General features: G+C 39.3%; 1 protein-coding gene and 1 long non-coding RNA gene across 3 annotated transcripts; one reads left to right on the top strand and one right to left on the bottom strand.

The window, feature by feature from the left end:
- Positions 1–1301: 1301 nt before the first annotated feature.
- Positions 1302–102957, bottom strand: LOC133267189 (cadherin-6). Of its 2 annotated transcripts, XM_061449277.1 has the most exons (12): positions 102744–102957; positions 49226–49581; positions 28251–28545; positions 26726–26845; positions 24536–24703; positions 22855–23042; positions 21125–21378; positions 15155–15291; positions 10549–10670; positions 9652–9769; positions 9313–9564; positions 1302–5690 (listed from the first exon to the last, which is right to left on the bottom strand). In XM_061449277.1, the coding sequence occupies exons 2-12, from the start codon at positions 49451–49453 to the stop codon at positions 5200–5202; spliced, it is 2373 nt and encodes a 790-aa protein (XP_061305261.1). In that variant the 5' UTR covers positions 49454–49581; positions 102744–102957; the 3' UTR covers positions 1302–5199. The 2 variants fall into 2 exon arrangements, with proteins under 2 accessions (XP_061305261.1, XP_061305262.1); XM_061449278.1 differs by lacking the exons at positions 1302–5690; positions 9313–9564; positions 9652–9769; positions 10549–10670; positions 15155–15291 and adding an exon at positions 17829–18837 and having other exon boundaries at positions 21102–21378.
- On the top strand, positions 26755–27680 carry LOC133267191 (uncharacterized). The gene is made up of 2 exons (XR_009742667.1): positions 26755–26841; positions 27536–27680. It is a non-coding gene; the product is annotated as an uncharacterized LOC133267191 (long non-coding RNA).
- Positions 102958–121896: the final 18939 nt, after the last annotated feature.

The raw sequence follows: 121896 nt of genomic DNA, 5'->3' as shown, positions 1-121896 counted from the left end.
GGGAGTTTGGAAAAAAGCCCTGCCTTTCACAACAACATAGTTCATACTTATTGGAAGTAGTGTAATGACTGTTAATTTGCCACCTCTCATTTGATAAGGGAGCTCAGACTGCACTGCTAATTGAAACACAAATGGGCAGGAGCTGGCAGCATCCAGCTGAGACAGTGGTCTTCTGAACACTTCAGTACTACTTATAGCCAAAGGAAGCATGGAGAGATTTAAAACAGATGGTGGCAGGAAGAGCTAATACAGTAGTGTTTGCAAAGTTACCTGCTCACTATCTGTAATTCACCCTGCAGAAGGCCCTCAAGATAGATCAGCTGTGGAAATCTAACATTTTTTAATAATAATCAAGACAAAGGAACTTTCCCAGAGATCTGCATGTAAATGGCCTAGATTCAATTTTCTTGGTCTGAAAAAAAGATGATGTCTTTCTTCCTATCCATGTAAGCCTCCCTCTGGCTGCTGCAGGAAATCTGGAAGAGTTAGAAATGACTGTGCACCATTGGTCCTGCTCAAAATGGATGTCTGGTTTTGAAACATGGCCAGCTTCCAATGTTCATCATTTCCCTTCTTTTTATTCATATTGTACATGTGCAGACAAACATTTCCAAAGCCATTTCTCCCTGCTCTACTTCTTTATGACTGTTCTGCTTTTTATGGTACTACAGATATTCAGTTAGTTGGGTTTTGTGGGACTTTTCTGTTTGTTTTCTGACAGAGAAATGGAAATGTTGTGCCTTGTAATGTAGCCTGGTACTTCCAAAAGTGCATTATTTGAAGGTTGCCTCTCCCATTCCTGTTTAACAGCTAGGAAGCACCTGTCCATAAAGTGAAATAAGACCTGACAACCAAAAAAAAAGAAAAAAAAGTAAAAAAGTCAGAAAAATATATCTGTTTCTTAGGACAAATTTAGAAAATATATGTCTTGGTATAGGTGGAGTGTTGTTCTACTCAGAATATTTCCCAGCATTTTTTTCACTAGCAATAACTTCAAAACCACAAACAACTTGTTTTTCTCATGGTTAGACAGATCTTCATCTATGTCAGGTTTGGGAATACATCCCAGTCCTGTTGTACTATTGCTAGAACCATGTGGGAACCCCAAATTCCCTTGTCCAGAGCTCGCTGGAAGTTTCTGTCTCAGCTCTTTTTCAAGCACTTCTCTACATAGAGATTTCCTGGCACAACAACATTGGAGGCATGTGCTGCTGTGTCTCTCCATACTAGTGCTGCTATGGGATAGAATTAGTTTCAACCTGAAATATTCTTCTGGAGTAAAAAAAAAAAATAAAAAATCATTTTTATAGAATAAAGTGGCTGTTTTGGGAACTGAGATGAAATAGCTATATTAGAAACCTTTTTCCATTTCAAGTGTAGAGAGGTTATTGTTCTGCCATAGCAGAAAAGTCCCCCATGTAAACATGCACCTGTTTTGTGTTAACTCCACTGAGTTCCTTGGTATCTTTTCATAGGTCCCCTGTTAGATCAGATGTTTTTCCAAATTGAAAGACAGCTGCAATGCTCATCTCTCTACCTGGCTTAGCAAAGCTTCTTAATAATATCTCTTCTTCTTAAATAGGTACAGTTGTAAGAAAATCAGGCTTAAAACAGCCTTGAAAAACACTTCATAGCCCATAGTCTAACACTTGTTTATCTATAAATGACAACTCTAACACTGTATTAAAGCATTCTTAAATATTCATTTCTATCATCTAGTACTCTGGCATGCTACAAAGTGCAAAGAAATACTACTGCAAAGCTTTGTATTCACTGCAATATGGCACTTTCACTATTTAATATGCAGTACTGCATAATTGCACTTTGTGGTACTGCCAAGCAAGAAGAAAAGACAGAATTGAACTCTTCTTGCTGTGCGAGAGATGCTAAATCTGTCTAATTTTCAGGAAAAAATAGACCTTAAAACCTAGGTGCATAAATAATAATTTGGATGCAAGTTTGCCTTGAATTTTCTTAGAAGAAAATTTGCTATTCAGGCACCATATTTGTGGTGACATAACAATTTTCTATGTAATATATTTACAAAACAGGCATGATTAGCCACTCTGTTACTTACTGCACCATGCAATGGACAAGAGCAAAACAGCTCTAGCTTTCAATTAAAAATAAAAAGGAAAAAAAACAAATGAAACTTGCGCTTGGACTGCTACTAACAACCACTAAATCAGACAAAACCACTGTACGAACATAGGAAACTAGTTACAAGGAGGTGAGTGATCCTCCTGTTGTTTATTCCACCCCAAAGAATGACTAATGAAAGTTGACCTGCAGGGTGGCCCAGCCCTTTCAGGGTGTAAGGTCTGTCTTCAATCAGATGACAGTGACAAGTCAAGCACCCTTCTTCCCTGTGAGCTGGGGGTGGCTTGCAGGGCCAAATATGCATGCAGTTTCACAGCCACCTCTGTCATTCCCTCCATTAACAACTCTGTTTCCTTAGGGCCTGAGGAGAGGAAGAAGCACTGGCTCACTTCAGGTGTCCAGCTGGACTCTGAGCTTGAGGCAACGCCAGGCAGTGAAGGGTGAGACAAAGGTGTGTTAGGAAGCCACTGGGAAGAGCTCCCTAGGGGTACACTGTCTCCACTGAGTGAATGAGGAAAACAGCCCCAAGTGAGGGACATATGGCAGATGATGCTGAGCATCTGTTGCTCCTCCACTTATCTGAAATCCAGATATGTGCCAGAGCCAGGTTTTGGACAGGCTGCCTTCTGGAAGTTCTGATTTCAAGGAATCCATGAAGGGCTAGACTTTCAAAGGCTTTTATCATCTTAAATTACTGAAAGGCCCACAGAAGGACATAATAAAGACCTCATTGTACCACTGCCATTGTGACAGGTGCAGCAGGCTCAGCCTCCCTAAGCAATAGAGTTGGGCACTTTGTTCTGCCGGACTGAAGCACTGCAAGAGGCCTACATCAGGGAGATCAGGGGCTGCTCAGGATCCTTGGAAACACTGGACTCCTCCACACTGAACATCCACCTGCCTGTCATGCTGGGCATCAGCAAGCCATTAGCTGCTTTGCCCTAAACCTACAAATGTGCAGTGCTTTCCACTGCAGAATTGTTCTTCTCAGTCCCAGCAAGGCACTGCCACATGGCTGGCTCGTCCTTTTCACTGGGACTGTTTCACAAAACCTGAAATTATGTCGTCATGTTTGTAGAAGTCTAATACTTGTGAATTTTACTGCTCTTTCTATTTAAATGTCTAGGAGTAATGAATTCCAGGGATTAATTTTTAATCCCTTTTAATTTTCTCTTTATTAACTTTTTCCCCTTCTCTATATTTAGAGTAAATTGGAGCTGTTGTTTAATTTTTAAACTGATTCACTTAAGATTCAGGAGGGGAGGAAAATAGATCCCTGCCTGTGATACTGGTATTAAATACTGTTTCAAAAGTAAATAAATGAGATTAGTTATGTATGAGGTATATTAAAAAAAAATAAAAACATCTTCCTTGTTTCCTTGGCACAGTGTCATGGGCTGTGTCCCTGCTTTGGGACTCAGGGTGGCTTTTAGCTCCTGGAATTGGATGTCCCATGGCAGTCCCTTAGGGTTTCCTCCAAATAACCTCTTCTAGATGGCTGGATTTGAAAAGCAGCAACTGCATGCGTTTGACAGACCAGCAGAGATACTAAATGGTGCACAAGCTGTAAAAAAAACCTGTTTTGGCCTGAGACTACAGCATCTTCCCTCACCCCATCCCTGGACCAAAATTACTTAGCTTGGCAAAGTGGATAAACAAATTTACACAGTGAGACTTGTGATTAAAGTTTTACCTTTTGGTGAAGTCTTTAACAACCCTGGCTAAATAGGTTATTAGAAAAAAAAAAACAAACAACCTATAGTTATAGACCCTACTTTTCAGGCTGTTGGAATGACAACTGATTCTTACTTACTTGTGCATACAGGGCTTGACTCTGGAAATGAAACAACCGCCCAAAAGCATGAGACATTACTTCCTCTGGCAGAATACCATCATTTTCCATCTCTAAAACATTTTCCGAATGACTTATATAATCCTTGCAACATCCTGATGAGGTAGGCACTATTTCCCCTCTTTACAGATAGCAAAACTAGGCAAAGAGTCAGTCAGGGATCCACCCTGGGCATCCAGGCAGGGGAAGATCAGGACAAAATAAACACCCTTTCCTCCTTTGCAGCTGCTCCTTTTGTCCCAGTGGATGCCAATCCCCTTGAGACTACCACTCCTCTCCTCCATGTGAGAACAGGCTGAATATAGAAAGCCTGACTCACACCTCCCCAGTGCAGTGGCCATCACCGAACTGATGTGCAGGTGAAGACTGACTAAAGAAGTACAAAGAAAAACAAAGTTATGATCTGCTCCTTCCTCCAAGTCATGATCTAATCTGGGGTTGAATTAGATGATTTTCCCCATATCACAAGGCAAGTCTGGGTTAGAACTGGGAAATAATCTAAGAATTAGATATTGGGGCTACTGATCACGCACACACATCTCTCCAGCAATGCTAGGTCAGAAGAATATATACATAGCAGTCAATGAACTATATATATGTGTGTGATAGTATGATTCAGTGCACTGGGGGCAATGACAAGTCCTAGAAAAACACTTAGGTTTAAATGACCATTAGGCCTTTCTACCCTTCTAATGAGAAAAATGCATGTTTGATGTTTTTTGTCTCAGCTTACTCTACTTGTATAAAAAACCTTCATTCCATCACCACTACTTTTGGCTATAATACATAGGGTAAACTAGGGTACCTCATTACATTGGGATGTGCAATACACAATCAACAGAGCAGTCATCTGAGCTGAATAGTCTGAATACAAGTAAAAAGAGCAAGTGAGCTTAAATAGTAGTATATTCCAATTTACAATATAAGCAGAATGAGTAAAAACATTGCTCCCATCGGATCCTTTTTTCCCCCTCCAATACTGCCATGCCTCTAAGATTGGCTTGGTAAACTGGATGCAGTGAAAAATAAGAATTCTGCCTCTTGGAAGCTCATAAAATGATACTAGAAAAAGTTTTCTGATGGCTGATCCACACAGACTGCAATCATTAGACAATTTGAGTGGGTAGAACAGAGAACCCTTTCACACGGCTCTGGAGAAATAGGAAAAAATAGCCACCTCACATTTCTCAATGCTGTTTCTGAAAATGAGGAATGGAAACAAAAAGGAAGAGAAAAAAGGCAACATATTAAAAGTCTTTGTCACTGTCCATTGCGCCATACATATCTGCCAGCTTTTTAAACCGAGGTCCCCAGTCACTGAGGTAATCATAGTCCTGATCTCCATCCGTAGTCACCGACTCCAAGGAGCTGAGGGACTCAGCCACAGAACCATTACCTTCGTACGCGTAGGTTGCTAACGAGTCGTACGGGGGTGCCGTTGGATCTATATCATTTTCCTTTAACCTTTGGTTAATGAAATCTCTGACATCCGTGTTATCTCGCACTGTGGCAGTCCGCTGTGGCATAAAAAGTGTTTCCGGCACAATGTCTCTGCGGAATTTATTATCGTCTATGGCTTCGGGATTTCTCAGCGTGCCGATATCAAATGCCTGGGTATCTTCCTCTCCACCACCTTCATCATTATAACTGACAATGTTGTCTCTGATGTCTTCTTTCGAAATAATCAAAGGCTCTTTTTTCCGCTGCCTTCTCAGTGCTGCAAAAAGCACCACTGTAACTGGAAACAAAAGTAACAGGAAGAGAAGGGAAAGGTTAATCCCTAAATCCATTAAAATCCAGAAGAAATGCTGTGCTTCTGCTTGAATATGAAGTTTTAAAAGATGTTTTGCAAAACTGCAAATGTGCACGTCAGGTTTTCAGGCTTTGTATGCTCTGGGAGTACCTTGGGAGATGAAATGGCATAGATGTGCACTAGAAGAAAGGAGACATCAAGCTTGTAAGAAGCCAAGTGGAGTGTGTTTTTGTCAGTAAGCCCATTTTTACCCAGAGTCATACAGTAGTTCTGTTGCCTTGAGAACAGAACTAGTTTCATGAGAGCTGGGAAGGAAGAAACACTTTCTTCAAAATAAGTAGCATCAGATGTTATTTACCTTGAACCCCTGGGAGAAGATGCAACTTGTTTTATGGACAAAGCCAGTACCTACTGGGCTATGGTAAAAGGTTAGCAAAGCTGCATTTCAAGATAAGTAAATCTATCCTCCTCTAGAAAAAGATTTGAATATGGAGTGGGTTTTCAGACATCACAAGGTCCAAGTTTTATTAACTTCACTGGCATGTTTTTACAACGTACATCACCTTAAAAAGTATAATGGCTTAAATCTTAGACTGATGAGATATGGTAATGGTATATTTTAATCTGACAAAAGCACGAGATTTCTCAAACACATATTTTATGCCTTTCATTCTAAAATGTATGTGTGTATACATGTATTTTTAATTTATTTGAAGGGCAGGAACAGTCTCCAAGGCCAAGATCCAAATTTAAATATTTTTACTCAATAATAATCCTGGTAGTGATGGAGAAGTAGACGCAGAGGGAAGAAGGGGATATGTTCAACAGTTCATGTCCTTCAGAAGCTCATTTCAGATTTCTTAGCTGGATTCTACTTTAGGATACTGAAACGCTGAATATTTACAAACGAGCAGCAGAAAGGAGCATGGATGTATTGCTACTGTCACTGTTGCTTTGGTAGTCTGAGGTCCACAGTGCCTGGTATTTCAGCTCTGCTGTGTAAACTCCAAGAAAAGGCACATCTTGCGGTCTTTATAATTCTTTCATAGCAAAGCAAAGCAAATCAGAAAATAACTAAGCTCATTGATATGAGATTATAAGGTGGATCAAAATTATCTTTCATATAATGTGTTTCTAAAATGGTGTGTGAGTCAAAGCACAGTAGCCATTAAAGACTTTTTCTTTTTTTTTTGGCAGTACCTTCCTCATTTACAACCTTTCTAAGGGCAATGCCAAGGACGAAGGTCATCCCTCAAACAAAATTTTAGCCCATTGAAACCTGTCTGTCTTAGCTTCCTTCAACAGACAGAAAGACTATTTATTTTATTATAATGATGGGTTCCCCTGCAGGATTGCTTAGAGCAAGATATTATCTGTAGGTGTGCTCAAGCATGTTGTGGAAGAGTCTTATGCTCTTGCTCTCAGTTTACTGACTATAGAGGTATTCTAAGAAGATAGGATAAAGAAGAAAGGTGCTCTAATTCCTGTTGTGTCTTTACCATAGGAATAGTGTGAGTAAGGGAAAACATCAGTTAATGAGTTGAAAGGAAATAAGTAAGGTGGTGAAACTGAAGGAATTAGAAGTGTTTCAGATAGTGAAAGCTTCACGCTCTCAACGTAACGATGAGGATTTACTTACGGTGTTACACAAGGGTCCTAATCCAAGTGATGCTTCTTTGTGCTTCTGTGTAAAAATGCGGTAAGAGAGAATTCTCTTCCTTAAGAGCATAAAGCTGTGACACTACATGGGAGGACTGGGGAAAGGTCTATGTGAGAAAATAGAGGGAGCTGGAGAAAATTTTGAGAACTTGAGAAACACAGCCTCAATTTTATATGGGCACCCAGGATAGCGATCAGTAGAACTATATGAGAATAATATCATAGGAATGATGCTTTTATGTGGAAGGATTGCTGAAGTATCATCAACAAAAAAAGGTGCTACTCAGAATATGCAAGGTTGAGACTTTGATTATGCCACTTCTCTGATACTTGGATTTATTTTTTTTTTATTTTGTGCTGAACTTGCAGGCAAAAACCCCCAAAACATTAGAAGTTCTATGTTAAAGCACCTAATCTTTATTTGCATGTCAGTGTTTAACAGTATCTGAGGTCTCCTGATAAGCTGCTAGACTTACTTAAACTGCAACTAAACCTAACAATTCACAGGCATTTTTTGTTGCTGCTAACTTTTAAGCTGTGGTTTGGGTCTGCCCAGAGTATTGTTTTACACTCAGCAGTGGCTGCACATTTAAACCCTGCAAGAGTCTGAAAATAGAAAATTATATAGCTGAGTTAATTGAAAATCTGCTTATGGTGCATGGTGGTGTGAGCAATAATAGACATAAAGTGCTGCATGGCACACAGAATCACTTATTTTCAATTGACATAAAACAGGAAATCATTTAATGTCAGATTGATATTAATGAGCACAGTTGTACTAACAAGTGCAAGACTACCTGCAGCATTAAATTTCTTTTTCTGGTAAGGAGCTTGATACAAAGTGATCTCAGCTCTTGGAGGAAATGATATGATGTTTTGAAAAATTAATTGAATGGTGAATTAAGGGTAAGATTGTTATTGTGGGAATCTTTTATGAAAATGGGATAGTGCTTATTTGGGCAAACCATGACTATATTGCCAAAGTCTGAGAATCACAACATAGTCTTTAACTCATCACTAGAGAGGGAATTTTGCTAATAGTAAAGATCAGGATGATTCTGCAATGGCGATGAACATGTCCAAGGAAAATATGAGTATAGTAGAAAGAAGCAGAATCACTGAGGAAACGTTTTCTCCCTTGCTTGGCCCTACTGCTATAAAGCTGGCCTGACTCCCTTCTTTCTTAGCCAGATATTAAAGGTGACTAACATCATCTTCCTGAGAGCTGCCTGTGTTGTATCATGCAGTTCTCCCCAGATGAACAGACTTTGGCTAATGGCCAAGTGACTGTTTCTCCTGTGCAAAACGGGCAAAACCTGAAAGGAATGTGAGAGATTTTGCAATCTGTCTTTATTTTTATTTAAAAAAAAAGTTGACCACCTATAAGTGCTGTATCCAGAAACCTGTATATCCTCCACATTCAGGATCCAACTGTTCATATTTGCAGGTGTTTGAAAAGGAGGACTCTACAGCTTTTGAGGGAGTGCTTTAGTAGCCACTCCATTTCAGCATCCTTTTTCAGCAGAACAGAAGTACTGAGACTTGTTTCTCCTCAGTTTACATGTGGGAAGTTAATTTTTTTTAAATGGAATTACCTGTCCTCCTTCTGTGGTCAGCAAGAAATAGACACCTGCATTGGTTTAGTCTGGTCCACCTCAGATAGCAACATGGGGATGGGATCAGTGTCTAGAAGTGCCTGTCTCTTTCCATTGACCAGAGGGTGGAGCTCAGTTGCCTCCTCTTGTTTTGACATTGCAAACTTCTAGATATCTTAGATGTGTTCCGTACACCATATGTGTAAGCGGCCCTCAGAGGAGGAAGTACAATAATAAAAAAAGCAGGATAAAACAAGGATGTCTTTGCTTTGTTCTTGTCCTAGCCTTGTTATAATCACTTGTAGCAATGCAAAATAACCATGAAAAGAAGAAAATGCCTCTGAGCTACTTACCAAGTAATATAATGATACAGAGAAGAATGGCAATAAGAGCCCCAGTGCTTAGACCGGTGGGATGAATCAAGGCTTCAGCATTACAGGACAACATCTTTCCTCGGTGGTCACAAGCACATACTCGAATAGTCACTGTTTCAGTGCTGCTTTGGATAGGGTAGTCATTATCTGATATTACCACTGGCAAGAAGTAGGTACTCGTTTCATGCCGGTTATATCTGTTCTTTCGGGTGAAAATCCCTGCTGTGTTGTCTGGAAACACAAAGCATGCATTAAATCTTCATCTGAAGACTGAAAGCAAGGATGAGTTAATAAAGAAAAGTCTTCCAAGAAATTTACCTCTGTTGTCCTGCAGTGTAAAGTTTGAGGTGGTGGCTGCCTCAGGAGCTAAGGAGAATGAAAACTGATGTCCACTGTAAGAGTCATCTTTATCAACAGCACTTAATGTTTGTATCAGCTGAAACAATAAGAACAAAATTATCTTCAAAATCAATAAATGTTATTTATGTACTTTATGATTGTAAAGAAATCTTTTTATATATTTTTATTTTTTCTTCTGCTTTAAGGCAGCTGATGCTGCTATGGCTAGCTTAATAAAAATGATCCATGTGCTGCTGATGCTATTGAGGATCACCACACTATTGTAGCCCATACCACCAGCCTGTAACACGATGAATTTGAAAGTTGGCAGGAAAATCATATTGAATTCAAGAGCAGTCTCGAGCTGATGCCCCTCCAGATGGGTAGCAAACCTTTGCATGTGACAAGAAATAGAGATAAAAGGTGAGACAGTCCAAGCTGACTACACAAATCTCATGTCACAGGAACTGTTTTTCTGAATCTTCCAAATTATCTGCTACTTTGAACCATTTAGCAATAGGACTGGTAGTGTGAAAATTATGTGACAGGAAATAGTTATATCACAGACAGGACCTGTAACAAATACAAACCTGAAACTTAAAGGAGGCAGTGGAGGTGCCTTAATAAAGCAGAGAATTACAGAATAAAAATGAATCAGGGATAACAAGGTGCAGTACAGAAAACAGCAGTCTAAAACCTATTGTCACATTACCTGCAAAAATGCTAAGTGTAATCAGATACTGTGCAGCCACTCTTTAATTTGCAAACCCAACAATGTGATGCAATGCAAAGTATACCTCTTGATGAGGTGATGAAAGAGTAGTAGCAAAACTCAATTAATTTGGTACATTTTCTTGTTACAAGTAAGCATCATACCTGTTCTGCCTTTGCGTTTTCACAGACAAAGGTCTCGTAAAACATGGCAAACTCTGGAGCGTTGTCATTTACATCCAAAACCTTAATGAACACTGGGACACGGCTGCTTTGTTTTGGGTTGTCTGAAATAGTAAAATCAGAAAGATGAAAGATTTTATTTAGCCCATCTACTGACTCAGTGCAGGAGAAGAAAAGGACAGACTTATGGGCTCAGTGCCTTAAATTGTCTTAGTCACAACACTCCACTCATATTCTGTTGATTTCTTGGGAATGCATTATGGGGTGAATTCCACAAATCATGCTGTGTTATCATTACTCTGATTCTGTGTGAACTATACATTTAAGATTGGGTGGGAGTCCTGGATTTACAAATTCTTTTGAATGCTTCGAATGATTATGAATGCATGTGTGAAATCTACATACACATAAATATAATTCTGGAATTAAATTAAATTTATTTATTAACCTAATACAGTTTTGTGGCAACAAAGTTTCTAGAACAAATTCATAGAATCATAGAAACAGCTAGGTTGGAAAAGACCTTTATGATCATCAAGTCCGACTATTACCCCAGGACTGCCAAGCCCACCACTAAACCGTGTCTGTATGGGCCTTGTCAACACATTTCCTGAACACTTCCAGGAACAGTGATTCTACCACTTCCCTGGGCATCCTGTTCCAATGCCTGACGACATTTTTGGTGAAGAAATCTTTTCTAATATCCAGTCTAAACCTCCCCTGGCACAGCCTGAGGCCATTACGTCTTGTCCTATCACTTGTTACTTGGGAAAAGAGACCAGCCACCCCCCTGCTCCATTCTCCATTCAGGTAGTTGTAGAGAGCTATAAGGTCCCCCTGAGCCTTCTCTTCTCCAGGCTAAACAATCCCAGTTCCCTCAACCGTTCCTCATCAGACTTGTGCTCCAGACCCTTCACCAGCTTTGTTGCCCTTCTTTGGACCCGTTCCAGCACCTCAATGTCTCTCTTGTAGTGAAGGGCCCAGAACTGAATACAGTATTGAAGGTCTGGCCTCACCACTGCTTCACCAGTCCCTTCCTTAACAGGAAGAATGAAAAGTTGTGAAGATTGGATTTAGTGACTTTTTTTTAATCCCCTCTCCACCTCATATATAATATTCTGCCCCTTACAAATCTCGGGACACAGTTCCTTAAGCTATCATAATTATGTTTTTAATATATATTATATATATATCTCATATATATTATATAGATTATATAAATAGCAACTGTGGCTGTGATCACAAATATTTTCTAATCTGTTTTGAATTGATTTGGCTGATATTCTAAAGTTAACACTAAAAGGTATCATTGAAGAACAGAAGCACTATATAGAATCTGCATATCCCATGTAAACGTTTTTTTCCTTATAGAGACTGTATAGCGCCAAAAGTTTGAATTTGACAAGGATATTCTTGAGCACCAAATACTGAAGAAAATGTTGTCATCTTTCTAAATAAAAATGAAAAAGTTTGGAAATGCACCAGATTGTATAGACCATTCCTTATCCTGCTGGACCATTCTTTTCCTTGTTGGGGTGAGACAGGCTTTAGTCCTGAAGATTTCATGAAGAAATAAGGAAGAAAGGCAACAGGCAGCAATCTTGCCTAGGAGCTGGCTAGAATGGTGAAATAGTCAATATTCTGAGGCAAAAAGGCACCACTGACTGCTAAAAGGTACAAGATCTGCCCCAAAACCATTTTGTCAACACCAGTCAAAAGACTTTGCCAGAACTCAATCTCTGTCTTTTGTGCTCTACATGACATAAAAATTGTCTAGGCCAGGTCACCCAGACATACCCACCTCCATGCCTGGGAATATGTAGTTGTGGGAATGTGAGAGCGTGAAATCTATAAGGGAATGATTGTGATCAAAATTAGTTTCCCCCCTCCATTTCATAAGGGCTCACACTGAGTTTTGCTACATTAATTTCCTACCCATATTAATATAGTTTATTAATGCATTTTAACCAATGATTCAAAGGGGAAAAAAAAAGTGCAATAAAATACAGCCGATCTAAGACTCTGTATGATTCTGCAAGCATTCATTATAGTAGCTTGTGGTGTTAGGCTTTAATAAAAGTCCTATTACTGTGTTTATCATACTTTTATACATCTGAAAAAGCCTTCTCCAAAATTGGGACTGTATATTTGTCTTACAGAGCTCAGTCATTTTGACAAAATATTGTGCTTTAAAGCTCCATAGTCCCATTGAAGTTAATATGATTCCATTAGGCATAAACCACTTTCTAATATGAACCATCGGGCTAAATTCATTCAGTGTATTAAATAACAGTTTATGTATAAGATAGATTAGACTGAATGTTATGCTAAAATGCATCAATACAAATCTTGAATTTTTATAATAGGCAGAAATCAAAGGTACTCATTTGAAGTTGCAGGACTATTGGCAAGACTATTTTATAAGGGCATAACTTTCTAACAAATACATTCAAATATATTGGCAAATGTATTCTCCTCTCAAGAACTACAATTGTTTTCTTTTCTGCTTTTTGAACCATGAATCACATCTTTTCATTTTACTTCTATATGCTTAAGATTCTCACAATTTAAAATGATACTGTAATAAATAGAAATGTCATAAAACCCCTCTGTGCTCTATGGGCATGGGCCTTTCTTCTGATTTAATGGAATTGTAAGTCAAAATATATATACACATCTTTAAGCCTTTTTTTGTCATCTTTCAAATTATTTTTGCAAATTAATTGATGTAATTTATTTTTTTTTTCATTATCCTTTAATTACCACTGGGGTCCATCTCCAAAAAGAAGCTCTACAGACTCAACAAACTGCTTACATCTATTCATCTCTGTAGTGATATGCTTTCTGTTGAGCCAGCAACCAAACTGCTAAAGTTCTTTTTCTGAATATAGCCTCGAAGTCCAGCCAATATTTGATTTAACCTTAAGGGTTAAGAAAGAATATTTAAAAATACTCCAGGGATTCTCTCTGGTAAATCAGCTGTAATTCTGCAGCTGTGAATGAGTAGCTTTGTGTACTGAATTTTATTGCCAGTTTGCCTTCTGACTATGGCAGATGTACCGACCCAGTGTTTCACCAGCTATATGTCTGCAGCATTCACAGCATAATTCTCTGGGCTGCTGAGCACACTACAGCTCATACTGTGAAAAAGAACATAAAAAAAAATAAAAGGAGCTAGCTACACTTACTGACAATTCTAGACAATTAAAGGCCAAAAAACTTCTGTACTTTTTTCTTTTTTTTTCTACTGTAAAATGAAGCCACGAAGAGTTGTCACTGAAACATGCTTCTCTTTACGGCTTTATCTTTTCTCCATATCAAAGGGAGCACCCATGCATCTGACTGCACATCCTGCCTGTAACTTGACTGGATATTTATTTTAGATAACTTCAGTGAAATATACCTGGAGTTTGATGTGATACTATGTCACTGAGAGCAATCAGAGATTAGCTGGAATTTAGTTGAATAGGACTTCAGCTAGCCTTGCTAGAAATTACTGGTTTTGCCTACGAACATTAAGCAGTAGTACTTTCCAGCCTCGTCTCTTGAGACTAAAATTAGTGAAGTAGCCTGGATCAGACCAAGGCTTGTTTAAACAGTAGCTGTATTTCAACCAAGAATATTGCCTTTGGAAGGGATCTACCCCAGTTATGCCGAATTTGATCCAGGCTCAGTGAAGCACAACCTGGGGAGTAGTTTCTTGTGGCCTGGAAAGATCCAGACTGAAGAGTAATTAAGACAGAATCCTCTGTCAGACACAAGAGGTTTCGCTGTGATGGTCCAGTAGAAGGTCTGTTCTTAGGGGTGAAGTCAAGGAGCTAAACGAGTATTTCATATAGAGGCTAAGCTGATTTTCAGGTAGTATATTGTTCTGTATATTTTATATTATTTCAGCTTTGCTGGGGTCAGTGCAACTGTGCTTCCTAAATATTCTTGCTGTTCTTTCCTTTTTAGGCGGTTTTCCTCTTCCTCCTCTGTCCAGGAGCTATCTGTAGCGTACAACTTTTGACCTACCATCACTTCTTTAGGCTTAATAAAAACACAAACACCTGACTAACAGTCAGCCAGAAGTCAGTGTTTGATATGCTGAAAACACCTGCGTAGCATTAAAATGTGCAAACTTTCAAAAGAGGGGCAAAAATATTAAGAAACATCATTCCTGTAGAGTCTAGTCCACAATGCTTTCATATAACCCCATGTGCTTGCCTCAGTAGCATTGTTTCACATCAGCTTTCAGTTTTAAAAAGATCTACACAATAAGGAAAGCTGGAGTCAAGTAAGTATTCTTTAGGTGCACTTCCAATGCCAGTTTCAATATTCAACAATCATGTTCAAAATTAAAAATGCCTATTACCGATTAGAAAACACACAATTGTTGCCTTTCCTTCCTACTCAGTTACTTCATGAACTGTTTCCCTAGTAAATACAAAATTGCAGACCACTTCTTGCAGAGTTTCTGCTTCTTCATTAGCATTGAGTGGACTATACATAAAACCTGACATCTGTCCAGCTGTGCTTTTCCACATGCTCAGCTAGAAGGCTAAATTCATTACATCAAAGACAGCAGAGGTATTTAGGTTTGACTTACTGATCTCTGCTGCTATTACTGTAATGTTGTGCCATAGCAGTGTTTCCCGGTCAAGGGGTTTTGAAGTAAATATCGAACCGTTTCCTGAATTGATGTTGAATACTCTGTCCATATCAGTGTGTCGATCTACAGAATACCTGCAAATACAGAGAAAGTGGTTAGGCGAATGCTTTCCTTTTAATTTCTATGTTCTTAAACCATTTTCTAAGACTAGACATCAAACAGCTTGTAAATGGGTTTGCCTTTTGTTTTCAGCACAGGATTCAGAGTCTTTATATATTCACACAAAGAGCTGGTCTCAAGCTACTGTATAATGACACATTGGAGGTTTGATTTAGAAGGTGGAGCACTGTCACTGAATAAATGAATTACTGCAGAATTTACATACCTCTGAGAATCATCAAAGCTTTGTTTTTAGTGAGAAATGTGAAGTCTGTGTCCTGAAAGATATGAAGTCTATTTTAAGGCTGAGTTGGCTTTCCCTTTATAAACCCCTGTTTTTATGGTTTGATATCTCAACTGTTCCAGATAATTTCTGATATAAAATTTGACAGCTGGAGTGCATTTCTGCCTTTCACTTCCCAGTGTTTAAAAAGACTGGCCCCTGCCCCCAGACAAGTCAGTATGGAATAGATACTCATTATTCTATGGTACATATCACATAAAGGTTTGCTATAGTTCATTAAAACTAACATGCTCAGCCCTGGTTGATGGTATCTAGATGTGAAAGTGAAAGCTATCAAGCTCTGGAGGAGCTCAGCATCGATAAACAGATTAAAATTTTCAACCTGATCTTTCACTTTTTTCTGCTGAACTGACTCCAACTTTAAAAGCAGAGCTCTCCAGTTCACAGGAGAGTGTGCCGCCACCTTGATCCAAATACTGTGATTTGGTTTAATCTATCATGAAGTCCTGCGTAAATTATGGAGGTTTAGACAGAAATATGTCTCTGATGTTGCTAGAACAAGACTGCAATTGCATTATTTTGCTCTTGTTTCAAGCCCATGTGTGTGCTGTTGTACAATACAGGACAGAGTTATAGGATGCCCAGTGTGCTCCCTTGGTCTCCTTGCAGGACAGGTCAATGGAAATAAGGCAATTGCTAGCGCTTGTGTCCAGACAGGGATAAAGACACGGCTGAACTGGCATGCAGTCAGATGAAAACTGGGCCAGGAGAATGACTGGCAGAGTTTACTGCCACTATAGAATTGAGGGGAATGTAGAGACTGAAGAAAAATTTCTATTCCCTGCTGCACCCTAGGAGGAGCTGTGTGACATGTTGCTCACTCTGCACAGATTTCCTAGTGCCTGTGCAGTGTTTCAGAAAGATCTGGCATGGAAGACAGAGGGAATAGAAGAACCTAGTTGAAACGTGATTCTGACAGAGGTTTAAAATGAACTAACTTGCTAGTTATCTTGTAATTGCAGTTTTTTTTCTTCTTTGAAATAAAAAAGAATAAGATATATCCACAGCAAATAAATTGGCCTTATTCTAACATAAGAATTTTAGTGTAGCCTACCTTTCTAAACAAATAGCAAATATTGTTTGCACTAAATTGTTTTTCTTTTTCCACATTAAATTCCTATGAAAACAACCAATGAGAGTCAAAGGTACTCTCATGAAAAGCTTTTTTATTTCAGTAGGACTTGCATGGACACACCTTGTTACTTCTTCAGGTGTTGATTTAGTTTTTATTTGTTGCTGTCACTTGACTAACAGTACTGCAATTTCAGCTGCACAAAGTCAGCTGTGGTGTCACTAATGTAAATCCTTTATGCAGCATTGTAATGTTACCATCATCTTGAAAAGATTATGTGAGGAGGTACCTAAAAGGCAGTGCTGATAGATGGGACAGCTCCAGCAAGCTATGTTGTTTTGTCCAAATCTAAATAGCACATCTGATTCTGTTGACATAGCTGAAATGTTTGATGGAAATAAGTTTATACAAACCAGTCTGACTCTTGTATTTTGACTAAGTAAGTATTTGATATGGTAAACATTTCATTTTAACTTTCATCCATTCAGGCTTTTATAGGATATTATGTTGGTATTTTGTGAATTCAATTATTTTTCAGATATTCTGTAACCTCATTTCCATATCTTTCAGCTGAAATACTTTGGTATTTCCATTTTGCAGTAAATCTAGATTTTGTGCTCCTATTTGAAATTAAATATCAGGATTTTTCATAGTTTAGCTGTTACAGCCAACTGCAATAGTATGTTTCAGGCTCTTATTCAGCAAGACATTTAAGTAAGCAACTAGCTTTAGGCATGAGTTGTCCATTTGTTTGTTGCTTTTTTTCCCCCTTATTTTTTTGCTCACGCTCCATGTTATGAATGGACATAAAATGTTTTGTTGCCTTAGCACATTTTAATGACTGGCCATATTGCATTCACTATCTTTATAAGATCACCCAAATTCAATCTGTGATACAGCATCTGGAAGAAAAAGAAACAAATAAAAAGCCAAAAATTGTTCTGGACTTTTCAGCTTCTGGCAACTAAGGTTGCCAGAGCTGTAACACTGAGAACTTCTTCGAGACACTAAAAATTATAAAATCTAAATCCTTGTAAAACTATGTATATTCAGTCATTTGTACAGTGGAAAGTTAAAATCACAAAAAAAAAAAACAAACAAACACCCAAAAACCAAAAAACGAGCCAGAGAACAGCTTCTTAATGAAATGTTAATTTTATTTCTTCATATTCAAAAGAAAATACATACAAGGTCAATGCAGTTAAAGTATATTCTAATTATACCATTAACCCTGGACCAGAAGGATAATTTTAATAAGCTAGACTGTCGCTTCTGTTTCTCAGTTTGTATAATCCGGTCTCTTTTGATCAGGGACTGTTAATTATGCTGAATTGGTGGTGATTCTGACTTACGGATCATAACCCAGTAAGAATTAAGCAGGCAACATCAAACCCGTTTTTACATTTATTTAATGAAATTACTGGTGAATATTTGTCAGATTTCAGGACTTCATTCCTTTCAGGCCTTGAGGAATTGACAAGGTAAGAAGTTAAAAGGTATGTAGATTTTAGTTTCTCCTTGTACATAACAGGAAGAAGGGGAGGGTGAAAGAGAGAATCTAACACATGCAAATATGTTGTCAGTAAAATACACAAACAAAATTAAGCCTTACATTTGTTTGCAGATCATTTTCATCTGGGATACTTTAGTAAATCAAATCACAGCAGGGAGACAGTTCCAGTGACTGATGAACTTCATTATGCCTCTGAGGAGTTACCATAGCAAAAAAACTCAGCTAGCAATTTACAAAGATCTGATGTACAGTACAGCAGTGCCAGTTGCAGTGTTGGGTTTTGTTTTGTTTTTTTCATTATGCAGTGGTTCATAATATTTTGGTTTAGAGCAAACACAAGCAGAATGAAAATCTTTTTATAACAGAGCTGGACAGTGGAGTGTTCCTCAGGAGTGTATTAATGTAACTATGCATGAATGGATATCCAAATATTGCCAAACATCTATCGGTGCATTTTTGTATTTTCTTAACGTCACACTACAAGTAAAGCTTATTTATAAGGGCTGAACTGATGAAATGTAACTCTACCAATACACAGGTCATGAATGGTTACACAGTTTTGCAACCAGGGCAGGTATCCGCTTCATATTTTCTGTAGCTTCATTGTCTTCTGATGTTCAGCAGCTTGCAGTCTAAAGTAACCACAAGTCAAGAAGATTTGTGGGTCAGGAAGGGATGTGTGTGTGAATTTTTCATAATGCATTTTCATAATGATATTGTGAAGGTTTCCTTTAATGGAAGATCAAAGGGGCTTTCATCTAACAGAGTTAGTACTCTGTTTAAAAAGAGAAAACTTCACTCAAGTAGAGGAGAAAATAGAAGGTTTTCATTGTAATATCAAGTGTCTAAAGATTTTATTTTTAGCCGTCAAGAAAAATTGACAAGCAAGTGACAAGTCATATATATACAGTATAATTGCATCTTCCCTGAAGCTCAAAGTGAAAATCAGATTTAACATCTCTATTGCATGATGGAAAAAAAAATAAAAATCACCCTGTCAAAAAGATGCAGAGTCAACCAATGCCCCTAAATTCTAGGAGATACCCAGGATATTAGCACCACAAAATTACATTTGTTGCAAGCTAACATCTCTTAGGCTACTGCTCTCTGCTGATTTCCTTCCCCTCTCACTGATTTTCATGTTTCGTCTTGCTGTGTTTATTTCTATTACTCTAACCCCTTCCTCAGTTTTTTTTCTCCTTTCACCTTGCTGTTGCATGTTATTAAAGAGACAAGTTTTCCACTGCACTGCATCAATTTTGATGCCTCTGCTAAATTTTGCTCAATAATTATCTGATACTTTAATATGCAAAGTACCTATACTGTATTAAAGAACTGCCCTTTGAAAGATAGGTAAATTTTAGCACACACATTCAATTAATACAAAAGAGCCAGTAGGCAGTACTCAACAATGAACAGCATAATCCCTATCCACTCTAAATCACCTATAATTAGGATCTGGTGCTGGTGCAAAAGGCAAATGGTTGTAGTTAACGCCACAGGGAAGCAGGAAAGCACTCCCTTCACTCTCCAGTGCCACTGCATATAAAAAGGCAGATTCATGTGAAGACTGCAATGGGCCTGGGTGTCACCCCAACCAGTTCTTCCTCTTCGTGCTAGCATGCCCATGAAGACATGCTATAGAGGCTGTTCATTCTGTTTCTGGGCTTCACCAAAGCCAACAAAACAGTATGTTACTCTTCAGGTTACTATGCTCTGCTAGTCCAGAACTCCATATAATTGTTGCATGTTGTGATATAAATGAAAGCAAACCTTCATTAAAATTAGAAGGCTTAGTCTTGAACAAGAATTAACACGCAGGGCATTGCATGGAAACTGAAGACAGGGAGGGTTTCTGCCAGGAACGTTTTAGATTATAATTTCTTCATCTAGGAAATAAAACGATGATATTTACCCCCCTTACAAGATGATCTGAGAGCTTAAAACTTATTCATGCCTCATAAACTTTGTAAGATATTTTGATGAAAGTTCTTTACAGAAGTGAAAAGTATTGATGGATTCGATTTTTATTAAACCTGCATTGTTCTATTTTGGTTTTAAGACTACTACTGCATTTCCAAGATGCCCAACACAGAAAATTGAATGCTGAAAATTGACCTGGGTTTAATATTGTTGCATTTTTTCATTTCCTCCTCTTACTGCCTTGTCAGTAGCAATGAACTTTAATTAAAGCACACAACTATTTAAAAGTTCCTTTATACTCTATCCCATATGACTTAAGTACTCCAGTATGTTTTCAAATGTACTGAAACAATGTACCTGTTAATACACAAAAAACGAAGGCTTAGGTTTAACTACTCCAACCTTAATGTTGCATCCACTTCCTCTGAGACTAGTTTATTAGTTCATGGCAAGTCTAATTTGTGAAGTCCAAGACACTGATTCTTATCTCACTAACCTTACACTGATACAAGTTAAGATGGAGTCTGCATGCACGAGCTGCTTTTAAACCATTTCCACTTGCAGTTTACAGAAGGTAAATGTGACCTCTGTTAAATAGGTCTAGATGCATGGGAGAAAAAAGGGCTGCTGAATCACCCCCCTGTTATATAGCCAAAAGGATGCAACACACTGCACTAGAAAATATTAAAGGTGGAAGGAGAACACTTACATCTTAGTGGTCTTCTTGCAGTAAATTCTTCCATAGCAGAAATAGGCACAAACATTAGTTACTGGAGTGGATAGGATGTAATTCAAGATGCAAGGGCCATACAAACACTGTTACACATACCTAGATATGCTCAAATGTGAGAGATCATTTACCATCTACAATACTCCATATTTAAGCATTCCTGAACAATTTCATTGGTACAAGCGATTTTTTGTATATTGACATGAAAAAAGCAAAATTAAAGCTGTAAAAAAAATTACTCACAAGCTGAAATAGTCTATGCTTACTTGACAGGGTTCTTGGCAGCATCTGGATCCTGAGCAGTTACTGTTCCTATTACAGTGTTTATTGGAACGTCTTCCTTCACTTCCATTATGTATGCCGGTCTGCTGAACACAGGCGGTTCATCTACATCCTCCACCTGAATTCTGACTGTAGCTGAGTCCTTGAAAGGCCCCAGATAGAGGAATCGAGGATCCACGTGAATATTGGTAGCTTCCACTTTCAGTATATACAGGTTTTTACTTTCAAAATCCAATGCCTGGGAAGAGGAGGGGAAAAAAAAAAAGGAAAGAAAAAAATTTGGGAAGTCTGTGGGCGCTCCTGTGGCTTGCAGCCAGATGACCCAAACGAATAGGCAGATGTCATAGAGAAGCCTTTGCTAGATAACGTAAGCCTGAACTGGAATTACAACGCCAGCATAAAGGAAAAAGGTCTCCATGGCTCCATGGTATGTTATAAAAAGAACCCAACACATTTTTTCAGGGAATTCTGTGGCTGGCATTCCTAAATATCAATTAACCTCTCATTCTCAAATGGCCTTAACTTTTCATGCCTTAGATTCTGTCATTTTTGGCATTTTGACGTTTTCTGGTATATTCCTTGCCCCTAAGCACCACATACTAAAGGGGGGGAAGATTTTCTAGGAGCTGCTTGTTTAAATATTGGCATTCCATCACTGAAACAAAGCACTGTGACATCTGTGTGACATCTAGTGTCTGGACATCCTGAACTACCCATCAAGCCAAACATGATTTTGTGATAGGCTATGACTGTACCACACGTTATTAAAAGTATGAAACAGCAGCACTTAGCAATTCTCTGTTAAATGCGGGGATAGAGTAGTTGTCCTGTTTTTCCATTACGATGTGAAAGATTCACAGCTTCTGTCAACAATGGACAGAAATGCAAATGGAGTTAGACTGATATAATAATCAGCCCCTGGAAGGCATCTCTTAAAAAACAAGAAATGACAGGTGTCGTACTGATAGCAACAAGCAAGTGCATGGTCAGAAAATCTATACAATGTCTATCTAGTGATGACTGAACTTGAACTGATGGAGGATGATATCTGTAACCTTATCAAGCTTTCCTGATAGCCCACTGTAAACAATATTTCTCAAACCTTTTCTGACAGCCAATGTGCAACCTCATAGATGATGTCCAGTATAATCTGGTAAGGCGTCAGATGCTTTCTAAAACAAAAGCATGCTGATGGATTTAATTACATTTTTACAAAATGTGAATCAAAATTAATTAGTCTGTGTACTTTATTACATTACAACTATACAATTCAAGACCTTCTGATAATGCAAAATAGGCAATGTAATACTGATTAGTTCTGTGGTCTTAACACAGCACTTTCTAGTAAGTGAGCAAATCCTGGAAACATCACAGAGAAAAAAATCACAGTTGGATAGTCTTGCCTCCTTGAGTTATTCTGTGGATACGTTCTGACTGTAGCATTTTTTTCTCAGCCCCATTCCACTCCCCAGATTATTTACCTGCTCAGGTCCTTCAAAGTATGTGCATTGGTCTAGTAAAGGAGGATATAAAAGGAAGGACATCATTTGCTTTTATAAAAGAAAATTTAAATAGGTAATGTAGAGATACCTAACTGATAAAATTCAAGTTAATAAACAACACATGTTGCACTAAAAATGGAAAACAAATATGTGCTAGATAAAGTTTTGACTGGTATTTCAGAGGCTGGGATTAAGCATGCTAAAATGTGTACCTTTTTGACACTTATAATTCCTTCCTGTGTGTCCTTGTCTGTGGTAATTCCAAACATGTCATATCCATCCCCCTCAGTGATGCTGTATTCAATCTCTGCATTTTCATCCACATCAGCATCATTAGCTTTTATCCTGCCAACTGGTGAGTTAGGTGGTGTAGACTCAGGAACTCTGAAATGGTATGTACCTACAGCAGAGGGAGAAGAAAGTTTTGTCAGTCAGTCTCGTGGTACTTTGGACACCATCTCTCAGCCCACTCTCCATGCTGGGCATGCACAGATGAGTTCATGAGTTCACTGTCATTTCCAGGCCTTCCTGGGGCAACAAGCCTTCAGCTTCTGTCTTACTTTCATGCAGATAAAAGTAACTTTTTTTTCTATTTTTCACTATGAAGGGTAGGCATTTTGTTTTCTTACAAACATGTATTTTTATCAGCATTCGTTCCATTCTAGATATTATCAAGGTCTCCGTAGGCCATATCAAAACTGTATCCAAAAAATGTCTTGAGGCCAAAAGACAAATATTAAGAACTGCCGGAGGCTAATGCAACTTAGTAACACTAAAACCAAATCCAGTGCAAATGCCTATTAATAATGTGCTACATTGAATTCTCCTCTGAAAAACCTCTACTCGGGGAATGTTGGCATTATGAAGCTGTATCTTTGGCTTTTATATTGAAGACATTTATGTCCAGAGATGTATAATTAACTCACTGGGGGCAGAGTGCTATATTTTCTCTAAAGTTGCTCTAATTTAAATGGAAACACTCTGCCCACAGCTAAGAGCAGACTTTGAACTTAAATGACAAGTTGCTTCCAATAACTTTCCCAGTGACTTAACCGCCAAAGCTTGCTGATTTGTCTGATAGTATCTGCAATTATTTTCTCTAACAGCTGCTCTTGACTTTCATACACACTGACACTGTGATATACACACATCACATACAGAGCAGTGGTTAGACAAAGCAAAAAAGAAGAAAGAGAAAGAAAGGAGGAAGGAAACAGAGAAAGAGGAAAGAAGGAAAGAGAGGGAAAGAGAAAGCTGATGAAAGCTGTATCACTTTGAATCACTTATGACCATGAATGGTCATTAGTAGAAATTAGTTTCCAATAGATCTTGCTCAACTGATTCCTTTAAATGTCACACAGATATAAACCAAATTATCTGAGATAGGGGACGGAAAATAGGTAGAAATATCTGGTACATTTATGTATGTGCCTTTGTTTCTGCATGCAAAGAATATAGGAAAACCCATTGAGGCAAGTGCTTCCTGGATGAAAATACTAATTTTAATAGAATTGATTTTGGGATCATTTTACATACTTAAATAAGTATGTTGCAAAGCTTAAATATGTTAGATTAGAACAGATATCTTCAAACACGAAGTCTAATAGACATAATACTGAACAAGAAATATAGATCATATGAGTCAAAGCTATTTAATAGGTAGGAAAAATAGAAGTTGTTTCTGCACTTTAATTCACCTCTCAGTCTACTGCAACTGGAGTAAAAAGATGAGATTTTTTTTCCCACTTATTGCAATTAGCCTTAGTATGATGCTATTGCTTGCTTGTGTTTTCTCTTTTTGTCTCTTAATGGAAGTTTTATACTCAGATCAGAAAAGCAGAAACAATTTTTATCCATTTTAATGTAAAGACATAAAATACAAATATTCCATACTCTGGGGGAAGCGAGGTGGATTATCGTTTACATCAGTCAGTGTAATGTTCACAGTGGTGGTTCCTGATAATCCACCCATCTGGCCTCCCATATCCTTAGCCTGGATGACCACTTGATATTGCTCTCTGTTTTCACGGTCCATGTTTAGCAAAGCAGTTTTAATAATACCTGAAAACATAAAAATAAAAGAGGGGAAGTTACAAATAAGGTCCTGACTTTGATGGAAATTCTTATTAAAAAATACCCACAGTCTAAAGAACAAAACAATTTCTGTGTAATAAGTAAAATCTGCCCTGTACAAATATTTACCTCTATGAGACGGCTCATTAAATTACAGACTTTTCATATCATATTTCAGGCTGCTGCCTACGTGACAGATACAATATTAGTGGCAACCCCAGAAACATGTCCTACTTATTTGTGAGCAGTGTTATTGCACATAACTATTTATCCCCTTTCAGTTCCATGCTAAAAGTCTCTCACTGAACTGGATAAAGGCTCTTTGTTCATTACAATGTGCTCCATCTTTACTCTCCTGTTCTGTTAATATTTTTATTTTGACAGAGGTGGTAAGTTAAAAAAAAAACTAACTTCAGCAAGACATCATTAAAGAAGCAGTACAACAACATTAAATGGGAGAAGAGGAATTAATTAAGAAAATTATGCCTGAGTATGTATATTTCTATTTATACACTGATTGAAATTATTTTGCCAGTCACTTTCTTCTTCAAAGGTACAAACACCAATTATGAGGCCAAACTTTATTGAAATTCTTACTGAATATTTACCATGAAGAAAAATGTTTGCATTCCTACTGGGTCTCTTAAGGCCAAGAACTGATTCCTTTGTAGGCAAAAGGGATGAAATTCAACTACTGAAATTCATGGCAAAATTCATAGCATATTTGACAGAGACTTATTTCACTCTAGGAGTTTTGCAATTGATTTCCATGGCGGCAAGATCAAGCCTGTGGTTTACCTTGCTTCCTCTCTGTGTTCCATACAACTTTCTTGCTAGAAGGTTATTATGGGTGAACTCCCAGCTACATTATCCTTATTATAACTCTAGATGGAAGAGCACATAGCATACTGTCCAAGTCAGAATGAGTGCATCAGTGCAAAAATCCTTGACTGTATTATCTAATACTATATGCTTGAGGGGAAGTTCCCTTTGATCTTACCTCTCCCTCTTTTCAGAATTATGTACATTTTTTTCACTTCAGGTTTTTCTTTGGGGCATCTAATCTCTCCCTCCTTTTCCCTGCCTGAGTCTCTAAGATTTATTTCAGAAACAATGTTAAATTAATGACCCAGATTAATTATCTGGGACAATCCATTCCTTTCTTGTAAGGGTACTGAGGAGAAATGATTTCTCTAGCTTCCAGCAACCTATCACAGTGGATTTTTCCCATGTAAGGAGTTTCTTGAGATCTTTTGTTTTTTGTTGGAGAATTTTGTTATAAATCTTGGGAATTTCTATGTAGTCAGATAGTCAGTGGTGCAGCAGTCAGACAGAATTCATGTTTTACATGCACAGGTTCCAAAGCTGTCTGTTAATCAGCCCATAAAAATTTCCAGTCACCATGTGTAATTTAAACATCTTCCAAAAACAGAACTCAAGTTTGGGATTCTATTTGTGATCTTCTAGTGTAGCACAACAGCCAATTTTACCTCTTCTATCATTATTCTTAATTAAGATTTCTTTCATAAAATTAACATTAAAGTGATGTGCTGCAGATGCACAGAAATTATAATTACTTTAAATAAGTTTTGAAGAAGCAGAAGTAGAAAAAAAACCAACCTGAACAAACCCTCAATCTTAATTTAGCCATTATGAATATCTATGACTATTAAGCACTTTTTTCCACACCCACCTGATTCTCATTTTTGTCTAAAAGCCTACCTATTTAGTTTAATTTAAGCATCCACAGTAGTCTCTGTACCTACTGCTTGTTAAAAATTATAGCAAGTGGGTTCACATCCAGTACTAATTGTATTTATTAGACTTTACCGGTAAAATTAAAAAAAAAGTAAGTGTCACGCTTACAGATGTATCGCTCTATTAAGTTTGTCAGATTTTGCACTAAAATGTAATCTCTCTGAAGTTTTTGTCCAATGTGTTCTAGCTTGGCTTAGCATGTCATTTTGAATTACAGACATTGTCACAGAATGACAGATAAGGTCCCCTGACCTGTCTCGGATTCAACAGAGAAATATGGTTGTCCCTGGAGAATGCTGTAGACAACTTTAGCACTGTTTCCATATGTAGGATCATCGGCATCAGTTGCAGTGACTTGCACAACAAAGGTACCTGCAATGATAAATAAACAAATAAATAAATAAATAAAAGCAAAAAAAATAGACATTTTTTTCAAGACAGTTTATGATGTAGAAATACACATAGTTCAGGTCCAGGTCAAACTTGTGGCAAAAAGTTAGAGACATTTTTATTTTGTAGAAATTTCTCTGTTCATAACGGTGATAGATTCACAATCAAGATGATAGCTGGCTTATTCTTAGTTCATTAAAATACACAGTTATTGACTGGCTGTGTAGTTCCTTCATCATATTTCTCATAAAGAAACCAGAAGTGCACCTTTCCCCAGGTATTGAAGGCATTCAGAATTTCAGTCTAGGTCAAGAATATAATTTTGTAAACCTACTCATGCTTGTAAGGTATTTGACATAGAAATGTAACCTGTTTTTTCATGTGTCTTGTAGAGAAAGAAATGGTGTTGAAACCTAGGCAAAGTGTTAACAAACATTAAAAAAATGAGCTTAGGTCTTGGCATTTAAAACAGATTTGTGAATAAAATATTCACATATTAAAATATGAATATTACGTTCTCTCCACCAGATGAGATTTTATCCATGTGACAAGTCCCATGAATGAGAGGAGAGAGTATGCCCCAAAGTCTTTATTTTCGTATTGCCTGAGCTTTATTTTAATCTCATTTTTGATCATGATTAATTAATACTTCTCCCCTGGATATTATTTCAGATTAGAAATGTGATTCTTGCAGCTTAACCATCCGTCGCTCTCTGACAAAGAAATCAAAATGACCTCCATAAGAATCAGAAACAAAGAATCAAATCCCGTCAACTTCTCTGGAAAAGACCCAATATTAAAATTATATTTCAAGAAAGCTATTTATTTTTGATTAATTCCTACAGTTTGATACATTTTAAATCAAGAAAAAGATTTCAGTGGACTTTGGAGCTCTTTTATTTTGCATTAAAAGAGAAAAAAAGGTCATAAGTTAGTGGCATATATTAGAATCAGTGGTGACCTGACTCAGGTCACAGTTTTCACTCCTGAAGCGTGTACAACCACTTCTGCATCCACCTTTTTCCATTTTTTTTTACCTTCCTGAAATAAAGAATTGTTGCTGAACTGATCCAGGGGTGATATGGACACAGGTGACTGTGGAATAGCATATTTTTACACTACTACTAAATGATGTTAACAAAGCATACTAAAGTCACACAGAACTTACTTAGATCACTTTCACTGTAGGTAAACTCGATTGCATGAACTTGCATTTTTTGTGGTATGTCAGAGGGAGTGGGTTTCACTCAGCTGACATTTCTGATTCCAGCAAACTTCTGTCACTACAGCAGATGTCTGTGTTTAGTGCCTGAAAATTTGGCCCTTCATTAACTCCTCAGAAAGCACCCCGACCACACACTGAAATAAATTATTAGTTAGCACCTACCAACATCTGACATTTCAGGAATGCTGGCATTGTAAACATCCTTTGTAAACATTGGTTCATTGTCATTGATATCATGGATCTTAATGATGAACTCAGATTCTGGTTCCACTGGTCTTCCAGTCCTTCTGTTTACAGCCTGGGCACGGAGTATGTATACAGGCTTTTCTTCCCTGTCTAGTCTCTTTGTGGCTTGGATGTCACCAGTATTTTCATTGATAATGAAGAGGTCTCCTGCTCCATCTCCAGAAAGGATGTACTTAAGTGATCCATCTCCTTTATCTTGGTCTGAGTGCAGCTGGTGGTGAAATGGGAATTAAAAAAAAAAAAAAAATTCAAAAAAAAAGAAAGGAAAGTAAATACTTGGGACACAATTTTAGATACTTTTACTGATATCATGATGCATATTTTACTATTATTAATACCCAAACAAAAGTCTGTACCCTGCTTTTGGGAAATGAGATACCACAGTAGTAGTGAATTGACAGAGTTGTGTCTTGATGTCAGAATTGAAATGGGCCACAGTATTATAAGAAATTGACTGAGAAAAACCCATGAACTGAAGCGGCAGATCACTTTCCCAAGCTAAGCATACATCAATCAGATCTAAATGCTAGCTATGTAGGTGGAATCCTAGGAATATGTAGGACAAAGAGATCCTACAGTGAGAAAACAGTGGATTTGGAAATTGCAGTAAGCGAAGAATTAAAAAGTGGCCAGATCAGCCACTTTTTGAGTTTAAATTCTGGGTGCTCAGCTCTTACACCCCATGGAGATTATGTAATAGAGTTCACAACATAACAACATATTAAATACGTACACATATAGCAGATAAATACATGCATTCACAGATGCGGCAAACTAAGAACAGAGGCAGACGAGCATACTAGCTCACTACAGCACTGGCAGTTGCCTTAACCAAAGGGAGAAAGACCAAGCTGAAACATGGTGGGGGCAGCGGAAAGAAGGCAATGATGGTAATTAGCATACAAAGCATGAGCTGCCCAATCTGTCATCTTTTATCCTCAGGAGATTTCTATGTCTCTTGAAATGCTGCCTAGCACACACACAAGGTATGAATCATTAGATCATACTCTCCTGGCTGTTCCTTTGATAAAGACTTATTTATCCCCTGGCCTTAAAATCAAAGCTAATCAATTACAGTTTCTTTTGTCGTTACTTTAGAGAAAGTAAAAATTTAAAAAATGAAGCATTTAAATGGCTTCTAAAGTCAGGGCATAAGTAATGAAATTTATGGGGGAAAAAAGAATCTATTAGGTAGCAGGTGCTTAGAAATTGTTGATTTCATAGAAAAGACATGTTAATGAGTGAGGAAAACTGGACTTACTTATCCAGCTCTTTGCTTCTCTTTGCTTGCGTACAAGTTAGAAAAAGAATACCTGGTTGACTGCACGGCAAATTACTTAACATTGTTGGATGGCATACTTCGTAAAAATGAAAGACTTGTAGGCTGAAAGAATATAGAAAATCTTCACACAGACTTTACCAGTGGCTGGCTATGCCTCTACCATGCTGGAAGGGCAGCCTCCAGCATGACCAATATGATCAATGTTTTGGGCTTCCTCCAACTTCCTGACAAGATCAGTGTTATGTTGGCAGTCTACTGACACCCACTTAGTGGCACAGTGCGCATATGTCTATGGTCTCTGAAGTAAGCATGCTCCGTGCAAAAAGTCTGCCTTGAAGAGCAAAACTCTGCGTCACCACACACACCAAAAGTGTCAAATAATACAAAATATCAGAACTGTAGCATGGTTAATCATTAGCAGACATGCTGAGGCACTCTTCTTAATTTTCTCCCTCAGGGAGATAATGGGCATTCCATGTAATTTTGCACAGAGCCCTTTCTCTTGATAATAAGAGTGCCATTAAGGAGCTTGTATGCATCTTTTTTCATAAGCTGATTTCAAAACCCATCACAAAAGCAGTCAACACCATTTGCTCTGTCTCTTGGATAACGAAGCATAGAAACTTGAAGTTTCCCATAAGGCTAGTCTTGGAATTTGAAATAGAAATCATGCCTCCTGTGTCCAATTCAGTTGGCCAAAGACTCTGCCATAATGCTGAGAGGAATTATACAATTTACCAGATACAAGCTCAAACTCTGACAAGCACCTATTAGACCTGCTTGTTAAGAAGTCAGAAGAGTAGACTGCTGTGGGAAGTAATTTCAATAGGTTATTTAAGCACAATTTTTCTCAAAGGCAACCTGCAACAAAACAAGTGTGAATTTTGTCTTTGAAACTGTGTATTTTTTATAATTGTCTCATATCAAAAAGTCTACTTTTGTTTGCCTTGAAAGCCTCTTTAACTTTGTATGTATCATACTGGGGCAAAAACAGCCCTCAGTAAAAGACTACCATTAATTGACATGAATTATAGTATAGTGTTGTTGTGAGACTTGTTGCAGGCTGAACTCCCAAACTCACTTTTATCATCATTTTAATCAAACCTGGTTTTAATGAACAAGGTAGCAAAAAAGGTCAAGCTAGAAGAGGCGTTGGAACCACTGGGAATTGTCTTCCATAATGTCCTTTACCTAGCCCAGGTCACCAAGAGAGGTAAAAATGGAAACTTGTGTGATTTTTACAAGTCAACAATTAATCCACCTGTGTAAGATCGACTGTGACTTTAGACATGACAAAGTGTATCTCAGTGTAATGACTCATCAATAATGAGAATGAGGTGATCTTCATCAAATTTCTCTCTCTAGCCCTTTAGCAAAAGCACTAACAGTTGAAAATAAATGTTCCCTATGACAAAATCCTTTCCAACTTCAATACCTTTAGTTTTACAGCTTTTCTAAGACATAAAAGAGCAAACCAAGCTCTCAGTAGGCCAGGCTGTATACAGATTATTTACTATGAAAGGAGGGTCATGTCCTACATACCAGTGTATATTACGCAGAGATAAGGCTGGCTGACTGCCTGCTCTTCAAACCAACTGGGAGCTTATAGGGTGTTACCATAGGGTGAGGCTTCAAGAACCTGGTTTACAAAGGGTCTGAAAAGGTATGATTACAATCTCTTTGATTTCAGTAAACTAGGGTAGTTCTCTAAATGCGCATCATAGGGTTTCTGAGGGATAGACCTACATTACAACATCAACTACTTACTTAGTACCTATGCCAAAATATTTTGGATTTTGTTCCCTTATTTTCAGGAAAAAAAATTGTTTTTCATATTAGAAAAAACAAGCAGATTTCTAGGCAAGTTTCTCATAGATGATATACCTGTAACATTCACATGTGAGGAAAATAACCCCCAAAATTATATATTATTTTAGATTATGTTATCTTTGACTGCTTGGTAGAAGCATTTTATCCAGGCAACTATAACAATCTGTTCTATTTTTTCTTAGGTATCAGTTTAACTTAGAAGCAGTATTTTGCCTTTGTGACCTATAGGAAGGGGGAAATTTCTATTGTAGCTCTGTTTAAAAAAAAACCAACAAAAATTAAAGGATAAACAAATAGTACAAGTTGAGGCCCAAAGAAGGGCTTAGATGTGAAATGCACTTAAAAATAGAATGGTTTTGTATAAAAAACTTAACACCACTGTTAGGTTATGAGGACGACACGAGTGGCAATAACAACTCCCCACATTCCTTTTAAGTTGTTTTGCACTACTCAGACCTCTTTGCAAAGAAAGTTTGCTGTGATGAGGTATGTATATAAATTATACTGCAGATGCTTTTAGCAAGACCAATCCCTGCCAATGCAAGATTATAGCTTCACTCCATGTGCTAACCTGTTTTGCAAAAGGCTGTCCATTATCCTCTGCATAAATTTGGTCAGATAAATGGGCCGTGGCAGATAGTCATGGGATAGAATAAAACATCTGGGACATGGTGCTCATGTCATATGGGCTGTATCGTATTACTATTCCTCAAGACAAATTTACTTCATTCAAAGGTTTTTAGGACTTGATGCAAAGGTAAGGTGTTTTATTTCCTTATGAACTCAGTGTTACTCAATGTCATTCATTTTAACTGGTGGCTGAACTGAGCAATATCCCAAAGGTAAGCAAAACTGTGAAGAAGTAAGTCTATGCAATAAAAAGTAAATGCATCAGCAATTGTACTGTATTAATATTATACTAAATTGATTCATTCAGAATCTAATCTGGAAAATTCTGTGAAATCACCCATCAATCACCAGCTAAATCTGAGGATGAAAGACAAATTAAAGATTTTACTATGCCCTAGGCATACTTTTACTCTTTTTAATTTAATACCACTGTTAAGTGAATCATCTGATTTGCATTTAATGACTTACAGTCAGATAAAAACTGTCCAGCCTCTGTCTTTCTTTTGCCTCTCCCAAACTTCGTAGCCCAAAACATTCAAATATGTCTGCCTGGAACAAGGAAGGCTTCTTCATGCCTCCAGGAAAAGGCATTTAAAGTGCATTCAGGACTGAAGCATTAGTTGCCTGTATAGGGCATTCTGCTTGTTGTCAGTACATAATTACTTTAAAAAGAGAGTTAGATTTCAAGGGGTTTTTATGGTTTATGTTGGGCTTTTGTTTTTTTGTTTGGTTTTGTTTTACAAATTAGCCACAATTTGGAGTAACCTCATTCTTCACAGTGTCTCTGGCAGAGCCCTACTGAAGTCCCAAGGGCAACGGCAATGGGGCATCTTCAGCATGACAGAAAGAAAAAGGGAAGTGAAAGCAGTGCTCAAAGTATTTGTACCATAAGACTTTATTTTTTAAGATTTTTTAAAATTATTTCCAGGGTGGATGTATTTATAACATTTGTGTTCATCTCCAATAGATAGTACTGCTTCTTTTTAAAACAAAATTCCAGGAAAATTTTTGTTCCATTTACTGACTCTGTGCTATAAAGAAAATGGCATTAGTTTTGCACATTAGTTAATAAGTGTTTATGTAAATTTTGATGAAGTTTAAGCAAAAACTTCCTAGTGCACAAAAAATAACCCCCAAATACTATATATGTGTTCCATATACCTACACATACACACACTAGATTATGTATCATCACGGCAAATACCTACACAAATCATTTATTTCAAGCCATAAAGGATAATTTTTTATAGAAAATTTTTTTTTATAAAAATATATTTGATAAGGTCCACAGGGGTATCTAGCAACACAGAAATGACAGATTTCTTATGGACATGTGTACCATGTTCTTATGGCATCAATTATGCTAAGCACTATGCTTAGAGAAGAAAAAGGTGCAACAGGCTTCTATTTGAAGAAAATGTTGCTCTGTTGCTCTGGTGATAAAAAAGGATCTTCTTGCCCAGATTAGATGTGATGTTCTTGTACCAGCATTATTTTTCTGTTTTAAGAACTTCCTCCCACATAAATACATTCATCCTCATCCAGCATTTAAAGATAATAATTCATATGCTTTTCTTTCTCTTTGCTGGGCTACCAGCCTGTATGCAGTCTTTGCTTGTAAAATAGGAACTTCTGAGTCCTCAGATGGAATCCCGTTTACAAGCCCACTCACCTGTTTTCACGTCAAGTGGATTCCAAAGAGCCAGTGAAGAAGAGGCCAGCTATGAAGGGCTGATGACGCTAGTCATTTTTCCGTAATTGCGGCATTTCAACTGGCCTTCCTTTTGTATGAATGGACACAGGTCCTTGTTAATATATAATGATGTTAATATTCTCCTATCTCAATTAGAACTGAGTACAAACATTTGCCATTTTCATTGCCGTATCAAACTAGCTTCTTCCTGTCTAAACCTCTCAGGTTTTTCTACTTCTCCTGCTATTTCTAATTTATGACTACTCAACGTGTACTAGATTTTTTTTTTGTTTGTTTTAGTAACTCTTATTTCATGAATATTGCATTTTTCTTCCTGTGTTTATTCCTTCAGTCATAAGATCACCCTTTTTTCCCAGTAGGATATTCTGGTCATCTATAAAAGGTAAAATTCAGTACTGATGTCAAGAATGCAAACACTGAATCTGTAAAAAATTAAAGAAATAGAGCACTGAAGAATTACTGAGGTTATAGCAGATTGATACATTTTGGGTATTGGTTTCTTTGGAGCTACTAGAAAACATAATATGTCCTATTTTTATTGTGCTTTTTTGGTCTATAAAAGTTTGCATAGCAGAACCAGAAATACTTTAAATCCTGGTACTTCAGGTGTGGAAGCTTATTAATATAATATTACATTACAGATTGTGATTTATAAAAAGTCCATAACTGCAAGCTACTTTGTTTAAGAAAACTGTATCATCCCTGATTGTATGGAATCAGGTACATTACAGGAAAAACTCAGTGAAAAATGAAATAACAATTAATAAAAAAAACCTTGTAAAGGATATAGGAATCTGATAGATGGTCTATTAAAACATAAATCAAATGTTTTATTAAGATAGTTATCTCAATGTATAACAAGCAAAGGGTAAAACAGTAATACTCCACAAAGGCCACCTTTAACTTAAGCACTGTTTTTTAGCTCTAACCCTAAGGTTTTTAGACAAAAAAGCAAGTAGTGAGATTTAAGGAGAAAAAGAATGCTAAAATTGCACCCACTGAAAATGGGAAAAAAACATAGATGTCAGATAGAACTGTTCAGCAACAACAGTATCACCTGCAAAAGAGAATGTCTTGTTATCAAGAACTACATGAGAAATTAAAAAAAAAAAAAAAGAAAAAAAGAAAAGAAAAAAACAGTAGGGTGATGTTCTGTCTCTTTCTGGAGAGCATCAAAATGGCAGAAAACTTTCTCATTCATTCTCAAAAGTAGCAGTGCCAATTTATTCCCTGTAAATGAATGACACGAATAGAAGCTAAGAAGAGTTTTGTGCTGCTGACCAACTTCAGAAAATGAATGGACTAAAAGGAAATAAGCATATTTTAAGATTCAGAAGTAACCAGGTACTCAAAAGGTAATCTGAGAATAAATGGTAATGGTATCTGATTTAAAACCAAACAAACAGAGCATATGAAATGCACAATAATCAGAATCTAGTGTGCTGGAGTCAGAAAAAAAAAAAAAAGAGGAGTAAGAAGTAGAGTATAAAGGGCAATGGAATAAGAATTTGCCTTTAGACAAGAGGCAAAATGCTTTCCCTTTGGAACCTTCAGGCTGACACCCTCCAGGCAGACTGGAAGGCTCTTTTTATTCTCTTTTTTGTGAGGGCCATTATGTGAGGCAACATGGCTTGAGATAGACAGCAACAACAGCCTGGTTGATGTTGTGATCCTTGGTTTATGGAATAGGCTGTCTAAACAGTAGTCAGGAACCTGTTGTTCTATTTTAAATGTATGAAGCTAAGAATAAGCACCCATACGTCGGTGACTCACACCTTTATTACACACCCTTCAAAATCACAAATGGGTTTTCTAACCTGAAGTGCAAACATACAGCCACAGCTAATCAGCTCTGCAAAAAAATCAATTGGAAAGTGTCAATCGTTTCAACATAGCCTACAGCCTATCAACTCTTTTCCCTCTTGAGTTCCCCAACTGCTGCTGCTCTTCACTGTGATTAAACAGGGACAATGAATAAGAGCTTTGGTCCTGCACTGCAGTATATCTGACTAGAAAGGTCCGTTATTCTATTGGCCCTTCTCTCTAGGAGCAGCTTGTTATCAGATCTTAATGAATATATAGCAAATCTGCAGACTGGGTGAAGGTGCCTCCATGTTCTCTCAAGCTAAGTGCTGCTCATCTCTTCTGTGCTAATGCAGTTTTATTTGTTCCTCCTCCTATTATCTCTAAGCACAATTACTGTAGGAATTTACAAAGTTTGCCCTTACAAAGATAAACAGGTCTTTAATTTAGAAGTTACAAGAGACCGTGCTGTCAAGTCTGATCTCTATACATGCGGGCCCTTGAATTTCATATTCTTTCATCAAACTTCTTGTTTTTCTTTGAATTCCTGTATAACAGTAAGAAAGACAGTCTTCATTTTAGACTCTAAGGAAATCAAAACAATTCTGGCTCTAAGTAATAACTTACCTCTCAAAAAAAAAGAAAAGAAAAAAAAATCCTTGGTTGTAAATGGAATTTTCCCAGTTTTACTTACAGCAGTTTGGTTTCATTATGTCTGTCTGAAAGATCAAAGAGCCCTATCCAGCTAAACAGTAGTGATGGTAACAAAAGAGCATTGTACAGACTTCTGCAATTACCCTCACAAAAGCCTGGACATCTGGTCGTTCTCTTAGGAAAGGCCAAGACAGTTTAAAAAATCTGTTTTTTGAGTGCTTTTTGGTCCATCTATTTTAGCATCTGGCACTTGTCATACTGACCATCATCAACACTTTTTATCAGTGGTTTTAAACTATGGTAGCAACAGTACCTGGTAACCATGAGGACTGCTTTTAGTTGAGGCATTAGCATTTACTCACTAAAAAGCATAAGGGACATAGCCACCCCAAGACTTGTCATACCTGAGCTCAGGTACTGCGAAAACTTACATGAATAGCTGAGCAGAAGATTAGGAGAGATTAAAAATTATTGTCTTAGCTAGTGTATACATTTCAGTGATCAAGAATGAAAATTCAGGCCTTTGAATTCTTGAAAGCCATAAAGAGCTGTACAAGTAATTTTGTTTTAGGAGACAGACTCTCTCATCACTGCAGATTTACCACTATAACTGAATAGGCAGTCAATGGATTCAAGTGTGAGTCTTAAAGGCTAAATGGGAAAATCTGAGGAGTCATTACTGATGATTTTCTTGGTCTGAAAAAAAAGACTAATGAGGAGTGAAGTGTGTCTTTGACAAAAGGAGGGATATGCAAGGGAAAGATAGGCTTGTAGCCACAAATGCAGGACTGGCAGGTTTTAATATTGTCTCTGTCACAGTCTTCCTGTCTGATCTTAGACAGATCACTATGTGATGCTTCTACATTCTCCCTGCAGTAAAATGTGAGTTGTTAACAACATCCAGTTCTGTACAAAATGATTATAACATGATTTGAGAGCCTTGGGTGTAATTTGTTCTGTTAGTTTGTGGAAAGACTGAGGATTGTTTAACTGGAGTAAAGATTAGCAATACTGCGGCATTGCCACAGCCTGCTGGATTTAGAGGCGGAGAGGGAGACCGGGGGTTGGGGGGGAGCTACTCCTAAACCAGCTGCAGTGCTAGAAAATCTAATTGCTCTCAGGTTTTTATTACTATCCACAAGCTGAAGGTTACTGTCACCACAGGTTAGCTAAGGGATAAGGTAGATGGGGAGTTTCTTCCCTCTAGGGCTGACTGTATTAGCTCAAATAACGTTCTGAGGTATCTTAAGACTTTCTGGTAAAATGAAAAGGAATGTATGTGCTTTTGTTCTTAGTGAGTAATCAGTGGAGTTAAGGAAAATTAAGTGCTTAATTTATAATTATTTTCAACTGGAAAACTATGAATCCCTAAAGGGACGCATGCTTCTCAGGGAACTCTCTACTCTAAAGCCCCATTTTTCAGTGTGAATTGTGTAAGCAACTCAAGAGCACTAACTTTCATTATAGCTTTTTTCCAAAGTCAGAGCGAAATAGTTCCAGTATCTTGATATCCTTGTATATATGTAAGACAGGTATGTACACAGGAAAATCTACCTACAGCATAGTTAATGTACCTCTACTTTTTAAGCTCACTAATTCATATATAAACTATATCTCATTTTCTTTTTTTTTAGAAGAAAAGATACTAATTGCTCCAAAAGGCCCACATGTATGTCTCATCTTTTATAAATTATACAGGGAAAAAAAAATCATATGAGTTTTTTTGTGGACCCAGCAATTTTATGGCAGAATACTTTTGTGGGTTTGATATAAATATTTTTTATTTATTTTGAAGGTCTTCAGCTGACTATAATGAGACTTCTGTCTTCTACTGCATTACTCATCCATAAAGGGAACTCACCCATCAGTAGATGACAGCAGGTATTCAACTGAGATTAGGAGAAAACATTTTTTTTTCAGAAAAGAGTACATTCAACAAACATGCACTTCTATAATTAATAATTTATTTTAGTATATATCCCTTAATCTCGAAATTGCATGATGCACATGGTTAGTGAAATCAGTCTGTATTATGTGCCCAGCTTTGATTACTTTTGATTTCTCAGGGAATTTACCCAGAGACAGTTGCTTACATTTTCATCACTGAAAAAGTGTTTTCTTTGGATTCATGAACTTTCAAAAATGCCTCAAAATTATATGGTAGGGAAATACAGCACCTAAAATAAGGTACATGAACAAATACATTTTTAATTCTGTGAAAACCTCTATTTTCCTGTGGGGGTAGAGAAGAATATATCTTAAAGATGAACTAGGAAAAAACAAAACAAAACAACAACAAAAAACCTCCTTGGCCTAATATCCAGAAATGTTTTTAGTGGGATATAGTTGAATAAAACATCAGGCTTCTTCAGCAAGTAACAGCTTCTGACTACTCCCTGATGGATGCGCTTGAAAGCAAATGCTCATTCTTTGCTTACTGACAAAGGTGACCCTTTGATATTCTGAGCACTTGATGCTGACAATCAAATCCTGAAATATGTGTATGAATTTTATATGCTATACAACAGTGTGTGTGGCAGGCAGGAAAGTAGGGGGATGGAGAAGGGAGGATATAGACAAACAAAGATCACCCATGTTCAGTTTTAACAGAATATGTAAGTTAAGTTAAGAATATTTAACAGAATTAGTAAGACTTAACAAGAAGGAAATTAATCTATATCCACAGGTTTGGTTGAGTCTTTAATTTATTTGTAAGCCTGGATCATATAGTTCTACAGTTCAGAAGCTGGGGAAAGTATCTCCATGTTGTCATGTCCACAATTTTGTTTCTAAACAAAATTTGTGTTGTGTAAACATACAATTAGGTATTTGTATAAGGCAGCAGCTACAATCTAAAAAACTGCACAGTTAAATCTCAACAGGACCCTCTTGAGGAAGGTTGCATACCTAAGAATATATTCATGGGAAAACTTAGCCAAGGCTGCTGCCTTCTTTCAAATGATTATTCCTCAAAGTGCCTGAGTCAAGATGCAAAGGGATAGCTCACATGACTTGAATGCTGCAACAGAAGGATGTAGGCCCTTTAGAAAGTCCAGTCCAGGAACACAAGGAGGTGGATTAGCAAAAGATCAGCACAGGTAGACAGAACTTAGCTTTGAAAGAGCTGACAAATTAGTCAAGAGCTTGTGGATGAGGACAGACCAACATAAGACATCAAAGTAGGCATCTGCTGCAGATTGCCTGCTCAAAGAGATGAAGTACATGAAGCCTTCTTGAGACAGATGGAGGAAACCTTCAGATTGCAGGCCATAGTATTTGTGGGAGACTTCAATCATTCTGATTTTAGCTGGAAGGGCAATATGTCTGTGTGCAAGCAACCCAGTTTTCTGCAGAATGTCATGACAATTTCTTGACCCAGCTGATTGATGAGTTGACCAGAGGATGCATTATGTTGGACCCATTACTCACGAATAAAGAAGAACTGCTCAGGGACATGAAAGTGCAATTTGCCCACAGGCCGTAAAGATCCTTAAGCCTAGCAGAAAATTCTGGTGAAGCATTATCCACAGCAGATGAAATCCAATTAATTAGAAGCCTTTTAAGTAAACTGGAGGAAGTCAGTTCTGTAGGACAACACTGGATGCATCTAAGGATGATGATGAAATCTTTCCCTTCGATAATGCCTGAAAAGTGATAGTCATTGGATAAAGTTCATAAATTCTGAAAATAAGGAAAGCCACACCTATCTAAAGATGGGCAAGAAGAAGGATCTGGGAACTAGACACTGGCCAGCTATACTGCAGTTCCAGGGAAAGTTATAAAGCAAATCTACTTGGAAGCTCAATCCAGGTGCATGAAGGAAAAAACCTAACATTGAACAACCAACATGGATTTAGTAGTGGAAATTCATGCTTAACTAATCTGATTGCCTGCTGGGACTGGTGGAAAAGTAGAGAGCAGTGGATACTGTATTACTTTTGCAAGACCTTTAACATAGTCTCCCATAGTAACCTGGCAGACAAACCAGAGAGATATTGATTGGAAAAATGTCCAGTAAGGTGGGTGGAAAATTGGCTGAATAGCTAAGCTCAGAGGATTGTGATCTGTGGTAGGAAGTCTCACTGTGGCTGATTACTAACAGTGCTCCTCAGGGTTGATACTGGGGGTCAATGCTGCTTAGTGTCTTTATTAATGACTCAACTGATAGAATGCATCCTCGGAAGTTTGGCAAATCATAACAAATAGAGGTTGCTTGGGTGAAGTGCTCTCAATATTGAACAGGTAGACCTCAACAGTCTGGAGAAATGGACTAAAGGAAACCTCATGAAGTTCAGCATGTAAAGTCATGCATCTATGCTGGAATAATGCCTTGCAACAGTACAGGCTGGATAGAAAATAGTTTTGCAGTGAAGTATCTGAGCATACCAGCAGACAAGAAATTGAACCTGAATCAGCAGTGCGTCCTTGCTTGGAAGAAGGCCACCTTTTTTGTTTTAGCAAAACTGTAGCCTTTTGGTTGAGGGAATTGATCATCCTCCATTCAGAGTTTGAGAGAATACTACTGGAGTACTGCATCTAATTTTGCCTCTCCTCTGTGCCAGAAAGCTATTAACATAGGGCAGTGAGTTCACAGAAGGGTCACTGAGAGGGTGAGGGGAGGCTGGAACATGATGTAAAAGGAGAGGGGAAGGAAAGAGTTTTGTTTAGAATTAAAAAGAGAAGGCTTATTGTTCTTTACACTTACCTAATGGGAGGGTGTATAGAAAAGGCAGAGCTAGAGAAGGTAATGATAGGATGAGAGGCAATAGACACAAGCTGCAATGAGGGAAATTCTGATTAAATATTAGGAGGAAAAAAGAAAAGAAAGGACAGATGGTTAAGCACTGAGAAGTGACCAGAGAAGTTGTGAAATCCACATCCTTGGACATACACAAAGCTTGATCAGACACTGCCCTGAGCAGCCTGCTCTACTTGGACCTACTTCAGGATGGGGTTAGACCAAGTAGCCTCTAGCGGTTTCTTACAGCCTTAATTATTCTGTGATTCTATCTGGCAGCAATGATACTCAGTCCTAGGTTTCAGGTAATTCAAGATCCAGCATTGCCTGCCTAGAAATGTGGGTTCATTTTGACTGGAGAGCCTGTAACTCTTAGTGAGAATAATTGTGTCTGCGCTCTCCCAACTATATCATACACTGTATTCATGAAAGAAAAGAATCCTCTCTGAAGCAAACAAAATTAGTGGGATCCCATAAGTCTAAACAACCTAAACAGATTTTTTTGCTAAAATATTTTCTGTAGGTAAAATAATAAATATTTTTATGAGATGGGTTTATTAGGTGAGTGCAATATATCCTCCAGGCTTTGTTACTTGGAAGTAGCACAAGGCTCAAGCTTATATCAGTTTAAGATTACCTTGAATATACATGCAAGAGTTTTCCTCTACAGGGCATTAACTCTTTGCCCACAACCCCCTTGGCAGTTGTTATTCCTTATGTGCACAGGACATTTTGTGAGGAATTTTCGCAACTGTGAGCAGCATTAATTCTGCTTTAAGCAACTGGCCTGAAGAGTGTAAAACCACAGAAAGAGCATGGAGCGGAAAGAAACTACGAATGCTCTGACACCTCAGTTTGCATGCCCTTTAAATCAGTGCCTGATCAACTTGATTGCAAGCGCTGCTATGCAGGAGAAAGCATGTCACAGAGTCAGAGGTGCACTTGTGCTGTTTGGTTGTGTCTTTGAGAGAGAATTTAACCTTCCATTAGTAATAACATGATGCTGAACACAGAAGTTATACAATAATGGCTTAACTTGATACCGCTTTCCAACATGAAGACATAGTATGGGCAAAGCTGCCAAACATGCTAAAGATGATCATTATATAAGCCTGTATGGGAAAGTAAAGCCATCTTTGTTCCAATAGACATTGAACGGTGAAATACTGCTCAATGTTTCTCAAAGAGACAAAGTAAGAAATAGTGCCAGATAGACAACATTCCTATACAGAGAGGCCATTCCAGCTGAGCTGTTTTGGAATCCCACTCTGTAGGAACTGGCATATGCAAGAAGGGGATAGAACGACCACAGTGTTCATTGAATGATATGTCTCCATAATAAACAACTCTGAAAACAGTGGGAACAATAGCTCTAGCATAAACATTTGCTGATTTCTTTTTTTCCTTTCTCCTTTAATGTATGTTTTTAACTCCTAGTTCACTCAGTGTTTTTATTTCTTGACAACCTTTGTTGTTTTGGGTTTGTTTGTTTGTTTTTTTTTTTTGTTAGTTTTGTTGTATTTATTTATTTATTTTTGTTAGTTTGTTGGGTTTTTTTTTGCCATTTTTTTTCTTTAATGTGAAGTTAGAAGAGAGAAAAGGATTAGTATTTTTCCTTTCTCCTTTCCTTCCGGAGGGTGATTCTTCCCTTTCGTTCATCTGCCACCTCAGACTTTCATGATAACTACAAGCTTCACTGAATCCTGAAGTACTCGAAAGTGCATGCTGAGGTTTGTTTCACCCCATTAATGGTGAAAGCAAGCCACAGTCTGCATTAGCGCATATAGATCAACAGTAGGTATTCACATCACAACACATTTTCAGTTTGTGTTTTGAAATGTTACACTCACTGGCCACAGCTCTCAACATGCCGCTGCCCCACTGTGAACCTATGCTCAGCAGTGAGGGAAACAGCAGTGAAAGAAAAAAGTCATAGACAATGGGAGTCCCATTTAATAAAGAGATTTCTCTAAGCTTTATGGTTTAATATTTTTGGTGAGCCAACTGTAAACAATAAATGGTGGAGTAACAATGGTTCTTTGTCCTGAGCCTGACGGATTTATATTTTTTTTTAGCTGTTGCTAGCCTGCAAGTTCTATATTCATGATGTTGCAGCTTTATAGTGAGGACTTCACTGTGCTATACAAACCAGAAAGAAAATGTCATCACAGCTCCAAAGACCAGTGATCTAAACATCCCAAAATAAAGCATGAACTTTACCTGCAGTATGTCCTTGGGAAGGAAGATTAATGTGTTCAGCTGTTTTTCTACAGCTAGAAGCCTAGAAGCAAGCAATTCAGGAAGACATGTGGATTGCTAACAAGAGGATTGCTAACAAGATGATCTGTGAGAAGAGTAGCCCAGTATGAAGCACTGGTACAAGAGGATCATTGGCATTATAAAAAAAAAAAAAAAAAATTAAAAAAATATTCATTCTGGGCACAAAAATGAAAAATAAGAATTAACAGAAATATTGTCTTGAGGGTCCCAGGATTTGCTTGTTTCTCTAGACAGAATGCGAAGAAGGTGAGGAAGTATGTACCATTACACTGTAAGTGCCATAATGTGGTATGTTTGAAACAGATGGTTGTAAGGCTCTTATATTGTGTAATACATTTGGATACAAGGATGATGCCAAGTAGGTTCACAATTACAATGAGAGTAAACATTAACCATGCTATATTTCCTGTTTTTTCATTTTCTGAATAACATTCTTGCCCATCCCACCCATTTCTCATATCTCCTTTCTTAGCCCTCCTATAACATTTTAAAATCTTCAGGCTGTTTCTGGACTGTCATCCTAGGCCTCTAACCTCTCAACTGTCCCTCATTTCAGTTATCTCTATTCCACAGAGACCAACTGACTGTACAGAGAACTTCTATCAGCGCCAGCAAATCTTTCAAAGAGGAATAGAAGACAAGTGTGTGTATGTGTGTGCAATACAATATAGGAATGAAGGGCGCTTGGGAAAGTCAAGTGGTGGAACATAAAATATGACTGATGGACGAGGAATAAAGGAAGTGCAGATGCACCCCAGCATTTGTTCTATCTTTTAAGAGAATGATAAGTGTTCAGCCTATTGAAGCGGGAGGCAGGTGACCTAATCATTTAAACGGGGAAGAGAAGGAAGGGGTAAGAACTCTGATTTTTTAATTATTTTTTTTTTTAATCTCAGTCCAGCCCAGTGCCTTGTGTATACTCTAGGAGGTGTTGCAACACCCAGCCCCCCTCAGATTGACTGAGGCAACCTAGGGATGACTGACAGCTGTCTTTAGTTTTGCTGTGAGTCACTTCAAGCCCAGGAATTGTTCAGGACTGGGAGGTCATTCAGAGACTTAAAGCCTGGCTCTTGGGCTGCCATTTCTCCTGGAAGCATAGTGCAGAATCTAGCCCTAGAGAAAGGATATTCTGAGTGTCAAAGCAAACTGAAAACTCTTTTGAGTAGACTTCCTGAATAAGTGGAAGTCACAAGTGGAACTTTTAATATTAGGCCTCAAAGATAACAAACACTGCGTTTGGAATAGGAAACTAAAGGCATTTGGTGTATATCACAGTGCAGGTTACAAAGTAAAAAAAAAACAAAAAAAACAACAAATACTGAGCAAGCATTTGCCAGTAGAACTACATAAAAGATGTTAAAAGTGCAAATGGGTAGAAACATTTTAGTTTGACTCTTCCCATCTTCGTTTTTTTGCAGGGAACAAAAGTTTTGATGAGGTTAGAATGCTATTATACTGAAGATCTGAGAGAAACTGAAGGTTTCTCTTGCTAGTAGTCATGTCATTCAATTAAGATATGATACCTCTTGTTTAAATACCCCCTTGTGTGTACTCACAGTCAGATATTTGTGTCTCAGTATGTGACTTATTGCTTGCAGTGGGTTGGAGAGATTCTACCTTTTGTATGAATTGCTTCTGGAGAAATACACTGCATGGATCAGTTCTACTTGCCTTCAGAATAGTTATAGCCAGAAGTAAAATTTGGTAAAAGAAAGAAAACCGGTACTGAAACTATATTGTGATACCAGTTAGTTCAACCCCTCCTCCTCCAAAGCAGGATCAACAGTACCTTAAACTGTTCCTGACAGAGAGGAATTTATCGTTCCCCGTAGTTCTTTAAGCATCAGACAAAAGGATTCTGATTTTGCCTACAGCAATGTAGTATCCTTTCTGTTTTGCCAAGCCACACAGCAGCAGGACTTTGACTTTATCTTCCTTGAAAAATGGAGTTGTCAGCAGACGATGATTATTTATGATAGGTTATACAGGTAATAACATCAGATAGCTTCCAGGCTAGCATACTGCTTGAACTATATGAACATCAATAAGACTGCAAAAATGAAAAGTATGTCTGGAAGTTTCCTTTTAGTGCCAGATAGACTGAGTGTGACAAAACTGTTCCATGGTTATGCCTGTTGTTATCAGGAAAGCAAGTTGCTCCTTTCCACTGCAGTCTGCCAGAAGCTGTTTCTGAGTTAATAAGTAAGATTTAAGACTTGTTCAGATTTTTCTTTAGCCTAAAAGAAAGCAGCATCCTATCCCTTTACATAACAATGATTTGTAGGTTTGTGCTCACTCACAAGACCACTCAATGATGGAAGCCAATACATGGACTTTATGTAGCTAATGGGACAGCATGCAAAGACAAAGTGCATACAAGTAACAACTATACTTTCAATATAACCCTGGAGTAGGGCAGATTTTTTTTTACTCTTTTGCCCAGGAATATCTGAAGACTAGGGAATGTAGCATCCATTTCTATGTACAGCTGCACTGCCATTTTGTCATTTACCTGGGATTTAGAGATGCATTCACTTCAGCCCTTTAAAATTGTACTAAGCATAACTAGAACTCTTTTAAAACCCAAATCAAATGTTGAAGATTTTGGCTAGGGTAGTAGCGCTGGGCACTTCTCTACTTCAATGCTCATGTAATATTTTATTTTATTTTGGGACTGAGTCCCTACCAAGTGCCATAATTCTTGAAACAGAAGAAAAGATATCTTCAGGTTAAAATGTCACTGTGCCTATCAATCACACTTCAATGAATAGCTGTAGTTCACAAGTTATTCAGCAGTGCAATGAATAATTCCAGTCTAGAACTTTTCTACGAGTCCCTTATATTATTATGTCTGAGACTAACCAAGACAAGTTGTGAGTTTCTATCTTTCTAAAAGGTCTTATTTCATGAATATAGAGAAATTCAGAAATACAAGAACTGTATAATAAAATGATGAATCTGGTTTCAGAGCCAAAGCATACAATCACCTTGTACTGACAAGAGCTTCTTTCTGGCAGCCGCATATTCTTGTCCAGTGTGATACAGCAGCATACTTTACCGACAGTAAAGTGTGTAGCATACAAAACTGGGGAGCACTTTTTAATAGCTGACAGTACGCATGGGTATCAAAAACAGGGCTATTTTATTTCACATGTGCCTAGACAATTATCTCCTAACAGATGGAAAGCATTTGATTTCATTGGTTATAGAGTATATGGGGTACGGAGCACAGGAGTACCCTGGTCCATGATTCAGGTGGTGCTTCAGTATTGCCTTCAGTACTGCCTTAAGAAATATTTTCAGAGAGAGTACCTTTTCTATTATCTTAAACCTGAAACCATTTTCTTCCACTTTTCTTTCCCTTCTCTCTAAAATTATGATACAAAAGTGTGGTTTTCAGTATAACGGTTACAGGATTTTACAACTGTAATCTAGGCAGTTCATAGAAATAATGCTATTAAAATCCTTCACAACAGACTTCTTGCATCTCAAATTTTGATGTTTGAAATAAAGATGTTTACAAATGAAAAGACAAAAGTAAAACCAGCATGAGTAAAAGATTTTTCTTCTTGTAGTATACATGGAATTTTTTTAAATGTAATTATGATGTTAATTCCCACAAGCTTTAGCCAGTAAGCACAAAAGAAAACTCAGAAGATCCAGGTCTGACTGCTTATACAGTAAGACATAAACACAATTCCCCTTTACAAACCTATACTGCTATTGTTTTAAAACATTTTCCTGTTCACATTTCTTTATAATATAAGAAGACTATAAGTGAATGTTCTTACCATTTTCAGTTCATACTCAAGGTTAACATTTAGTCCTCTGAGAAAAAAATATGCTTCAGAAACATGTTCATTATCCTCATTTGCCCACACCAATCAAGTTTAATTGCTCAGTTAAATTGCCCGGTTACCTCAATTTGGAGACATTCAGCTGTTTCTATCAGTTATACTCACACCAATACTCAACTTTCTCTAATAATAAATGGCTGCTCTTCCATGCCTTTTGGCTAATTGTTCAATTACAAGGGTGTGAGCAGTTCTGGCATTTGTAAGACATGTGAAAGGCCACTTGTGAACACCCCAGGAAAACAGAATCAATGACATTTACGTTAAGTGTTGTTTCTATGCCTTATAATAAGAAGTGTATTGAAGTACAATAGGTAGAAGAACAACCTTTAAAAATAACATCCACATTATTTTTCCTATCAATGCCTCCAATTCAAATTTACTTGGTTTTCTGTTTCAACTACACTGTTTTTTACTCAGTAAATTCATTTTGTGGTAATATTTGCTCCCCCATCACTCCCTCTGAAGGCAGTAGCTTCTACTCTAGCTCTTCAGCAGAGAGAATGAGAGACTTGGGGCTGAGCAGGTTTAATGTTAAAATTCACAGTGAAATTGACAGGCTGTAAAACCTACCTCAGTACCATATGCTTTACCTTCGGAGAAAGAGATTACCATTACACTGAACACCCCCACCCCCACCTCCTCAGCAGACTGTAAAAGAGAAGAGCATGTAGAGGACTGCTGTCTTCTAATTTGCTTTCTTCCCCCCCCCCCCCCCCCATATTTCTTACCTGTTGGGGTTATTTTTTTTTTTAATTTCACTCATCTACTGTTTTCATATGTGCTCTCTTTAGGTAACATTTTTCTCCCAACTCCTATCTCCTACTCCCATTTGATATCACTTTTCCTTCCTCTATCTTGATTCCTCTTTGTAAATTTTCTTCTCCTTCCACCTCTGTTTTATCTGGTTCTTCCTTCTTATTCTTCCCTCCCCCTTGCTTCCTTACCCTCTTGTCTTCCTTCTCTATTTCTGCTCTCTGGGGACTTTCTGCCTTCAGCTTTTTCCTATAAACTGAGTTCAATTGTATCTTTTATGAATGCTGATTATTCTGGTCACAGCTCTATGAGTATTACGCTAATTGTACCTTGCAGCCATTTAGCAGGAAAGGAGTGTCACACCCAACTTTGACTGACGGCTGATTGGCAGGCAAGAAAAGCAGCCACCATCTCTCATGGGATTGCTCGGAAGCTTGCAGAGGGAGATAAAATATCAAAACCACTGTGACTTTGCTAAAAGGCTTGAGAGATCAAACTAGATTAGATGCAATCCCATTTCAGTTTGGAAAACTAAGCTTTATTGTTTCTGCTTTGAATGTCACCATCAATAGCATAATTTCTACATTCTGCAAGAGGGACTCCTATAGACTGTGGCACCTTGGGCAGTGTAGATTCTCCTTAGACCTACCACAAGTGCGTTAGCTCTTTGATTCACACAAAGGTTGTTACCTACATGGGGTCTGCTGCTCAGGGAGGTGGATATTCTCATAGTTAAGCTGTGCCTTTTTTTTTTTTTTTTCATTATTATTTTTACAGACCCTTTTCTAACTGTTAGCATGCTTTGAGCTTAAAAATCTTCAGCTGCCTTTTGCTTCTTAGTGTGTATGCACAGTGAGCTTCAACCCTTTGTAATAGCATAGCTTGTGGTATTAAGGTCATGTTAGAGAGTCCACAAAACCTCATCAGAAAATGGCTGCAAGCATTGTTGTGTGCTTAATAAAAATGAGAAAGGGTGGGAAATAAAAAGGGAGATGGTTGCCTTTTGCTGGGGAGAATCCTCACCGAAGTATGTGTACTGTTAATCCTAAATATTTTGGACCAGAAAGTTTTCTGGTTTATATACTTTGACTTCAGCAAAATTAATGAGCATGAGGGAAGATGCTTGTTACAGTTTAAAGCTAAAAATCTAGCCTAGACAACTCTGTAATTAAGCTGCATCATTTCCAGCCGAAAATAAAAAGGAAAATCTTTAACATAATTGGGCATGATTTGCCATGGGATTTACTGGTTAAATGAGGAACTTCCTGTTGCTGATTACAATTTGAAGCTGAAGTGTAGTAACCAGTGTTTCTAAAACCAAAATACAGAATGCATATGTAAGAATCTTACCTTGCCAACATACTGGTAGTCCGTTCCTGTGTATTCCTCCAATAAAAAGAACTGATTCCACATCCAGCTTCTTTTGGAACGACGGATATCTTGCCTGCTGTTTCCAGACAACACCAAAACTTTTCCCTTTTCTGGAAAGCCATTAGTCCTTTGGGATAGCGGAGTTAAGAAAGTTTGGTGGGGCTGACCAGCCCAAAACAGCAGCCAGAAGCAATGATAAGTTCTCATCACGGCAACACAAGAAGGTCTAAATAATGGGGTTTTGTCTTGTCCTCAGATTAACCTACTTTACTGCACTGAATCCAATCTCATGCTGTCTTCCTTCTTTAAATAGTCTTTGCAGTCTCAAAGGATCTCTGAAAAGAAAAATAACTTTTTTGACCATTTTCAAAGGTACTTAATATTCATCACTACAGCAAATAAGTAAAAAGAAGTAGAATAGTAACAGTGATTGCTGAAAAGCTGAGCTGTTTCTGGTTCAAAATGTTGCAAGCATTCCTTCAAATAATCTGAGTGAATTTATACTGAGTAGGAAGGAGTCACAATGTTTGTGGTTTTGTTTTTTTGTTGGGTTGTTTTTTTCTCTTTATTTAATTCTATTAATCAACTAAGGCAAACCAGGCATTTATCTTTTTGCTGCTTGAGCTTTGGGATATAACTGATTAGTTTCTGATTGGTGATCTCAATGAGGTTACCTCCTTACATGGAAGAAGAGCTAGCAAGACTGCTCACTGTCTTCCCAGGAGGCATTCTGTTGTTCTGTTATGGGCTGAAGAGCCTGAACTTAGGTAACTCCAGGATTTTTCCTTCACATTCAAGGAGTTGTCCCTTTGAATTCATTTAAGAAGGGTCAGGCAAACAGATAAGTGAATTAAATGTGCACATTTGTTAATATCTCCCACATACTATCCTGTTTGATACTGCATAGGAAGTGGACATTCTGGTTTTCTCAGTTACCTACTGAATTTTGTACTGAGTTTTAGATCTTTAAATGCATAACTTTATATGTTAATACTTTCATTAATATCTTCTAAAAAAAAATAAATCTGCTAGTTCATCTTTACCTGTGGGCTCTTACTAGCTACTACTTTCTACTATTATTAATACTAAGTATCTGTGCACCTACAAAATAATTATGAAAATTATCCTTATCTCTGAAGATTGCATGATTTTTATCACACACACACACACAAAAAAAAAGCTACACATATAGTACCAGGGTACAGTGCAGACAGTTCTGGTTTTTTTTTTTTTTTAAATTTGAAAGCTTCTTTTCAGGAATAAGAAATTATATTGTCTGTCTCATGTAACCAGTCCTGCAAAATGCCTAATAAACGAGCTTTGGAACATTTTATAATGTGAAGAGAACAGAATTACTTGACAGAAACATTCCACCACATATATTTTTCATAAATACTTTGTTAAATTTTTAGTCTGAACAGATCCATACTCTTAGAGAAGTATCATTTAATTAATTTTTCTTTAGTTTCACACAAATGCTCTTTGAAAAAGTTATTTTTTTCAATATTCTGATCAAAGCCCAATGAATCATTCACAAACTTCAATGGAGCAACTCTCAATATTTGTAAACTAAGATTGTGGAATGACAGTCAAATTGAAAATAGATTTTTTTAATTTGTTTTATTCTGTGTTTTCATGCAACACTACTTGGATCATAATCTATAGCAAAGGCCAATTTTTTCCCGATGTGTGTTTGTTTTTTTTTAAAGATGTGAATCAGGCAGAATTTAACCTTTGAGCTACACTGATGGAGTTAAAGCATTTGCAATGCCTCGGGTTAGCCACTCTCCTAGTCGTCATTGTAATTGTATAATAGAAGATCAAGTCTCTTACATTTCCTTTTAGTAAATAATTTTCTTAGCCTTTAGATGAATAGTAGGTAATGGAACAGGGCTGTTCAAACAATAATTTTACTGCTTCACAAGGTAAAATATTGTAAAAATGTAAGGAGTCAGTTTTCCAGCATTAAGAGGAAGAATGTAAAAGTTGCAGTTAATTCTGACGCAGTGTAGTTTCCTCCAGAGAAGAGGGAAGGTTTGTAGTTAGCTCTCACTAATGCCAGTGAACTGTCTGCAGGTAAAAACAACTGTGTCCTGTAGGTCATGGGAGCCGTGTCCACATAAGGCTCTGAGTGTTTTGAGGGTAGACACAGACACACAAGGTTATATACATATACATGTAAACATGCACACAGAGAGATATAACAGCAAGAACAGTCCCCCTGCCCACCACAAGAAGACCTCCTCAGAGGAGGAACAGAAAACGCCAGCATAACTAAGCTTCACAATGTGTTCAACAATTGCCTTCAGTGCTGTTCATGGAGCACTGGCAAGTAAATGTGCAGGTCGCTAGAGGGGGACATGGGCAGATTAAGATACCAGGCAAGGGAGAGCTGAGGCGGCTTTAACTCTCTCTCCATTCATAGTCTCTCTTACCCTTCTCCTGTACCCTTCTGACCCGTGTAGGGTATCGTCCTTTATGGCTCTGCCAACATCCACCACTCTAACCCCAGCTCTGAGTGGAGCTGATCTGGTGGGCATCTTCCCTGACTTGATATAAAAGAGGAGATTATGTCTCAGGACTTCTGTGTTCTTGCTAGGATGCTTTGTGGGGAGGTTGGGGCCTGCCCAGGTGAGTTAATTATTGCCCCAGCAACAGCATCCCTGGCAAGCTGCCATGTAGCAGCACACCCATCGTAATCTGTGCTCACAGACGTGAAAAGACAGATGAGATGGTAGCTCTGGCTGTGTGCGTGTGGCTTGCCTTACTGCGAAGGCAGGGCCTGAGGTAGGGAGTGCAGCATATGAGCAAACCTATTATTTTGCTATTAGTGAAGTCTGCATGGATTGCTGAGGCATGAGGAAGCGAAGATTATCACTTGACAGGCTCCCCCAGTGCTCATCCCATTACCCCTATGGACAAACCCCACAGCGGGGCTCCATACCTCTGCTCCTGCACATAACATTTCCTGAGCAGTGCTGCCTCGAGTGCTACCTAGACAGGATTTGTGCCAGCCTTTCAAAGGATCAGTCCTTCAAATGCCAATTGCCAGGAAACAATTATTCCTATGGGGGAATTTTGTGCACTTGAAGTTGGCTATATTTCACAGCTCTGATGTCATGGGGGAGGTTTTATAGTGGCTCATGCTGAAATATAGCTTACAAGAATGATATCATAGCTGTGAAATACAGCCTTTTACTCTTTTCTGCAGAGATGTGTCCAAAATGCTGAAAAAAGGGCATGATCCCATAATATCCTTCTTCTCTCGGTAGTCTTCATGAAGCAGCAGAGCAGCTAAGGCCCAGCAGCTTCCCTCTGAGTGGCAAGAGATGAAACACACCTTTGCAGACCTTGGATTAAGGCAATTGGGCAAGTACCAACTGAAGTCCAGTGTATCATTGCCCTATAGGTACTGATAACTATTTTACGGGTCACAGTGATAAATTCAGGTAAGTGAATAAAAAGGGCAGGGGCACTATACTCTGAGATAAGCTTTTAGTGAATAGTGAGCTCCTGTGGCTCCCAAATCTCATTTTGTGGCCCAGGCCTGATGTCTTGTGCTGCAGGGAAGTTTGCAATGTAATAGTTTTTCTCGTGCAATCTCCTTTATTTTGAAAACAAGTCATTCACCAGGGATATATTATTTTCTTTACAGACAGATGTGCAAATATAACTAATGTGACCTTGGGATTGGGCTAACATTTCTTTGTTTTCTTCACAGTGCACAAAGACAGGCAATAAGACAAAAGGGGCTCTTTAAACATGGCATTTCTCAACCATCAGCTGGTCAGGGAACTCTCTGTGTTAATCAGCTGTCAAGAGTATAAAACAATTTTACTGTAGAACAGCCTCAGACAAGTGGCTTAGCTCTGTCAGCTCAAATTTATAGCAAATCTGGGCTTTTTACAGGAGAAGAAGGAATCTGCATAAGCAATCTTAAAAAAAAAATCCCAGCCTAACTTTAGGTATGATGATTGTTAACATAAAAGCAATGTCACTTGCAGTCACAGAACCGTCTTTGGTATGACAAGTCGCAGATTTAAAGTTTATATTCATGCCTCTTTGAAGGATCAAAACCTTAGACAATTGCTTAATCACTATAAATATCAACTTGCCTCAAAATTATTTCCCTTAGGTGATTCATAGTCAAACTTTCTATTCACCCTCTCCCCTACCATCTTGTTAACGTAGGAAATGTCTTAATGCCACCAATGCCAGAATTCAGTGCAAATTTGCACCCTTGCAGAGAAATATTTAAATTATTTCAACTATAAATCAAAGACAAAACACATCTATTGGAGCCACTCATATGAATATGGGAGCTCTGCCCTGGAGATGCTTTTCTGGCAGAGAGAACCAGGTGTTGGTTCTTGACATCAGGAAGTCCAAAGAGGTTCCACCTCTGCTGACACTCAGCACTGTGGGTTGTGCCGTTCTTCCCAGCTAGTGGTTAAATAAACCAGACTAACAAAGAGCTTTCCCATGACAGGCATCAGCAAGGAGATGGAAACATTTTTTCTTCATTCCTCTCTGCTCTGCCTGAAGAGAAGGCTCAGGGGAGACCTTGTAACAGTCTTCTTGCACTTGAAAGGGGCCTACAAGAAATCTGGAGAGGGACTTTTTACAAGGGCATGTAGAGATAGGACAAGGGGTTGGCTTGAAAGTGAAATAGGGTAGATTTAGATTAGATATTAAGAAAAAATTCTTTACTGTGAGTGTGGTGAGGCACTGGCACAGGATACCCAGAGAAGCTGTGGATGCTCCATCCCTGGCAGTGTTCAAGACCAGGCTGGGTGGGGCTTTGAGCAACCTGGTCTAGTGGAAGGTGCGCCTTCCAGTTGCTGGGGGTTTGGAACTGCATGATCTTTAAGGTCGCTTCAAACCCAAACCATTCTGATTATACGATAATACTCCCCCCTCAATAGACTCTCAAAGGAGTATGATTTATAAAGTCTCCTACACTCTGCACTTGAGGATAATTTCTTTTTCAGAACCCATGCATTCAATTATATTTCTGTACGTATTTATACATCTTGGACAATACGGGGTCCTGGTTATAAGATTTTAAATAGCCTATAAATATGCCAACAACCATCAGCACATCTAAAGTTTCTGGCGTACATAATCTTTATTCAAACAGAAGTGTCAGTAAAAGAAATCTTTTATTCCCTAGTCATCTATGTACAGTTTCATTGTGTGAGGGTTGGGTATAAAGCTTCACGTGTTAGTATTAAGGTCCATTAGTACACTGGTATGAATGTAAATTGTATTTTCAAGAATTGATAATGTACTGTTATTCTCACACAGAGACTGAATAAGGAGGTGAAAGTTAGTGGATGATGTGGCATAGTAATTTAGGAAGCTGAGCATGGGAAATGGTTTAGGTTTTCAGGTGGTGTTTTTGTTTTTTTTTGGGGGGGGGGTGTTGGATTTTTTTTTTATTTATTCCTATGAAGAAATAAACTGTATTCATCCTCGTGACTATTTTTTAGGTTCTTGGGGAAAAATGCATAAAGGCAGGGAACAGACCCTGCTCTTTCATCCCAGCAGGTTCACTATGACTGTACCAGTATACGTGTCTTTACTGCCCCCAAGTCAGGTCTGATTTATGGTTGGTGGAGGAAAGACACAGACCGGTCCCTGTCAACAGCTGTACTATATGAAATGTGTAGCACCACCTTTGGAAGAAAAGGAGGGTTCTGATCTGTAAGCTTTAATTTATATCTATTTTTGTAGAAGATGGGAGGATGCACTAAGAATATTCTGATACCATATCTTCTAGATGCTGACCTAGCCAGGCAAACTGACCGTGCTTAAATCCCAAACAATTCTACGGAGCAGATTGCCAGCTACAATAACTGGACTGCAGTCTTCAACTTCACAGTTACCCCGTGCAGGAGAATCAATTGGTAGTCCCCTGGTGAGACCATAGTCTCCATATTCACACAGTCCTGCAGGAAAGACCTTCCCTTGACTCAAACATAAGGTGCTCCTGTTTAACTTATCAAGCCTGAGATAGAGGAAGACATCAACACTTCATTGTCAAAGCCTGAGGAATGAAAGGTGGGGAAAGCATTAATGGGTAAGGAAGATAATGGTCAAATTATCCTCATGTGGTGACAGTCTGTGGTACGGAATGAGGCATGTCAGGTTAACAACCTGGTGATCATTTGCTTGGATTTTACCTTGTTGCAAAGCCCTGCTAAAGAAACAGTGTCCCAAGTCCCTAAGAGAACTTTAATGACTCAAAGGAGTCAAGGACCCTAGGCTATTCTTGGAGTTGTCCTTGCAAATGTAAAGTATGTGTCTCTGCTACCCCGCAGGCAAGACTGCAAGGAAATGATTAAAGCTGTTAGGAAAAACTGCAGAAAAATGACTTTCTCACTGGGGAGGGAGAGGAAGGTTAAAGTAGCAATAGTTGCACAAAGAAAAGAAAGTATTCCAAAAAGACAGAGGCTTTCAAATTTATCATATTCATTTATTTTCAGTGTCATATTCATGTATTTTAATATATCATATTGTTGCATTTTCACATATAGCAAAGAATTCCTTGCTAGATCTTCAGTAATAGCTAAGATTCACATGCTCAGAAGCTGTAACACTGAAGACTTGTCCATAATTGACTTGGACTTAAAAAGCAGTTGTTGAATTCAAGCTTAACTTTGCAATTCTGTCTCTTTTATGACCAGTCAGATCTGAAAGTCTCTATCTAATAATTTTCTCAAGTCTGAATTGGCTTTTACAGATCTGAAATAAAAATTATCTTTTTCCTTCATTGTCCATGAGGCATTCCTTTGTAAATATGTCATAAACTGAAAAAAAAGGTCATTTTTTCACTGTAAAGGTAGCTGATGGAATTTAATCTTCTGATGTTCACTTTTTTGATATCTTTGTTATATAAACCCATATACTCTAGTGATCATTCCTGTAAATACACCTCTGAAATAACAGAACAGAGCCAAGAGAGATTTCAAGCTGAAAGACTTGTGGGTTTAAACTAGAGGTACTTTATGAAGACATCAAGTACACAATGTAATTGCAGCCAGCAGTGGTTGATTATAGTGTCTTTCAAAGTCATTCTTTTTTATTTTGTTCTCTCAGCAGGAAAGAAGATCCAGAACTATAAAAATACCTAAATGCAGCAGAAATATTAAGATAACTACTACCTCCATCCTGCATTGGGATCTATCAACATGGTGCTTTTGAACAATGCAACTGCTTTAACTCTAATGCACCTGGATGCACACAAACACCAGCCTTCACAAGAGCACACGCTGACAAAAGACAGAAAGTGAGAAGTGTATCTTCTTCCTTAGGTCATGAATGGCAGTGGCAAAAGATGACTTCAGTAGCTGGGGAGTGAATTGATGATGATGTTTTTTTGCTCTCAGATATTTTGATTTTTACAAGACTTTTTGCAAGGGCATGAAGGTATAGGACAAGGAGTAATGGCTTGAAACTGCTAGAGAGTAGATTTAGATTATTAGGAAGAAACTCTTTACTGTGAGGGTGGGCATCCACTGGAACAGGTTGCCCAGGGAAGCTGTGGATACACCACCCTTGGAAGTGTTCAAGGACAGGTTGTACAGGGCTTTGAGCAACCTGGGCTAATGGATAGTGTCCCTGCCTGTGGCTGGGGAGGGGGGGGGGTTGGAACTAGATGGTCTTTACAATCTCTTCCAACCCAAACCATTCTATGATTTTATTTATTTTTTTTTTACCTGGCGTTTGGAAGAGCCTTAGTATCATCTTGTTTCAAGTTGCCCACTCTAAAGCTCTTGATTTAACCATGCTAGGAGTGTATCTTCTATCCACTGTGCATAAACCGTCTCAACACACAAGATATAATAATGGCACAGAAAAGGAAATATTTTTTTCCACTGTATGGTTGCATTAAGTGACTTTTCTGTGGTTGTTCAAGAATATCTCTGGTGGGTCTGGAACCCGGATTTAGATTTCTTGAGGCATACAGCAGCATTTTTCACAAGGTTATTCTTCTTATTTTCTGATGGTATGCCAGTCCAAGGCAAAATATCTGTGCTTTAACCACCACGTGCACCTGTGCTGCACATACTGCCTGGATGCTGGTGTATGCTGGAGGGTGTGTGGAGATTGTAGATGGAGCACCTAGTCATCTCTGCAAGAAGCTATATGGAGGAAGAAGGACTGACCCAGCTCTAGCTGATCCGGTCCTCTTTGTGTGCTACCTCTGCATGGCATTAACAGGAAGCAGGGTGGGTCTCACAAAAAGCTTCTAGCTTCTTCTGCCTTCTGCAGGAGATGTGGGGACAGGCCTTCACAGTAGGAAGAGCTTTCACTGTTCCCTTCCAGTGTGAAGCATTCTGTTAATGCTGTGTTATAATCTAAAATGGGGCACAGGTGTGCGACTAGTACGTAAAACAGATTAAAACTGTAAATTACATTAAGTTGTTCCTTGATGGAAAGAAGACTAAAACAGTTAAGCCATCACCTACATTTACTAGAACAAATCAGTAGCACTCCTGCTGCTGTGCATATATGGTACATGGGTCTTTTATTCTTGACCAATACCTTAATGTTACAGAGTGCAAATGTTCACGGAATCATAGCCAAAGGGTTTTCAGCAGTACCAAAATTATCCTTGAAGTCATGAAACCTTATTCCTTGTTGCAGTACTTGATGGAAGTCTGCAGTATTGTGATCATGTGAAAGTTACTGTTGTTTTCAGACATATTGCCATGGTTTAAACCCAGCTGGTAACTCCACCATGCAGCCACTCACTCCCACCCATTCTTTCCCTCCCACCCCAGGCAGGATGGGGAGGAGAATCAAAAGCTATCATCAAAATTGTAGTTGCTTATATAAACTTATGGTTTTCCTAACCCTTTTTATTTATTTATTTTAGAACAGGGAACTAGGCAGGTTCTTCAAAGCAGAAGTGTCATCAAAAAGAAATTCAGTCTAACTTACGCATTGAAATTTGATGTGTGAAAAAGAGCCTATTCTCCCTATGTAGTTAATAGAAAGTGAAAGGCTCTTGGGTGACTGGAAATGCCTAAGTTAAAGCATTTTATCTTTCCACTGGAAAAACTGCATGGTTTGGACACCTCTTCTGCTTTATTTTTTTAGACTCTGTTACATGAAAGTCTCCTAAACAAACAGGATCTTAGAAGCGATCAGTGACATTTTAGAGTTTTTATTGTAAAACAAAAATAGAGCTATTTTAAACAAGACTCTGTCCTAACAAATATATGAGGTTCTATCACCCAAAAATATCTAGCAAGGGAACTATCCCAAATCTTTAGATACACTAAAAAAAAAAAAAAAAGTGAGTTGCTCCCTGAAAATTGTTTCTGTTACTGTAGGTGGGATATCCTGTTTTGTTTTTTCCATGCACACTCAGACGTAGGTGCCTAACTCTATGCCATCAGAGGAAAATTAACCACAAGCTTCCATAAGTGAGACAGAACTAACAACTAACACTTTCTGTGCTGATCAGCAATTATTCAAAGCCAAGGTGTTAACAATACTCTCCAAACACAAAAGAAAAATCTGGGCTTGCAGCTGCTTCAGTGGAATTGCAGTTCTCCCTCAAGTATTGCAGTGTGATAATGAAAGCAGAGGCTATACTGCCATGTGCATAGCCATGAATAAAAGAAAGGAGGGGACAAGGTTCCTTTTTCAACAGGCAGCCATGTATCTTCCTATAAAAGACTATTTTTGACAGTAGTAATTAGGCAGCTCAATAACAGATACAAGTAAAAGAAAATTCTTTGACAGGAATGTTTTAGGCAGTGTACATTGTTGTTAAACAGGGTATTAATTTCTAAAACCCTGATTTATTCCCTACAGAATTCCCTTTCTTTTTATTTACAACTGTCTTTAACTTCAATAACCACAATCCCACCTGCTATTGCTACTGTCTGGCTGCTTGTTTGGTTGGTTGGGGTATTTTAGTGACCCTAATCTCTTTTGCCTGCTTTTTGCAGTTCCCCCCTACAGACACTGTCCTTGCCAACCCCATTTCCAGCATGCCTCATTTCATCTGTGGTAGAGCAAAGTCACTGTTTGTCTTAAGCAGTTTTCCATTTACCAGCTGCTGTTTGCTTCTTTCTCTCTGCTAGAGGCTCAGTACTCACTATATTTTTCTTTACTTCTTGACAGAAACATATGCTAATTTCCTACACTGAAGTTAGGCAAAAACAATCACTAGGTGGGACAGGAGGTACTGGACCTGGGGAGGATAGAAATAGCTAAACTTCGGATCTGTATTTGATTGCCAAGGGCTTTCCTATTGCTCATAGACTTTCATGGTCATTTACCACTGTGAAATGGATGCAGAATGCTACCAAATCAGAAATGCTGCAATGCTCTGCTCATTGTAGGCAACCGAACTCCATTTGTGCAAACACATTCCAACAGGAGCAATCAACTGGAAAATAGAGAGATACCCATTAAGACTAATTTCATTACGGATGTGCTATTAAAAGAACCGTAGATTAGTGGGTCATCTCTTTTTTGATGAAAGAGTCTATTATTTCTTTGATCTTGATAGTAACTGGCTGTACTAAGTGGCTACAACTTCTTCAAAAGCTTCTTAATGTTACCCCTGTTAACTGCAAAGCTTAAGAAGCTGTAGCAAACAACAGGAAGGCTAATACAGATCTGTTGGCCTCCTTTATGGACATCTTAGCCTACTTGGCAAATCATTAAGGATCTAGGAGATCTTATCAAGGAGGGCTAGACTGGATGGCAGAAGGTCTGGAAGAGAGATGGCAGGAGGACTCACCTTTGGCAAGTCCTCCTGGGCTATCCTCATGATAGTATTAAAAAAAGCTGTAGGAGTGAGAGGAGCTGACCATTTCCAAGTGACATCAGTTACTAGGAGTAGATAGTGACTTTAAATGGGAAAAAGGCTTGCCCGAGGTTCATTCAGGGTAAATAAATACCAAGCCATGATGGCAGAGATGTTCTAGCAGTCTGACTAGTAGAAAATTCTTGTCCAGGCAGGGTAATATTCATTCATCCTACAACTTCAGGCCAGAAACATCTACACTCTGCCTGTGACTGAGGCAATAAACTTTACCACTGCAGTGTGTATTTCCAGCCACGATGACTCATTACTTTACTGAGGTTTTGTGAACAGTGAGTGATGTTTCTGAAACTCTTGAAGTTTCTTGAATAGGAAACATACATACTTGCTTTTCAAATCACTAATCTGAGAGGTGGCTTTTTTTCTTTGACAAGGGCCTTTTAATATGTTTTTGCTAGTAATTTTGTGTTTCTCAGAATATGAAAATGTATAAAAGAATAATGTTACTTGTGACTGAATAGCTTCTGAAGTATTTAATAATGCCACTTATGTCACTATTTCTTTGAAAAAAATTAATGAGTTGTTTAATTAGGAATATTGAGGAAACTTGAATTCCCTCTCAGCTCACACAGCTCTGCATACATACACTGTGAACAATAAATACTATACAGGTGACTAATCCCTTTGCTTGTATTAAAGCATGCTTCTCTGGGCACTGAAACCAATAAGAAAGTTTCTTTCAATGTTATGCACCCCTGTAAACATTTTTTCTTAGGAGTGCAAAAAAAACCTGGGAAGGATTCCAACCTGACTTAAAACAATCGGTGTTCATAGAATTGTTAAAATTTTTGCTACTGCATGTGGAATATTTGGGGGATTAAACACAGTCTATATTTTTTGGAAGTGGGGTCTCTAATGGAATTACTGAAATATTCCCCTTGTGTAATGCAGACAATGAATATGTTGCTTTATTTTTAAAATCTGTTCCAGACAGATTCTGGTATTGTTTTTCATGGAAAGGAGGGGTAGCCATGCTACAAATCTTAGCTATACTGTTGATGCTAAATAACTATGTGACCATCATATGCAGCAAATTGAGGATTAAAAGCTTCCAGCACAGCCTTGTAATTATGTTTGAGACAACTGAAGGAGCTAATCCTAAAAATATAAAAAGTGCAATGCAAGTGGTTGTTCTTGGTCGGGATTCAGCTGAACATTGCTCTGTGCAAGCCACTGAAGATGGCAAAAATGGCTTTCCTTGCTCTGTACAGTTTTGGTTTTGATTCTGAATTAATTCCATGGAGTTGCCAGGACTGATAGCCAAGATCAAAAATCCTGGATAAGTACACTGGGAGGAGCAGAATTAAAAGAAACTATTTCTGCATAATTTGTGCTTTCATGCCTCTAAACAGCTGTCTCTGTTTAAAAAAACAAAGAGATACTAATCTGGACAAGAGATTTCTTATTTCAGAAAATCCTTTTCATCTAAAAGGCATTCCCCTGAGCAGTTAATGCTCAAGAAATGTATTTCCAGTACTAAATGAAACTTGACCAAGTGAGGCGTTAGTACAATCCCTGACACTACTCCTTGTATGAGAGAGGGGTAAATCTGCTATTCTTTCGTTAGTGGAAAGACTGCTCTAAAGGTTTAAGTATTTTCTTGAGCCACAACTGAACTTCTCTGATGCTCTCACGAAAAGCGGTAAGCAGAAACAACCAGCCTCAGTCTTGTTGAAACTGAGAACTTTATGTTGTAAAAGCCAGCATGTCACTCCTTTTATTTTTTTATATTTCTTAGTTCTACTACTGCTTCTTTCAGTTGTCACTGTTTTTACTGACAAATTTTCAGTTGGCCTGATTTTAACGGCTACAGCTGAAGGCAGTGGAACTTAAATACCACATGAAGTGACCAAATGTTTACTGACGGTATCTAGAGAAATCCATGCTTTTGCAACAAAGTATGCATTGTGTTAAATCTCAGACATTCCTAAAAATTACACTTATTTGCACTCATAATATGTTCCAACCCAGCATTTTAAATATTAAATTCACTTCTAGCGCATTGTGAGTGTTGTCAGTTTAGGCCGCTTCCTTCTGGAGGAATAAAAACCTCCTTCCTGTCAAGGTCACTTAGCACTGATCCTGAAGTCCCCCTTTCTGCTTTCCTGTTTTCTTCTCACCCTTAATTCTGGGCAAACTAAAGTAAGCTGAAAATTGTCTGATTTCCCTGAAAGGTTTATTCACCTGTCTAAGGTACCCACATTGTCTCAGTTACCGAGGATTTTGATCACTTAATAATCTTTACTGTATTTATTGTCAGAGTAATTTTGTGAGACTTGCAAAGCTAGCATTCCTGAAGATAGAAACAAAGTGAATGTAAAGACCAGACCTTCAAAGGCATCTAGAAACCCAACTCTTACTGCAATCAGGTCAATGGCATTTAAGCCTCTTATTCCATGGTATTTTAGCATTAATTCAAAACAAGAGAACAGTATGGACACTGAAAAATCTGAGGAATCAGTATAAACTGAAGATGGATAAACTCATATTTACATGTGTATTTTTCTCATTACTCTGTAAGTTTTCATGTATTCCAACTCAAGTCTTAAGAACTTTGTTTTTAATGATGTTTTCTTTAATAAGCTTTAAGACGTTTACAATTTTATGATACTTCTCACCTGATGGATGAAGATAAATTTCAAAACAAAATCAAAATTACACCAGCAGCTTATTAGCTCCATCTGTACATTATCTGTTGAATTGTCTTGTAATAAAATGTTGTTTCTTCAGTTACATAACCAATCCATAATTAATCCTTTTTAAACCAGAAATTAGATTCTCTCTCCTATTTAAAGCCCTTGCAACTTAGCAACAATGCAGGTGTTAGGGATATATAGGTAACATGAGGGGAAGTCTGCTCTGGAGTTATCTGCCTCTGCTCCTTCCCTATAATCTCTAACCACTACACCTTTCATCTGATTTACTGCAGGTTATTTTACACTGCAGGTTGTAAGATAATTTATTTTCCAGTATAGGCCCTTATAAAGCATTAGGGATTATCCAAGATTCAGGCTGTCTATGAAAAAACATGGTATTTCATTAAATGGGCAATTTAAGATTTATGATTTTAGATTTTCATTTCTTTCTGGTTTTAAATGCCTGAAGTTTGTCAGAAGTGTGATACATTGTCACTTAGTGCCATATTGCGAGTGTTTAGCTTTCATGTGTGTATATATAGATATATACACATTAAAAATATATATATTTATGCCTGCACCTGTGTACTGTACACTACTACCTATACTAGTAATGGCTATAGTAACACTACTGTTGCTGGTGGGAACTGAACTTTGATTACAGTGCTGAATGGCTGAAAAGTGTCCTTGACGTTAGTATCCAGAATAGGATAGAGGGTTACAATCATAAACCACTGTTCCTTGAAATCAGCATGTGACTCTATCAGATGTGAAAGGAGCTGAGCGACTTCAGCTTGAAAGGAAACCTTGGGTGTTTGGAAGAATACCATATAACACTTTGACTGCAGTTCATTTGGCTTTAACCCAAAAAAGATCAGGTAAGCAGAGTTCTACTGACAAAAGCATTGACGTAACTGGTATGTACAAGAGTGTGTATGCATCAGCAGTAGCAGTGTGAACACAGCTTTTGCAGCCTGCACCGTAGGAAATAAGATGTTGCCGCTGCTACTGAAAATTTGCAGATTTTGTTTTACCTTAACTCAGGCCACTTCAGTCTTTGTCTGGTCGCGAGATTATGCTTCTTATTTTGGCTGAATTGCCCAACAGGTGACTAATATCCAACTTATTTTTTGTGTTGGCTTCAGTCTGTGAAATTGCATTTCAGGAAATTACACCATGTAAATTGTTCCAACAACTCCTAACTGATCATTCTGTAACTAATGTTGGGCACCAATGAAAAATACACTAGCAACAAACTGTGTGAAAATCCCAAGCAAATCCAGGACTGAAAAGAAACTGACCTTCAGCCGCATACTTCTTCCAGTGATGAACTGAAGGTGCTAATTATTTGCTTCTGCTACTCACAAGAAAGATAGGCATGACATGACAAAAAGAGGTAGCTACCAGGAAGTTGGTGACTAACAAATTGGATTGTACTATTAATGGGAATTAGCAATGATTAGATAATATGGACTATAAATGTTAGCATCATTATAACTGGATTTAGAATAACTCTTTGATCCATTTCGATTTTACTGTTGAAATGTTAATTAGACTAACAATAAACTCTAACTGTTGGGTTTGCAGAGAAGGTGTGTTTCCCGTGGCAATAATGAGATTTTGACTGTAACATTCAGATGGGCAATTTTTATACATCAGAAGTGTGGAAAAGGGAAAATAATGAGAAGTAGCAGCAAGGAGAAAGAGGAATGTCAGCAGAGAGGCTCCCAGCTTGGCAGTGCTTCAGAGAGGAGACACAGCTGGTTATCCAGCTGTGAGCCTGGGACACAGCCAGAAGAGGAAGACTCAGGGCACACCCCCCAGATGTACATTCTCATTGAATTTATATTAAGCTCATGCCAGAGGCACTTTGACATATCAACTGGTATCACAAGGGGCAGTTTTTTTCTCCAGCCGGGCAAGGAGTATCTGTGGGTGTCCCTCCCCTGTACTGTCTGCTTGGAGCAGCATTAGAGGTAGGGGACTGCATGTGGTCACAAGGTCTGTAGCTGCCTTCTTAGTCCCAGCATAACTTTTGCTTTTGAAGCAGCCCCCTATTCTTGGCAGTTTTGCACCATAAGGACAAGCCCCATGCCAAAACAGGCAGCATCAGTTCATTAGTGAAGGCTGACTGAAATTCAGAGGTGCAGCCTGTAATTTGGAGGTGCAAGAGAAATATGGGCAAGGGTGACTTTAAGCCGCCTTGACTTCTGGCATGCCCTGGGGCCTGAAGTGTCCCTTGACAAAACCTAAGCAGTCCTGGGGAGCTCCATCACTACTGCTTGTCACTGCAGCAGCCTGTGCTTTGTTGATTAGTCTCTTCCTCCCAAGATCTCTGCATCTAGAAGTCCAAGATTATCCTCGACACAATCCCTGTGCTGATAATATACATGAGCAGAATGGGTGGAGCTCAGTTCCTGTGCAAATTAGACTTCCTGTGAAGTCTAGGGAAATGTCCTTCCTGGCAGCATCTGGGGCTTTTAAGGCTCCTTTAACAGCTCCTTAGTAAACAGGGAATCTGGGAGAGTGATGGATTGCTCCCTATTCATATCCAATTCCAATGTAAGGTGTGACATACGAGTTGGTTTTCTCAATCATAAAAAAAAGAAAAAAACAACATGCATCACTGCTCTTGAAGGCTAAACAGGGAAAGAGAGCATTTCACTTCAGTGGAGTTGCATACCCATGGAACTGACATGGTGGGGAAAGGGCTAGGTTGTGGTTCCTGTGTGGAATCCCAGTTAAAAAGCACTTGAGCCATGTCTTCTGAATAAGCATATGAAGGAAAATGAGATGTTGTCAACGAAAAATGGCAATGTCTGGCCTGCCTTGACATCCCTTCTCAAATGGGGAGTAACATATATCATCCTTGCCTAACCTCTGCATATTGAGTTAAGCCTAACATTTGGATTTATTAATAGTACAGCCTCACTCCCCCATTCCCCCAGGATAAGAATTCAGTCTTTTTTCCCAGGAGCTGCATTTTTATGCATACTTATGGGCAGGCAAGGTTTGCAGAAGGTGACTCCCTACAGAAAATGTGTGGCTTCTTAATGTCAGTTCTTTTCTGCATTTGCTGGAGGACCTTGTAGTAATCTGAGTTGATACTTGCTGTAGATTGATAACAAAATATGATGTCCTAGGAAGTATACACTAGATTAAATATGAGGGAAAAAGAATCCCCATTCCATTTAAAATTAGCAAAACTGTTACAAAATGGAGAGATTTCTCATTATTTTATGAGGTTATTTATACCTTTTTTTTTTTATTACACCTGTTTTGTGAGTGTGATGGGAAAGAGACAGATAATTGATGCATGTGCTTTTTCTGATATGGGGGGATGGAAGCTCAGCTTGTAGCTGGGGGAGAAAAGATTGTCAGTTGGTCTATTGTGCAAAACTTCAACAAATGTCTACAGTGTGGAATCTACACTTTTTAAATGTCTGTCTTTTTCTTTCCCTAGATATGTGTGAATATAATACTCACAGTTCTAGGTGTGGCAGGAAGGATGTTATAATGCAAAGATGCAGGAAGAAAATCAGAAGTAGAATGGGTCACCATTTTACTTCTGGAGATTTCAGAGCCTGGGAGGGAGGGGAAAGGAGCAGCAGAGAACTTTGGCTTGGCCAAACAGAATTTCCCCTTGGGTTTAACAGAGAGTGTATGTTGCCACTGCATCTTTTTCAGCCACTGTGAGGGGATAGTATCCCATGAGCACTCTAAATACCTAGCCCTATTTCTCATACTTTTTGGTTGGGTAACATCAACCTTGTGGCTTCTGCCTTTAATCTGCAGCTGCACTTGGTTTAGTCACTACTAGGTTTTTTTCCTGAATTGTTTCTGATTGCACTTTAAAGCTGTTGCATCCTATTTTATTTTCATCCTCATAGTAGAAATCTATAAATTCTATTTTAGACAAGGAAAGAAGCTCTGTATAATTTTTTAACTGCTTTTCTTACTTGTTGTTATTTATAGGCTTGATCTGCAACCACCCCATTCCTTAGCTCATCCCTGTACCAAATCACAAGTCTTAATGAGAAAATCTTTAGGATATAACAGATAAATAGCTGTTTACCCGTGAGTTCTTTCTATTGTTTCTCTTTGTGTGCGTGTGTTGTAGTATTTCTGTGGTTTGACAGGATCAAAATAGTCTGGCTTTTGTATTCCTATAGCTGGTCACAGGCTATATGAACATTTTTCAAATTCAACCTTCCACCCAGGACATGTATTAGCTCTCAAGAAGGCATAAAGGAAACATCCCAATCCAATGACTGCTGCAGATGTGTTCAATAAAAGAAGAGTTGTAACTACACAAATTACCTTTGCTAAGCTGCAGGGTGCTGCAGAACTCCTGGAATGAGTTTTTCCCTGCCACACTTTTCATTCTCTCTGCTGGTTGTGAATGAATACAAATTAAGGAGAAATCCTGAAAGAGGTTGTAGGCCTATACATATATCTTACAAGAGAATTGAGCTGCTCATGCAGCTAATTTTTACACTGAAGAAAGTTTTAGGAAGAAAAGGATGTTACCCCTTTTAGAAGCCTGCATGAGTAGGGGAGAAATGTCAGTTCGGCATAGCTGACTGGTAATTTCATTACAAGTCTTGCAATAATTGACATTTTAATTAAAGTTGCAACTCTTGGAGATGGGTGGTTGTCATAGAATCTCCATTTTCATTTAGGAAAGCGTGGCTCTAGTCTGACACTTGCCAAATAATACTGGGACACATAACCTGTGTCCTAGCCACCCCATAACTGGAATGCAATGAAAGCCAATCTTTACTTGTGGTGCCTTTTGATTGTTTGAGACAAAATACCTCTTGAGTGGGAAGGCAAACTAATACATACTGGGGCCAGGCCCCAGATTTTCAAATGTGGCATGGTTAATTCCGGATCTTTAAAATCAAGATCCGAAACATGGTGAGATTGAGAACAGCAGATGGAAGAGGTTGTGGCAGACTGTTGTGGAGAGGCAAATGGAAAGGGTGCGTGTGAAATACCTGTTGGGACCGGGAGGAGCAGAATAGTCGTAGCGAATTCTGTTAGCTGCATCCCCAGGAGGAGCAAAAGCATGCTGCTCTCTGCCAGGGAATGAAAAGCTAAAAGAGAAAAATTCCTGTGTTCCCTTCTACTGACAAAAACAGTTTATTGCAGAAAGTGATTTACTTTGTCTTTTGGCTCCGAAATGCTATTAAACAGTGTATCCAAAGCTGAGTGATAAAATCTGGGCCCTAGTTTCAGTGCACAGACAACCCAGACTCTCTCCAGATGTCTATACCTGGCTATACCTGTTCTTTAACCAGTGGCATCCTTATTTTTAAGAAACCCTCCCACTTATTCTTCTCTGGGAGAAATGTTGGAAGGAACTGGTTGTAATTTGGCTTTTCAGGTGTAAAAGCAGGATTTTAACTGTTCTGCCGTACCTATAGGTCTGTTTTATTTCTCCTAGCAACTACCTTGTAGAGTTCCTCCTGCTGCAGAACCTGGTAAATGAAAATGAGACCAGGAATTTACCTGCAGCAGAGATATATGTTGTCTTTTTTTTTTTTTTTTTGTCTTCCATTTGTGTATTTGCTATGAACAATAAATTTCAAAATGCTAAAAAAGAAGAACCAACATGAAAGGAATTCAAAACCCTTAGTGGAGTGCTGCCTTTAAAAAAAAACATTTTGGCTTCAGGCCAACCATGCTGAGAACAAATGGAATAAAAATTCTCTTAAAATATTTAATATTACACAGTGGATTATACTGGATTACAAACAATCAAACATGTCTGTTTATTTTTAAAAAGACATGTCAAATACAGTTCTGTAGTTTTCATGTTTGTTTGTTACTACTCAATAATATTTCAGTGAAAGCATCTTAATGGCCGGAAAATAATACTTTATTCCTTATTGAGTTTGTCTTTTTCTTGTATCATCTTAAATTCAGAGCATTTCTTGCATGGACTTCAAGAAGAGCAGGGTGGAATCCATTTCCAGTTAACAAATAGTACTTTCTTCTTCCTTCTCTACCTCATGAAATAAGTTATGTTACACACACAAGGATGGACATGGAGTGACCTAGGATGTTGCACTGAATCACTCATGTGAATATAACCAGTTTTACATATAATCTGCTCTATCATTAGTTGATGGCTTAGGTAGTTTGACATCTTTTTACTCCCAAATATGTCTAATAACAGTCTCCACTTACATAATTGGCAGAGTTTTGGGAACAAACTTTATTAATTTGTCTTCTTTTAAAAGGACGAGTACATCAGGAACTAAAAGAAAAGGAGAAAGAAATGGAGTAAGAGTGGTTATAATGTGGGATTTTTCATGGATTAGTGACATTTGAGGGATAAAGTGGATTGAGAATTGCAAAAGTTATGGAAGTAATATTTGTTCAAACGTTGCAGTAAAACAGTCAGTAGGATCAATTCTCTTGTACTGTATCCTGGACAGAGAAGCTGGTCCCTGAAGCTCAGTATTTAGAGCCTTTGAACCTTTTCCCAGATGCCAGCTGACCCTGGTGGTGCCAGAATTCCCCAGGCAGTCCTGCTTCTGCCATCAAAGCCCACCAGGTGCATGCACTTCTGCTATTGAGAAAGGCCAAAATTATGCAAATCTGATGCAGGCAGGCAATGCGGCAGCTAACACTTGGCACAATTGACGGGCGAGACCCTCCTTTTCCTATTTCCCCTCAGGAGCCTCAGCTGGGACATGAAAATGCATACACCAAATTAGAACAGCATTCAAGCCCAATTCTAGCCACTGTGTCCAGTGGGGTTCTCTGAGCTGGATCCTTTTCAATTTGTTATGCCAAGTCTGTGTAACATATTCTAATATTCGTAACACCCAGGCTAACCATATGACTGCCCTAATCACCACATCGAAGCCACCTTTCCAGCCTTTCTTTGGCCCAGGAACAAAGGGAAAGTTTCGGCTAAAGTCCTTTTCCTACCTGATTATTTTCCTTTTCACTGTCAATGCCTAAATGAATAGAGCATAAACTGTATCATAGCTCTACCTTACACAACCAAATGGGCTCAGATGGGAGAGCAAGGTCTTGTCCACATGTCCTCTCTCACCTGCAGCTGTGTTGACTTAAGAGCCTTTATGTCACCAGACACTCATCCATACACCCTGCCAGGAGCGGAGGTTAGCTGTACTATGCCTTAATGCAATTCATTTCAAATAAGCTCATTGTAGCTTGCAGATCTCTAGAAAACCTATACAGTCTTGACACAAAGGAGGTGGGGAAGGATCCCAGGAGCAGTGTGAACAGCTCTGGGAAGGTGGCCTGCAGGTAGAGGAGTGGTGTCTCCTTCATAAGCACAATGCAGTCAGAAGAGGATGTAAGACTTCCAACACATTGTAAAATGGCGGCTGATGCAGCTTCTGTGAAGAATAAATGAAGAGACTGAATTGTGTCTGAACCCCTGTGCTTGCTTGCATATCCTGATGTGGTCTGAAAGATGACAATTTAGCTATGAAGGTCTAATAACAAAATGGAAAGCTCAATTATAAAAGATTAAATGTTGCATTACAGGTTAATAGAACGATCTGATAAACTACTCAGTTGCTGTATTTCATCTTCCTGTTACCAAATTACTGGTTTGTCAGTTGTACGCTTCTACCTTTCCCTACTCTCTATGTGTTGGTTTGGTTTGGTTTTGGTGTTTTTCAGTTGGTTGGTTGGATGGGTGTTGGGTTTTTTTGGTTTGGGTTTTTGGTTGGGTTTTGTTTGTTTGTTTTCTTTGGGTTTGTTTGTTGGGATTGGTGTTGGGTTTCTTTTGTAATTCATTTGCTTTATGTATCATCTGTCTTCTCTTTGAAGAAGAGAAAGTATAACTAAAACTTAGTTATGTTGCTTTAGCTAAGATATCTCCTATTCATTTATCCCTCAAACCACATCTCTTGATTCAGTCACGTAGGAATGGGTGAAATGGGAATCAGATTTGGGGGATTTAATTGCAGTGCCAAAAGGCACAGAAAGCCCTGGGGATTCAGCACCCTCTTTTAGCCATATGATGTTGACACCAGGGAAATTTGAGAATAATGTATCTGATTGATAGAATAGAACTTGCAGATCATCTCCATAAATATCCCCACTGTTTCCAGTTTCACTGAATACTGTACACTTAGGCACTTCTGCCAGAGTTGAAAAGCATTTTATAGGCATTGAGTAGAGCCTTGCAACACATCATTATGCTAAATGCTATCTTTAAGACATTGAAGGGGAAAGAGAAGAGGAAAGGGAAGCCAAGAGGGATTAGTGCAAAGAGGGACTTACAAAAATACTTGTGTGAGTTAACTTAATGGGAATTAGGAACCCAGCTGACTTCTGTCCATCCTGTGAAGGCATCTAACTCCATGAATAAACTCCCTCAGGAACTTTTGGAAGTCTCCTGAAGTAACACTGAATCTTTTTAAATCTCATACAGAAGCGTATGTCAAGCCTGAGCCAATTGTGATCAGGGCTGAATGTTTTTACCTCTCATTGAAGTAAAGAGGACTTGGTGTTATACAGAAGGTCAGCCTATACAACTCTAAGGGGATGACAGTGACTCTGAATAATCCAGGAGCCCGTCAAACTAGCCATCAAGTGTGCTCTGACACGACAGTTTCCATGTGTTCTGGCTGTCCAGGATCAGTAATTACTTGGTACTGAGCATGGCCATGGGTAGTCCCCAAAAAGCTAACATCTTCATAGTGATTTACACATGCCACTCTGTAATGGAGCAAGAAATAACGTCTAGCTCATCCAGCAACAGCCATTGAGATTGTGCTTCTTCTTGGTATAGGCTGTGGCAGGGTAGGGAAGGAGCTGATGCTGCAAAGACTACAAGGAAGCCTCCCCCTAAAGTATTGAGCTATCTGGTGACTCTTTCGTGACAGTTCAGAAATGTTCAATATTTGCCATATTTCCTAAGGTTTTTTTCTACTTCTGATCCTCCTATCTCTATGATTACACACAGCCTCTACAAGCCTTTTGAATTAGATGATCGGTTTTAAAATGTCATTGTCTTTTCAAATCTCAAACATCTCCCTGCCCCCAAAATCTCAGCAAGACAACTGACAAATCCATGCTTAGAGGCAAAAGGTAGAGAAACTCAAAAAGTACATGTGCAACACAAAATAAGGTAGGAATTCAATTATATGAAGCATACTGCATTCCCTGAGCACAACTCTCATGCTAGTTCAGTAGAGATGAGACACTGTCAGAGCTTTTGAAACCTTTTCATGCATTTTACAGTGTGCTACAAAACTAGCAGGCTTGGCCATAGTGCTTCTCTGATCATGAAACAAAGAGAAAAGCAATAGCAGAAATGATGGAGGCATTGCTGATACAGGGCAGCATGTAAAAGTGTATGTGTTTGTTCAGGTGTGAATATATGTATTACCTCCCTTTGTTTACATGGATGCTTTTGTTTCCTGTGTTTATACAAGCTTGTTTTCAAGGCTGGCACATCTCATCTTTGAGGCTGCGAATCCTGCAAATTCTGTCCAAGCACACTGCCAGCAATCCACAGCTGTACACAGCAAGAGCAAGTGAATAAACCAAGTGTGACTGGAAGGAAAGCAATACTGTTTTGCTCTTGTGTTAGCTTTCCCTTTAGTCCTGTGAAGGACCCAATTTAGCAAAGCGCTTTTCTTTCAGACCGTATGCTTTTACTGAAGTCTGTAGCAGACCTAAAGATAAAAGTGTACCTGAATACTTTGCTGAATTGAGGCCTAAGAGGCAAAGCATAACAGACAAAATGTTGATCATTACCTAAGAAATGATGGACTGGAATCATGCTGATAGAAGTACTTTTTCAGCACACATAAAACCAGCAGGGATTATAGGTGAGGAATGGATTTCTGCATCTTATTTCTCACTCGTTGCAATAAATGGTTTTATGTTTCCAGCAAGTTTATTTAACTTATTCTTTCCAAAGAAAAGCATTTTGTGTTTGAACTGGGTAGGGAAGAAAGTGAATGAGCTCTACTGATACTTCTGCAGGTTCAGGGTAGCCTTAGTTTTTCGGCTAGTGACACATCTGTAAGCGTGGTGGAAGGCTCTGTGTGAGGAGAAGTTCTGTACTGAGACTTTCCCTTTGCCAAATGGTAAAGAACATTTTGTATTACAACAGGTTGGCAAACCAGACTCTGCTTATCATCTATGCTGGAGATCACTGTACCTTGCCATTCCCAAAGTACAATAGCATTTCTGAAACTGGGAAAAGCAAACAATGATCTGGGAAAATAAATGTCTTCCTAGAGTTAACAATTTCCCTTGCGGGGACAGAGAAGGGAGGAGAATTTTAATTTGAATGTGCCCCCCCTCCACACACACACACATATATGCACCTCCTGCCAAAAGATGCATCTGCTTCTATAAAAATCCCAGATCCTTTTGCATGAATACAATCTGAAGTCATAGGTTTGCATAAGAACCAAATCCTCAGCCAGAGGGCTGTGAAGTATCTGTCAGCTCATCAGCTGGATACATACAGAACAAGCTATTTAGAGCTGATGTTGCTACTTTGAAGACAGGGACTTGGTTATCTTTTTACTTCTGTGCACCTGTGTCCTATCTTGCTTATTTTCAATGCTCCTACTTGCTTCTACCTTGCCTTGTTTGAGCTAAGGGCAACTTCAAAGTAAGGAGTTAACATTTGAATGCTCTAATCCTTGCATGAAGCAAACCTTTACCCAGTGACAGCAAGGCAGTACAGTGCTGAGGTGCTATCTTGTGAGCTATATGCTGGAGGTCCTTACATGGAAGGAGAGCCCAATGAGAGTCAGGAGAGAATTAGTGAGCAAAGCCAAGGGTAGTGCATCTGACCCATCAGACTAGGAATCTGCTGGGAGGTAGGTTGGGAAAGGTCTGCTTTTATGAAGGAAGCAGCTGCAACACAAGAAGAACCATATGAAATAATACTAGATGAGATTCACCAGAACCTCCCTCCCTTTTCTCAGGTGATGCATGCTCTGCTTTAATTTCTGGTTCAAGCAAACTACAGGTCTTGTACAAAAATTCAGGTAAAACAATGCAGGTTAAGCAAATAGACTTTCAGAAAATCATAGTGCACAGTTGACCAAATCATTCTGCAAATAACCACCTTTGTAACAGAGAACAATGATACCACCAACTCTCTACCCTTTAAAACAATGAAAGGAAGAAAATAAACTATGCTTTTGGTCTCATTGTCTCTAGTTCAGGTGCAAGTCTCTACTATCAGGAAGTTACTCAGAAGAGATACTGCAATGCCTGCAATGCCAGTGCCATCAGAATCTTCCTAAATGCAGGTGCTGGCCAGCAAACTTGAAATTAAATCCCGCTGTGATGTTCTTTTTCCTATTCCACTGAAACAAATGGGGTCATTGTTCACTGCTGACTCCTTCGCAAAATGTGGTCTGTGACAGTGATCTTGGAAACACGTCTGTGGGGTCAGCGCTCCTGTTCCTGCTCTGAAGTGCTCTAGCAGATTAAAAACAGTGGGATGGAGAAGGAAAGGTTGCTGAGCAGTTAATGGCACTAGAATGGAGAGATTGCATGTTGTGATGAGCATTGCCATAGTTTGTGACCTTGCCTGGTGCATGCGGTGCTGATTATACCAAAGTATCAAGCAGATGTGAAGTAAAATTGAGTTTCATCTCCTCCCAGCTATCACAGGCCCTCTCTTTGGTATGTGGAGGATTATGATACTTTAGCAAAATAATGTATATATCTGTGTGTGGCTGCAATAATGATGGATTTTTTTCCTCAACCAGAGTAACTGTGATTGATGCAGCTGGCTGCAACCTATAACAAAAACTAAGGTTAATTGAAGCCAAGGGCACAGCAGTCCTTAAGTAGTGCTGTTCTGTGGTGCACTCATGTTCTGTCATTAATTTTCCTATTTGTTTGACTTTACAAAAATATATAGAAAAAAAATTTGAAAAGAATTGAAGAAAGAGCTCAATTATACCTCTTACAAGGTAGTACTGATGATGGGGAGGAGCTGAATCACCCAAGTGCTTGATGACATTATACTTCTATACAGCAGAACGCCTCCAGGTAACTGGAGAGCATACTGTGCAGTGGCATTTGCTACATCTGTGCTCTTCTGCCTCTTCTAGTTCTAGCTGGTACATTAAAATATTGAGCATCATAAAATTTCCAGGCCATAGCTATTTTATTACAACAAACTTCAACCTGAGTCAGAATTTGAACTCCTGAAGCACTGAAAAAATATATGGAATATATTTTTTTGAACAAAAAACATGGACTAGAGCCATTGTGCGGTGTAAGAATGAACACATGGCACATCTAGTCTGCACTTCTCTTCTCTGAAGGTGTTCAGCATTGAGAGGAATGGTCAAATACTCCAGCAATAGGCTGATATGGGAATAATCTGCTTTCCATGTGGAGATCCTAATCTGGTAGAGTTAGAGACAGCTTTGAACTCATAAAGCTGATGTATTATGAACTCCAAAAGCAGTCGTGGGGACCCTGGGGCATTCTCATTCACAGTCTGCTGTTCATGACCACACAGATGTCCCATTCCCTTTTGGACATTAGTGAAGTTGCATTTGGCAGGATTATGTACTGCAGTGGTTCCTCTGGTACATATTGTGTTACATAAAAAAAACCCACCACATTTCCTATAATCTGTACTGCAAAGCAGCCGTAAGAGTGGAAGGTGGCAGGAATTTCAACAGTGATGTAAATGAGAACTGATTAAACACAGATATCCGACAAATGGTGTTTGTCTCTGCTGATCCCACCATGTTGCACAAATACGCAAGGCAAGTCAAGCCCCTACATGTGAAATTTTACATACTTGTCAGAATACTCCAAACAAAAGCCTACTAGCCTACTCCCTCCCCTTCCAACAAACAATGCAGTGTAAGAACTTTTGCTTTATTATAAAAGTCAACAAGTCAAAAATTATTCATATTCTTGTGTAAAACTGGTTTACAGAAGGTTTTGTTGGAATGAATGGTGACTGTCAGTACATGACTATATTAGGATTTATATAAAAGAGCTTTCATTATAATGTAGTATTAGTGACATAAACTAAATTCAGATTAGAGGGAAAATGAGGTCCCTATGATCCACCTGAATTGATACCCTAACTTCTAATACCTTTGCAAGATTTTAGGGTAAACGATAACATGCCAAGTGCAAAACATACCACCCAATTAATTCAATGAGAACAGCCAAATTACGATGTTTGGCCATCAAAAAATAAATGTGTACACCAGGAAAACTGACAAGTGTCTCTGTACTGCCTACAAGTAACTCCGTATGTGTACTTTTTCACACTTGCACCATTACAACATATTGCAAGCGCATGAGAGAGAGGAGGAAATGGGAGCGGGGGCAGGATTCCTGCATGTTACAGATACTGCTAACAGCTTCTTTTTCAGTCTTTCCCTACACCCTTCTGGTTGCTGTATTTCATACATGAGAAAATTTCAAGATCCTTCCCTTGTTATCACTTATTCTAACAGCTCTGTGTGCCCTGATGAAACTATCTTCTTGGACATATTAGTGCTCTTAAACATGTATTTTGATATGCCTCTTTTGGCTCAACTGCAGCACGAAACTGTAGACATAGTGGAAAATAAGGACTTAAAACTTTTCCAGACTTTGCAAACAGCTAGACTTCTGAAGAAGAGGAATTATTACTGCTTTTGGACTATGCCTTTTGTGGGAAAGATGAAGCCCTGCCACTATGTCCAGTGCTGCATAGAATTCTATTGGGTTAGCAGTAAAGTGTCACTGCCAATCTAGCTAATAAGCAATGGAAAAACTGGCAAGTAAAATTCAAACTCCTGAAAATTATTTCTGAATATATTTCATATTCATATTTTAGTTATTTATTAAAAGAAAACCAGAATGACTGACCAGATCAAAATCCTTTTCACTGGGCCCTACAAAGTAATAAAGTCTGTGATGAGTTTTTAGTGGTAATGTAGCAAGAAAGGAGGAAAAGCATAGGTTGAGACAATGCATTCCTTGGCTGTTATTGTCATGCATTACAGACAGTAGAATAGTGTTCATGTGTCATGTGCATCTATATATCATATGCAGATATATTGACAAGGACATAAGATTGGGGCAGTACATTATAACAGTAAGCAAGATCCTGCTTTTGGTCGGTATCAAACAAAACTATTTTATCAGGCATTTTTCAGCTCATCAGTATGACGTTACATGATCCAGCAGAAACCATATGGTACAAACTCCTACACAGTTGCAAAGCACTGAGGCTTTAAAATGAATGCCACCAATCTTTTTGCCAATGCTTTGTACTTCTAGACAGGATTACGAAGTTAACATTGCACAAAAACAGAACAGGGGAGCTTGACTCATTCCAAGCTGTGGCTTAAGAGCAGCCTGGGGAGCAGAGGTAAGGTTAAAGGTGGTTTTAAGCCATCTTTATGTACTACTAGTCCTCTGTCAGTTTCTGCCAGATCAAACCCTTGATCTCTTCCTTTCCTTTATTGCAATGCTTTGCCATTTTTAAGCTGCTTCTGCATCTTATACTTCAGGTCTCAGGTGGGTTACAGGACGTAGTGAAGGGTGAAGTGTATTGTTGCACTCCTGCAAGCTAGGTATCTATTATGTGGAGGCTTGTGATTATGGGAGAGCCAGACTCAGTGTCCCAAATGATTCCTTCTAGTGCTATGTTCCCAGGAAATTCAGAAAGAAATATTTAGAGTAGCCTGAAGGCTATTTTAAGTTGCACCAGCTGCTAAACACAGCAGGGATTCAACAGGGTGATAAAGGACATTTTAGAACAAGCCCTGACTTACACTTTCTGCAGTGAGTATAATACAGAAACTGCTAGGAAAGCTCTTCACAGTCTGCGAGTTCACCTATTTGGGGATAAGCTTTCCAGGGCTGAGTGAGGGCAGATTTATACTACAGGAGTGGTGCCAATCTGCACTAATGCAGGGTCTGACTGTGGAAAGAAAATAACAGTAGCAGAATGATTTAAGGCCAAAGACTGATATTTGAGACCTAGCTGGCTGGAGGCTGGGCTTTTGATTTTTCATTCATTAAACCAATAACTTAACTCATTTTCAGTCCCTGTTTATGCAATTGCATGAGTGCTTTACCAAGCCACGAAAGGAACCACCTTATAGAAACATATAGGCAAAATTGTGTTCATATTACTGCACTATGACTCTGATCATAGGCATAATGTACTGAGGATGATATAAAGCTCCTTCAGGACTCTCACTGAGGCTAGTAAAAAGTAAAGAAAAGATAGGATGTTTAAGGGAAAACCTCTAAGCTCTGCGTTTTCACATGTGATTCAGAAGCTGGTATTCTGAAACAACACTAGCTGGGTATAAATTGAAGCTGCAAGATGCTGTAGCATGTCCAGATAAAGGCACTCTGCCTTGTTATATGTATGAAAAGAAGGATACTGAAAAACTTGAGGAAAGAGTTCATGCTATCAGCCCTTGTGCCTTCTTGTGCTTTCTATCTTGGTGAATTTTTGTGCTTTCTATCTTGGTGAATTTTTGTGCTTGCCAGAAAAAAAAAAAAAAATCTTCCACAGCCTGCATGTTGCTAATATGGATGGTAGTGAGGGGCCAAAACCACCCTCTCACTCCTCATGGAGGGCAGAGGCTGACCCAGTATAGAGACTATAGTCTGATGATACAGGTATCTGCAGGATCAGTCACAGCACCTCAGTTGAAAGTCTTTGACCCCACAGCTAACCACAGAGAGGTCTACATGGGCACAGTCCTCAGACACTCTGGTTCAAAGTCTGCACTTAATTTATACATCCATGGAGACTGGTTTGAGTAAGTCCAGGCTACTTTGCACCAAACAATATGGTGCTCTAGGAATACTAACTGCTGGTAGCGCAACATGACAACATCCAGCTAGTGGCACGAACCTTTTATACCATTTCCACCTCATCATTCTGTCCAGGATCAAATGCTTTCCCTGTGCATGCCCAGTGGAAAGATATAGTATTATTAGCCCTCACACCCTGCCTGTGGGTAGCCTTTGCCGAGTTTACTCTATGTGGCAGGACAACACAGGCCTTCATGAAAGATCTTCTGTCAAGGGACATGACCTGCTTACAATTGCTGTGCATCCAAAGTCCCACTGGGTCACCCCAGAGGTCTGCAGTGCCCGGGGCCTCTTGGGGTGACTCCAGGCTGGAAATGAGCCACAACCCAAAGGGACGACTCAGGCTATCAAAGTCTGATTACCCTACTCTCTGGAGAAATTTATTCCCCCTTCTTCATGGCTCAAGGCAAAAACCTTGCACAAGCAGACTCTGAAAACAGTGAAATAAAGGTTGTGTTTTTTCGTTTTGGTCTGTTTTTTTTTTTTTTTTTTTTTATAATCAAAAGCAGTGCCACAATGTCAATTTCAATGACTCGTGTTTGTATTTGATGGCAGGGCAGAATTTCTGGTCGACTTGTGCAAACTTACTGGACAGGAAGTACAAGGAAGCCTGACCCAGTGGCGGCCGCAGCCCCCGACCCCCGCTCCCCTCCCGCTCCCGGTCCCGGTCCCGTTCCCGGTCCCGTTCCCATTCCCGGTCCCGGCCGCCACGAGGGGGAGCTCCAGGCTTTACAGAGTGCCGCCGGCCCAGGACTAAAGTTGTCCGCAGATTCGGTCCACTGACACTTGAAAAAAAATGAACTCGGTGTTTTGATGGGATGTGTAGCTCGGCAAATAGCTTAAGGGTAGAAGGGAAAGGACTGGTAATCTTCAAAGAATAACAAACCCAAACCTAAGCATCTCCTTCACTGGTACTCATTGTAAAACACAAATGGCTAATCCTTTCACTGTTTCCTAGTAAGGTATTGAACTGCGGGGGGGGGGGGGGGGGGTGCAGGGCTGTTAAGCATTTTAAACAGCTCAGCTCGAAGCACAGACATTACCACATTACCATGAAGTGAGATATTTACAGGAGCTTAATACAGTTTAAGATCATTATTTTCTCTGCCAAAGACACTAAGGCCAAATAACTATTTCCAATTAAGTAGCCTAAAACAAAACAACAAGCAGCAAGAAATAGTGACAGATATGACTGGACTGTGGAGTGAAAAGAGACTGACCATGAATGTGAGGAAAATAATTTTCTGATAGTAAAAATTAAAACTACTATAGAATGAAAAGGCAACAATTGGATAAGAGAATGAGAAGGGAAAATCATACTCAGAACTGAAATTAGCAAATACTGTTCTCTTCAAATCTTATCCGTTGAATGCAAAGCCTTTTGTTTGTCTAGATATATGTCATATTCCATCGCACAATTCTGCTACACAACGCGTAGTGGAATGCATCCCTCTCCACTGCATCCATCTGCCAAATTCCAACCTTCAGTCAGTTTTCTGTGAGATTTCTATACAGAACAAAGTTAAACATATACAGTGAGAGAAACATATTCAATTTTGTCTTTGAAAGACCCCAAAAATGTCTAATCAGGATGTCACCAGGCTGTGACTATATGTGTTCTATTGCTTTGGATTTTTTAAATTTATTTTTATCATGTTTAATGTTTTTGGCATCTGAACAGATGACACTGGAGTTGACAGTTTGTATCTCATTGTCTGAATGGGGGAGAGAGTTAAAATTTCCCTGAAAAGGATGAGGTAATGTTTACAGATTCATAACTGGGCTGTTGCTTGTGGTGGTGTTTGTTCTTCAAGGTTGGGTTAACAGTCTAACTGCCATGGTGACTCTCTGGAAACGTAGGAATGCAGAACAGCACTTCAGTAACTGAGTAAGACAGAAACCTTGTGTTACGGGCTACTTCATAGGGAGTTGAAAACTTAAGAAGAAATCCTGCAATCCCAGAGGCTGCATTTATTTTCACATTGATGATTTATGATGACAATTTTCTCACACTTGGTAATGACACCTCAGGTAAACTGTCTTGCTCACCACACAGAGCTTGGCCACAATGGGGAGGAAAAGTGCACTGCAGAGTCACAGGTAGAACCTGACAAAAATCTTAAGACCCTCTGATACTTTTGGGTGTTAAAAAGCAAGCTCAGAATGGCTTTCCAAATGACAAATGTTTTCCTGTGAGCCCAGGACGAATATATACATCAGCAGTTATTTTTCAACTGTCATTTCTTACACTTCAGCCGACTGAGTTATGTGCACTGGGACAGTACCTTAAAGAGACCTAAAAAGGTGGGGGTATAAGCTACATTGTAAAGATCTTCCTTAAGATCACTGCATGTAATTATTAGATCTTCCTTACACATCTGAATAATAAACAAGTGGCCACACACATAAGTGCTTAAGTCTATCTGTGTCTCTAAAAACATATCTGTGCATAAGTATTTTCATGATTAGGCTCATCTGCTCTGACCTGTGACCACAAGAGCACACTTTTCATTTTAGCTTAAATTAATTTTATATATATATTTATTTTTTTTTTTTTTTGTACTTGTAACTGTCCTTTATCCAACAGGCTGATAGCTTTGTCTTGCTATTACAAAAATAAGCACTCACTTTAATTGCAATTTAGTGTGAAAAATTTAACCAACTCCAGCAATGAAAGAGATTTGCATCGACCTCACACTCACATTTCACAGCACTGGGAAGCTCTCTCTCACAGGCTCCTGTTCTGGTCCGAAACTGGGATAAAGCACTGCACAGCGCTTGCTGCCTGCCATCCTATTTCCTACAGAGACACGCTCTTTCTCTGCGGCACTTGTAAGGCATGCCTACAGGGCTGAGCAGCCGAGTGCAATGCAGAGAGAGAGCCCCCAGCCCTCGCAGGCACTGGCAGCAGTCCCGCGGTTCCAGCACTGCACTGCATCTTGCCTCATCCATCCTGCTGACGGGCAGAGTTACCAGCCCGGACGCAGCACAGAACTGGTACAGCTCAGCTGTTGTTGTGGGATCTCTGCCTGGCACTGGATTAAACTCTTGCATGGGTACCAGTGGGGTCTGGGACCTGCAGCACAGCACTGAACCCTTCCATAAGGTTGTTCTTATCACTTTGGTATCAAAATCAACTGCAACACTATCAAAAACACTGCCTGGGAGAGACATCTGCTATTTAAATGCGTTATAGCGCATGAAAGAAACTGAAACATAAAACCCAAACACTTCCATTTTTCCTAATATAATCAGTAGTTTTAAGCAGTTTATCTGCTTATTAATAGGAAGGTTTTAAAACATTTTGCTGGAGCTGACATTCTTTAATTATAACATTCACACTGCTGAATATGCAGTCACACCAGCAGAAGCTCCATTGTGAGAGAACGCACAGATTCAATCTGTTTCTTTCTCTGAATTTTTCTGACTTGGTTGTATTTTTCCATTCATCATTATTTTTTTGTTTGCTTCTCACATTTCTTCTTAAATGTCTGGTTTTCTTCCTTTTACTCTGTCATTCCACTTGAAACACCAGGATTAGCATGCAGATGTTTTTTTTTTGATCAGAGATTTATTTTTTTTTTAATAATTCCCATTTTCCACAGTCCTTTGGGTAGCTGGGGATATTTTGTTTGGTTTTGACTCTGTCTCACTGTTTTTTTTCCCTGTTAAATCTGTTTTCCTAGTCTAAGTAACCTTCTGTTACTATTAACCTTCTCTTTGCTATTTTTCTTAAAACAACATTTTAGAAAATTAACTATTTCTTATAGTTAAATAGATCATGGTCCATATTAGCGATGCCAATAATCTAATATTTTTCATATTTTGCTAGCCATATAAGCTTAGGTCAAAGAGATACTGTTTTAGGAAGGTTTTAGGAAAAGGAAAAGGAAGAGGTAGGTTTTTATTATGTCTGTTATCTATTGTAAAATTGTGCTGTAATACCTTTAAAAATTGCTTTTAGATTTCAGCTAAGTTACAGGACTTAACGCAGAGTAGGTGGATGACAAAAATAATCATAATCCTTGTCAATAAGAAAGGATCAACTTTCATTCATTTATTTATTTATTTAAAAAGAATAATGACCTCTTTAAATGAGCACCAGTTGTGATTTTGGCTATGATGTCATATTCAGGCTAACTTTCACAGGAGTTGAATTACGCTCAATTGTTACAATGCTGAGAGGAGAAAAAGATGTTCAGCAGCTTAGCCCAGGGAAACTGACATCAAATGCCACTTCAGTAATGACAAGCAGAAAGAATCCAACCCAGCTGGTTGCCATCCATGAAACTGGCAACATCCACCTTCATTAAATCTATATTATAAACACTGAAGTGATTCAGAAATGCCTTCTCTCTCACATTAGAACAGGTATTCAATGGATTTTACAGGGCTAGTATTTCCATATAAATTTTTAACATCAAGAAACTAAAGTTGGATGGGGGTGGATGTTATTCCGTAACCCTGAACACTGCCCATAACTACTGCCACCATTACCCTTCAGAGGCTGTATATTTTTTTAAGAACTTCCATGCCTGAAGGACCTGCAGAGAGGGAAGCTCGCCTATACACCATTCGTTACAGGGAAAAGCAGAACTGCCTTCAGTGATGGGTGCTGGGCAAGCTCAGAAATACCATGAACTTCAGTTGTTAGGGATCTTAGCCAAGTCAGAAAAACGGCCTGCTCATTTCCAAAGTTCATTTAATGCCTAAAACTTGGTTGGTTAATAGTTCTCCTTCAGCCAGAATGAGGCCATTGTCCCCTGGTGGGCAATGGCAATTGCATGACCATGTCCTGGCACCCCCAAGGAGCAGCTCCGGGGCAGCTCCTGGAGAGAGGTCAGTTCCGCAGAGAGAAAACACAACTCACACAATTTAGTTGCCTTTTAGAAAGCATCTGCCACCACCTCTTCCTTGCAGCATACTTAATTCCTGAAAAGGATTATTGGCTGAAATTAAAGAACAAGACATCATTGATATGTCAATTATTCCTTGAAAGTTTTTCTACAAAGAAGTAAATGCAAAAATCCATGAATGATGTTTTTCCCTTTTCTTTGTTGCTAAATACCTCATGAAAATGGGATATATATTTTTTTTAAACAAGCTATCTTTTTTTAAAACAAACTGCCTTTTCTCCCACAAGATAAAGAAGATTAAGTATTACATGTAACTATAATCAGGTTAGTATTACAAACCTGTTTTTTCCCTGCAATCCTATTTCTTTTTGCTAAAGTAATTATTTTTTTGTGACCTCACATACTTTAAGGAGAAAGCACAAGATGGTTCTGCTCCAGCAGTACAAGCAGAGCAGTAAAGAGGGGAGTTTTCTCTTTTGCTCTGCAGTATGTAGCTGAAAATACTTTGGTGGTTAGTCAGCTTTCTTTAAACCTGTGGCAGTTAAAAAGCATTTTCCCAACCCTTCTTCTGCATCCTATCATGAATAGACAAAGGCAGAATTTCCGGTAGCCCTGCAGCCTCTTTGCACTGATGCAGATGAAACAGAGGCAGCAGAGGCGGGGCATAAACCTCTCCTGAAAGAGAAGTAGGTGTTTGTGTGGAAGTCTAGATGTGTGCGATGAGGAACCTGGGTGCATGAGGTTACAGCAGATGAAACAGAGGCAGCAGAGGCGAGGTATAAACCTCTCCTGAAAGAGAAGTGTTTGTGTGGAAGTCTAGATGTGTGCTATGAGGAACCTGGGTGCATGAGGTTACAGCAGGATTAACCTAAAACTGCCTCCTTGCATCTTGTTATCTAGTGATTTCTTATCCCAGCACAGCAGTTTATTACAGTAAGGACACAATTTAGCATCTCTTTGAACATGCCATTATTACTGAACATATAGTAATTAGTTCCTGCTTGTGAAGCAGGTGGACGTGAAGGAACATGTAAGTGTTAAGTGTTACATTCATTATTATTCACCTTTACTTGATACTTTTCCATTTTATTTAACCGCCTGTGACCAAGGCACCTTCCTGTCCTTGGCCAAACTGTATACGGGTGAGCCAGTGAGACTACAGGAACAGAGAGGTGCAGTCCTGAAATCTGTTTTGTACCAGAAAGTCGAGGGGCAATTTTGCTGGCATATGTACTAACCTATTGGTTAGTAAGTAATGAATAAATTATTGCAATTAAATTAACTGTATTGCCAACCTCAAGGCTCCAAATAAATCCTAAATTGAACTGACTTAAAAATAACTTAAGATTGGTTTTGTTTTGTGGTTTGTTTTTTTTTTACCTTGGTAGATTTCAGGTTTTCAAGGCTTTCTTAACATGCAAAAGCTAGCAATTCCACTTTTTTTAGTGATAATTAAAATCCCTGTATAATAACATCTTAACCTTAACAAGCCAGAACTTTAAGGAATATGAATGCTAAGAGTGAAGAAGAAATGACATGCAGTGGATTTTGACATTAAATAAACATCACAAAAAAAATAAGCTATAAGGCCCTAATTCATTGCAACTAGTCATACAAACTGAGAATAATTTCATTAAAATCAACAGGCAAAAACTCAGCCTCCCAAATTTCTAAAAATCCATTGAAAATTTTGCCAAAATCTCCTGTGGAGTGGGAAGACCAATAATCCAATCTAAATAAGAGCAAATCTAGGTCCTGTCATTTGACCAGACAGCTTAAATGACAGAAAACAGGGTCATATCCTCAGCTGTTATAAATTTCATTTGGTTTTACTTTTCTTTTCCCTTGGAAGAACATTGATTTGCCTGTCTGATGAACTGAAACGTAAGGCTGAGCTTTAGGTCTAACATAGATTTAAGTGGAAGAAAATAAGTGTTTGCACGGGATGAACAGCTACATACATTTTAGATGCATATATGTCCATTTGTGTAAGGGCAAAATCTGTTCTATTTACGAATGCATGCCATATGGCCTGGCTTTGCGGGCTTGTGCTTCTGTTAAGGTGCATGCCTACAAACGTTATGAGTACTCAGAGAATCTTCAAACCCCAGTGTCCAGGTGTGCAAACTCCTAGTCAAGTGAGTCAGCACTGCCCTCCTGAACAATTTTTCTATTCTAAATTTGCAAATTGTCTACTCTGGGGTACAAAGATGTTAAAAGGAAGTGATAAAAAGCATTTTGTAAGAATTTCAATCTCAGTTGAGTAAGGATTATTCATGAAAGGAAGGGCACTGACAAACCTCGAGTTACCCATTTCCTTTTTAAAAACTCATCTCTAATGGCTGGTTGCAAAACTGTGAGTGTCTTTTGTCCCCCCGGCCCTAATCCCCCTATCATAGGAGATACTGCAAGTTTTAAGATTAAAGCTAAGGCCATGGAACAGATAATGGATAAACATCAGCAGAGTTTATTCAGCCCATATCATCAAGCAGCCTAGATCTTATTTAGCAGTGCTGGCCTCCATGCCACTTCTGCTACTGGTTCAAAAGCCAGTGCCACTGAAGTTCTGGGCAGATCACGCTATTAATACAACCCTCTACTACTTCATTTTTCTGTATGGAAGGGAATGGAAATACTAGTTTTGCCTACACAGTCCTCTGAAGAGCCATTAGGTCTTCCGCCTAATGGTACTTTTGACGGCTGCCATCTGTTCTAGCTGGGGTTTGAGTAAAGGCATTGAAGATAGAGGGCTTTCAAAAACCTGTTTTCTTGGCAGTCCCCTGAGGAATACCAGCTATGTTGGTATCAGCACACTGAAAAATGTGCGATACCAACCAGCAAGACAGGTACTCTCAATGTCAGAGCAATAGTTTATCAAAACAGAAACGCATGCGAGGGTGAGCTGGTAAGTGAAAATGAAAAATTTCTCTTCTGAGGACTTTTAAACACTCTTACTGAACTATCTTGTCCAAATAGAGTTAGTTAAGAGCTTTTGGAGAGTGTTCTGTTCTGTTGCCAGATATTCCTCCCCCAGAGGCATTAACCGATCCACTGTATTTTGGGGAAAAGATAAATGCCAAGAGTCTCTCTTCCTTCTTGAAATAAAAAGAATTTTAGAAATCAAATATAATCATATTCTTAATAAATTATCACAATTTTACATTTCTTTCCTTGGCAGTTCCATGTATTTTTCCAGTGCCAGTGGCCTGAATAATAACGGTATAGAATGAACCAGGTTGTCACACACTACTCGTCTTGAGCAGCAGTCAGTTTAAAATGCTCACTCCTCTGTCCAAAAGAGCTGGGTTTGTTATTTTAACCTTTCACATTGGGGTTGGGTTTTTTTGTTTTTTGTTTGTTTTTTTATTTTTCTGATAGAGAAAAAATTCCACAGACAACCAAAATACCCTTTCTGGTGTGAGAAGCAACCTCCTTTTCCCTCTTTGCTTATGGCTTTTAAAGAGATCATTTCTACAGAAACTAGGGCTCTGCTTCCTGTCTTTGACGCAGTGTCCCGTGCTTCTGACTTTGCATGGAAAGGGTTAGAGCTGAGAAAGCAAAGCTGAATATTTATATTACAAGGTTTGTGAGTTGTGCCTAGAGCCAAGCAGCTAGAACTGCAGAAGGCTTGCAGTGTGTAGGTATACACCCCTTTCTGCACGGTGGATAACCAGAAGGCTGCCTCTGTGAAAAAGTACTCCCTCTCTTTGGCATCTTCTCAGTCAGGCACAAACAACGCATAGCCCAAATGCTCCAAAGCATCCTCTGTTGTAGCAGAGACCTGTTCATCAGCTGGTAAAGGCGATGACAGTTCCTTAAAGTTACTGGAGTTACACATGGATTTACTCCAATTAAGAACTTGGCCCAGATTCTTTATTCCCCCCCCCCCTTTTTTTTTTTTCCGCTTCTTAATGCATTAGCAGATGGCAAATATTCACTGAACACAGTGAAACTACTGGGTTTTGAGGGCAATGGTTGCTTGCAATGCTAATTTGGGACTTTCTGTTTATGCAAGTTAAACTGAAGGGACACATTTCAGAGCTGGGTTGAAGCAGCAGAGACTCAACCCACAAAGTGCAGAGCTGAGTATCAGTAACCGTTTAAAGCTGGGGTGTGGGGATGCAGGGCTAGGTGTCTGCTTGTTCTGAAGAGATTCAGAAAATAAGGCAGGAGCAGATGTTAAGAGATCACAACTTCATGCATGTGCTTCATTCAGTCATGTCAAGATGAGGTCACTTGCACAATGTGGATCTCAGTTCAGGCTCCAAACACCTTCATCTTGTGAAGGTATTTGGCTTTACAGTTTGGACTCAGGCCAGCTGACACTACTGCAAGCTGATATCCACATGTTCTCCTGGAAGTGACCTCCACAAGAAAATTTTAGTGCATTGGTGTGTTGTGGAATTCAACCAGTAATAAGCATCCAAAAGCAGAGGTTTAGAGATGTGTACAAACCAGGTGTTGACAGATGTTTTTCATCTAGCAGCTCTTTTGACACATACCCCATGTATCTGCAAATTTTGGAGTGCTTTTGAAGACTCATGTGGAACAAAGCCAACACTTCCCACAAAATATAACCTTGCTGCACAAAGCAATCCAGGATCACCATAAAATACCTCCTAACCAAGGCTGAACAGGTTATACATGACAAGGCACTAGTTAGTGCCTAGGTCAGACTATGCAGTCACAGAAAAGGAATAAAATGAAAAAAAAAAACAAAACCAGAGGACATTTTCTTGGCAAGAGTCCTACCCACAAATACAGTGGAAAGATGTGTGACAATGTGCGAAGAATTTACCCTGAAGACCACTGAAGGCACATGTTATGGTAACCACTGACCTCCAGCAGATCCCAGTGACTGTTTTAGACTTCATTTCTCCTACTCTCTTTAAAGAAGTGTGATATCCTTATGCTAGGCCTGATACCATGTTGTGTTGTTCCTCCACATAAAATATTCTGGTGCATTATGATCATGATGATCAGATCTACTTTTTAAAAAAAAAAAATTCTGATTAATTTAAGAGAACCAAGAAGGCATTGTGAGTGAAAATCACATTGGCCCCACCTGAAAAGTCTGTACACACACACAGAAGACTTTAAAATTATTCCAGTGGTTACAGGATGAATCATAACATAGTAGGCATTCAGCTATTTTTTTTTAATAAGTGTGCTTTAACTGGGCAAAAGCATAGCTGACATGTTTAACTTATACACCTATTACAGGGTAAAACTCACTTAACCGCTCTGTCCTAATATGATTTCCTGCAAAGTTAGCTTCATTTTGGTCAAATAATCCCACAGCCAAGACTGACTTCTCTGAACATATTTGCCAGCTGGGACTGTATTAGGTTAGAGCACCACTTCACACAATTAGGACCTGTGGGCACTAACATTATACAAATAAATAATAATATGTTGCTAGAGAATAGTTTTTATAAATAATTCACACAGGTTAAGTATGAACTATTTGCTCACACTGTTGTTTGCTGTGTCACTGGCCACAGAAGTCCCATCATATCGCTCCTCCTCTCTGGCTACACGGCTAAAGAATTTTTAACAGGAGAATGAGGAGATAGTGGGGGGAGCTGACTGCTTTCAGTTCCTGGGCCTATCCACTATTGATAATTTATTCATGCATTTTCTTCTGCTTGCTTGGTCCAGTTTTTCAGGTCGTGTTTATCATTGGAGGTCCCTGGAAGTCAATGGAATAATATTCATTTGTCCTTTGACTGGAATGTGACTGGATAAAATTTCAGTCGAAACCCAAGAATAAAATAGAAACCTCGCGTGTTGTTAATTCGGAATCTAAGGGCCTTATTTATTGCAGGTAGTGCTCAGCCCCTGATTCAGCACAATCTTTTGAACATTTGCTTAAATCCTACTGACAATAATGACCCACAAGCATATGCCAAACACAACTGCCACAAGAAAATATTCTGACTGCAATTCTCTGAGTCCCTCTAACAGCAGATCCTTGAAATATGAATGCAGCCCTACAACTAAAATTCGCTTTATCACACCCAGAAAAGCCAGGAAAATGAGAAATTTTCCTTTGAATGTGTTAATGCTCTTTTTTGCTTTGAAGAACCAGCACTTTTCAGATTATGGCTCTAGTATTTTAAACCATAAAGCCCTCGAGTCCAAGACAAAAACTAAGCTATTGATTAAAAGTCATGGAGACGTTGAGAGTTCAAATAAAGCAATGAAGATGCTTAAATATCAGCATTTCTTCTGAGCCTTTTAGTTTCTTAGTGACTAGAGAAGCTCAAGACAAAAATAATGTCTCTCTTGCCGTAAGCCAGTGGAGCTCATAGACCCTGGCCAACAATCTTTTCCCTCACCTCCACAGGCTATGACCACCACATCCACATCCAACCCCTGGTGAAATGAGTTAAATCCACTGAAGGGCATCAGAAATTGAAATACAGAGGGGAAAAGAAAAAAAGAAAATATGGCATACAATTTTCTGAAACAGCTGAACTTGCAGAAGACAAAGTCAAGGGGAAGCATTAGGTCAATTTGAAAATAGATAACAGAGCACACTATTGTTATTACATTCTATTTCAATAATAATAATAATAATAATAAAGCTGTGGCAAAAGTGGAATAAATTCCAACCTGTTCCACCAAGCCTCAAGTTTTTTGGTCTGATTTCATTCTCAGGAGACTGAGCTAAATCTGGCCAACAGGTTTACTGGTAGCTGCTTCCCACCCTCTTTCCACCTGGTAGCATGCTCCTTCCTGGGCTGCCCCTGTTACTGCAAAAAGCAACAGTTCTTGCTCCCTTGCTTCCCAGAACATGACACGCTTGTGAGGTGGGCTGATGCCAACCTCATGAAGTTTAACCATGCCAAGTGCAAGGTCCTACACCTGGGTCGGAACAATTCCAGGCACATCTACAGGTTGGGCAGAGAACAGATTCAGAGCAGCCCTGCGGAGAAGGACTTGGGGGTATTGGTTGATGAGAAAATAAACATGAGCAGGCAGTGTGTGCTCACAGCCCAGAAAGCCAACGGTATCCTGTGCTGCATCAAAAGGAGCATGACCAGCAGGTCGAAGGAGGTGATCCTGCCCCTCTACTCTGCTCTCATGAGACCTCACCTGGAGTATTGTGTGCAGTTCTGGTGTCCTCAACATAAAAAGGACATGGAACTGTTGGAACAAGTCCAGAGGTGGGTCACGAGGATGATCAGGGGACTGGAGCACCTCCTGTATGAAGACAGGCTGAGAAAGTTGGGGCTGTTCAGCCTGGAGAAGAGAAGGCTGCGTGGAGACCTCCTAGCAGCCTTCCAGTATCTGAAGGGACCTATAGGGATGCTGGGGAGGGACTCCTCATTAGGGACTGTAGTGACAGGACAAGGGGTAACGGGTTCAGACTTAAACAGGGGAAGTTTAGATTGGATGTAAGGAGGAAATTCTTTCCTGTTAGGGTGGTGAGGCACTGGAATAGGTTGCCAAGGGAGGCTGTGAATGCTCCATCCCTGGCAGTGTTCAAGACCAGGTTGGACAGAGCCTTGGGTGATACGGTTTAGTGTGAGGTGTCCCTGCCCATGACAGGGGGGTTGGAACTAGGTGATCTTAATGTCCTTTCCAACCCTAACTATTCTATGATTCTATGATTCTAACATAGAAGCAGAACCACCCCCTGCCTCCTCTCGTAGGAGAGGCTGCCCAGCAGTAACCTAATAAGCAGGGCTGGGAGGCATTTAGGAAAACATTGCCGAGATAGAGATGGGACTAATCACACAAAGTAAATGTCAGAAAGGAAAATTCCTTTCTAGGAAGGTACATCAGGCAAACCTTAGTGATGTACATCTGGATTTCATTCTCTAAAGTAATGTTAGCTAGACAACATTCAGCTCCTGGTCATGCAGACCTCAGCCTGGCTCTGCCAAGTGCTGATCACCCTCCATCCCAAGGGACTTTGGGGACAGAGAAAAGCAACTGAGCCCAGCAAGAGACAAAAGCCGTCATTTTGCAGGATCAAGGCTATAACATAACGCAAGAGGCCTGTTTTCCCTCTGACACGTGTGAGGGGATGGGTTACTAAAAGATCAGTACAACAAACTGGTACCTTCAATGTTCACACATGCAGTATTTTGGAGGCAGCAATACTAATAATAAAAACAGTAAATAATGGAAATATAAACCTGAGCATGGTTTCTCTTAGATGCAAATTAAGATTTAAATATAAAAATTATAGGCTTCTGCTAATCCTTCTTAGGAAGTCATAAATTGTTAATCAGACCTTAGGCGGTGTTGTTTAATACCAACTTTAATAAAATAGCTGCCTGAAGCAGAAAGACAGTTGGGATCCTGACTCTAAAACTTTCGTAGTCTTATCCACATTTTTGTAGCCTGAGGCTTTTACACTACTATTGATACCAGCTCCTTTGAAATATGCTCATTTTTTAGGCTGCTAAATTATTAAATACCTTATTAGTAGAAATATTAGATGGAAGAAAAGTCATCTCTGTATGATGGAAAATGGATTGGAAGAGGAAGGGAAAGTTGAGGGAATATTTACATACAAGATACAGCTCTGTTGTTGATATGCAGAGGTAATCTATAATCCATAATTCATTTAAGAAATGAACCCATCAAATTACATCACAATGCAGGACAAATTGCTACTGTTGAGCTATCCTACAATAAATTACATAGAAACATTCCTTTTTTTCCATTACATAGAAAAAAAACTTGTTTGAGGCTAAAAAAGCAATGTCGCTACAAGGTTATTTTCCCTGTTGTTCCACAGGATTTGTCTATCACACAAAATGTCTCACATTTTCATCATATGCTTTGATGGGGGTATCAAAATTTCCCTTGTATAGGATAACCACAAAGTCTGCAAAACTAAAACTGCTTTGAAAAATTGCAAGAAAAGTGGAAAGGGAGAAGAAGAAGAAATGTTTCTTCCCTATTATTCCTTAGTAATATTTGTCAGTCAGGTAAGCAGATCTTTACACTGAAAGAGTAAGAATTCATTTCCTCAAGTGCAATACATTTTCACTGTCTGTCCATAGCAGCTTGTTAGCATGCTAATTGTTTAGTTTAAAATGCAACACAGAGCACAGTTACTACTTTGAAGTGCTTATGATGTCATGGATATTAGCGTATTTTTCTTAATTACACAACAGAACAATCTTTCCCCACTTCAAACTACAATTTCTGTTGCTCTGATTGGTTTCTGTAACTACCCAGAATAATCATTTTGCCACACAGAAGCAGATAAGAAAAAAAAAGGTAAACAATTTTAAAACCCATTTTAATTTAATAACAAATTGGGAGCTGTACTTTGTGTTAAATTAGCACTACGAGCCTCATATCAATTCAAGGCAAGGTTCCTTGTTTGTTACTGCTTAATTAATCAGTCCTGTTTCCATCTAACTGAAAAGTTTTCTCTCTCTGCCCTATCATCTCTAATATCTCATTTCAGGCAGCACATCAAGTTAATCTTGCTTGCTTTAGCAACTTATTTCTAATGGCTCAGCTCAGTTATTTACAATAACTCATCCTGTCCCAGCTTGCAGCTGAATCCTGCTTGGTCTCATTGCTCTGCTGTGCAGAGTCAATGGTAAATCAGCAAGCGCAGAACGAGCACATGCAGCCCGGGACACTTCATGTGAAGAGAAAAACCAAATTCCAACAGCAGACTAACGTCTGTTGAGCTTCTGGCTTGCTGGCATCTTTTGTCTTCCCAGAGGCAACATGGTGCTTAGGGAGATGGTGGTGGACTTGGCAGTCTTAGTTAACAATTGAACTTTATGCTCTTAAACATCTCTTCCAACCTAAACAACTCTGTCATTCTATAACATTCACAGAGCTGTGCAAAGGATCATTGTCTTACAGGACAACAGATGAGCATGAAACAGTTCAAGGGAAGAAGAGAACTGTATAAGGGAAGGAGAACATAGAAAGTTGGGTGGTGCCTGAAAACTTGTCCTCATTACTCCTTCTACAGCACATCCCATAAATAAAGTTGGGATAACCACGAGTCCTGCATTGTCATCAGTAGTGTATATGAAAAAATATCAAACCTTCCACCATGTCATCTTTGAAGGAAGTGAAGAAAGGACCTTGAGGCACCAGCTAGCTGAGTACCTCCTCCTTGTACTTGCCCCACCATTCCCAGAGCTGCAACCCACTGCTGCTGCCATAATCCAGTACCTTCTATCATCATGGTAGCCAAACACATTTAATCTGGGATTTAACAAAAGACCTCTGGTCTCTGATGTTTCAGATTGCATCAACCTGGCCCCAGTCAAACACTTACTGATGCTGTGGTTGCTGGTAACCATCTAGCCTATGTGCTTGCCGCTGCCAAGTTCAGCCTCCAGAAAGAAGTAGGTTTTCTGGCTGCCTCCCGGGTCTGGAATGTCTGCCCACATCAGGATGCCTGTCGCTAATCCCCCTGCACCCTCCTAGCAGCAGCACTGCTCCAGCAGCTCTGTCCTCTGGTGACCCCACAGCCTTTGAGATGTAACAGATACAAGCTCAGGTCAGGGCTCGAAACTAAATCTGCACCTGAGATGCCTGCATCATATGAAGGCTAGTTTTAGTATCAGCTTGACCAAACATAAATACCTGTTTTTTTTTCCTGAGTAACCTGAGCATTTGCTTTTGCTCATCCACGATTTGGGGTATTGTTGCAACAGGAAGCAAGGATGTGCTGTGAGTTTTAGTCTCCTAGATTTGCAGCAATCGGCTTCTGACCTCACATTTACCAGCCTGGTTGTAATTACAACCTGTTGCTAAGGAAAACTCTGTCATACCTTAAAGTAACTGTGATATCAAGTAGCTTTGAGATATCTGACAAAAGAATTACAGTAGATTGATGAAAAGTTGCTTCAGAAACCCTGCAAAAGACACCCTAACGTGTTACATTATGATAATACATTTCATTTAATAACAATATAAATTCTGTGCTGAGAAAAGAGGGAGCTGGTTTTTGTGCTGCTTTGTATTTTTATGGTTTTGTTGGGTTTCAATCTGTTGGGTTTTTGGGATGTTTTTTTTGGTTTGGTTTGGGCTTTTTTTTTTTTTTTTTTCCAAGAGGAACAGAAATCCTTTCTACAAATCAGAGCACACACTTCTGTTTCTGGTGGGAAACACTGCTCTGAAGAGCACCAAATTTCAAAGCTGCTTGAGATTAGATTGTCTGCAGAATTGTGCTGATGGTTGTAAACATTAATAAATAAGATACACGAGGCCAGCTTTTTTTCTCAGATGTTTATGTACTTCTCACTTTTAAGTACATATGACCTGAAGATACAGGCACCAGAAGGAAGAATCTGAGATAAGAATTGGCTTTTAAGATGTAATGCACGGCGACACTTGCACAAAGGAAAGATCCTCCTGTTATGTTCCAGCAGACCCAGCCAGCCAGCAAGTGACAATCTCGGTCCAGTCCTATACATCCCTGCTGCAACTGCTCCCAGCTGCTGATGGGAGCAGAAGGACAGCAGAGAATCCCTCTCAACACTGCAGAAACAAGCCAGGGCTATGTTGCTGAAGGGGCTTCAGTGGGAAATTATGATCATTCCTTACATAGTTTTTTTTTCCATCCCCACAATTCCTTACACAGATTTGTTTAGTTGTGGGGTTTATTTTGTTTTGCTTTTTTCCCATCCCCACTTTTCCTAGTCTACTATTTAGTGAGACTATACACATTTTTGGAGGACACAATTTGGTCATCATGGAAATAATTGCTAAGTTACATACACTTCCTTACAAGTTCCTGACATCTTGATATAGAAAGGCACTTAAGTATTCAACCAGTCTTGTGGACTTGAGTGCAGTTTATTGGTACGTTTAAATGCAAACTGCTCTGGGACCAGGTATGATATAGCAGAGAGAGAGAAGAACTGCTTTGTTTATAGCGGAAACAACTCGGTAATTATCAGGAGTGAGAAGTGAAAAACCTTAGCAGGGCATTCATATTATTTAGACTTAAATGGAGTTTAGATGAAATACAGAGTTTTATAAAACTGGTTGGCACAGCATGAATTGCTTAAAGGGATATGGCTGGTGGACTTTAAACTTGCTTCTGCATCTTTTTCCCTTTCAGAAGTGACAGCTAAATTGAGCACCAATTTCACAAAAAGAATTTGCTCCCTGAAAGGGATTCTAACTCTATATATTCCTGCTCTGTGATCTGCCAGAGCACTCTTTGCACTGTGAAAATGAGGAAATAGGCTCTCTTGAATTCTTGTAGTGGTCGATCAGTTTGCGAGGCCAGCTCCATAAGGAGAGGGGCATACTAAGTGGCACTCACCTCAGAACCTGCTACTGTTTGGATCTAACCCTGCCATATGATTTATAAATTTTGTTTTGTCTTTTTTGTGATTATTTTTCTACCTCTCCTCTATTTATTTATACCCATGACAAGGGTATTGGTGTACCCCAGGTCCTTATTCAAGTAACTTCCTTTTGATTCACATTCATATCTATGCACTAGGAATACTACCCCTTAGAAGTTTACAAAGCAGGGGTGCTTTGAAATGAATTCATACAGCCATGGACATGAACAATGAGAGTGTGGTTTGACCTCTGCTGCCCCAAAGCATAGGCAGCAGCATGCAGAAAAGGCAGCCTTTAATGAGATCGGTTTTATCCCCTTCTCTCCCACAGGCATAAGTAGGTGGGAATGGGTAAGGCAGGAAATGGTGAAGAAATAACTGTGGCCAGTGCAACTGGGCCAATGCAGAGAGGAAGGTCATCGCCACCTTGCTTGGGAACAGCTCAGATTACTTTCTCCTGGGAATAAGATTTTCACTCTTGTCCCAGACGGCTCTCAGCTACCCAGCCTCCTACTTCCCCTCCACACAGAACAAGGCTGAGCAAACAAGAAAAAAACCATCCAGAAAATCCTTTGGGGAGAAAGTGCCAAAGTAGCTGCAAGGAGTCCTTGAGAAAAATAATTGGCTTTCTTTTGGATGAAAAAAGAGGCCCAAATCTGATTTTTTTCCCCCCTTCCATTCTTTGATCAGCTCCAACAACTCAAGTGAGCAGCAGAGAGTCAGGAGGATTGACTGCAAGCTGTACTTGCTGTAAGATCCTGGTTTAGCATCCCTGCTGTGCTATGGCCTCCTCTGTGACCTTGGGCAAGTCGCTCACCTCTGTTGTGATTCTCTTCCCTCTGCTGTAAAACAAGGCCAGTTACACAGGACAGTCTCGCAGGGGGGCCCTGTGATGAAGATGTAATTTCTAGACATACTTGAGCAGTTTTTAGTGAAGGCCCTACGTTGATCAACTACACTTTGTCCCTTACTTGAAGCAAGACTCCTAAACATCCATAGAGCATTCCACAATGATAGTGTTATTTTTTCTAGAAGGATACTTACTATAAGCTATTTCGTTTGCTTTATGTCTAGGAAGATGGTATTGTCAAATCATGATTGCCAGGCTAATGACCCCCTAAAGTTACACCAGGCATTCAAAGAGAATCAATTCAGCAAGGAAACAGATTTCACCTCAATGCTTAGGGCAAAACTAAAAAGAACTGTGCTTTTAATTATTTTTGTTAATTGATTGGAACTGGGAGGGATGAGAGGGAGGACACAGAGATGGCTTTTTAAGTGACAGGGTTTTCTCTCAGGTGAGAATGTCAGCACAGAAGTTGGCTTCCATGCATGGTGTCAGCACCCCAGTTGGGACCCCCAGCCACAACTGGCTCTCCTACTACCCCACCACCTGACAGCCAAGACAGGTCTGAATACCCATGACCTTCAAGAATGCAACACGGAGTTATCAAAAGCAAGTGCTTTCTTTGAGTTTGATCTTACCCTTCACACCAAAGCAGAGCTACATGCTAATGATTGTGTTGATTAAGCAGCCTTTGTGCTTATAAAAGCTATTAACTGACAACTGAAATGCAGCAGTTTGGGAGTAGGCGGCTCTGCCTTATACCCAGGCAAGCACGCATCTGCAATACCTGGGGAAACTCGATTAGTGTTTAATTTCTGTGCTAATTCTCAATTCCTGCTGACCCTTCCCCTAAGTCCTCCTGCTCTGGCTCTGAGATTGGATGCAGAAGTGGGAATGCTGGAAAGATACACTAGTTATTATCTCACAGGCAGCTGTAAACATTACAGCAAGATAATGGAATTAGTTCAGCTAAGAGGAATTAAGGTATCCAGATAGTACTGGGCTGATCTCATTCATAAAGTGCTCTCTTCTGTGCATTGCGGTGTGTCACTAGGGAAGAGCTGAGGGGTTACAATGGGTATTTATGTTGCAGATCAAATTTAATAGTCACATTCTGGCCAGAACTAAGCACTTTCTGACTATATATAAGTACATATGTATAGCCTGACAAGACAGGCTAATTAATCCATAAAATATTTGCCCACAACACCAGAATAAAGCCATTATAGAACAGGTTACTTAAAACATAGCAAGTTTGGCACTGTTCCTGAATGCAACCAGATGGAAATGTACACGCTTTTTTGTCTGTGTACTTGGCAAAGAGGAGAATACGGAGATGGTGTCTTGTGGCTGGGTGTGAGGAAAGATAATGCAGTATCAGTGTAATCTTGGATGTTTCAGCACAGTGCTACCAAGTGCGCTGGCACTGTCACAGTTAAGCACTTTTCCACTTAAAGCTTCTTTTTGGAGGTCCAACATCAGAACTCATGAAGGACACCATGCCAGATGTGCCTTTTCCCTCCTGGCAGGGCTCCCAGGCTTCCCTCACCAGAAAGACGCAGTTTCCCTTCCCCATCTGTATTGTTCCTCCCTGCTCCTAAGGGGGTTGCAGCTGCAGGAAAAACTGTCTTTTCTGGCTTGTTTTGAAAAAGTAAAATACTTGAGAAGTGGGCAGCTCCATGAGACTGGATGTACCAACCGGCAACATTAATTCACACCACTCAAATCAGTCCTAAATTACAGTTATCCTACTTTTTTTCTGGGAATGTTTGTGTTAACAAACAAAAGCATAATAGAAATATTCACAGGATTTGTTTGGTCCTTCCAGTGCCAAGTGCACAATTGACAAAATAAAGTGGAAGAAAATGCTGGCCACCAGCAACACTTGGAGTAGGTACAGGAGGTGGTCATGGGTGCAAGGCCAGGTAACACTGCCTGAAATAGAGAGGGGAAGCCACTAATGGGTGATCAGGATGAGGACACACAGCAGTGCCCTGGAAAAGCTTAGGAACCCAAGGCTGGATGGACTCCCAACAGATATCGGCCAGTCACTGGGGAAGGATGAGAAAGGAGCTTTTAGGCTGATATTTACAGCAAGAAAAACTCAAATGGAAGTGAAGTAATCAAACTCAAACTTTAAAAATGCTTTTATCCAGCACTTTCTCCACCTCGTTCCACTGCAGCATCACTCACAATGCAAACCAGAAAGGATGACTTTTTCTGCTGATGTTTTGCATTAACTATGCATTCTTTGAAGGTGTTTTTAAAACTCAGACAGGGACTAATAATCTACCCTGTACCTTTTGTTAAGCAATAAAGACAGATAATCTCTATGTTTAATCACACTGAACATTCCATCTACAACTTTGCTGTCCCCATCTCAAATGAAAGAAGGCGGGATGTCATAACACCTTTCTCCTCACCGAGTTAGTTTCTCCAGACCTCTTGAAAGGGCTGCCATGACTAAGCAAGCAGCATGAGCGAACCAGCTGCTACTGGTTTTTTATCTCAACCAGAACACATTTAAACTTGAGAATATTGTTTATACTGCAAGTTGAATCATGCATAGAGTCAGCAGAAGAGACTGGGTTTGGCATAACACAGGGACTGTTAACTTCACGTGCAGAATGAGGGACTCACTTCAAAGGTTTATATTGAAAAGGTCCTGAATTTGGCCCCACATGGCAGTCATGATAATCACAACTAAGTCTATCAGACCTTGTTTCTGAGAGTTATGAAGCCAAGTAATAATTCAGATAAAAAGAAAAGAAAAAAGAAGCAAGCCCTAAATGATGCAAAGCCTTTTAAGAAATAAGAACAGTTACTGTGGCTAACTGGTCTTTGAGAGGTTAATGAAGAAGCCTCCCTACCACCTAGCTTCCAAGGAACAGTCCTTCCATGGCATTTCCAGCACGCTTATGGTAATCAAAAGGTACTGAAAACCAATTCTACGTTATTCTGGTATAATTGCAGCAGAGCCACTAGAGGAATTGCAACCATTATGCAAGATGAGGCACCATCACAGTGGGAACTGCTGTTTCCAATGGTTTCTACCCACTTGTTTTTATAGATTCCAGCTACCTTTCATTTTAGTAATTAGCCACCATTTCCAAGGAGATCCATAAGCAATTTCCTGACCGTCTTGGGCCATAATGCTACAAGATTGCACTGGAAAGGGAACATAGTTTGAAAGAAGTCAACAAAATGCAGACAGCACGCTAAAAAGTTCAGGTAAGCAGGAAACAGAGCCCGCCATTTCATTCAACAACAGATAAACGTTGATGCCCCCTAGATCTGCTTGACCATTACACAGGACACAGACATCTGCTGGAAAAACCAATAGCAATTCCTTCCAAGCCATGAAATACTGCAGGAGTTTATTAATGAGCAGCAGATTGGTGTGCTGAAATCTTCAGTCAAAGCAAAAATGATGTAAAAGACCTTAGGGAATAGTGGATGGGAGGGAGGATCCTTCCCCAAGGAACCCAGTGTAGCCTTTGAGTAGAGGACTGCTTGCAGAGAGAAGGTGCTCTGGCAGGGTATCAGCTGGTGAGAGCACAGGCACACTCATAACTTCTATCAAGTTTGCATTAGTTTCAAGATCTTCAGCAGAAAGGAAGAGAAAAAAAAAACAAACACAACCCCACAACATTTTTTAACGTGTGTGTTTTGCTTTCAAGGAAGTCTCTCAGCTAAATATTATTGAAACAGCAGATGGCAAAATGCAAACTTTATGAAAGGGAAGGCTGGCTTGAACGGCAGGTTCCCGTTTGCATGTGCAAGGGAGGGAGGGAAGGAAGATGCTGAAATTAAGATGCATATTTCTAGTTGAACAACTTGGTTAGAAAATGATGACCATGTCTGTAAGTGTAATTTTTGGAGTACTGGCATGGAGATGTGCAAGAACTGTGAACTGGTGTGAAAACTAAAATACCTAGTGGGACTAATAAGTCCCTATGGGGACCCCAGCTCCTTAGATGGCTGCAAAGGATAATTGCAGAGAACTACAACAGGACTGAATCAATGCCATTTTCCCTGGGAAAAAAAAAAAAAAAAAGGTATTGCTGCCTCTGATTACGCTATTCTGAACAGCCTGGCTGCTTTCCCTCTCCCTCACCCATCTCAAAAGTCAACTACAAGCCACTAGAAGTATGTCCAGAAAGATTATGGTTCAGCTGAAAGCCAGAAGCATGTGAGAGTATATATTTACTGGTGCTGTGTCAGATAATATCTGAGAGAAGAGGAAAAAAGGGATTCAGCCCTGCAGTCTCTATTAGCATGTCTGGGCTGTTTAAAGGAGCTATCCAATTGTGTCATTGCTGACAGGCCTTTAAAACTGTATATATCCATGATAAAGGAATCTACTTAGTCTTGATCAGAAGCCTCCAAGCCCTACCCGACTCTCCTGTGACATGCAAACTTACTGCCTTTAAACAGGAATTTGAAAAAAAAAGAAATTAATAGGGATGCACCATTACCCATAGCATTATATTGCCCAGGAACAGATGTTAAACAATTTTATGGAATGCTTTAAGTAATATGCAAGCACTTCTGTGCAGAACTAACTCCATAATAGAGATCTAAGTCCAGCAAATACATGAGATAAGTCTTTATCTTGATTTGGAGAGTTATGTCTGTTTTGATTGAAAACATAGAGGTCTGTATGTTCAAGCAGTTTTATTCCCTTGGAATTATATTTTTTCCAGGGTGCTATTATCATTAAGGTCTTATGATCAAAGGGAATAAAAATAACCTTGCTCGATTGTAGTGTTCCCCTTGTGCATATGTTCATGAACATAGCTCATGAAGTACACATGTAGGATGCATGTACCATCCTCACAGATTCCTGAATAGACAAGAAGCAACTGTACTCTCTATTCCAGCTGTGCTAGAAGAACAGTAAATTTGGAGAAAGGACCAACCTTACACTCTGTAAGTAATTTTTGCTAGACAATCTCCCATGCAGTGCTGATAGAACTTTAAAATCCATCACCGTTCACAAGTACAAGGGAAAAGGTGTCTTATCATCTCGATGGGTGCAAAAGTAGCAGCTCTGCCATCGTGCTTCGGAGTAATTTCAGTCATTAAACTTCTTGATCCTTGAATGTCATCAGGAGTTACTTAGGTGACCATTCACTTGCACTTAGGAAGCACTGCATTTAACTCTCTGTAAAATATGGATTTTATTGCAGCAGTGACAAGACTTCTTTCCACAGTCACTGACCTCCACTGCTATTGTTTATCTCTCAAGTGAATCTTTTGCATAAGAATAAATGTATATAGTATACACACTGTGTATTGGTTTCCCTATGTGTGCATGTAGGTGTTGTACACATGTGAATACATAAATCGTTCGATCTATCTGACACACAATGTTATCAGCTCCTTAGAAACATTCACAACATAACCAAATTCAGCACTTTCTTTCTGCAATTATCTAACTTCTCTCCTGTAAAATGCTTGTACGCCTACCCCCTATCTTTCACCACCTCCATCACTCCCCAACCCGTTCTTTTATCAAATCAAAGATTTCACATTTGTCAGATCCTGTAACGTCCCCAGATCTATCCCCTCTGCCCCCTTCTTTCCTCTGCGGGAGCGCCTAATTTCAATTGTGCTCTGCATTCAGCTCTGCACTCTGCCTCGGATTTTGCTCATGATCCGGAGGGTTTTGCCTTGTATCCATTTCACAGCAAGTAGGCAGTGTCAAGAAACCGAGACTATTATTATTTTCTAGTTATCCATCAAGCTTCTCCTGTTGTATTAATATTAGCATTAGCATTAGTATTGGTATTCCCTTCCAAACGCACACGACCCTCCTCCTGCTCCCATCACCTCCCCTTGACCGAAGCGTCTTGCCGGCGATAACAGTTCCCAGGAAAACGCCACATCCCTCCGCCTGACTTTAAATGACAGCGAGCGCAGTCGCCGCACACCCCTGAGCCGCCGGGCACTGCGAGGAGCCCCGGGGGGGAACACCCCGGAGCGGCAGTGGGGTGCAGAGCCCTCCACAAGACAGCTGCCAACTTTCCCATCCTCCCCCCCGTTAATTAGCATTCCCAATGAGCACGGCAAAAAGAATTAAAAAAAAAAAAGGAAGAGGGAGGGGGGAGGTATCCGACAGTTGAAAGTTGCTCCTGAAGAAGTGCAAAGCCGCATCTCCTTACCGGCAAGCACGGACGGCGGGGCCGAGCCTCGCCCGGGTCGGCAGCGCGGCGGCTGCGGTGGCTCCCTGGCCCCTTCTCCTCGGTGCTCGCTCAGGCTCCCCGCCTCTCACTGGGGCTCCTTCTCGGCCAGCAGCACTTTTTAACTCCAGCATGCAGGCAGCCCGAGCAGAGGGGGCTCTCTATCTGATTGGTTTCCATTCAGTGCTCCTGATTAATAAAAAAAAAAAAAAAAAAAAAAAAAAAAAGGAGGGGGGGGAGGGAAAGAGAGGAGGAAAAAAAAAAAAACAACCCAAACTCCTCCTTCTCTGCCTGCCTCCCTGGCAGGCGCGCACACACTCTCATACACACACTCTCATACACACACTCACACGCACTGCCGGCGCCGGCGCTGCGGATGCCGGAGCGTGGAAGCTGCCGCACTGGGGACGGGGAGGCGCGGAGCGAGCGCGGGCGCGGACCCGGCTACTCCGTGCACACAGGAATTTGCAAGTGAATGAGGTGGGAGGGCAGAGGGGGAGGGCTGTGCTAGGGAGCCCCCCTTCCCCCCGAGAGCCGCTTCGTGCTGGAGGTGGAGAGCAGCCAGCTTCCTCCTAATCGTTGGGTAGTGACAGTAAGAGCAGAACAAAATCGGGGGCGGAAGGGAGAGGGGGGTTGGGGGGGGGGGGGGGTTAAAGAAGAGGGAGAGGCATGCTTCTCTGTTGTAAACTGTGTGTTTGTGCTGTGCAGCTTCTCATCCTCGGAGCCGGTTCTAAGTCCCCTTGACACCAAAAATGCACGGCTAGTCTTTTCCCACACTTCCCAGGAACTTCCTGGACTTGATGAATCAAGAATTTCAGTGAATTATTAATGAAGATGACACTTTGTGAAGGTGATCACATGTAGCTGTTTCTATGTGAATGGAAAGCGGTGGAGGAGGATTTTCCAGGTGCCTGCCTTTGCCTGGGCCCTGTGCTCCCAGAGGGCTCCTCACTCACGAGGTTATGACTAATCTTAATGCAGAACAAACTGAAATCTCTGCTTTTGCTGTGGGACTCCCGGAGCCCCTCTACACACATGCATGTTGTACAGCCTACCCCCCCCCCCCCCCATCTCAAAGTTTAACCTGAAATAAAGCATTAGGTGTTTTAATCTAAATATTAAATGACAAGATGGAAATTGACAGTGTATTATTTACCTGACAAGTCCACTCCAATTCAGCTGCACAGTGTCCCCTTAAGAATCATGGAAAATGTTGCAAGAAGCTTTTTGCCATTTAAATCTCACATCTCCAATCTTAAGTTTGACCTTTAGATGTATTTTTTCCCCCTGCTAGTCAATCTTACGTCTTTTTTCTTTTCTTTTTTTTTTTTATTTTTTTTCCCCCTCTTCTCCTTTTCCTTCCTTCCTCCCTTCCTCCTCTCTCACAATTTCTTCTTGCTGTATATCTTAAGGATGGGTCTGTGCTGGCTCTAAGCCACCTTTGTGTCCTGCTGTTTCAGGACCATTTCAAAGCTTTTAGTTTAATTTAAATACTCCGAGCAGCAGCAGTTCAGGTAACAGTTTTGCTGCTTGTGCTGTAATTTCTGCAGTGCTGCAGTACCGTCTCCACAGCATAGCTGTTATCCCTGAAACTAGTACCGGGGTCCTTTTTCCTACAGTCACTGTGTTCAGGAGTTCTTCAGCACTACAGTGAGCTTGTTAGGACTCAGTATGATACCTACAAAAGCCAAAGAGGTATGAAGAGGCTGGATTCTGATTTCCAAATGTTTGTGAACTCTGCTTAAGCAAACCATCCAGAAAAGCCACTTAGGTGCTACTGCCATTTTAATCTTTCGCACAGATGGATTTTTGCAGCCTGCAGATTGTTCTGGTTGCTCTCCTTTGATCTCTAGATATCTTTTTTTTTTTCATTTTTTTAATACCCCTGACAATGACAGGTCAGGAGCTCAGTGAGTATTTGCAGAGTATTCCCGTGGGAGCCTTCTGGACACAGTCTATCTCTCCTTTATGACAGACCACATTTGCAGGCTTGCTTTCTTCCTGCCATATTGCATTGTCAACGTCTGACTCACTGCCCACTGTGACCCTGAGGTCTCCTTGGGCATTATTCATTCCTGGATGTGTCACATTCTGCTTAGCTTTAATAAAGCTTCTTTTTTATTATCATTATTATTATTTCCTCCAACAAGACAGGGTTATTTTTGTCCAAGATGGGTCTTCAGTATTTTTGTCAAAAAGAAAGAGCTTGTACAGGAACTGTTGTGTTCTCCAGAGCCTGTGTGTGAGATTTTTATCCTCCCATTAATTTTATGAATTTGTGGTTGACAATTATAAATCCATAGCTGTGTGAAGAAAACTTTTTTTTTTTTTCATTTTTGAGGAATATTGTCAAGATGGTGCTCTTCCTCCTCAACCCTCTTGTGTTGACAGCTATAATGATATTAGACTTCACAGACTAGATCGGATCATTAGCCCATGAAGTGTTCTATACCTGACACATGAGCTGAGAGAAAGGCTCAGCTAGGATTATGAAAATTAATCAAGATCAGTGTTAATTGAAATCAACTTCCGTGTCATGAAGTAAAGAATTTAAGAAGATTCAAAGGAGGACCCAGTGTTTGTGCATCTAGATAAGACTGGAAAAGAGAAAAGACTTTTTTTTTCAGCTCTTGGAACAGTCTAATATTTGGAAATCAGGATGAGCAGTCCATGTAAAACATCCTGTTCCACACCTATCTTGTCTGTGGCTCTTCTCTGAAGCAGGTATTCCTGTCCATGGACAGACATGGAACTGAATTAGCCAGAATGAATATCCGAAGTGGCAGCTTCTTCCTCTGCCATCTCTGTAGAATGTCCAAACCCTGCAGACTATGACAGAAATGTCCATGAATTTCAGCCACCAGTGCAAAAACAAAATACAGCATGAGCTAGGAGTATGTGACAGTTTTTCTCTGAGCTATTTAGGAGAAATCCCTTTTCCAAACAATGGAAGATGCCTATGTGGGATTTAAGGACTAAGAGCAAAAATTCCTGAAGCCGATGGAAAGCCACCCATGGTTCACTGCAATCTGCAGTATCTGCAAAACAATCTGAAGGTCTCACTTTGTAACTCCTCACATGAATAAGGCACTTCAGAGTTTCTTCAGCCCTGTTTATTTTACAGAGAAGTGGAGGGACTTATTTTGAATTTATAAAGGGGAAACCACAGTCTAAGAGAATTTATTTTCACTCTTTCCTGCATTTTTTTTTTTGTTTGCTTGTTTTTTTGTTTGTTTGGTTATTTGTTTGTTTGCTTGTTTTGGGGAAAGAGATACAGATATAGAGGAAACATTCCAAAAATGAGTATGACTAGAATCTTGATTATTGAAGTAAAAGAGAAAAAAATTTGCATTGGACCTGGTACACAATCAGATTATGCCAAAATTTGAGGTAGAATATATTACCAACTTTGTGTCACAACATTACAGATGCTATATATGGTCACTATCCAGACCTTTAAAAATCCACAGTATAACACTTATGACCTTCAGTGACAATGAATTCCACGGGTAACCACGTACAGAACAAATGTTTCTTTGTTTACTTTATAGCTTTTTAATTTCACTGTCAGCTTTATATTAAGTATTAAGAAAATAATGAGCTCCTAGATAGTTTTAAACATATTTTTCATTTAATCATGCTAATAGAGGTAATTTAAAAAAAAAATAAATTTGCTTTCCCTTGCTTGAATGCTGTGTCTCCTAAGTCTCTAAACCCAATCCCATAGATCTGTGTGCAGTAATCAAGGATAAGCCAGGCAACTATAATGGGCTGAGATAACATGTTGCAATTTACCATTCCTCAAGTGAGGCATGCTTCTCATAGGACTGGAACTGACCCTACATGTTTTCCTACTCCTAATCTGTTGTAAATATGAAATAAATAAGTTAGCTCCAACCACTCTTCCTTTTTTAATTCTGTCCATATTCCTGGTCTGTTCGATCCCTGGAGGGGTGATGGTCCCCAGATGGATCCCAGTGACTTCATGCAACCCTGCATTGCATATATTTTCTTCTCTGAATAGTTTTGTTCTTTATCAATGTCCTTCCTCCAATGAGGCCCCCGAAACTGGAGAAAGAGGTTATTCCAGCAAATCCAAGAGCCCTATCCTAATTTGAGTTTGTTAGATTTTTAGTCCCTTCTAAAAGCAATGAAGAAAAGCAGGTGATGGCTTGATTGCTAGCTTCATAAGCCACATGAGGAACTACTCAATTTTTGCCTATTGCATAGATATTTTAAGGTGAAAGAGATTCCCATTGCAAAGTACAAAAGAATAAAGAAGCAAAATTTGCATCAGAGCTTGCTGATTTCATGGAAACATTATGAAACCTGCCTGTTTTTTCTTAGCTTGCTGTCTGAACCGCTCAGCTGCTTCCCAAGCAGGGAACCTGGAACTGCAAATTCTTGCAGTTTTATGACTTCTTGATGTCTGTCTTTCCCCATTTCAGTGGTAAAAGTCAGGAAATGAAGGTAATTAGAAAATTGTAATAAAATATTTTGTTTATCTTTGATAGATAGTGCAGATCATTAAAAAAAAAATGTCTGTCTTCTTCTTGTGGCTGAAGATGAGAATTTATTTTAAAAAGTGTTCCAGAAATTCAGTTTTCCAGTCAACTACTATGCTAGCTACTCCTCTGCTACTCTGTGTCTGTCTCAACTGTTGTAAATAGCACCATTTTTCTTCAAGAATTAGCTATTACTTCTGAATTGAATAATCCTGATGACCGTGGCCTTCCCCCAGTTTTTCTTCTGGATTCTAGTCCATGTCTTTTTTGCCTAGGGATGGTGAAAACAATCTCATTTTGAGCAAAACTAATACTGAAACTGATATTTTCAAAACTGTCATACACCTCTCGATTTCTTACCTCTCCTAATCCAGTGGTATTAAAATATCACAAGAACAGCTGTTGTTCTCTTGCTTGTGGAGTCAGTAATTACAGAATTGTGTTGTGAAAGTAACAAGCTAAAGGGTGGCAGGTAAGTTTCACAGACATCTAGCAGAGGTATGTTCAGCTGAACCAAACTTTTGCATTTCAGGGTTTACCCCTCACTCTTTGCAAACTACAAGGAAACTGCTGTTAAGACTGGCAGTAAGAATGTACCTTCACCTCTGCACTAACAGTATGCCTGATTGATCATTCCTGATAGAAGCATAAAAATGTCAGCATAACAAATAAGACGGGTAAATAGCAGCTAATACCTCGGGAGTTTCATTGCCTCAACAGGTACATGAAGTTATAATTGCTCTAATAAGCACTCCCACAAGCAGTTAGCTTGCTGTAGAAGAAGCCTGAAAGGACAAAAAACATTGTTCCATTCAAAACACCATAGAGATCAAATACATCACAACCAATATGGTCTTTAAAACCAAAAGCCTGCATCATTAGGGTAAGTGAGGAGCCAACACACATCTGCATGCATGAGATAGCAGCAAATGGAAAATCAGATTCTATCCCTCTAGCTGAATAATCATTACACAATAAAATCAGTTCATGACCAAATTTCACTCTAAGCCATTTGGCTGCAGCCAGAATCTTGATAGCTTCACTGTAACTGATAAGAAATGTTATCACTGATCCTCTGATGCTGCTGTTGTAAGTTTTTAGTCATAGGCAGTAGTCAGAATCTGTAGATGCTGCTTCTTTCCACATGTGATATTATTGCTCTAAAATTAGAAGGCAATACCATTTTGCCAGCTCTCAAATTTTTGGATGCTCTGGGAATATTTTACAAAGTGCCTAAGTACATAAGTATTTTTCAATAAATATTTTATTTTCCGAAAAACCTCCCTTTAATTTATTGTGGAACCCACAGAACTCTTCTACAGGGTTCTATCTGCTATCAAAATGCCTCACTTTGGTCATGAAGCCTATTATTTATTTGTGTGAAGCTGACACTCTTACTGGTCCCCTGTCTGTTTGTTTCCATCAATTGTCCCTTCTCTTAGGGCTCAAACTTTTTTTGTGTAAGTTCCCATGGTTTAACCAGTTACTCCGCACTGCCTGAGTGACAGAAACTGTGCATACTTCCAAATGTTACAGAACACCATGTAATTTGACTTTGTCAATCCCTTTTCACTGTGGACTGGGCTGAAAAGAATTGTCTTCCATTTGTTCCTGGCTAAGAGGGCCTATATGAACAGTTACTATGCTTGAACCAACATAGGCTATTAGCTGTGCAGTAATAACCTGCTTGTGAGCCTGATACGGGCATACTTTATATTTTAATAATCTCTGGAGAACTGACAGTCTTTTCTGCTCCTGCTTGCACAGCACCTAATACAATAAGCAAAAAAGCACTAGACAAATTCATGCAAATAATTAATACATCAAAATCACAGTATAATTTTTAGTAGTACACACACACACACGTCCACTCACAGACTTTCTGGCCTGGAGCGTTTGTCACCTAAATAGAGCTGAAAGGTAAATGCTGAAAAGGAAAATGAGGAGATGAAGTGAGCTAAGCTTCACGCAGCAGGTCGGTTTAGATCTGGAGATAAAATCCAGACCTGATTCCTACTCCACCCCAGCTCACACAAGTGTCTTATCCTCTCACTCACAGTGCCTGCCACATCTTGTTTCTATCAGAAGTTTCAATCCAGGCATATTTTTCGCATTTCTCAGATAAGTATTGTTGAGATCCACAGGTCACTCCCTCCACCTAGCTGATCAGTCAGTTCCTCCTTCTCAGGATTATGATTTAGTCCAACTCTTCATCTTTCCTGATAACAATACTGTTGCATATACCTGTCTCTCTTAGATTAGGTAATCTACACAAGGAATAGTGCATCTTTTTCGAGTCATTTTCTAAAAAGTGTTCTCTGCTTTCCCCATCTCCTCCAGTTTTTGATTCATATAGTCCTGAGTATATTCCTTGCATGTCTGCAAGAATCTGTGTGGTCACACCAGGGTTGAAGTCCGCAACACGCACCTTACACTAAGGTTACAAATGCACATAGATTTTTCTTAGCAAAGAACTTCAAGTCATCTTTACTCCCTCTACCTGTGTGCTAGTCACCCCTGCCTTTGCCTCAGCTCACCTCCCTCCAGAGTTTTGGCATTGAAACCATCTGCAAGGTGTGCTGTAACCTGGTCACAGAAATTGATGTGTTTAAAAATGACTGTTGCCGAAGTTAGGTTTATAATTTAGATCATTTGAGTTACCTATTGGAGTATAAATGTGAGGAAATGGTGAACTACTGCATCTCTGTGTGTATGCAGAAGAGTAGTGGTTGGTGGTGGTTGGGGGAAACTTCTTAAATGACTACGTGGTTGCAAAAAAATGTAGTGTCACATTATACCTTAAAGATACATTCTGTTTTCAGGAGAAATTATATAGCAGCATAGTAATAAAAATGATGAAAAGTCCCCCAGGTCATTTGTGAAAGATATTTCTCTAACTATACACAGAATTTGCAAAGTGAGCTGGAGTTCTGTATTAGCATTTACTTGAGCTAATCAGTGAATCTGCTACTGCCTTTCTACTTGCCAAATGATATTGTCATCTCAGAGAAAACAAATACCCTTTACCCCACAGCTTTGTGGGTTCTCTATATGCCAAGCACTTAATCTAAGCAATATAACTTGATGTTCCAGATGCTTGGCTGAAGTTCTTGATTAAATTTATTAATTAATTTGATGAATTTATTAAATATAGGCTATTTTATTCTACCGCACAATATGTTTTATTTTTTCTTCCTTCTGTTTGGAATTCCCCTCATCTTCTTCCTCACAAAAGCCTTCATCTGAAGAATGGAAATTAGAGCTCCTTGTGCCTAGCTTTAAAACATGAAGGTGGACTAGTCATTAGAGACCTCTTTGTGATCCCAAGTTTTGGAGTCCAGTTGTCAGAACATTTTAATAACTTTCTTGTCCCTGCCTCTTGGGAATGTAAAAGCTGTGTTACTGTAGGAGAGTGACACTAATTTAAGTATGCAGCTTAAGAAAGTGGGGGTATTTTGAATTTAAATCGATATCTAAACTTCATGCGAAGGTGCGATTCCCGCTGAAAGGGTAGGAATGCCTGTGCAGTGTTTATAAATGCATGTTTGCTAGGAGGCTACAGCATTTTTTAAATTTCCAGCTCATTTGCTTCCATGATGGTTGCTTTTAACCCCTCATCATAATCATTCAGCACTGCTTACACAATTGCCCAGTCGTCCCCCATGCCCTGACCCTTTCAAGGAGCTTGTACAAAACAGGAACCAAAAAATTGCTTACCAGTTTTTTATACCCTCCTGCATAAGGAGTTGCACAACTACACCTATGGGTGATATTAGTACAGTCCCTAAGGATGTGGCAGCTCAGTGCAGGTTGCCATGAAATGCAAAGGAAATACTGAAACTCATAATGGAGCTGGGTACTCAGCCCAGTATTAATATAATTTGGGGTCTTTTTTCATTAAATGAAGAGAAATATTCTCTCTGCTGTAAAGGATTTCCAGTCAGAAGGAGAAACATCAAGCTTTTATTTTGCATTCTATAAGTATAGCCCCCACTAGAAAAGAGCATACTGCCAGGACCTTTTTTATCTACTTTCTCAATTAGCAGCAAACTGTGATAGTAATTCACACGATAACTAATACACTAGCTTCTGCATTTCGCTGTATCTTCTTCTTGTAACTATTTTAGGAACTGCAACGCTGTGGGATATACCTAGTTCCCGTTAATAGGTACTGTACTGAAAAGGAGAGAGCTAAACATCCTCTACTTGTTCCCTTTCTAATCTCTTATTCAGTGGGCCTTCTAGCAGAGTGAGAAACATTTTAGCAGGAAGTAGAGCAATGCAAGTGGGCTTTGTAAGAAAAAAATATCTTGTAGTTGACTAACAAACACTCATTATAAAAAAAACAGGTAGTTTTATCTAAGACAGTAGAAGAAGACAGTAGATGCTTTGGGACTCCTGTTGGAAATGTTAGTTTATTGACCTAGGTCATAGCTCTGCAAATTAATTAGAAATAGACTGAACTTTGGGCATCTGAGTAGTCCCTCCAAGGCTGGAATGACATTCTTGTGTCTTCATTGAATCAGTGTTTGAGATGCTATGGGAGATCATCATCACTACAGTAAGCCACTTATGGACTATGAAGAGTTAAAAAATCCTGTTCAAATGTTCTCTTTGAATGTAGTGAAGAGATATTTCCTGAACCCACAGGCCTTGATTCACACTTGAAATACTGCATAGCCCATTTGAATATTTTTGTAGTGCTTAACATTAGCATCTCTCACACAGTTTACATTACTTTGACTTATGGAGGTCCCACTGTGGAGGACTGGGGAAAACTGAAGTTCTGTATTAGTAAGCCCATGACAGAAAAAGAGGCAATTATCTCTAACTTTAAAAGCTCCAAAGTGTAATTCTTGCAATTAATTCCTACAAGGTTCAGAGAATCTAGGCTGGATTTGGTTTGTGGTAGATATTTACATTCTCTTTGGATCAGCTATATATTTATATATAAGAAAAGTGGTTTCAATAATGATCTTCTACTTAAACTTGCAAATCAAATAGACCCTATGGGACATCTGATGTAAATTAGTGAACTGTTCCTAAAGGTCCAGCAGAGTAGCCGATGCTATGGATAAAAATAGGTTTTGTGGCATGCCTTTGACTCAAAAAAACCCAAGTTTATAAAGCTCTTTTTTTCTGTTTTCTCCCATAAGATTAGTTATGTGTTAGCTGAATACTGCAGTAGGGAAAATACCCAACAACTGTTGTGAGATATAAAAATAGCCTAATATAACACGCACCTGATAAGAACATAACCTGCAGGAGCGGTTGCAGTGGAGCCTTAGGAGAAAGCCATAATTTATAATTGGTCACTGTTCATCTGACAAAAAAGAGAGAAATTCAGAGTTCAAAAGGGACTTCAAAATGTGAATCTGTCAGAGTCTGTGCATTGTATTTGCTTTGGATAGTGCATTAATATCTCTTGCAAACCTTATGCTATTTTGAGTGATGGAGGTCCTACTGTGTGGGACTGGGAAAAAGAAAAAAAAAGTTCTGTATTAGTAAGCATGTGACTGGAAAAAAGGCAATTATCTCTTTCTTTAAGAGCTACAAAGTACAGTGGTGGTAGCTTCTGACAAGAGTAAACTAGATGTGCACAGCTTAAAGGCAAACTGAGGACATGCAGATGAAAAGTTCAGCCCTCTCTTCCTTCCCCCCTCCTTTCTTCACCCACCCCTGTGATCTTTTTGCTACAGTTTTTGAGAAAATCTGGGGCACTTGTTTCTTTTATTTCTTCCAGATAGTTATTTTATCTTCATTTTTGGTATTGTGGTAATGATATCCAGTGGCTGCTTAGATGAATCACTGATAGATATTCCTTAGGGATATTCCAGAAAAATGCATCCTAGCTAGGACTTATTTCCTAAATCACAGCATGAATTTGAAACCTATATAGTCTGCCAGCAGTAGTCAGCTCCTGTCACTGGTCATGTTTCCATTATTTTCTCCTTGGAATTGTTCTTCAACCCTTCTATTTTCTCCACCTCACCAGCATTTAAAGGCTGCAATGAATCTCTTATATACATACGAAGGTGAGAACACACAGACAATCCTTTCTTACCTTTGTATTTTATCTTCAGAAAATTACTTTTTTGCACTCACTGTCTTGGTTTGGGATTCACAAGATGCTTCCATTTTTTTTTTTTTTCTTGGGCACTTCACAAAACTGGCTAGGCATTTCTCTTCTTTGAAATCTGCAAGAAGTAGAGACATAGTCAACAGGAAAAGAAAGGATAGGGAATATTATAATGAAAAGGCAAGTGTTCTTTATTCAGGGATCTCAAATCTTGGAATGAAAAGTGATGCTTTCAAAGGCTCCACATCAGTTAATGAGGTGAATATTGCTGCTGTATTCAGTGATTGCTTCTGAAAGTGCAAAGTAATCTCCCCAAACTGCAGGTTGTGTCATGAAATTACCTAAGAGCTATGGAGGGGGGGTTGTCCTATTATTTCTGAACCCTCCATGTGTATTTGCGCCATGATGGTAGCGACCAGGACTGGTTTGAAACTAGGAGCTATTTGTTGCAGAAGCTGCTCCAGGCATGTCACAGCATCTCACTGAAAAATCTCCCAGCAGCGCCATTACCTTGTATGGGCAGGTTCTTCTCCCAGCTCAGCTTTTGGAGTGGCAGAGCACATCAGAGCTCTCTCCTCAGAAGACCTTTCCAGTTGGCCTTTGCTGCTGGTGTCAGCTGCTTTTAGAAAGCAATCCATCTTTGCTTTCCCTGTGTGGGTAAATTTCTAAAGAAAAACACCTTCAGAGCGGGATGAAAATAATTTCCTAAACCTGCATGACAATGTATCTGTTACTGTAAGCAGTACTAAGAGCTCCCTGGCCAAGTTTGAAGTGATCTTGAGTGAGTGCTGCTGGCTTACGCATATGCACCCATACTGCCACCTTCGCTACTGCTGGCACGCAGCTTGGGTGAGCGAGGTGTGAGGCACAGGGAGGGAGTGAGGCTGTCTTCACTCTGGCCTGTAATTCTGCACTCATGAGAAATGGATCTGGGCAGCTGGATAGCTGCACAACAGACATCTGGCCTGCTTCAAGAACAGGCTCACAGCTGCATATATTTTTGTTGTTGAACTAGAGCACAGATTCATAGTAAGGGAGGATTCTGTGTGTTGGTACAAGGGCTGAATATTGGCTATAGACAGAAAACTGCTGATGCAGCCAAAAATAATAAAATGATAAAAAAATGATAAAAAAATCCCCAAACATTCACATGTCAAAACTGGCAGAGTGAATTAATACCGAAACAACTCTCTACATCCAAGAGCTGTGATGAACTCTGAAGCCAAATGCCCTGTATTGCAAAACACAGCCTTATTATTGGTGGGATTCTTGGTAAAAGCCATACAGCTTCATACAGTTGCAGTGGCTGAGGGTGCAATTCCACGCTATATTTGGGGAGAATGCTTGGGAAGCACTGAAGACTGCAGTGCAGTTCCTGTCCCAACTCTCCCAGCTGTGCTGACACAGCTCAGTGAAAGCTGAACCAGCGAGCTAGATCACTGGAGTTAGTTTGCTGTTACTTTCCAAAGTTACCATTAATCCAAACCATTTGAGTGATCTGTTTTACAGAGCACTCAGATAAACAGTTGCCATGGCACACCAGGGAGGGTAAGACTGCAGGGTGAGGTGAGAGGCAGAGTGCATAACTACACTGAGCCAACTGCTCTGTTTTGAGCTCTCTGGCAATCCCTCTATGTCAGAGTTGAAGGATATGGTGTGTATTTTGCAGCTTTGCCCCCAGAGGTATGAGTATCTCAGGAACAGTGTACTATTAAACTGGCACTTCTAACCAAGTGGTCTTCATCTTAAAATAGACAGACAAAGCTAGAAGATGCTTGTTTACAGTAAAACAAAAGCTTTAGAGTGAGCAAATTGGTCTTGTGGTGTTTAATTTGTGATTCAGGCTCATCTAGGACTGTCCCTGTTTCTCTGCAATTAAGAGCACGTAAGTGTACGTAAACATTTGGATTAGTCAGACTTGGGTGCCAAACTTCTCTTGCTTTTCAGTGTCATTTGGGGGCTAAACTGTAATTTCTTCCTTTAAAAGCAACCTCAGGATTTAAGGTGTTTCTTTCTTGTTTTTGGTTGGTTGGTTGGTTGGTTGGTTCTGGTTGGTTGTTTTTTTTGTTGTGTTTTTTGTTGTGTTTTTTGTTGTGTTTTTTTTTTTTGTGTGTGTGTGTGTGCCTAGTTTTTGTATTATAGGGCTCAAGTAAATATCATACAATTCTCCCACAAGTATTGCAATAATAATTCCATACAGTATTGGCACTTCAGTAGCAAAAAAAAGCCACAGAATTTTTAGCAGATCTTAGCTAAGTAGGATACTTGCAGGGTGCCAAGATCAAACTCTTGTGTTATTTTCTCTGGGGGAAAGCCCCAGTGAGGTCACATTACATTACCCTCTGCTGGGAATTTTCTTTCTCATGTCTCCTGCTTGTGACTAAAAAGTTTGTAGGTTGGGTGTTCAGTGTCCCACAGAATTAATGCCAGACTAGAAAGCAGTGATTTCTATTTATTTTAATCGACTCTACAGCAGTTTGGTTTATCATCCTTTCAACGAAAGAATTGTTTATCTCATTTTTGTTCGTAGATCTCAAATTAGTAACTTCCAGGGGAGGCACAAAAATTAATTGGTATAATAAATGTACTTATATTTGCTGTTGTATTTTAGCATACTACAATTCAGATACAATGCATATGAATAGTATTTAATAAAAGTTTACCTAATGGAACATATACTAAAATGATTTTGTTTTGTTTGTTTGGATGCAGCTATAGTGATGTGATTTCTCTTGTCATATTTTTCTCTGTCTTTCTAGGCCTTTATACTGCTGATGAGCAGAAGGCAGAGGAGATAAGGTCACTCTTCTTGTATCACTGTCATCAGCAGTAACTGATGTAGTTGCCACAGAAATAATGGTATTTTTGTTTCTTCTCTCCTCTGAGACCATAGAGAAACTCTTCTGAATTTTAACAAAAGGCTCAAAGTGTCTGGCTGGTATGTACAGAAAGGCCTCTATCATCTTCTTTCTTTCTCCTTAATATTGAAAGTAGCCGCCAGAATCATAAACCCAGCATGGCGGCAATTACCTCACACAGTGACTCTGTTTATTTTGTTTGCATGGAGCTTTGAAGTCAGATCTCCATTATCTTTTAATCAGGAGAAAATCACTGACTTTCTACACTTCACCTTTAAACACGGAGTTATCCAAGATGTGGGATCAAAGACATGGTGTGGAGCAGGCAAAAGCTGAGAAACACAAATGTGATGTTTCCTAATGGGATGTTTGGATGACTAGAAAGTTGAGCAATAGACACCCTTTTTCTTTCCTCCTCCATGCTTTGCTCCCTGCTACTCTGCAGATGGCAGATACATTGCTAGCCATCCATGCCCATGATGTGTTGTCGGTGGCTAGAAGGTGTTCTTGGGCTGCAAGACACTCTTCCATTATTTGCTTTCTAATCACAGAAAAATGACTACTTTGTAGTGGAGAACACAGTCTTTTTCTTTCTGTCTTTCCATATTACCTTACCACGATGTTTTCGGAAATATGTGTTTTCTCTGGAACAGACTCATCGATGAGGAGCAAATCTGTATCACTGTTTTGTATCCATTATTTCCTATTGCTACTGTGTAGATGACCTCAAAAAAAAAAAAAAACCAAAAACCCCCAAAACCAACCAAACTCAGGTTCACTTTGTAAATATAGTAACCATACTTTATTTACAGTTTTCATTGCAGTTTGAAAGACCAGCGCTTGCTTCAGTTATTAACAATCCCATTTTTGCAGATCAGGGCAGGATCCGGGCAGGATATATACATATATCAATGTATATATTATAAATACGTGAAGGGAGACTGCAGAGAAGATGTAGCCAGGCTCTTCTCAGTGTTGTCCAGTGACAGAGGCAGTGGGTCAAAACTGAAAAACAAGAGGTTCCCTCTGAATATCAGGAAACACTTTTTCACTGTGAAGATGACCAAGCACTGACGCAGGTTGCCCATGGAGGTTATGGGATCTCCATCCTTGGAGATGTTCAAGAGCCATCTGGACACGGGCATGGTGCTGGGCAACTGGGTGTAGGTGGCCCTGCCTGAGCTGAGGTTGCTGGACCAAATGACCTCCCGAGGCCCCTTCCAGCCTCAACCATTCTGTGATCCTGTGACTCCTTGAACTGGTTATTCTCCTAGAAGGTCTAGATATCTACTGTTTAAACAGACATAAACCATTTATAGTTATGCGAATTAGACTGTTTCAAAACATTACTCCTGAAAAACCGTCACATAGAGAAATGTTTCTGTCATTTGCCAGAACAAGTCTGTGTCTTCACTTCTTCCCTGACAGTGCATGAAAATAAAGGGCATTTCAATCCTGCAATAATGTTTAATGAGCATCAAGACTTTTCCAGTTCCCTTGGCCATTACCAGTTACAGTTCAGTCCATTATTAGTATCAGTTTGTCCAGGTATAGGAACTACGGGTAAAGTTGCACATAGAACCAGCAAACCTTATTGTTGAGAAGATGCAATTCCACATACTTTGAGGCAGTGGAATGGAGATAAGGTTACCCAGGCCCCTTTCCCACTCCTGGTCCTGCAGGAAGGGTTGCTTCATAAGAGAAATAGGAACTAGCAATGCCACTGTGGAAGGAGTAGCATCTGGCCAAAGAGTGCAATGCACAGTACTCCAGCAGTTACCATTATCTTTCTGCTGTCACCTATCCATGGGAAATGGAAAAACACTTCCCCTGTCTCAAGCTCTTAGGAATCAGGCTGTAGGATTATACAGCAGAGTGAGCTGAACAACACAATTATTATTATTATTTTTTTTTTTTTTAAATTACAGCTCTGTCATTTCCAACCATAAATTTAAATGGAAAGTTTAAACATAGGAGACTGCTGAAAATTTGGTGGTTTGAAAGTTATTGGTTTTGCTTACTATTGAAAGTAAAAAGAATTGTGAGCTAAACAGGGATCTCAATTGTGAAAAAGGAAGTTGGTCTATCTATTTGCATGGGTAATATCATCATAATATCTGAGCAGTTTACAGGTATTATGAATTTTCTCTGTTCACCATAGCTTCAGCAGAAAAATTTCTGTTCCGTTCTGAAGTGGGAGCAGTATCAAGCTCACTAAAGGTGTGAACAGTTCTGCCACTGAACTACGTATGAATTTGGCTATGTGTAGGAGTTGGCTGTTGCCCCTAACATTATGAGACTATTAGCCACATACAGCCAAAGACAAGTAGGCATGATGGAATGAAAAGAGTATGAACATTTATAATATTTTTCATTCCTCTTCTCAACAGAGACACTGCAACTGTGCCTTAGAGACTTTTTGCCCCATAGGATCATCATCTGGACTACAAAAGGTGGGATGTGGAGTGTTTGCTTTATGTTAGGTAATGGTCCTGTACGAAGAGATTTAAGGGCCAGAGGAAACCCCTAGTAGGGAAGCAGGAGGTTGCTTCTTTCCTGTGATGAACTGAGGCTATTCAGAGAGAGGAGACTCTGGACAATGGGGCAGGTTCAAGGGACTGGTGCACTTCTGAGAATGAGCAGGAGCAAACGCAGTGCCAAGCCTCAGAGGTGGCGAAGAAAAAAGATACTTCCTGTGGGACCAGAGGGCATGGTATATTGTTTTCTGCATCTCTGAATGGATGGACTGAAATCAAACCTGGAGACATGGAACTCTCTAAGGACACAAGTCAGTGTAATGGAGATTTGAATCTAGCCCCCTTTATTTCTCTTCTGCCTCACCAATTCTTTTGGTAACTGCACTTGACAGGTTCAAATTTATGCTGGGTTTCCTGTATTTTAGAAAGTTGTTTGTCTTAGTTCATACTTTAATCAAAATTCAGCTTTAAGCTTACAGGGCATTTTGATTTTTGGGAGTTCACCTCAAGCTAAAATGTAGGTAGAGCACCCTCAAACTCTCTTTTCACACTGCAGGTATTTAAAACAAACTTTCCCATGAACTATAGTAGTATGGATAAAAACAAGAAAAAAGAAAAACTTGAAGGAAATTGCATAGGTGTGATACAAGTACATGCACACTCCCATAAAGAGAACAATTAATTCCAGTTAAGTTGTTTTGTGCAAACTGTGCTGTTTCCGTACATGTCTGTCAGTTTGTAGTGATTCACAAACTTCTGGGCTTTCAGACAGGAGCCAATTTCCTTTCTGTTTGTGTGCTTTTTCCCTACATGATGTGTTCAACTACTTTGAAACAGGCAAATTTCGGGTACCAAAATGTTACGCATCAGAAACTAGAAAAGGTGAAAAGTGTTTTTACAGTGCATGTGTTCTCACTGTTTCCCTGGTTTCAAATGCAGAGATAACAAGCAGTTGAAAGAGAAAGGGAAAAGGCACTGGTAGTGGAGGTGGAAGGATGCAGGGGTAGCCTGGCACTGCCACTGGAGGTTAGAAGGCACCAACTGGCGTTTCTGCCATGTGCACATTTTGAGTGCTTTCAGGTACTGCCAGTGTTGCCAGCTGAGCTGAAGTGAGTATCCAGAACCCAGAGCAGGTGGCAAGCATACTTCACTGAAGCTTATCCAGTTGTGTTTTCCTAGCTCATCATATGAGCCCATATGGGTGAACATGTGCTGCAGTCACACATCTCAGTATCACCAAGCTCTGCAAGGAGGACTAGGATTAGAGAGAATGGATGAGAGAAAGAGATGAAAGTATGTGGATTTGTATTCAGACTTTATTCAGTACTTCAAATTCACTAGTACTGTTGCATTGACTACATCGGATACATAATCATCAAAGGACTAGTTTGGATGGGAGTCAGTTCAGTGTAGATGAATAACCTACACTGACCTCCATGTTAATGTGTCAAGTTTGGTATGTCTGGTATTCATATTAGTTGGGTGAAAACTAGATTGAGTACATCCATATTGCGCTGAAGCCATGTCTGAAGCTGCAATGTCAAGCCATATCTGAAGCTCCCCTAATGCCAAGGGGATGGACTTCTACAGAATAGGTCCTTGTTAGGCAGTGAGAACTGTAGGGGCCCAATTCTAGCCATAATGTTTGGTATCTACAAAATCCTAAAGCTTTGAAAACACTAAGCTTTTTTTCTTTTTTTTTTTTTAAGATTAGTTAAAAAATGCAAAAGCATTGCTGTTTCTCAGCAGTTAGTTTAAGTCTCTTTAAAAAGACATATAGACATTTCCGTGTTCTGTAAGGAAGCTGGTCCAAGAGCATTGAAAGTAAGCCTTCTTTCTTGGGAGTAGGTGATTTGAGGTTGCAGAACTGTATCTTATGGTTAGGTCACAGCCTTTCAGTGATTCTTTCAGTAGTAGGATCTCCTTATCCTGTCATCTCTTTTCATCAGGCTAACAGAATTTAAGACTTTTCCAGTCTCTGTACTTTTGTCAAGCTTCTCTAAATTTGGCCAATGAGTTCAAAAGTCATGCTGAGGGCAAGGTCTTAGAGACATGAATGTTCACACAAACCACAAAAGCACTTTGGAAAACAGATTTGAAAATAATATCACACTACAATACAGAAAAGGCTACAGAAAAGGCTGCCTTGATTTGTGGAGCATAGTAACGGAGCCTGCCTGGACATGTGATCTGTCTGGGCTACAGTTTAACTGAAGTACGATTTTATAACATTTTATGGAGATAGAGCTCGTTTATCTGTGATGGGTATGATAACTGAGGCGTTTGTTTTAAATTTCCAGAAACTGTAACTCCTATGTATATAAATTCACTTGGCAGTCAGAATAGCTGTTAGAAGTCCCACAAAAAGGCTTGTTGTTTTTAATCCAATATCCACGCAAGAACCCAAACTGTTTAACAGTTTGGATACTCAGCTTTGTTAGCTCAAGAACTGAGTCTATGCCGGGTCCACATAAGCAGTCTGTTGCTGCTGTTGTTTTATATGACCGGCTTTAATTCTACGTTGCACTCTCCAAGCTCCACAGCTGCTCAGCTTTGTGGTACCAGTGCTGACTCGGCAGCAGTGGGGATGAAGCAGTCCTCCCTTCGTAACAAGACAAGTAAGCATGCAGGCAGAAGGAATGGGTGTAAAGCAGCTTAATCCACTTTCATCAACAGTGGCCACCAAACTACTCTATTAAGAAATGGTGGGACTCTCTCAGCCAAATCTAGGGAAAGAATCTAACAAAAGGGCTCCCAAAGGCTCTTGTGAGTGCTATGAAATTGTACTTGTATCTATGAATGGCCTGGGGTGGTCTGTCCAGTGCTGACATGTAATGAATCTGACCTGATTTATGTGAACAATTTGAGACATAACTTCTTCCAACTGAAAACTAAGGCTCTGGCAAGAATGATTATGTCATAATTTATCAATGAAATGGGCTTAAAACATGCAGAGTCAGCAGGATCTTTTCCTTAGCCTGGGTAACAGATATTGTTATCTTTTGCTCAGTCAGAGGTGAGATACTGCTCTTTTGGCCTCATTAAGCTTATCAGAGAGCCTATGGGTTATTTAGTTAGAGTTTAAATAAAACTCAACTGGGAATCCATTGCTGCTTTGAGACTTACATTTTTCTCACAGTTAGGTCTATTTCTGTGAAATGCAGTCAGGATCCCAGGTGGTGTTTCCAGGCTTTTTTATCTAAAAACCTACAAAGG

Source organism: Pezoporus flaviventris, unplaced genomic scaffold, assembly GCF_033815535.1.
Source record: "Pezoporus flaviventris isolate CSIRO_AGI_PZ_B2104156 unplaced genomic scaffold, CSIRO_AGI_Pfla_v1 ptg000007l, whole genome shotgun sequence".
In the NCBI taxonomy this organism is placed as follows: domain Eukaryota; kingdom Metazoa; phylum Chordata; class Aves; order Psittaciformes; family Psittacidae; genus Pezoporus; species Pezoporus flaviventris.
The sequence above is the reverse complement of the archived record's forward strand: the minus strand, read 5'-3'. Positions and strand labels throughout refer to the sequence as shown.

Bases quoted from the DNA above. Each gene is read 5' to 3' on its own strand.
- LOC133267189 (XM_061449277.1), bottom strand. From the start codon at position 49,453: ATGAGAACTTATCATTGCTTCTGGCTGCTGTTTTGGGCTGGTCAGCCC. The intron at 24,704-26,725 runs GTCAGGGGACCT...TTATGTTTTCAG, and splicing joins CTCTGTTGAATCCGAGACAG to GTATTATTAAAACTGCTTTG. The intron at 21,379-22,854 runs GTACACATTTTA...TCCTCTTCCCAG, and splicing joins GAATTATAAGTGTCAAAAAG to GCATTGGATTTTGAAAGTAA.